A 144,179-nucleotide genomic window follows, 5' to 3' on the forward strand; every position below is an offset into this window, starting at 1 on the left:
GGATTAATTGGCCACTTTTATCTATTTTTCTCGCCCCTTGTGATTGGCAAGAATTCCATTGCTTTGATCAGATGAAATTCACTCATGTTCAGCTCTAGATGAGACCTATGCCATTTCCTGTTGTGTTCGGTTGATTATTTCTTGGTTGCATTCCCCCAATATTACATACAGAGTCTGTTCCTGCTTTAAGCAATGTGCTTAAATTCCTGCTAGAGAGTTGCAGAATCCCAAAATCCAAGACTAGTCTATTTGCTGCCTGAGTGTGGAAAAAATATTGTTAATTAACAGTGTGAGACTTCCGTCTTTCCTCTCTGTTCTGTGAACAGCCAAAAACTCCTCCCACCCCACCCACAGTTTGCTGAAAAGTCACAAATCTTCCTTGAGTCTCTTCTTTCCTGTAAGAAGAATAATTGGGGAAGAAGAGCGACAAATCAGGAACTATAATCTTCCCAGGCAGCCTTTCTATCTTCCATTAGACCAGACCTCACAAATTCCAATGCCTACAGAGGCCAGAGTGGTCCATGCACGTGAGCAGAGTGGGTATGAATTACCAAGGGTGGTGGTGATGGTGGCAAATTAGTAAGTACATGCACAGCCCTCACAACATCCCCATCTGTTCAGTTGCAGCCAATCACTAAATAGAAATACAAGTCTGGAGTCTCCAGATCTTTAGATTTTTCATAAGGCTCCCAAAGTCTGGATATTTTAATGTGAAATTTCCCAATTTGTAAATGTTGGCAACTAATTAAAAACATTTCAAAACAACATGAAGGCCAAAGAAAACATGCCCATGGGCCAGATGTGGCCTGTGAGCCTTGGTGTGCAACATCTGTGATAGGCTGAAGAGCTATGTAAATTCACTAAGACAGTTGGGGTACATACAGGAGGAAAGAGAAATGGCATAGCCTTCTGGCTTCAGATGCAAGTTTAGCAACCTGCAAGGAGGAAAGGTAGGTCCCCAGGGAAACCCTGGGCAAGCAGCCAGCACTGGTTGGCTTTTGGATTGACAATTGTTTCACTTTGTCCAAGAAATAATCTCCTTAGAATAAGTTAGGAGATAGAATTGGAAGTCTAATTTAAAGAGCATACCAGGATGAAAAGATCAATGGTAAGTACAAGTGTTTACATGCTAGAGTAAGAATATACAAAAGCAAATGGGGCTGAGATTTCAGGTCCCAGTTTTTCCTGGAAGGAAAGGAGAACGATGGAAAATTGATGAGGGATGTGCTATTATTTGGGCAGCAGTGATGTGGGGGGAGGGGAAAAACACAGCAGCATAGACCCTGAGGGGAGAGAGAGTGGACCCCATGGTAGACAGTGTCAGAGCCCACCTCCCCCAGCGCCTTTCCTTCTATGGTCACTACTCAGGTTCAACCAGCCGGGACTGTTCAAGTGAACAAAACTAATGAGGGTGTCTGTCTCTCTCTGAATCTATGTCCATTGAGGAACTGTCCATATCAGTATCCTGGGGATAATTTGGGGTACGTTGTAATGGATCCCTAGTTCACCAAAGGGTAAGGCCTTGTGCACAGAGCTGAAAAACAATATTTGCTAATTTACAACTATTAATTAAAAGCCCTGTCACCAAGCCAAGCGCTCCAGCGTGACTTTAACATTTCCCCCCCAAGGTCATTTCCAACTTCTCTAAGGGAGGGAGTTGCAGAGAATGCAGAGTAAATGCACAGCGCTTAGGCAACCAAGCTGGGAAGCAGACAACGTCTTCAGGTTTGGGATTTGCACAAACAGTCCTGGCCTCCTCGGAGCGGAGACAATGCCCTGCATTCACTGGGATCTCAGGAGCTCCAATGCTCCACCGAGGAGCAGGAAAAAAACTAGACTTCAATTGAGAATAAATTGGTATTCACTAAATGGCACTTCTGAATTTACTGCAGCCTTCACCTTTGGAGGGAATTGCCAAGGTGCTCATAAAAGGAGAAATGATGAATATTCAGGATGTCTTTTGAATCCATTAGGCAACTGGGGATGAGGTCTCCATATGTAGACTTCTGGTTCTTTCCTTAGGCTCTTAAGAAGGCTGCCAAAATGGCCGTCTGCAGGAAAAAATAGACCCTGGGTTTGCCAGTGGGGAGAAAGTCTGACCGCCAAAGGTCAAGTCCATGGAAATAAACCAGGTTTAGGAGTTTTTGCAAAGGAAGAGATCTATAAATTTTGGCTTTCTGGACACAATGAATGAGAGAGTGTGTCTGTCTGTTTGTAGGAACACTGATGAAAATGTAGTAGCAGGCTATTCATCGTACTGTCAGCCTTTGTTTCATAGGATCAGATGTTCTGCAGATCTAATTGTATCCACCCCACACAGGAAAATCCCAGACAATCTGTATAGGGGCCTCCTGTAGTTTTGTCAGCTGGACTTACCAGAAGCAGAATTGTTTGTGCATCCCTGAACACTGCAAACTATTTGCTCCCCAGTCTGCTTACTTAAGTCCCGAGCACTTGCTCTTGTAGCTTGCACAAAAAGGAACTGTGGGTTCTTCGTGCTAAAAAGAATTTTAAGAAACAATTCAGCAAAGACCATCTGCTCCCAAGAATACTGGACATAGGTCAATCAGTCTTTAAGAAAAAGAAATTTTTGATGATACAAGTCACTTATCAGTTTCCTTGCCTTTAAAATAAAGGAGTGGAGTCAGGTTCCAGGCAATAAACATTCATGAAAGCTATATGTGCACTGAGCCCTGGAATGGGGATAAGCACCTTTCTTGTCCTTCAGGCACTGACGCTTTAGCAAGGACGACATACAAGTACACATACTCGTATACAAGAGAAGTATGCACAGAAGTATACCTTGCACAGAGTGTCAAAATAGCTACATTGAGGTGCTATGTCAATCCAGACAAGTGATTCATTTTGGTAGGGAGGGGGTGCAAGGAGAATCGGAGATGTGATATGAAACAAGCAAGGAGACATTTGAGCTGAGTCTTGAGGGAGAAGTTCAAGAGGAGGAGAAATATGACAAAGATGGAATCCCAGATAAGGGGCCCTACCAGGGTCAAAGCCAGGGGGTAGAACAGGACAAGAAGGAATGGGTGACCAGGTGGAAAAAGCATCTAATTATTTTGTAGGAAACACAACTACCCCTCAGGCAGATCACGTGCCCATCCCTGTGTTCTAAATCAGGAATCAGAAAATATAGTCATGTATCTCCAAAGTCCCTTCCAAAAATAACATTCCACGATTTTTAGAATTCTAAGTGGCAGGAAAAAGTTGAACAACTCAAGAAAAAACATGAACTTAATGGTCTCTATTCTTCTCTATTTTATGATGAAAAGTGAAATTGGTGGTAGTGGGCAGGATGACCACCTGGGCCCCAGGTTAGCTGTTTTTCGTGATCAGTCTTACATAACCTTCCAATCAGGGAGGACCAGAGCCCACCCATGAGGAGATAGGGTGCAGCCAGCAGGTCTAAGAATGCTCAGATGCCTTGGACACCAGGTTCTGGTTCTATAGTGGTGCTCTTAACTCCCATATAGCACACAATTTTCTGTCCCTCTCTGTTTCTTCCATTTTCTCTTCTCTCTCATGTATCATGAACAAGTCTGGGGATAGACATAACTTTTTTAAAAGAAAAATGAAAAAAGTACCTTCGTATGAGCATCTACATGAGTTCATTTTATCTGTACAATAACCATGGGAAGTTTGAATAGAACAGATGAGAAAGCTAAGGCCTAGAGAGATGAAATGATTATTCCAGTTCCCAGAGCAAAGCTGGTCAAGGCAGACGCAGCACCCCCCAGGATCTAATTCTCTTTCTGCCCCTAAACCCACTCAAACTTGCTACCCTTCAAAGCAACAGCTGAATTAATACAAAAACTTTCTAAAGAGACATTAATGAGTAGCAATCTCTAGTTTGTGTTAAATATCATAAAGAATCAGGACATGAACAGAAATATGAATATTGTATTATAAATGTTAAACTATTTAGAGCCCATCACAACATGACACATTATCAAGTAGATGAAATGTAACTATAACTTAAAAGATGTCTGTGGCACGTTAAAAGTCCAATATAACATACGAAAAGCACAATTCCTGAAAGAAAAAAAATGGATAAATAAGACTATCAAAATTAGAAACATCTGCTCTGCAAAAGACAGTTAAGGGAATGAAAAGACAAACCACAGACTTGGAAAAATATTTGCAAATCACAAATCTGATAAAAAAAAAACTTATATCATGAATATATATATATATATACCTGAATATGAATGTTTATTGCAGCTTTATTCATAATTTCCAAACACTGGAAACTTCCAAAACCTTGTATCCTGAATATACATATATATATACGGTTTTCCTTTTTGACCACACTGCACGTTATGTGGGATCTTAGCTCCCTGACCAGGGATCAAATCACACCTCCTGCAGTGAAAGCATGGAGTCTTAACCACTGGACCACCATCGAAGTCCCCTGAATATATTTTTAAAGAAACTTAAAACTTAACAATAAGAAAATAAACAATCTACTTATCATTAGGGAAATGTAAATTAAAACCACAATGAGATACTACCACAAACATATGAAAATGGCACACATGCGCGCACGCACACACACATGAAGAAACTCACAATTCCAAATGCTAGAGAGGATGAGAAACAGTAGGGGCTGTCATTCATTGCTAATGATTGCAAAACAATAGGGCAACTGTGGAAAAGTTTGGCAGTTCTTCTAAAATTAGAGATATACTTACCATACAGCTCAGCAATTCCAGTCCTAGGTATTTCCTCAAGTAAATTGAAAACTAATGCTCACATAAAAACCTGAATGTGAATGTTTATTGCAGCTTTATTCATAATTTCCAAAAACTGGAAACAATCCATACATCCTTCAACAAGTGAATGGATAAAGTAAACTGTGGTATATCCATACAACTTGATACTACTCAACAACCAGAAGGAAAAAAATATTAATTCATGTAACACCATGAATGAATTTTAAATACATTTTTAATGAAGGAGCCAATCCCCAAATGCTATATATTTTATGATTCTACTTATGGCATTCTGGAAATGGCATAACTATAAGGATGGAAAAGAGATCAGTGATTATTGGGTGGGGGAGTGTTGGCTATGAAGGAGGTATACAAGAGAGTTTTAGGATATTAGAACTGTTCTTTATGGTACTTTGGAGGTGAATAAATGGCTCTATGAATTTGTCAAACCCCATAAACTGTACAACACAAAGAATGAACTTTACCATGTGAAAATTTTATAAAATCCAACAGGATATTCAGGAGAACCTAAGCATAAAGCAGATTATGACAAATAAATTTAACTATATTACAAATATGTGACAAAGCTTCACTTAAAGGGCTAGAGGAAAAGGGAACCCCACTGAGAAACTTTGGAAAACAGTTTTTGACCCCGTACTGTAAGGCTAAAGGCAAAAAAGGAACTGTATTTTAACACTCCATTCTAGCTGTTTCTCATGATGGGGGTACAGGTAAACAATTTTGAAACTGCTTTACATGTATTCTTGGGCTGAACAACTAAGCAAACACATGGTAACTAATGAAATTCAAGTCTCTCACTGTCATTGAAAGAAGCTACAAATAATAAAGGGAAGTCTAGAATAGATCCTATGGTGCTGACTGGATTAGAATCAGAGATGTCAATATACATTCATGCTCAATGTAATATATTTACAGATAGATATGTAAGTAAATACAGATATGTGTGTATAAATGGGTGAGTATATATATATACATATATTTCCAAGCTCTCTCTGTTCAGAGGTGCTAGAAGCAGTGACACCCTAATAGCAACGAACACCCCTACTGTCCAGATCTTGATTTCTAAACACCATTCTCCACCAAAAAGAACCAGAAATCTTTAGAGAAATGGCTGATGCTTAAGCTGGGCAGAGAAAATACAGGATGAACGTGAAGCATCTTGAAGTTCCAAAAAAGTAAGGAAGTGCTAAAAAGATATGTAGAAATAAAAGGATGAGGGCATATCAAAAGGACACAGGTGCCATCTCAAGGAGCTCCCAATGAACAAACCTGAAACAATTTGAACATCAAAATAACAATTGTATGTGATTATAACCTAAATATAAAATAAATATCCATAAATCCATTCTGATAATATAAAGCCTTAAGTAAATAATTAAGAAAGTAAGGACAAATCTTCCTGCCAGGTGAGTTCCAATTAATAAAGGTAGAAGGAATGAGGAAAATAGAAAATCATCACTAAAACATAGTAATAATCGCTGCACGTAAGACTCACTGATGCATGTTAAAATTAGTGACAGAAACTTTAAGGAGAAGAAGGATAGTGCAGAGTCTCAAAGTACTTCCAAAATGTTTATTAATTACTGTGGTGGTTTTAACATACATCAAAATTCTTTGATACTCCTCCTGCCACAAAAGAGTTTAATTTCCCTCCCCTTCAATGGGCTGTAATTATTGACTCACTTCTAACAAACAGAGTATGAAAAGGGAAAACTAGTAAATTTACAGTGGAGAAACTTGGCAGACATCACCTTGACCAAGTAATCGAGGCTAACATCACCAGCAAAAAAAAAAAAAAAAAAAAAAATCATGTTGATATTGTGTATCCCCTGATATGGTACAAGAAGAAGGGCATTTTGCTTCTGGTTTATTCTTCCCAAACATCTATAACCTCGGTCTAATCATAAGAAACATCAGACAAATGCAAATTTCAGGACAGTCTATAAAACACATGACCAAAAGTGTCAAGGTCACCAAAGACAAGGACAGAACAAGAAGCTATCACAGATTTGAAGAGACAAAGGGGACATGACAACTAAATGCAGCATGGTAGCCTGAACTGTCCTGGAACAGAAAAACATTATTAGAGAAACTGGAGAAATTGAATAAAGTCTGTAGTTTAGCTAATGTTACTGTACTGTTGTTTACTTCTTAATTTTGATAAATGTACCATCATTATGTAAGATGTTATTAGGGGAAGCTGTGTGAAGGGCATACAAACACTCTCCATACTATCTTTCCACTTTTATTTTTTTGAAATGAAGTTTTTTCTAACATTCAATACAGTATCATTCACAACTGTTGTGGCTGCTAATCTCCTCTCCTAAGGTCAAGCTTTTGAGAGATTTGCCACCATACCCCATAGAAACATGGAACAAAAAAGAGAACAGGTGGGAAAGCCTTGGAGATGGAGGAGAATAGAGGAACAAAGACTTGCAAAATAAGTTTGAGGGAGGAAAAGAAGAAAAGAAAAGGAAAAAATGGAAAGAGTGGTGGTACCTTTCTCTCTCCTTGAACCTCAGCAAGCCCCCAGTATCCTAGCCTGGCTTTGCCATTGTTACACTCCAATATTCCACTTCCCTCCATCACCGCATCTGCCAGGGCACAGGCTAGGCTGCCATGACAAAAGCACTCACAAATACAAAGGTTAAATAAGACCAGAGTTGATTTTTTTTTCTCATTTTGCAGGTGTTAAGCAGAGAGTCCAGTGCTTACAGTGTAACTCTGCCATCCTCCATGTGGTTTTGGTCTCTGGGTTTATGTTAGCTGCTGCAGCTCCCACCATCTTCCAACCACAGTGAAAGAGGGAAAAGGCAGGACAGCTCCAGCCCTTCCCTTGGCATGTTTTCTTCTGTTCACATCCTGTTGGCCAAAAGTAGGACACATGGCCTGACCAAAGCTGCAAGAAAGGCTGGGAGATGTAGTCTCTAATGGGAAAATCAAGTGCCCAGTGACCATGCAGCAGTTCTACTAGTAAAGAAGATAATGATTGGTCTGCCTCTGTCTCTGCCACTACCCCTCATCCAGAATCCTTTCACCAAATGGCACCATGCACTGCTGAGGGATTTTCAGTCCATTGAAGGTGACGAGAAAAACACAGTCTTCAATATGACAGAAGAAAAGTTAAATTTTATGGAAGACAATATATGATGACATCAATGGACATGGAGTGAGGGAAACACCTGACATCAGTTGGATTCATCAGGGGAGAATATTTGAACAACCCAAGGCAGAATCCCAGTGTGACAGAAAGTTTGGGAAAATGATCTCAATTCTCCACTCCTTTCCATACCTCCAGCCCTTGGCAGTGTGACTGTGTCTCTCTTCCCACCAAGATAAAGAATCGGTTTCCCCACCATTTGAATCTGGACTGCCCTCATGGCTTGCTTCATTCAGTAAAATGCAGCAGAATTGACATTGCACAAGGTCCAAGCTGAGGCTCCAGAAAGCCTTGCATGCTCTGCTTGTTCTCTTGGAAGGCTGCCACCATGCTGATGAGTTCAGACCAGCCTGCTGAAGGATAGAGGAGCAAAGACAAGTCACACCAGCTGGGGCCACCCTACCCCAGCCAGCCCCCAGGTAACCTGGCAGCTGACTGCAGGTGGATGGGGAGTCCAGCCAAGATCAGCTGAGCCTGACTCAGATCAGCAGCACTGCTTGGCTGACCCGCAGACTCATGAGCTAAATAAAAAGTCATTGCTTAATGCCACTAAATTTGGGAGTGGCTGCTTATTCAACAATAGCCAACTGATAAAGCTGGTAGAGCTCAATTCTCAATAGATAGGCTGATGAAAAGGAATTAGACAGATTGCAAAACTGGAGAAACTGGAGTCATAGAGTTGTGAGGAGAACGAGGAGTATGAATCACAGAGACCAAAGGAGATGTTTCAAGATGGAGGAAGTGGTCCTCAAGCAAGATGAGGCCTAAGAGAGAGAGAACTTCTTAGGGCAGCAGAAATAATCATTGAAACACTATTTAGGAATGAACACACAAACAAAAACAGCAAATATGAATTTCCCATCGAAAGCAGAAAATTCACTTCCTATTTTTGCTTAAACACACACCCTTACATTACCATATATCTTTCTGGCAGACAATTTAGTTTATAACCCATTCTGAACAAAGGACACATGAAACTCACATGGACCTCAGGACCTTCTTCTGGGAATCAGGTCCAGGGGCTGCCCCTCCCACCTGTGAGTTATCAGCCTGTTAACTCCTTAACCTCACAACACCTCTTTCATACTCCCCATTACTTCATGGCCCTGTCATCCTGGCCCACTCCCACTCTCTTTTCTTTATTTATTGTTCTTTTCCTCAATTTCCCTAAGTTATTACATTCATGAGTCTCAGGCACACACCAGTCTCTCTTTCTTCCCCAGCCCACCATTTATTCCTCAGCTTCTGAGTGCTGCATATCTGGAGAACCAGATCTTTTGTGCTCCACATCACTCAGAAGTGGCCTGAGTCTCCAACAGTCCCAAAGCCTGACCATCACTGTCCAGGCCTCCAGAGGTAGAGGGACAAAATCAAGGATAAGTGAGGACTTCCCTGGCGGTCCAGTGGTTAAGACTCTGTGCTTCCACTGCAGGGGTCACAGGACCAATCCCTGGTCAGTGAACTAAGATCACACATGCCGCAAGATGTGGCCAAAAAAAAAAAAAAAAAAAAAAAAAACAAAGATGAGTGAAATTCTTCTCTTTAGCCAAGGTCTATCCAGATATCATGTGTGCGTGCACACATGCACACACTAGGTGCTACAGAGGGACTCCAGCTGATCATGGGTTTCAGGAAAGGTGAGCCTTAGGTATGGAGTGGATTGTTATGCAGCACCAGCTACCTGATAAAATCAGTGGAGCTTCATTAATTTGCACTGGGCTGGAAGCCTTTTCCTTGTGGAGCCAGTAATGTGAGGAAGAGCACAGCCTTTGGAGTCATCCCTGGATTTGTTACACTCTTGCTACTTTTGCCACGTGGCCTGGGACTTCATCTCTCAAAGCTTTAAAATCATGCTAATAATCATCTCTACCTTGAAAGGCTCTTATGAGCATTAAATGATGTTAAATTAGCTAGAGCATCAGTTTTATGTCAGAGTCAGGGAAAACATCAGGAAATTATCTAACAGCCCCTCGAATGTAAAGGGCCTCCATCAAAGCTAACTGTTGTTGGCATCCTCGTCTTGATCTCTACAGCCTAGCTCTGCTGGCCTGGCTAGACTCTGTTACCATGCCTGATACATGCCAGTTTACCACCTGTTCTGCCTACTAGACTCTATTTCCTCCAATCATCTCCTTCCCAGACCAGGGGACCCAAGGTCAGCCCATGCCTGGCATCTCCTGCTCAGCCTCATCCGCTGGTGTTCACCAGACTAAGTTTGCGACTGGTTCCTTATAGTGATTCTCTCAGTAAATGGAATAATATTACAAGGACGGTTGGGGGAAAAAGGGAGGACATGACACAGTGACAAGCACATTCAAGGCCATGCATATGTGGCAATTGCTTTTCTCATCCAATTCTCTTATTTTGAAATCTTTCAGGAAGGTACCCACTATTATCAGACATTAATACAAGACAGATCCTTTTATTCACCCAGTCACATGGGGAGCCATGTAGGAATGACAGCCAGCAAGGAAGATTATGTCATTCTCTGGAACAAAGGGAAGGAGGAGGAGGGGCTCCAAATGAGGACAGAAGTGGGGGTTGTATTTTAAACGCCTACTAGTGAGCCATTGTGCTTTTACACTTAATTAAGGCCCACTAGTAGCCAGTTATTTCATGAGCTGCACAGTAACATTTAAACCCCATCTTTCTATTCCCTAACTGGCTAGACAGCTGCAAAACCAGGTTACATAGTGATGAGAAAAAAATACACTCATGCATAAGCAATAGCACAAAAGGCCACTGTTCTTACCGAATATTCCCTTACAGAATTGGTAAACCTCTTGTGCATTTGCTATTCCATAGGTCACTGGGCATGTGATAGGGTGCAAAGAAAATGCAAGTGCCTTGCAGGTGTGGATTGGACATCCCTACACCCGAGCCTCTGTACCAGGGCCCACGTTGGCCGATCACACCCCTGCTCACCCCATCGTGGATGCAGCTGCACCTGCCCTGTGCTGCCCCAAGTCCTGGTACCCTCATCTGAGGATGGCCATCCCTGGCAGCCACCTGGAAAATTTAACCCATAATGTGACTCCCCGCTCTGTTCATCCTCTTGAGGATGCAGTGAGCACAAGAACGCACTGAGAGTCAAGGTTTTAGAGCTGCAGCCACCCACACTTTCTCTGGGGAGTTGGTCTCTCTCTCCCCATCTAAGGGATGATCCACTGTCTCCAACTCCTGCCAGAGCTCCCTGCACAGCCCCTGCATTACCATTCTTGCCACATGCCAATGGGGCCTGCAGAGTTGGCTGCTTGCCTGTCTGTCTTTCTTTCTTTCTTTCTTTCTTTCTTTCTTTCTCTCTCTCTCTCTCTCTCCCCCCTCTCTCTGTCTCTCTCTGTCTCTCTCTCTTTCTCTCCCTCTCTTCCTATGTGCCTCTCACTCAGATAGATAGATGGATAGATAGATAGATGATTGATAGATTAGATAGATAGGTGATAGATAGATAGATAATAGATATAGATATTTAGAGACCTGCATTCACATCACATTTTGGCTTAAAAAATGTATGCTGGGGCTTCCTAGGTGGCACAGTGGTTGAGAATCCGCCTGCCACTGCAGGGGACACGGGTTCGAGCCCTTCTCCAGGAAGATCCCACATGCCACGGAACAACTAAGCCCATACGCCACAAATATTGAGCCTGTGCTTTAGAGTCCATGAGCCACAACTATTGAGCCATGTGCTGCAACTACTGAAGCCCACGTGCCTGGAGCCCATGCTCCGCAACAAGTGAAGCCAGGGCAATGAGGAGCCCGTGCACCACAATGAAGAGTAGCCCCCACTCACCGCAACTAAAGAAAGCCCACGCACAGCAAAAAAGACCCAACATAGCCAATAAAATTAATTAATTAGTTCATTAATTAATTTTAAAATGTATGCTGCCTTCCCCTTGCCTTCTGGATGGAGTCCACACTACTTAACAGCTTCCAGGCCCTCTGCAGTTTGTCTCAGTTGCTGGTTCCTGACCCGAATCCCTGCGTTGAACCCACAAAACCTGCATTCTCTCCTCAGGAGCATCCTTCATGTTGAAATATCATCACCTTTCCCAATAAAAACCAAGGTGATAAAGGTTCTCTTCCCATGGCTAGAGCCATTCCAGAGGTTCTGCTACCCACCCAGAAACATGTTTCTTCCCTGGTTACTGACCAAAGGCAACTTCACAATGTGTTCACTTATTTACACACTTATTCAAGATGCACTCATTGGGCAGCATGAGAGCCTGCGCTGGGTTCTGAGCTAGGAGCAGGGGGCTCTCATGTGCTCAAAATCATGTGCATTTTGCTCTTTAAGCCACAACGGCATGACTACTTCACACTATCACAGGACGAGAGTCACTGCTTCCATCTAGTAGGAATGACAGGGGGCTTCTCAGCACCTCACAGCCCCCAAAAGTGAGGTCATGCTCTCATAACACACAGCTGCTTCCTCTTTATCCTGTGCAAGAATGTCTTCTTACCTAGGAGCCTCACAAACTAAACACTGATTGATGCGAGAAGACAGGCTGAGAGATCCCATTCTCAAGACCTCGCAAGTGAGAGCTGGTTAGGTTATCGTCAGAGGTGGGGCAAGGTTACTTGCCCACCCCGAGCATCCAACACCTGGGGGGTTTGCAAACGCAGGCCCTTCACAAACAGGAGGGTCACAGCATCGTCTCCAGGAAAACTCCCCAGAGTCAAGCCTAGTGAGGAAGACAACAGCCTGTGGTTGGTGCATTAGAAATTTGAAAGTCTTTCATTTCATTTCTGTTTGATGATATACTGCAGCACTCACTGGGAAATTAAGTAAAGCTAAACTTAGATCCTGAAGATGTAAGCATCTTGGCTCTGAATTCTGGGGGAACAAATGACTCATTACCACACAATTTCAGGACCCGTGCTTGGGTGGCAGCCAGTGGGAGAGAATATGGAGACTCCAGTGAGAGGTTTTGCCTAATTCCAAACACGTACATGGTCAGGCTGGAATCCCCCGGCCCCTGCCGATCACCACCCACCGCTATAAACTCCAAGTCTCCCACACTTTCACTGACTTACTTGTGGTTCAAGGGGGCCCTTGATTTAAATGTTCACCTGATTTCACGCATTAAAATGTTGGGAAGGGGAATACTACTCAGCCATAAAAAAGATGGAATTTTGCCATTTACGGTAACAGGGATGGACTTGGAGGACATTACACTAAGTGAAATAAGACAGACAGAAAAAGACAAATACTATATGATATCACTTATATGTGGGATCTAAAAACATACAACAAAGTAGTGAATATAACAAAAAGAAGCAGACTCAGAGATACAGAGAACAAACTAGTTGCTACCAGTGTGGGGGCGAGGGGCAGTATGGGGTGGGGGAGGGGGGGTTCAAACTATTGGGTGTAAGATAGGCTCAAGGATGTATTGTGCAACACGGGGCATATAGCCAATATTCTGTCGTCACTGTGAATGGAAAGTAACCTCTCAAAATTACATAAAAATTAAAAAATTTTTAATTAAAAATAACTTTTTTAATGTTGGGAAGGGGATCCTTAATAAAGAGCTACACTGGCAGTTGCTACTGCTTTAAAGTTTGCAAACCTGTCATATATTTTATCTTATCTGCTAGTCACCATAGTCCTGTGAGCTAGGTATTAGCTTCCCCCACTTCGCAGGTAAAAAAAAAACTGAGGCTTAAGTATGCACTGACTTGCTAAGGCTTTTGAGCTAAGAGATAACAGTTAAGAGACTTTCAAACTCAGGGCTTCCACACAAAGCAGTCTGCATGAGCATCTATTCCAGTCTTCATTGGTGCGGTGGTCCTGCAGGGATTATTTTGGAGGCTCTTATTCACACTGTGCCCCATAATCTATACTTGTACCTAGCCAACCCCACTCATTTAGAGAAATAAAACCTGCCTTTTAGGAAAACAAAAAGGCCAGTCTCTACAATTCAAAGGGAACCTCTCCCAATTCTGTTCCCTAAAGTTCATTCTAATGTTTCTTCTACTTTTTGCTTTACTTTAAAGGGAAATAGCTACAGATACCACACACCCATTTCCAACAGATGGAAAACAAACAGCTGAAGAAAAACTTCTGAGGTATTCCCCAGCTGAACAAAATCAAAAATGGATGAGAAGCACCCAAAGGCTTTAGCTTGCCTGACATTTTCAGAGCTTTATCAACATTATTCATCAGGGTTTCCTCTCAACCTCCAACCCAATTTTCACCAAATTCCCTAAAGCTCCTCATTTAGGTCACTAGCTTCTTCCCCATCTTCTCCCCAGCCCCACCTCATCTTTCCTTGGTTATCACTTGCCTGCCCACAATAGTTTGGCTTCTTGTTTGTTTGTTTTATGGTCTAATCTAAAATATGTGTGACAAGGCTGTTTTCCACTTGTGCACAAATGGATCATAGCATAGCAAGGACAATTAGGCATCTAATTATACTATTAACGGGCTTTTTTTTTTCTTGGGGCATGTTTATAACTACTATGTCTCTTTCAAGTCACAATGCTGCCCTTCCTGGCTGTGTGACCTTGGAAAAAACCTCCTGTTCTCTCCGGAAACTCCAATGAAAGGGATGTCATAATGAATACCTAGCAGAGTTTTTGAGGAGGAAAGATGGAATAACATAGGAAAAAGTGTTTTGGAAACAGTAAGAGCTATAAAACTTTTTTTAAACCTCATTATTGTGTTGATGTCTCTCTTTCCTTGCCAGTAAAATGATGCTATTGAATAGTACTTGTCTCAATGAATGACTGTGAGGATTAAATGATATAATATAGGGAAAGGGCTTAGCACATAGTAAGTGCTCAAAACTGTTACCCAGCAGCAGCCACCATAGCGTTCCCAAGGGCTATGTGACAAGGAAGGCTGTGCCTATTTTATAGACGAGGAAACTGAGGTTTGGAAGGTCGGGAAGACTCAGGCTACACTTGCTGCTTTAACCTTTCACCCCTCTTGGGGCATGCTTATATCCATATGGCTGGTTGGTAGCAGAAACCCAGTGTTTTGTAGGTGTCTTTAGCAGGTTTTTCTATTTTGAAAGGATACATGGGAAGCAGTAGGCCCCTGGGGTCCTCTGGCCACATGGCTAAGAATCCACATAAAAATTCACCAGTCCTATCTGGGTTATTTTCTCACAGGCAGCCACAGGTCAACCAGATATTCATGAGAAACGCAAAACTAAATAGGATGAGGAAACTAGGAGGGAGATGATCATTGTTTTTGCCTTTAACCCTCAGTTATAAACAGTTAGAGAAACAAAGGAAAAAACAGTGAGAGGTTTAGTGACAAACACACAATTCCAGACTTTCAGTAGAGAGATACCAGATAAGTCACTTTCAAAGATTTTGAAAGCTTCCAATTATTTCATGGTTTAGATTCACAAAAGATCGGGCGATAATGGGAGGGGGTAGAAAAATCCTGAAGACTCCACCTCATTTTGTGGACATGACCTTACAGCAGGTTGTGAAGCTTCTTCTGGTATGAAGAACAAGGCTCCCCAAGAACGGCTCTTACCAATTCAGCTTTAGTTTGTCTGAAAAGAAGGAAAAAAATAATTCAAGTCTTCAGCCAAGAACACCAGTTGGGGAATTAAAGAGCTGGGCACACAATAATTTTAAGTCACGTCAGAGGAGATTTAAATAGCATACATCAGCCAAAAAGAATGGGGAAACCTCCAGTACGCTGACTTCATTGATACCCCATTTATCAGCAATTACCGACTCCATTAAAGGCCGAGTTTACAGCAGAAAGAGAAGCAGAGCCTAAAATATGTCCCAACAGATGGACAGAGAGTGTCAGTGATGCCGTATTTCAAAGGCATCTGCAATGTTGTTATCATTGAACGTGGAGTCAGAGAGGCAGCAGAAAAACAGCGGCCCAAGAGCCAGCAAATGATTTACTTGACCCTGGATGGGTAGAACTGACAGCAAAAACCTCATTAATTCCTCAGGTCACTCTGGAAGACATTAATTTGGTTTGGGCTCACGACGAGAGGAGATTTTCCAGACATACACTAGGAATTATGAAATCTCCATGGCCGGAGAAAGTATGTCCAAATCACTTTTTGCATAAATCAAGCTGACTTTCTGCAAAAGGATAATACGCTTAATCAAGGGAGTTATGGAACTTCTTGTGCTTATTAGACAGAAAATATAACAGTATTTTATTTGGTTATCAGTTCTGGGAGAATGATCTTTTTTTCCTCTTTAAACTTAAGTCCTCTGCCAGCATGGAAGAGATCCTTTGCAAGAGCTGAAAGAAACTGGACATGCAAATAATTTGTGCACAAGAGGATAGCTTTGCTTTGCTTTTTCTTTCTCTTTTCAGGTGGGCACCTGTGTCATGTAGGCATCTCCTCTGAGTCCCAGCCAATTTGCTCACTCATTCCCCTCCTCTCCAGCCTTCCCCTCTTATCTAGAGCTTTCTCAATCCTGGACACAGCCCTATAAATAACAATCACCAGTGACTGGTGGCTTTATTCAGTATATTTTGGTGGCCAAGGTCAAAATTAAGAAGTCTGGAATCAACGAGACTTGGGTTGAAATACTAAGTGTCAAATCCCAAATAGAGAAAGCTCTCTGTTCTTTCTCCAAGTCTTTGCAAGTCTACACATAAACACTCATAAGGAGAGCTAAACTTCTCTGGTCCCCAAAAGGAGTCCCTTCTAATCCTGTGTAATTTAATGACTTTTAAGTTCTATGACATTCCCAGAAACCCTGCTTCTTTGTCTCCTTAACCAAGGAAGAAAAAGACGTGGAGTATTTCTGAGGGGGAAATAAAGGTTGATTAAATCCAGAACGAAGCCCTTGGTTGGGTTATTTACATCAGTGAATCACTTCATTTTAGGGACACTGACAGACAGACGAAGTTATTCCAAATGGTCAGGAGAGAGAGAGAGATTGAGATTGAGATTGAGATGCTGCTGGACAGTGAGTTTATACCCAAGGGTCTGATGCATAAGCCACAAGGCCCCTTTCCCGATGATATCTTCTCTTGTAAAAGTTGCATCCATCATGTTTAAAGCAAGGTTATCTCTGGCTGAAGAGAACATGCATTAGTACGTTTTACTCATTCAACACTGAACACTCCCTATCAACAGCCGTCTGCTTAAGGGGGACTAGGAGAACAAGAATTAATCACAGGAAGAGACAACTTAAGGGAGTTGGGCTATAAAATGGAATTCATTAGTAAACCATAAAGTATTATGGCTTTAACTAGCCTTTCCCTTGGACTCTGCTTCCTCTGCCCTGGGACTGCACCAGCTCGCTCACCTGACAGCCTAAAGCCATCTTCACCCCTTTGACCCCCCATTCCTCTTTCCACTGGGGACAGAGAGAACAGAGAGCTTGCTGGGGGGTGGGGGGGAGGACCACAGTGTCTCTGGCCACACAAACTCCTGGACAAATATTGAGTTGGAGCCTAGAAAAGTCCAATTCAGACAGTTATCTTTACATTCAAGGTCTTTTTCTCATCCTACCTCCCAGCCAGGAACTGCATAAGCAATTCTTATAGGGGACTGCTATATCTGAACCAGAAAAACATCCCAGTTATAAACACAGGTTCTGGATTTTGCAGACATGGGCTCACCCATTCTGGCTTTTCTCAGCTGGGTAACCTTGAACAAGTTATTTAACTTCTCTGAGCCTGAGTTTCCTTATGACAAAAATGGAAATAATAATAGTACCCAGCAGAGGGGGAGAGTGAGATATGAGACAAAAGAACTCTCACTGCAATGCCCTGATACTGGCATAAGCAAGGCACCCTGGGCAGAAGATGCTTATTGTAAAAATGCATTCTTTCTTGTTTCTGTTAAATAGTAAAAGAATAATAATAATAATAATAATTTTCCTGCCTATGTCCTGTTACTTTAATTTGATTAAAAATGTGTTTGTTCTTTTGCTTAGTCCTGTCTCCTAATCTTAACTAGCATATACATTCACTAGGCCCCAATATATTTGTGGGCTTTTTGTTTTTTTTGACTGCCATACAAACTGAAAGAGCTGCTATTGAAAGATGGAACAACAAAAAAAAAACACTCAAATATTTCATCCCTTAATCTCATATTTGAAGGGTGTTCAAATCCTTTCAGAATAAAGCAGGAGGGAAGTAGTATAACAGAATTCTCTCTGTCTTTATTTCTTCCTTAAGTAGCCTGAAATTATTCCTCTAATGACATTGGGTATACAAAGTGCTGCAGGCTTGTCTTTATTATCTGATGATAAAATATTAGGAAGCAGAAAAAAAATCTATGCTTCTCAAAACAGCCTTCTCTAACTGTTGGAAATATATCAATTCTACATCAATGACACAGCTACTTTTAAAAGCAGTATAACCAAACTGAAAAATAAATTAACTTCGCAATGAAAAAGACTTAAAGTCAAAAGTTTAAGCAGAGAAAACTTCAAGGCAGTTTCTTCCTTAATACTACCATTAAAATAATAGATATAGGGAGAAGAAAGATGGCGACAAAGTAGAAGGACGTGGAATGCATCCTTCTCTACAGATGCATCAGGAATACACCAAAAGAGGCAATAATTCCCATATAGAACCAGCTGAACACCAGCAAACAACCTCAGACACCAGAAAGGACTGCAAAGATCCCGACATAACTGGGTAGGACAGAGGAGGGGGAAAAAGCATAAAGAGGAGGAGAAGAAAGGATAGGGACAGGTCCCACACCCTGGGGCGGGGGAATTTGAAACAGAGGGGAGATTGCAGAATTCAGGGAAACATCCCTTATCTGATGGGAAAACCCCTTCTCCAATGGGGAATTTCCCTGGCTCAGAAGGGAGGCATTTGGGACTGTTCAAAGAGGGTGAAGCGGCTGAGCTGTGGCAGACTGGAAAGATTGAGAGACACATGGAGGGTCTGCACCATGGCTCAGCGTGTCCAGATTGAGACATCGGTTCACAGCTGAACAGGGGGTCTGGGAGCTGGAACGTGGGAACTGGAGAACCAGTCCAGGGTGAGAGACATTGTTGGCAGTGGGGAGACAGACTGAGAGCATAGGAGGGAAGAAATCCACAGCAGAGAGTGCCTACTGTGGAAAGATGGGAGGCCATGGCAGTGGCTCAATCCTGCTGACTCACAAGCAGGGGGGAGGATCTGCAGGTGTAGCCTCTCTCTCTCTCTCTCTCTCTCTCTCTCAGCACCTGTGACAGACAAAGGAAGGACCCCTCTGGGCCTGGCTAATGCAGTCAGGGATAACAAAGGCCCCTGGGTGGGGCTGGCCTAGAATGCCTGCAGCTGAGAGCCAAAAGCCGGCAGAGTGGCCCAGCTCTGGAGACATTCTGTTTATGTCTGAGCCATCAGCATCCCTCTGCAACAGGCACTGCCATGGCTGACTGAGCCACCGTGACCCAGGAAGGACACCCGAGTGGAGTCATAGCAGTGGGGATGAGCCGTGGTTGGAGTCGCTCTCTCGGCCTGAGCCACCCAAGCCACCATGACCCAGGCAGAGTGCCACTGCTTACTCACTCCCAGAGGAAGAAGCCACTATTGTACCCTCTCTCTCCCCACACACCAGCACTTACAGACAAACAATAAAGGAGGCTCTGCTGGTCACAGAGTAATACAAAAAGCCCAAGGTGGGTAGAAAGACACTTACAGCTAAGACCCCAAGGAAACAGAAATATTACTATTAATTCTATTGAACTGGCCCATTCTGGGGCCAGTTCTAGTTTTTTTTTTATTATTATTAATTACGATCTTAGTCCTAAGGGATCTACACATTTTATAACATATTTTTTATTCTATTTTTTTATTCTATTTTTATTTTTGGCCTTTTTATATATTTCTATTTTTAGCTAAGTTTTTTGTAGTGCTGACTTTATGTCTCCTACCTTGTTTTCATCTCTATCTTTTATACATTTCTATTTTTTTTTTCTTTTCATATTTCCAGTCACACTATGCTCTTCTGTTGCCCTGTCTTCTATGCTTTCTTAGTTTATTTTATCTTAATATACTTCTAAGCAATATTATCAGTCTGCTCTGTTTCCTTGCTTTATTCTCCAGATGACACACTGCTTTGGTTTTTATTATTAGGTTTTGTCTTTATCTTAGTTCTAAGTATAATTGTCTGATTTCATTCTGAGAATCTTCAGTCTGTCTGGTGGTACTCTTGCTCTTTATTATATTTGATCCTAGCTTTCAAAATCTCCCCAGATTTGTGTTTGTGTGTGATTTTTTGTTTGTTTGCTGGTTGGTTTTGAATTTCTGTTGGTTTTCTCTTTGATTGTCTGATGGCATACTGGGGTTCTTCTGTCAGGTCTTTCTAGTGCCTTATGTTTTATTCGATTCAGTATTTGTGTGTCTCGTATGTGTATGTGTTTCCATGACCTAGTATTTGTTTGACTCAATACTTTGCCATTAATCTGGGGCTTGAACAGTCTTCTTTAAACCCCTTTATTGCCAGAGAAAAACAACCTCTGAAGTCTGGCCTACTCCATCAGAAGTCAAGTAGGTGGCTCTGGGGAAGGGGGACTGAATCCAGGATGCTAGACTACTAGGGGGTCCTCAGACACAGGGAAGATTAACTGCAGAGAATTCTCACAGAGCCCTGTATCAGAGTCTAAGACTCAGCTTCATCCGACTGTCTGCAACTGCCAGTTCTGGACACCTCACACCAAACTACAAACAAGACAGGAACACAAACCCACCCATCAGCACACAGACTACCTAAAGCCATATTAACCTCACAGATACCCTAAAACACACTTCCTAACATGGCTCTGCTCATCAGAGAGAAATGACACAGATCCACACATCAGAAAGCAGACATCAGACCCCCTCAACCAGGAAGCATACTCAAGACACTGGACAAACCCCACCACAGGGGGCACAAGGAATAAACAAGAGGAATTACTACTAGGCAGCATAGAGGAAGGAGACAGCAAATCCTATAAAGTAGACAAAATGAGAAAACAAAGAAACACCATGCAGGCAAAAGAACAGGAAAAAAAACCCACAAGACCAAATAAATGAAGAGGAAATAGGAAAATTGCCTGAAAAAGAATTCAGAGTAATGATAGTAAAGATGATCCAAAATCTTGATAACAAAATACAGAAAAGACAAGAAACAGTTAATAAGGACACAGAAGAACTAAAGAGCAAACAAAAAGTAATGGACAACTAAATAAATTAATTTAAAAATACTCTAGATGGTATAAACAGCAGAATAATGCAGGCAAAAGAACGAATAAGTGAGTTGGAAGATAGAATGGGGGAAATAACTGCCACAGAGCAGGAAAGAGAAAAAAGAATAAAAAGAATGGAAGACAGTCTCAGAGACCTTGGTGACAACATTAAGTGCACCAACATTTCAATCATAGGCATCCCAGAAGAAGAAGAAAAAAAGAAAGAGTCTGAGAAAATATTTCAAGAGGTTATAGTGGGAAACTTCCCCAACATGAGAAAGGAAATAATTAACCAAGTCCAAGAAGCACAGAGAGTCCTATACAGAAGAAACCCAAGGAGAAATACACTGAGGCACATATTAATCAAACTAATGAAAATTAAACACAAAGAAAAAATATTAAAAGCAGCAAGAGAAAAGCAGCAAATAACATATAAGGGAAAACCCATAAGGACAACAGCTGATCTTTCTGCAGAAACTCTGCAGGCCAGAAAGGAGTGGCAGGATATACTGAAAGTCCTGAAAGAGAAAAACCTACAGCGAAGAATACTCTACCCAGCAAGAATCTCATTCAGATTCGATGGAGAAATCAAAAGCTTTACATACAAGCAAAAGTTAAGAGGATTCAGCACCACCAAATCAGCCTTACAACAATTGCTAAAGGAACTTTTCTAAGTAGGAAACACAAGAGAAGGAAAAGCCCTACAAAAACAAACCCAAAACAATTAAGAAAATGGTAATCGGAACACATGTCAATAATCACTTTAAATGTAAATGGATTAAATGCTCCAACCAAAAAACACAGACTGGATGAATGGATACAAAAACAAGACCCTTACATATGCTGCCTACAAGAAACCCACTTCAGACAAAGGGACACATACAGACTGAAAGTAAAGGGATGGAAAAAGATATTCCATGCAAATGGAAGTCAAAAGAAAGCTGGAGTAGCAATATTCATATCAGACAAATTAGACTTTAAAGTAAAGACTATTACAAGAGACAAGGAAGGACACCACGTAATGATCAAGAGATCAATCCAAGAACAAGATATAACAATTGTAAATATCTATGCACCCAACATAGGAGCACCTCAATACATAAGGCAAATGCTAACAGCCATAAAGGGGAAATTGACAGGAACACAATAATAGTAGGAGACTTTAACATCCCACTTACATCAAGGGACATATCATCCAAACAGAAAATAAATAAGGACACACAAGCTTTAAATGACACATTAGACCATCTCGACTTAATTGATATTTATAGGACATTCCATCCAAAAAGTACAGAATATACTTTCTTCTCAAATGCACATGGAACATTTTCCAGGATAGATCACATCTTGGGTTACAAATCAAGACTTGGTAAATGCAAGAAAATTGAAATCATATCAAGCATTTTCTGACCACAATGTCATGAGACTAGATATCAATTACAGGAAAAATACTGTAAAAAATACAAACACATGGAGGCTAAACAATACACTATTAAACAACCAAGAAATTACTAAAGAAATCAAAGAGGAAATCAAAAAAATCTAGAAACAAATGACAATGAAAGCACAACAACCCAAAACTTATGGGATGCAGCAAAAGCAGTTCTAAGAGGGAAATTTATAGCAATACAGTCCTACCTCAAGAAACAAGAAAAATATTGAATAAACAATCTAACCTTACATCTAAAACAATTAGAGAAAGAAGAACAAAGAAACCCCAAAGTGAGCAGAAGGAAAGAAATCTTAAAGATCAGAGCAGAAATAAATGAAAAGGAAATGAAGGAAACAGTAGAAAAGATCAATGAAACTAAAAGCTGGTTCTTTGAGAAGAAACATCATTGATAAACCATTAGTCACACTCATTAGGAAAAAAAGGGAGAAGATGCAAATCAACAGAATTAGAAATGAAAAGGAGGAGTAACAATGGACACCTCAGAAATACAAAAGATCATGAGAGACTACTACAAGCAACTATATGCCAATCAATTGGATAACCTGGAAGAAATGGATACATTCTTAGAAAAGTACAATCTTCCAAGACTGAACCAGGAAGAAATAGAAACCATGAACAGAACAATCACAAGTAAGGAAATTGAGGCAGTGATTAAACATCTCCCAACACACAAAAGCCCAGGACCAGATGGATTCACGGGTGAATTCTATCAAACATTTAGAGAAGAGTTAACACCTATCCTTGTCAAACTCTTCCAAAATATTGCAGAAGGCGGAACACTCCCAAACTCATTCTATGAGGTTACCATCACCCTGATACCAAAACCAGGCAAAGATGTCACAAAAAAAGAAAATTACAGACCAATATCACTGATGAATATAGATGCAAAAATCCTCAACAAAATACTAGCTAACAGACTCCAACAGCACATTAAAAAAATCATACACCATGATCAAGTGGGGTTTATCCCTGGGATGCAAGGATTCTTCAATATACACAAATCAATCAATGTGATACATCATATCAACAAATTGAAGGATAAAAACCATATGATCATCTCAATAGATGCAGGAAAAGCTTTTGACAAAGTTCAACATCCATTTATGATAAAAACTCTCCAGAAAATGGGCATAGAAGGAAATCACCTCAACATAATAAAAGCCATATATGAGAAACCAAAAGCCAACATCGTTCTCAATGGGGAAAAACTGAAAGAATTCCCTCTAAGAACAGGAACAGGACAAGGGTGTCCACTCTCACCATTATTATTCAACATAGTTTTGGAAATTTTAGCCACAGCAATCAGAGAAGAAATAGAAATCAAAGGAATCCAAATTGGAAAAGAAGAAGTAAAATTGTCACTCTTTGCAGATGACATGATATTATATATAGAAAATCCTAAAGACTCTACCAGAAAACTGCTAGCACTAATTGATGAGTTTAGTAAAGTAGCAGGATACAAAATTAATGCACAGAAATCTCTTGCATTCCTATACACTAACAGTGGAAGAGCAGAAAGAGAAATTAAGGAAACTCTCCCATTCACCATTGCAACCAAAAGAATAAAATACCTAGGAATAAACCTGCCTAAGGAGGCAAAAGATCTGTATGCAGAAAACTTTAAGACATTGATGAAAGAAACCAAAGATGACACAAACAGATGGAGGGACATACCATGTTCCTGGATTGGAAGAATCAACATAGTGAAAATGCCTGTACTACCCAAAGTAATTTACAGATTCAATGCAATCCCAATCAAATTACCACTGGCATTTTTCACAGAACTAGAGCAAGAAATCTTACGATTTGTATGGAAACGCAAAAGACCCCGAATAGCCAAAACAATCTTGAGAAGGAAAAATGGAGTTGGTGGAATCAGGCTTCCTGACTTCAAACTATACTACAAGGCCATAGTGATCAAGCCAGTATGGTACTGGCACAAAAATACAAAAGGAAGATCAATGGAACAGAATAGAGAACTCAGAGGTAAACTCAAGCACATATGGACAATTTTTCTTTGGCAAAGGAGGCAAGAATATACAATGGAAAAAAGACAGCCTCTTCAATAAGTGGTGCTGGGAAAATTGGACAGCTACATGTAAAACAATGAAATTAGAACATTTTCTAACACCAGACACAAAAATAAACTCAAAATTGATTAAAGACCTAAATGTAAGGCCAGACACTATAAAACTCCCTGAGGAAAACATAGGTAGAACACTTTATGACATCCATCAAAGCAAGATCCTTTTTGACCTACCTCCTAGAATCATGGAAATAAAATCAAGAATAAACACATGGGACCTCATGAAACTGAAAAGCTTTTGCACAGCAAAAGAAACCATAAACAAGACGAGAAGACAATCCCCAGAATGGGAGTAAATATTTGTCAATGAAGCAATGGACAAAGGATTAATCTCCAAAATATACAAACAGCTCAGGCAGCTTAATACCAAAAAAGCAAAAACCCAATCCACAAATGGGCAGAAGACCTAAGTAGATATTTCTCCAAAGAAGACATACAGATGGCCAACAAACACATGAAAAGATGCTCAACATCACTAATCATTAGAGAACTGCAAGTCAAAGCCACAATGAGGTATCACCTCACACCGGTCAGAATGACCATCATCAAAACATCTAGAAACAATAAATGTTGGAGAGGGAGTGGAGAAAACGGAACTCTCCTGCACTGTTGGTGGGAATGTAAGTTGGTACAGCCACTATGGAAAACAGTTTGGAGGTTCCTTAAAAAACTAAAAATAGAACTACCATATGATCCAGTAATCCCAGTACTGGGCATATACCCAGAGAAAACCATAATCCAAAAAGAAACATGTACCATAATGTTCATTGCAGCACCTTTTACAATAGCCAGGACATGGAAACAACCTAAATGCCCATCAACAGATGAATGGATAAAGAAGATGTGGCACATATATACAATGGAATAGTACTCAGCTCTAAAAAGGGATGAGATGGAGCTATATGTAATGAGGTGGATAGACCTAGAGTCTGTCATACAAAGCGAAGTAAGCCAGAAAGAGAAAAATAAATACTGTATGCTAACGCATATATATGGAATCTAAAAAAAAAAAAATGGTACTGATGAACCCAGTGACAGGGCAAGAATAAGGATGCAGATGCAGAGAATGGACTGGAGGACACCAGGATGGGGGGGCAGGGGGCGAAGGGGAAGCTGGGACGAAGTGAGAGAGTAGCATAGACATATATACACTACCAAATGTAAAATGATAGCTAATGGGAAGTTGCTGTATAACAAAGGGAGATCAACTTGATGATGGGTGATGCCTTGGAAGGCCAGGACAGGGAGGGTGGGAGGGAGTCACGGGAGGGAGGGGATATGGGGATATATGTATAAATACAGCTGATTCACTTTGGTGTACCTCAAAAGCTGGTACAAGAGTGTAAAGCAATTATATTCCAATAAAGAGTTTTAAAAAAATAGGGATATCACTACCGACCCCACAGACATTAAAATATAATAAGGGGATATAATAAACAACATTATACCAATAACTTAGAAAATGTAAATAAAATACATTCCTTGAAAAACAAAACATACTAAAACTTAATAAATAAGATATTAAAAATCTTTAAAAACAATTATAGCTATTGAAGAAACTAAAGCAGTAATTAAAAACCTAACAACAAAAACTCACCTCCAGATTGCTTTATGGCTGAATTATTCCAAAGATATAAAGAAAATTAATATTAATGTTACATAAATAATTCCAGAGAATAAAAAAGAATGAGTACTTTCCAAAACATTTTGTAAGACTAGCATAACCTTGATACCCAAACCTGACAAGGGCATTAAAAAAAAAAAAAATTAGAGTTCAGCATCTCGTGAGAACATAAATGCAAATTTTCTAAACAAAATATTAAGAAATTGAACACAGCAGTATTTCCAAAGGATGGCATAATGGTTAAAATCAGACTTTCATGACTAATTTTAAAATGTTAGACCAATCTTAAAATACTGGAATAAAAAAATTAGCAATGACACACACACAGACACACACACAGACACACACACACACCCCACACACAAGATAATCATATATAACACATCTTTACCAAGATGGATTTATTCTAGTAATTCAAAGCTAGTTAGATTTCCAAAGATCAATCAGCGTAATGCAAAACATCAACAAAATAAAGGAGAAACAGATAGTATCTCAATAGATGCAGAGTGATTAATTAGAACACACATTTATGATAAGTCTTTTAGCAAATTAGATATCAAAAGGAATTTCCTTAATCTGATCAAGAATATCCACCAAAAACTTATAGGAACCATCATGTTTTATAATGACTATGTAAAATCAATATTATCTTTCCATTTAACATTGTACTGGAGTTTCTAGCCAATGCAATAAACCAAGAGAAATAAATAAAAGATACAGGAAAGGAAAGAATTTTAAAAATATGATAATTATTCACAGATGACATGATTGTTTATGCAGCATATCCAAAAGAATAGGCAGATAGACTATTGAACTTATAAAAAAATTTAGTAAAATTGCTGAATTCAAGGTCAAAAGATTGCATGTCTAAGAAATAAACAATTAGAAAATAAAATTTTGAAAATGATATCTAGGAATAAATCTAATAAATGATGTTCAAGACTTCTATAGTGTAAACTTGAAAATATTAAGAGAAATTAAAGAAGACTTCAAAAATGGAGGGATATATCATGTTCTTGAATTTAAAACTCAAAAATGTAAATATGTTAATGTTTCACAAATTAATCCACTGAGTTAATAGAAACCCAATACAAATTCGAGTCGGATTTTGTGTGTGTGTGTGTGTGTGTGTGTGTGTGTGTGTGTGTGGAAACTGACAAGCTGATTCTAAATTTTATATGGAAATGCAAAAGGCCAAGAGTCACCATGTAAATGTTGAAGAAGTACATGGTCAGAGGTTAAAGCCAGCAGATATAAAGTCTTAATGTAATGCTATAGAAATGAAAACAGTGCAGTAAATAAACCAAAGGAACAGAACCTCTCTGGAATAAGATTCACATATCACATCACCTGACTTGTGGACATTGTATTATTGCATTGTGGTATATAAGGAATGGTCTTCTTAAATAAATGTTATTAGATTAATTGTCTATCCATTATGAAAAAAATAATAGATATAATTTTTTGTATGTTATAAGTTTCTTCTGCACAAGGTGGTATAGGAAGGCATAACCTAAGTCATTCCTTAACATTTCTGCACATAGCTGAGTAATCTTAAGTAAACTGCTTAATATCTTCAAGCCTTAGATTTTTGACTATAAAATAAAATAATCTGCTCTATAGACAGGATTAAATAAGCCAATATATGCAAATCACCTATTTCTTAGTAATGCCTTCAATAAATGGCTGTGAGGTGGTGGTACTGTGTGGTATTGAAAGATTTGCTAAGAATACATGATGACCTTTCACCTGTGAAAGCAAACTTTGACCAGCTGTCAAACCAGTTGTCACTAAAAGAATGGGGATTGTAATATATGAAGTCACATAGCATGCTAATTATTTTCTTCAAACTTCAATAAATCAGTCTGTTGTTTCATAAAAACCCAAACTGCTTGGCTTAACTGACCTTTTTCATTAAAATACCTCATATTTTTAGTTTTTGAAATTCAACTAGTTCCTTTGTGGAAGTACAGAAATAGCCTAAACAATTCCTTTTGCTTCCTACCGTGCAAACAAGAGTGTCAATGCCACTCTGCAATACTTTTCTCTCAGACCTTAGGACACCATACCTAATGCTCAGCTAGATAAACGCATGACTGTGGAATAGGTAAGATCTTCATATGAATAGCATCCCAGGAATACCCAATCCTTTAGTCCTTGTAAATGAGATACAGAAAATATTGGTCCCTAACCATATCTTTTACATTACATTTCTTGTGGGTTTTCTAATTACAAAAGCAATGATTAGTCAGAGTAAAAAATAAATGGGGAATTACATTAAAGTACAAAAAAATTACTACTATAAAAAAAGACAGAAAATAACATGTTGGTGAGGATGTAGAGAAAAGGGAAGCCTTGTGAACAGTTGGTGGGAATGTAAAATGGTGCAGCCACTGTGGAAAACAGTATGATAGTTCCTCAAAAAATTAAAAATAGAATTACCATGTGATCCAGCAATCCCACTTCTGGATATATGCCCAAAAGAATTGAAAGCATGATCTCAAAGAGATAGTTGCAAACCCATGTTCATAGAAGCATTATTCACAAAGGCCAAGAGGTGGAAGAAACCCAAATGTGAGGCAATGTATGAATGGATAACAAGATGTGGTATATATTGTACATATGATAGAATATAATTCAGCCTTGAAAAAAAGGAGGAAATCCTATCACACGTTACAACATAGATGAAGCTTGAGGACATTATGAAAGTGAAATAAGCCAGTCACAAGAGGGCAAATACTGTCTGATTCCATTTATATGAGGCAGCTAGCGTAGTCATTTTCATAGAGAAAGAAATTAAAATGATGGTTGCCAGATACTGTAGAAGCGGCACATGGAGCAGTTGTTTAATGGATACAGAGTTTCAGTTTTGCAAGATGAAAAAGTTCTGGAGATTGGTTGCATGGCAATGGGAATATATTGTATTAATACTTAATAATACAGAACTTACACTTAAAAATAAAGATGGTAAATTTTATGCTATGCATTTTTAACAATTAAAAAGAAACAAAGCACCCATAATTTATTACACATGTATAAATCTATTAATATTTTATTTATTTATTTATTTATTTATTTATTTATTTATTTATTTATTGGCTGTGTTGGGTCTTCATTGCTGCTCTCAGGCTTTTCTCTAGTTGTGGCAAACAAGCGGTTACTCTTTGTAGTGGTGCACGGGCTTCTTATTGCAGTGGCTTCTCTTGTTGTAGAGCACAGGCACTAGGCTCATGAGCTTCAGTAGTTGCAGCACATGGGCTCAGTAGTTGTGGTGCACAGGCTTAGCTGCTCCCAGTCATGTAGGATCTTCCTGGACCAGGAAGCGAACCCCTGCCCCCTGAATTGGCAGGCAGATTCTTAACCACTGCACCACCAGGGAAGCCATTTATTAATATTTTGATGTTGCAGTTAAAATCTAATTTTTTCACTTAGCCACGTGTTGACATTTTCCCATGACATTACATTTTAATGGCTGCTTAGTGATCCCCTATTGTTGGATATTTAGATTACTACCAGTTTGTTGCTACTACAAATAAACCAGGGGCTTCTCTGGTAGCACAGTGGTTAAGAATTCACCTGCCAGTGCAGGGGACGGGGGTTCGATCCCTGGTCCAGGAAGATCCCACATGCCGAGGAGCAACTAAGCTCATGCATCACAACTACTGATCCTGCGCTCTACAGCCCATGAGCCACAACTAATGAGCCTGCGCTCCGCAACTGCTGAAGCCTGCACACCTAGAGCCTGTGCTCTGCAACAAGAGAAGCCACTACAATGAGAAGCCTGCACACCACAACAAAGAATAGCCCCCACTGTCCACAACTACAGAAAGCCTGTGCCCAGCAACGAAGACCCAATGCAGCCAATAAATAAAAATAAGTAAATAAATAAATTTATTTTTAAAAAAATAAACCATCATAAACCCCATTTTCACATTATTTTAAAATTTCATATTGTATTCCTTACATTATGTCATTATTTTCTTTAGCAGTTGAGATATTTTTAGTGCGGCAGTTCAGATATTTTTGCTTCTAAACCCCTTTGAGTCTGAGAGCATAAATGTTGGAATTCCCAGAGTAGGAAGGAAAATTAAGGGAAGTCAATTCAATCTTTAAAAGAAGTAAAACTCCCAGGTTGAAAACAGCAATGCTTTCAGCATCAGGATCATCAGAATTGGCCTGTCATGAGCTGTCCCTTTCCCACAGAACATCTGTAAGGAGAGCATAAAAAGCAGACACAGCTGGCACCAGTCAGCAGAGGACCAACCATCCTTTGTGTACCCAGGATCAAACTGTAGACCGTCTATATCCCCAAGTCCTTTCCTACAGAATAGAATTATTTACTAAAACGTTGCCCCCCTTGTAAATTAACTGATAACATTGCTTTAGTGGGACTTCCCTGGTGATCCAGTGGTAAGGACTTTGTCTTCCAATGCAGGGGGATGTGTGTTGGATCACCAGTCAGGGAGCTAAGATCCCACATGCCTCACGGCCAAAAAATAAATAAACAACATTGCTTTAAGGTAAGTATCATCACTCCCAAGTTATCTGAGGGAAAATGAAAACCCAGAGAGTTTACCATATTAAACACTGTAATTAATCACAGAGCTATAGGCACAAAGGAGCACTTGCTTGCAGGATATCTCTGGCTCCTAATTTTCTTTACTACTTACCTGAGGAAGACTCTGGGGCCAGTTTCAGAGGAGTCTTCCCAGTTGCCTGTTCCACTCCCTTCTCTTCCACATGCCAAACTAACCCAAATAATTAAGAAAAATATTTCTAAAGGGAGTTAAATAACTACAATTAAGAAATGCTCTATTTTAGGAGGAATTGGGGCTGCAGATCCTATTTCCATATGGCAAAAGCATGTGTTTATTAACGGAAAAGACTAATGAAAAACCCTATTACTGTGGAACAGTTATCTTGCACTCCTGGGAACCAGACACAGGCTTTTCTAGCAGGCTTGTTCTCTGCAATCGTTTGTGGCCGCTCTCAAAGAGTTTGTCCTCAATTCTCCTCCCGGAATGGCTATTTCTGTAATGCGAATCCTGACAAGATGACTCACTGGGGCCATGTTAACTTTTATCTTCATCTGTTTTTAACAGTAATTAGGCCAGAGTGATTTGGGGGGCAGCACATGAGTCAAATTTGCAATCACTCCCTGTGCTGGAAATCCTGGTCATTATTATGGATGTCTGCAACCATGTTATTCACATGAACTTGGAGGCGTGCTGTGTAAGGTATCCGGTCAGGCAATTAGGGATGTGTTGGTGTCTTTTATTTCAGTCAGTTCAGACCAAAGACCTGCCAAAATCCATCCTGAACTCCTTGTCCTAACCCAACTGTGGCTGCTGCTATGCAGATAAATCCTAAAAGACAGAAAAACCAGCCCTTTACAGTGGTCTTTCTTCACAACTGCTAAGTTTTGCATAAGGTTTCTCATATTCATCTGGAGGATGTACAAGGCTTGAAGGCATTTTAATTTTTTGAAGGCAGGGAGAATATGTGAACTATTAATTTTTTAATATTATAACTGTGTGAGACAATTCCAGACTCCAAGTCCCCACTCTAAAGGGCCACGCCCTTATTTTTGGCAAAATCACAGTTCCCGCTGCATTAATGCATGCACACCCCAGTTCCTCTTTATAATTCTCCAAATGTGACTTTTTGCTGAATATTCATCACTGAGACCAGTTAATTCTACTTTTTAAATATGTATATTTTTTAATTCCACCAGATTCTCTCTCTCTGGAGCCCCCCTTTCCTAAGAGCCTACTGAACTCAAAACATTAAAAGCTGTCAACGCAACTGACCAGTTAAATCCCCAGCACCGTGACCCAGAATAGCTGTGAGGGAAGAAGGAATTCAGACCTGGAGCCAGAACCCTGGAGCTTTGCGTTACAGAAGGACCAAGTAAGACAAAATGGAAGACAGGGCCCACAGAAGAGGAAAGGTTGTTTAGAGATTCTACAAAGGGCAGGAAGGGAGGTAGATGTGGGCGGATGAAAACAGAAGCAATGAATAAAAATGCTGAAGGACTAACCAAGGACTCCCTTACCACACTGATTCAGAATTGCCTAATCCTGCATCTGACAGGATTCAGTCTCTTGCTCAGTTGCTTTAGGAAATATTCCTCTCCATCACTTTTTTTTTTTTAGGTTTTTTTTTTTTTTTGATGAGGACCATTTTTAAAGTCTCTATTGAATTTGTTACAATATTGCTTCTGTTTTATGTTTTGGGTTTTTTGACATGAGGCATGTGGGATCTTAGCCCCCCATCCAGGGATGGAATCTTCACCCCCTCCATTGGAAGGCGAAGTCTTAACCACTGGACCATCAGGGACATCCCTCCTCTGCATCACTTTAAAACTCATCTTTATTAGGGGCGTATAGTACCAGTGTAGATGTATGCAAAAATGATAACCTCCCATTGTTCATTCGAATATTGGTTACTTCTAGTAAGCGAGGGGTACACAAAGCATTTCGAATGTATTTGTCACCATGTATTTCTTTTCTTTTTCTTTGAAAACATCAGTGCAATTTATTTTGTTAAACTCTTTATTGGAATATAATTGCTTTACACTCTTGTACCAGCTTTTGAGGTACACCAAAGTGAATCAGCTGTATTTATACATATATCCCCATATCCCCTCCCTCCCGTGACTCCCTTCCACCCTCCCTGTCCTGGCCTTCCAAGGCATCACCCATCATCAAGTTGATCTCCCTTGTTATACAACAACTTCCCACTAGCTATCTATTTTACATTTAGTAGTGTATATATGTCAATGCTACTCTCTCACTTCATCCCAGCTTCCCCTTCGCCCCCCGCCCCCCCCCATCCTGGTGTCCTCCAGTCCATTCTCTGCATCTGCATCCTTATTCTTGCCCTGTCATTGGGTTCATCAGTACCATTTTTTTTTTTAGATTCCATATATATGAGTTAGCATACAGTATTTGTTTTTCTCTTTCTGGTTTACTTCACTCTGTATGACAGACCCTAGGTCCATCCACCTCACTACAAATAACTCAATTTCATTCCTTTTTGTGTCTGAGTACTATTCCATTGTATATATGTGCCATATCTTCTTTATCCATTCATCTGTTGATGGGCATTTAGGTTGCTTCCATGTCCTGGCTATTGTAAAAGGTGCTGCAATGAACTTTATGGTACATGTTTCTTTTTGGATTATGGTTTTCTCTGGGTATATGCCCAGGAGTGGGATTGCTGGGTCATATGGTAGTTCTATTTTTAGTTTTTTAAGGAACCTCCGAACTGTTTCCCATAGTGGCTATATCAACTTACATTCCTACCAACAGTGCAGGAGTGTTCCCTTTTCTCCACACCCTCTTCAGCATTTATTGCTTCTAGGTTTCTTGATGATGGCCATTCTGACCGGTGTGAGGTGATACCTCATTGTGGCTTTGACTTGCAGTTCTCTAATGATTAGTGATGTTGAGCATCTTTTCATGTGTTTGTTGGCCATCTGTATGTCTTCTTTGGAGAAATGTCTACTTAGGTCTTCTGCCCATTTGTGGATTGGGTTATTTGCTTTTTTGGTATTAAGCTGCCTGAGCTGTTTGTATATTTTGGAGATTAATCCTTTGTCCATTGCTTCGTTGGCAAATATTTACTCCCACTCTGAGGGTTGTCTCCTTGTCTTGTTTATGGTTTCTTTTGCTGTGCAAAAACTTTTAAGTTTCATTAGATCCCACTTGTTTATTTTTAATTTTATTTCCATTATTCTAGGAGGTGAATACCATGTATTTCTGAAGCCAGTGATGGGTACATCAATATTTTTTATTTTTCTTTATCCCTTTTTGAATGCCCAAAAGATTTTCTAGAAATTTCTAAATAAATAAATAGAAGAAATTCACCACCAAAGCCCAGTATTTGAAATCCTCCATCAAAGGGCTCCAAGGCTGGTTCCACTATGTACAAGTGTGCAGGAATATAGGGCCCACACCTAGAAGCATCCCATGCTTGGTTAACAGTCTGCTGTCACTGCCTTAAAATTCTTCATAAATTTTTAACGAGGGGCCCACATTTTCATTTTCCACTGGGCCCTGCAAATCATGTAACCAGTACTAGGCAACACTTCCTGGGTCAACAGAAGGACCTTTCTGTTTTAAGTTACACATGTGAGTACTCAGGAACTAGGAGGACTCCCCTTGTCACCCTCCCTTTGGAAGCAGTAGATCTCCTCCTCCACTTAGACTATGTAGAAACATCCTCCAGATACTACATCTTCTCTTTCCTCCATCTTGTTCACCTTCCCTTATCTTCTTTTCAAAAACCAAAGACAGGGACTTCCCTTGTGGCCAATGCAGGAGACACAAGTTCAGTCCCTAGGCTGGGAAGATCCCACATGCTGCAAGCAACTAAGCCCTTGTGCCACAACTACTGAGCCTGCACTCTAGAGCCCACATGTCACAACTACTGCCACAACTAGAGAAAAAGCCCACGTGTAGCAACAGAGACCCAACACAGCCAAAAATAATGAAGGAAGGAAGGAAGCTTTAAAAAAAAAAAAAAAAGACAAGATGCAGAGGAGGAAAAGGATGGTCAGGGTTGGGTGGCAATTCTCAGGATTGCTGAGAGGAAGTGGTTCCAGACCTGTTCCTACTCCCTCTTTGCACCAAGCAAAAGGGAAGCTGCTTCCACTTATCTCTACTCCTCTCCAGAAGTCACTCATTTTTGTAAATTTTGGTTTGGGTTTATTCCACCAAATAAGGACAAAAGATCTCCACCCTCCAATTATTGATGAAGCATACTTTCACCCAGGAAGAAAACATGCTTTTTTTTTAATACCTGGGTGTTGAATTTTGTCAAAAGCCTTTTCTGCATCTATTGAGATGATCGTATGGTTTTTATTCTTCAGTTTGTTAATGTGGTGTATCACACTGATTGATTTGCAGATATCAATTGCTGAGCTCCCATTGTGTACAGGCATTGCATCAGGCCCTGGAGGACACACGGATAGAAAGTTAGTGTCTCCAGCCTTCAAATGTTTATAGTCTATCAGAAAGACAGGAAAGCAAATGAACAATGACAAGGCAGGCTGGTCACTGCTCTCCTGGAGGTAGATGTTGAGTGCTATAGACACCAAGGAGGAGAACTGGCATCTACATGAGGGGAAGGAGGCTTCATGGAAGGTGTCATGAAGGAGTGAAATGGAGAAAGCATTCCAGGAAGCAGAAATAGGATATGTACAGAAACATGTAAGAAGTTATGGTGTATTTTTGTGGAAGACTGCAGTTATCCATTCATTCTTTGTAAATCATGCACAAGGCATCATGCTTAAAAGTAATTCAAGGAAGATAATGGCAGAAGTTGGACAGGTAGGAAGAGGCCAGATCATGGAGAAAAAGTTTAATTTTATTTTGTTGCGCAGAGGAATCATTGAGGAATTTGAGCAGGGAAGTAACAGAAGATTCGTTTGTTGGAAAGAAAACTCTGGCTTTGGAAGGCAATGTCAGGGAAGATGAATAAGTCTTATGACCTATAAGAAGTGAGCAATTACCATCTCCCTGCTTCTATATAATTTGGGCAGTGATGAGAAGTAGGAAAAATATTTTAGGAGATAGAATTTACTGGATTTGGAGAATGGGTAGGTGGTAAGGAAAGAAAGGAATTTACTATAGCTCTGTGGTTTCTATCGTGAGCAAATGGCGGAAGGTATCGCATCATTCTCTAAGTAATGGAGCCCAAGAAGGGAAGTGGGTTTGGGGAAAAATACGAAGTGTTCATATTTGGTATTGTTGAGTTAGGGAAGTTTGTGGGATTCCCAAGTGGATTTATTTCTGTCAGGCCAATGGGTATGTGAGTTGGAAATCAAGAGAGAATTTTGAACTGGAGATAGAGAATCTGCAATGGAGACTGAAACATGACCACCAAAACATAAAAAAAAAACCAGGAAAGAGTGAAACAACCATTACAAAACAAACTCTTAAGGTGAAGAAAGTGATCAACAATGGTAATGCAGGCAGATAATGCAAGAAAAATGATAAAGATAGAGAGAGAATCATTAAATTTAACAACTAGAAGGTTTTTTATAATCTCAGTAAAAATTGTTTGAGTAGTGAGGTTATTTTGGATGACTTTATTGATTTGGCTGGTGTTTATCTTTTAAAATCTTACTAATGTATTCATACCTTTGTTCATGCCCACTTAGTACCTACAAAAGAGGGACATAATTTGGCAGCTACAATAAATCTAATATCCAGGCCTGGCATAGGTTCTATTTACCTCACCTTTAAAGGGGTCACACAGAGTGCTTTACACAGCTGATACTGAGACCAAATGCTTTGGATGAGATTGTTGAGACCAAGGGCGAAAGTCTCAACACCACAACCTCTTATTCTGAAAACTACACATAAAGCCTCCTGCTATGTTATTCAGCTAAATGGACTTTCCAAAACATAGCTAAAATTTTCAGGTAATTTCTAAAAGGAAAATCCCATTGGAATTGTGTTTATATTACAATTCCATTGATAGGGGTATGCCCTACTACCCAGCTACAAGCAAAGAGCCAGGACAGTAGGAATTGATACAGAAACTCTTTAAAGTTTAGTTTTTCCAAGGGAAAGGGCACTTGTGTTTTTTATCTACATTGTAGATATAGCTGCCATCTCTTAACTTGAGAGAGAGAGATATTCTATCCACTATAGCTGGCTAAGAGTTTCAATAGCTGTAATTATTATTCTCCCATAAAAGTGTTCTTCCCAGGGCAAATCAAGTCCACATTCAGACACGTCCAACACTTACAACTCAGCTAAGTATAGCATGATCATTGCTGAGCACCTCTTCATACTAAGTCCTGTCAGGCTTAGAGACAAGAGCTAATTAACAGCCTTCCCTTGTTTTATCAGCAAAATCTAGAAGTGAATAGTGAAGACATTATGATAATAAAGTAGAAAATACAGAGAAGGTCCAAAATCTAAGGGCCAAGGGAACATGAAGGACCCCAGAATAAGGTCACACTCAGGAGATCTAATCTATCCTACCAGGTTTATAGCCACAGTGACAGGAGCATATTTACAGCTGGTTACTGAAATACTAAATACTGCAACTTACAGAATGAACCTTTCTTTCAGGAGTTTTTTCTTCTCTAAGTCAGCAGCCCTAATATTTAGCTTTATCTTCTCTCTCCCAGACACATAAAACAGGTTGGCCCCTTGACTTGAGCAGACAATCTTTTTTTTAAAAAGTTTGATAGCAAATAAAAATACAACCAAGAAGAGCATTTTGTAGGGTTGTTTCATCACACAGAAACTCAAGGTAAAGAAAGCACAGTATTTAAGATCAATTTATTTGACTTTTTTTTACTGATTTTGAACTACACAAACTAATCAATTCACCAATCCAATGTACACACTGAGAAATCTCTTAATTCCCACAGTCAGCACAGGGCACAGGGAAAGAATAAGTCAACAAAAATGGAAAGTAAGCTGAAGTTTCCTAAAATGAATTATAATCTTTTTTAAACATTTATATACGCCCATGGAACTAATCAACTCAAAAGTTTTAAGGAAGAAATGAATTACTCAGAAGTGATATTTGACTTTATAGAAAGTGGTAGCAGCTTTCTTTTACCAAATGCAGCAGAATGTGATTTAAATACAATAAGCTGACTTTCATTTCTAGCCAAGGTAGAGTAATAGGGACTAGATTTGCTCTCCATATGAAACAACTAATAAAGATAGCAAAAAAATATGAAACAATAATTTTCAAAACATTGGACACCATATGATGAAAGAAAATGATCCCTGAGATATAAGAACAAGGTAAGCTCTACAATTGCTCAGCTTACTTCTTGGAGAGAATTTCTAGGCTGCTGTATAGGGAGGGCAAACCCATGCAGGGTATCATGCTGTCTCCCTGAGCTGCAGAGATGAAGCTGGGAATTTGGAAAGGCCAAGGCATCTAGATTTTGCTGAAGTTGGAAAATCTGGAGCTAAAGAAAAGCTTGAGCATGTTAAGTAGAAACATGGATAATATGAAATAAATACAATTTAAATTTCTAGAGATGAGAACTATAATGTCTGTGAATAAAAAATTACACTCAGTAAAGTTAAGAACAGATTTGTTTTCACAGAATAATGAGTTAGTGAACTTGAATACCTAGCAATAAAAAGTTTAAAATGAAACACAGGAAAAGTAACTAAAGAAGAAATGAACACAACATCAGTGAGCTGCAGGTCAACTTCAAGAAGCCTAATAGAGGAGTGATTTGAGTCCCCAAAAGAAAAGAAAATTGTGAGACAGAAGAAATATTTGAAAAAAAAATAATGGCCAAAAATGTCCAGATCTGATGAAAACTATCAACTAACAAATCCCAAAAGATCAGTGAGACCCAAATATTACAAGAAAAATGAAGAAAACTACACCAAGGCATATGACAATAAAATTGCTTAACAGTGTTAGAAAGAACATTTTAAATATGGCCAAAGGGGAAAAAAGAGAAATTATGTTCACACATGAAACAGAAAGACAGAAGACTTCTCATTAAAAATGATGGAAGCCAGAAGACAGTGGGCCTACATATGCAAATTACTGAAAGAAAAAAAATTATCAACCTAAAATTCTATATCCAGTGAAATATCTTTTAAAAATGAAGGTGAGATTAAAACTTTTCTAGGGACACAAAAGCTAAGAGAATCCCTCACACTACAATTTCCCTTACACATTTTTACATAGAAAGGAGATGATACCAGATAGAAATCTGGGTCTACACAAAGGAACGAGGAACACCAGAAATGATAATTACATGGAAAATACAAAGGACTTTTATTATTTTTATTTTTATTCTCATTTGCCATTGTACAATTAAAATGAATACCTCCCTGGAAGGCTTTAATAATATGGTTAATATCAAAGCTACCATTACAATTTAGTAGGAAATGGTGGGAGTAACTATCTATCAGAAATCCAGCCCTCAACTTCTGAATTCTGGTTTTATGTATATACAACCGGATCATAAAAACTTGGGTATCTCAACAACAAACATTTTAATTGTTGAACTGGGTAATTAAAGCATGGCTAGCTGAAGAAAATATACAGACATTAATCATTATATAAAATATTACTGAAAAGATACTACTTTGCCAACCCTATTTTCCACAGCTGTCCTTCACTTACTCTTTGTTCTGCCACATTGAACTGCTTCCCCTACTCTGGTAAGAGTTGGCATCTTATTATAGCTTTTATCCAGTTTTTCATAGCCAGCTAGACTATGAGGTCCGTGCTGGAAAATATTCTGCCACCATCTTACCTGAATACCTAGTACAGTAACTGACCCATAGCTTTCAGATGCAAACATATAGGTAGATGAGAGAGAGAGAGAAAGAAAGAGAGAGAGGCAAAGCTGGTTTAAAATTCATTCATTTTCTTGAATTTGGATTGATTAGTTAAAGGCAATAAAAAGTTTTAAGTAAAGGAAATGATTATGTTTTCATACTTCTGGTCATTATCTGTTCTAAGCTTTCTTTTTGTTTATTTATGTTCTGAAGAACTTATCTGACCCCATGGACCATCTTAGATTTTTTCTAATGTGCCACACATTCTAACCCACGTCAGAACATACTAACAAGCCCAAAACAAAACAAAGATTATTCTTTTATTATTTTGGTGTGCTTCTAATTTTATCTTCATCAGACTATATGTGCTTTTGTCTGTGTGTGTATATATGTACGTATATAGTTTATATAAGATAAATCACATTTTTCACATTTTAACATCTCTGCAATCAGGATGCATCATACATTTAAAAGATCTTAGATTCAACTAAATATACTAATACTCAAAGCCTATTATGAAAAATGACAGCCTTCTGCTCACCACCCCATCCTTGAAGCCTACTCCCCACATACAACCATTTTTTTTATTTTTAATGATTCTTTAGATAATTACCTCTATATGTTGCATAAGATACTTACACGACTATTTTTGTTATTTTACTTTAGGTTTTATCTATTGTCATTCTACAACAGAAGAAGAGATTTCAGCTGACTTAATCATCACCACCATGCCCTTCCCTTGCCATTACACTCTTTCTCTCCCAACATAGTTGTGGGAGGCAAGATTCTAAAATGTTCCCCAAGCTTTCCTTCCCCATGGTATACATACCAGCATAATTCCCAGGACTGTGAAAAATGATGTTCTTTGCTCTCATAATTAGATTGTGTTACAGAGCATAGTTTATCTTAAGATAGAGAAAATATCCAGGTGGGTTTGACATAATCAGATGAGCCCTTTAGAAGTACAGAATTTTCTCTAGCCAGGAACAGAAGAGAAAAACAGATAGCTACACTTCAGCTATCCTGGTAGAAAGCAAACACCCATGGTGTGAACTGCTGGTGGAAAGGGGCAGCTTCTAGGAGCTGAGGGCAGTCCTCAGTCAATAGTTATCAGGAAAACAAGAACTTCATTCTTACAAAGACTAGAAAATTAATTCCATCAACAGTCTGAATAAGCTTGGCATTGGATTCTTCCCCAGAGCTTCCAAAAAGGAACACAGGCCAGCTGATACCCTGATTTGGGTCTTGTGAGACTTGAGGAGAGAACCCAGTTATTTGCTGCCTGAACTGTTGACCTACAGAATTGTGAGCTAATAAATGGGTGTTGTTTCAGACTACTAAATCTGAGGCTATTTGTTACATAGCAATAGGAAACTAATATTGTTGTTATATCCCAGTTTCTCATTAAATCAATATTCAGTATTTATATTATTATGAACATATAAATAGTATTCACAGGTAAGCCATTCAGGACACTATAACCATATTTATATTCTTGAACATTTTGCTTCTCTAGAGTCAATAATTACCTCCTTTTATTCTTTTCCTTAGTGTTCTGTGAATTTTTCACTAAATATCTTTCAAATTCTCAATTTGTTCAGATAAACATACTAGGTCATCTATTAGTTTCCTGTTGTTGTTTTTTTCCCAAAGATCACTCTTCTGGAGCCTTTCAGCCTCCTGCTCAATCTGAATTGATTGCTTTATATCTCTCTGCAAAACTGATTTAATGTTGAATCTCCCTTCACCGTTATCCTGGAATGCCCTCACTCCCACATCTCCCAGATTCTTCATTTGCTTTCTTGGGTTACTGTTTTGCTTTAGAGGGCTACCACTTCATAGCTTCCTGTGAAAGAGAATTTCGGAGATATTTCTTTCCTTGTTTTTTGTGTTTTTTTTAATGTGGTAAGGACACAACATGAGATCTATCTACCTTCTTGAAATTTTAAGTATGCAAACAGTGTTGTTCACTTCAGGCAAAATGTTGCACAGAATATCCCTAGAACTTAATCTCTTACATAACTGAAACTTTATACCCATTGACAGCAACTCTCCATTTCCCCTCCCTCCAGCCCCTGGCAATTACCTTTCTACTCTCTGCTTCTATGTGTTTGACTATTTTAGATACCTCATGTAAGTGGAATCATGCAGTATTTGTCCTTCTGTGATGGCTTATTTTGTTTATCATAATGTTCTCAGAGTTTATCCATGTTGTTGCATTTGGCAGGATTTCCTTTTTTTAAGGCTGAATAATATTCCATTGTATGTATATCCCCCAGGGAAATGCAAAACAAAACTACAGTGAGCAATCACCTCACACCTGTTAGGGTGGTGTCTTAGTCAGTTTGGGCTGCTGTAACAAAGTACAATAGGCCTGGTGGCTTATAAACAACAAAAACTTATTTCCTACAGATCTGGAGACCTGGAAGCCCAAGATCAAGGTGCTGATAGACGTAATGTCTGGTGAGGGTCCGCTTCCTGGTTCACAGATGGCCATCTTCTCATTGTATCCTCACATGGCAGAGAAGAGAGAAATACTGTGTCTGCTCCTTTTTTTACTAAGCGCATTACTGTAATCCCATTCATGAGAGCTGCAGCCTCATGAGCTCATTGCCTCACAAACACCCCACATCCAAATAGCATCACATCGGGGATTTAGACTCAACATGTGAACTTTGGGAAAACAGAAACATTCAGTGCATAGAAGATGGCTATTATTTTAAAAATATACATTCCTACAACAGTGTACAAAGGTTCCAATTTCTCCACATCTTCACCAATATTTGTTATTGTCTCCTTTGTTTTGTTTTTTGATAATGGCCATCCTAACAGGTGTAAAGTAATATCTCATTATGGTTTTGATTTACATTTACCTGATAATTAGTGGTGTTAAGCATCTTTTCATTGGCCATTTGTATATCTTCTATGGAGAAATGTCTATTCAATGAGATATCACCTCACACCTGTCAGGATGGCTATTACAAAAGCTCTAGACAATAAGTTGGGTGAGAATGTGGAGAAATCAGAACTCTTGTATACTGTTGGTAGGAATGTAAAATGGTGCAGCCACTACCGAAATCAGAATGAGGGTGCCTCAAAAAATTAAAAATAGAACTACCTTATGATCCAGCAATCCCACTTATGGATTTTTATCCATAAGAATTGAAATCAGGATCTTGAACAGATATTTGCACTCCCATGTTCTTTGCAGCATTACTCACAATAGCCAAGATATGGAAACAACCTAAATGTCCATCAATGGATGGCAGATACAGAAAATGTGGAAATACATTTTTTTAGACTTTTCATGTGTTTATTCTACATTCACGCTGGACTGATAGTTTGGCTGGGCATAACATTCTGTTTAGATGTTTTCTCACTACGCTTTGTCTTCCAGCTTCCTTTTGAGAAGCCTGTTGCCAAGATTGCCAGCCCTCTGAATACGACCTGATTTTCTCCAACTCATCCCCTTCCTCTTGCTTTTTATTCTCCTCTGTCAAAGTTTTTAAGGTCTTCTGAGTCCCCAGTACTCTGAAATTTCACAATAGTATTCTTGGTATGTATCTTTCTGATGTGCACCCAGAGGTCCCTTTTAATCTGTTAATTCATGTCCTTTAGTTATATTATTTCTTAGGTAATTTCCTCTCTTTTATTTTCTCTGATCTTTATTTTTGGAAGTCCTATTAGTTCCTGGCCTGGTCATTTAATTTTCTTATCTTTTCTCTCATATTTTCCAACCATTTACTTTTTGCTCTATTTTGTAGGTTTCTTCAACGTTATTTTCCAAACCTTGTATTTGGCTACTTTATTTTGTTTTTTTTAACTTGCAAGAGTTCTCCTGTTCTCTGAATGTTCCTTTTTTAAGTAGAATATCACTCTTTCTTCATAATATCTTTTTATATTTTTCTGTAGGTATTAATTATTGAGGGAGATGTATTTTAACAAACGAAGCTTCAGTAACTTCATTATCTTTTCTTCCTCTGAGTTCCATTTTCCTGAGTTGTTGTGGTTTAATTGTGGTCTCTATTTTCACCTTAGAGGCTTTCCACAAATGCCTGGTGATCCTTGATCACCCAGTCCTATGTAAGAGTAAAAGTTTAATATTATTCAGAAGCATTTTTAAAGCCAATCAGTTTTCCTAACGACGTGTATTTTTCATATTCCCATCAGCTGTACATGATATATTTTTTTTTTTGGCCACGCCACACGGTATGCAGGATCTTATTTCCCTGACCAGAGACGAACCCTCAGCCCCTGCAGTGGAAGCACGGAGTCTTAACTGTTGGACCACCAGGGAAGTCCCAGAAGCATTTTTTTTTAAGTGGGAGTCTTCTTCTCAATTGTGAGCTTCATTGTAAGTGAAAACCTGCTCATTTCCTTGGGGAACTTCTAACAGTGTCTTTAAATTTTTTCTCCTTAGCAAATTTCCTCAAGGACAAAGCATCCATGAGGATACAACCCTGACTATCCACATTCCAAGAGGAAAGGAAGCTGGGGATCTCAGTGGCTGGTATGTAAGCCTTTACTTAATCCTCCTGTTTTCTGGTCATGCCCCCACCCTAATATTTCGAATCCAGGGCCTCTCTCTTTTGACTCTCCTGAGAGTGGACTTTCAATGGTCTAGAGGTTACAGGAGAGGCAGGAGCCTGGCTGCCCAGGTTGATGAAGAGGATCCGGCCCATCAATTTGGGATTCTTTCCAAGGTTCTTCAGCTAACTTTTAATTGTCCTTCCTGCCTAAATGCATTTAACTTTCAACTTTCTCTAAAGTACAGAGTCATTTACCACTGGTCTATTTACTTTTCAACTTCTGAATTTTATTTTCTTTTCTCTTGTAGGTTTGTGCCATTTTTATTTCCTTCTTATCACCTTAGTGGGATTTTGGTGGGGAAAGTCATATTTAACCAGAACCTCCTAGATATTTATTGGCTAGAAATTTCCCTCTATTTTTTGTTACAACAGCCTCCTAAATAGGAAGAATTTTAAAGCATAAAAGGGCATTATTATTGCTTTTGGTTTTATTACTTTTGTTTCACGTATATAGTGGAAACTTAGATTTTCTTTGTTTACCTGTATAAAATTTTCAAGGATTCTGGAATTTTTGTAATGTGGAGAGAAAGTTGGGAGAACACTTTACTCCCCAAACTAGAATCACTCTAATACCTATTCTGCCATGCACATTCACCATTTGGTATGTTCACAATATATTAATGCCAATCCTCCAATTCCCCAGCTTTACCCCCTTTGAAATGCCAGAGGTGGAGTAGACACAGGCCTGCAGGGAATAATTTTGGATGCAGCAGATGTGGCGGGCTTACCTCATTCCATGCCCACTCAACCCTCCTCCTTCTTTACTTGTGGCTATCTGGCCCCCTCCCCAAGGCTGCTTTCTGACCAAGAGGGGTTTAAGAAACTCCAACTCAGCATCAAGCCAGTCTTCCGATAACTCACCTGTTCCCAGATGCAAGAAAAGGAATTCTCGCCAGGCCCTTTCTTACACACAGTGCTGATAACAGTCTCCACTTGGTAACATGCCTCACATCCCAGTCTATGGAAACGTAGATCAAGGCTGCATTTCCCCAGAAGCCAAAGTGTGGCTTCTCCCCAGTGCCTGCCCACACACCGAGTGGTCAGCTTTTCAGATCCTACTTCCTCCTGGGAGGCCCGTCCTCAGCGGTTAAACTGTCCCTGTGTTAGATGCCAGCTACACCCAAACTTCCCTAATCAGCTTGCTAGTACATGAAACTTTCTCTTCAGAAATATATTCCTTGATATTAGCCATTTAAATCTGTGTTTGAACAAATTCATCTGATCTTTTCCGGAGGACAGCATCCAGTAGAGAAAAAAAGAGACAGCTCAGGAACTTAGGAACTGAAAGAAGGGAAAGCAAACCCAAAAAGACCTCCCTTTTCTGCACTTTACAGTTTTAAGACCAGCCCTGCCCATCCCCTCCCGCTTCACACAGTCCCCTCCCTGGAGGATCAACCCATAACGAAGCTTTGCTGATTGCCGTGGCTGCCCTTCCACATTTCAGCATCTCTTAGCCTGTAGTTTATTTCTGTTTCTCCACAGAGGTCTCGTTTTAGAGTTTAATACCCTTGAAGGCAGGGGTGCCCAGTTTTCTCACTGTATTTAGTTCCTATCCCAGAATGCTACCAGTATTTGTCAATCTGATTCTCCAACCCATGGTTCAGAGGTCCTTCTGTCAAAAATTCTACAAGGAAAGACGTTTTTTAATTTTTACTGGAGTATAGCAGATTTACAATGTTGTGTTAGTTCCAGGTGTACAGCAAAGTGAATCAGTTATACATATATCCACTTTTTTTTGGCTTCGTTTCCCATATAGGCCATTACAGAGTATTGAGTAGCATTCCCTGTGCTATACAATAAGTCCTTATTAGTTATCTATTTTATACATAGTAGTGTATGTATGTCAATCTCAATCTCCCAATTTAACCCTCCCTCCTTGCCCCCTGGTAACCATGTTTGTTTTTTACATTGTAACTCTATTTCTGTTATGTAGATACTAAACCATAATTTGAAAAGATGCATGTACCCCAGCGTTCATCACATCACTATTTACAGTAGCCAGGACATAGAAGCAAAGGAAGGCTTTTAAGGTAAGCTCCTTTCCTGTCCTCTGGCTCTGGAGGGACAGTGAGGCATGTCTCTCTTCCACTATGTCAGGGAAAGCACAATTCCTTCCTTCACATTAACAACTCTTGGCCTCAGTTTCTTGCCTTTTTTTTTCCTGGCGAATTTTAAATTAATTTATTAGCATAACATATTTATTCACGAAATGTACATGCATCCATAGGGTTTTCAGATTAAATTTGTATAAACAATGAACCCTTTCAACAAATTTATTTAAATTTCCTCAAACATTTTCTACCATGTTTACAAATATTCTCATTTCTTAAATGAGTAAAATAATGCCCACGTCACAGGGAGGGTTGAGGAGTAAAAGAGAAAATGTGATCAAAATGCCCAGCACGTGCCTGGCGCACCTCTGATGCACAGCAGGTGTTAGTTTACTGACTCAGTGGCCCGCAGCCAGAGACCAAGAAGGGGGCTGCTGAGGAGGCCAGTGGAGGCGCCCCCACAAGGTTGAGGGGAACACCTGAGGAGGCACCCGGCACAGTGGAGGGTGAGGTCTGTTTATTCCCGTCAATATCCACCCGCCGATTTCCATCCGCCCAGATACCGAGACCTGTAAAAGCATTAAGGGACCATCTGCCTGGAGCCGCTGGGCGCTCCCCGACCTAAACAAGAAGACTGGGCCCCTGCAGCATCGCCGGGCCCGGCCGTATTTCAGCAGGCCTCCCGACCTCTAAGTAAATAAATGTGTGCAACAGATACAATAAACATTTTCTCAGGCCTGAAATCAGATCTGCAGATTCCTCAGCCCCTTCTGTGCTGGGCAGACTGTAATTACAGGATATGTTAAATTTTCTTTATAGCTGGTCCTGATGGTTGTGAAGTGACCACACCAGCCCGTACAGCATCCCGCTCTGGTCTGCTACCACGGGTAATGAAAACCAGATGTTTGTCTGAAGTTAATCACCACTGCGGCTCTCGCCCCGAGTCAAGTAGGGGTCCCCGTTTGCTTAGAGAAGCCATGTAAAGTGGTGATAAGCTGGGGTGACCTGTAACCTGCCGTGAGGTTGCCACTCCAAAGTGAGATTAGCCATTTGACACCCGCAGAGGTGACTTGGGAAAGAAAGGAGCAACTGACAGAAACCAAGCCTTAACCCAGCACACCAAGTGTCTTTGGGTGTCCGGGCCCTCCCCTGAGGTACTTGTAAAGATATGGCGATTTTGATAGTAATAGGCATCTTTGCTGACAACCTACAGGTATTATTCAGCTTGTAGACAACAATCTCTTGGAGTTCCCGAGCAAAAGTCTCCTCCATTTAGAGGCAGTTTTCCTCTCTTTGCTCAGAGATATTCATACCATACATACCTACTAGATCTCAGCGTCAGAACTGATAAATATTTATAGTGTAGCTTCAATATTTATAGTTATTAAAAGGAAGCATCAACACAAAGATTCTGAAGCTGTGAGATAGGGCCCTGGAATCTGCACTTTTGATGAGATCCTTGTGTAATTCTGATACAGAGACACACTTTTTGGAAAGTGTTTTCAAGAACCATTTTTTCACTCCTGAGCCAAAGCAGTCTGGAGACACAGAGGGAAGAGGTGTATTTCTCTCCACCAGTCTTAGAACCATAAAGACTCCAAGAGGAGTCACCTCTCTGCCTGGTCTACAGCCTCTAAACATGAGCACGGCCTCCATATGCTTCCCTAAAAAAAGGGGTCAGATCTATTTCAATGCAGTTGTTTTAGGGGAGCAGGGATTTTTATGAAGAATGAGCTGAGTATTCTGACAAATTACAAGTAATAATTTTTTTTAAAAAGTCATATGTTTTCAAATGCTCAACTCAGAAACTTCTATTCAAAATATCTATTCTTGAGAACTCATTTGTTTTCTCTAATTTCCAACTCCAATTTACAATGGTCAGATTCAATTACTTTCAATTACTAAATACATTTTCTTTGCTTGATATAGTATTTACTTTTCCATTTGATGGGCACCTCTTTTTTCTATAGGTGTCGTGATTTGACTATGTAAAACATCAGACAAGGGTACTCAAGCTAAAATATGATCTTTATTCTTAGATCCAGACAGCCCAGGAAATTTTCAGTTGAGTGCTATTCTCTAAGTACTGTTCTAATATGAAATATTATATTTAACATAATTAACTTCTGTTATAATAATGGTTTAGGGAGTAACAAATGGCTTGTCCCTAAAAGGCCAACCTAGTCTCTTTCTGAGTTTAAAAATATTATTTGTTTTTCTGAATATAATAATAACATATAATTGGAAGAACTTCAAACAATACAACAATGACTTAACTAGAAAGTGAAACTTGACCACAAATAGACTGGGAGTTAGATTTGGAATGAGAATCAGGCATGTCTATTACACACATTGGTAAAGCAAACAAAGATTTTTTTTTTCATTTTAATCAACATTTTGATGCCACCATCAAAATGCCTCCCTCAAAAAGTTGCCTCTTCATAAAGATCAAAATTCACCCTTGAATATTGCAAGTATCTCATACCTAGACTCTCTATCTCCCTTCTTTGCTTTTTCTCCATTGCCCTTAATACTATGTTACATATTAGACATTTTACTTATTTATTGTTTCCTTATTCACTGATGTGTCTCTAGCACCTAGGACAGACCTAATATATAATAGTTGATCAATAAACATCTATTGAATTTTTTTAACTTTTTTTTAATGTATCTATTCATTTATTTATTAGCGATGTTGGGTCTTTGTTGCTGCACACAGGCATTCTCTAGTTGCGGTAAGTGGGGGCTACATTTCATTGCAGTGTGCAGGCTCCTCATTGCGGTGGCTTCTCTTGTTGCAGAGCACAGGCTCTAGGCCCATGGGCTTCAGTAGTTGCAGCACATGGGCTCAACAGTTGTGGCTCACGGGCTCTAGAGCACAGGCTCAGTAGTTGTGGCGCACAGGCTTAGTTGCTCCTCGGCATGTGGGATCTTCCTGGAGCAGGGATCGAACCCGTGTCCCCTGCATTGGCAGGCAGATTCTTAACCACTGCGCCACCTAGGAAGCCCCAAACATCTATTGAATGTTGAATGAGTAATCCAACTTAGGTGCTGTTTCTGCTCTGAAGGCTTTGCTCACTTCCATTATTCTTGATCTTCATTGAGCAAAAAGTAACTTCCTTTCTTTATGTTTCTATCTCCGTGTCATGTCCAGACTTTCACAGTTACATTTCTTCATGCAATTGCCGTATGATGATCCAGCTCAGGATCACGAGTTCCTTGAGAGCAGGAACAAGGCCGTTTGTATACTTTTTCCCAATGCCCATCTTCATACCCGTCTCCTGATCCTGATAGTATGGTTGGAAAGAGAATGAAGAAAATAGACCATGAATAATAAGACTGCTGTCGGAAAAGTAACAGATCAGAGAAAGAGGCAAAAAAAAATTGTTATGGCGTGGGATAGGAAGCTAGGTCTCAGACATACAACTAAGTAGGATAATATTTTAGCCTGATATGGAAAGTGACTTGTGGTTAACGTGCGATAGCTCCTACTGGGGCAAATTCCTAGGATGCTGGGGTTTCCCTGGGTTTCAAAAATCAAGCCACTCTCTGTACTTCTCGCCAAAAGTCTTCGCCAAATGGCCACCAGGCAACAGAAAATATGATGCATCTAGTTGGGTGTGTAAAGATTCGTTACACTTAAAAGCTAAGGAGTGTGAAGGAGCCACTGAGTTCACCCACTCAATTCCCTACCCAAAGCCCTCTACACCATAAGAATCACTGCAAACCGTATGTGGGTTCACCGTCCTCCATTCCTCTCCAAAGAACAAGTTAAAATACAACTGAGTAAAGTATATGGAGCACCCACTTGGTGTCTTGCACTTTGGTGAATGATAATTTCAGATACGAGTGTCCACTTAGCTCAAACGTATCTGCGGTGTCTGCTGTTCTTTCCAGACCTTCTTAGTAGAGGCTTTTCTTTTTGCCCAGGAAAATGGTGCAAGCTTATTATCCGCAGGCTAGTCTGCCTCCTATCTTACTTCCAACTTCCTAAGTAAATCAAGCTAGGTTCAAGTACTTTTTTAAGGACCTAAAAAAGGATTTTTTAGAGTGGTTTTGGGCTCACAGAAAAACTGAGGGTAGGGTACAGAGATTTCCCCCATAGCTCCTGCCCCACACATGCAAAGCCTCTTCCTTTATTACTCCTCCTACATTACTCACCAGAGTCAAGTACTTCTTAATAATAGCATAGTATCATTTATAGAGTACCTACCACAAATCTCATTTATTGTGTATAATAACCAAGGTAAGTATCATTATACGCTTTTTTACCCATGTGTAGACTGGCTCCAGGACCATTAGTAACCTCTCCAAGATCATGTAGCTGGGAAGTGCCTGAGATGTCATGCAAAACCAAAATCACCTGACTCAAAAGGGGTTTGGCCTCCAAACGTCACTGTAAAGACAATTCCCTACATCTTTGTACACTATTCCTGCGTAATCTGGTACAGGTTCATCAAAAGCAGGACATTTAGCCATCTCTTTCCAGAGGAAAGGTGCAGGACACTCCATTTGTGGGGTGGTCTTTTGCATGGCCATGACAAGTAAAGTGCTCTCTTTGCCCTAGCTGGGAAAGATTCCATCCTATTAACTGTTCGACCTATCCAGGCCTGTCGAGATAATTCTAGTCTTGCCTGTGACTTCAGTGTTGAGTTTGAAATGATCTGAATTCCCAGAACATTAGAAACACCTGCATTCCAATGAAATGCAAACATTAATCAAAACCAAATGTAAAAAACAAACAAACAAACAAAACAAATGTAAAAGATTCTGGGGTTGTGTGTCACCTGCATCATCCACACTCTGCTCCTCTCCCTCAGGAGGGATGATTGAGGGCTGATTACAAGATCTTTTTGATGATGCTGCTAAAAATTGTTTGAAAAACATCATGCCCTCTCTTCACAAGATGGATTATATTGGGTAACATGAAGTCACGATGACATTGCACTCATCTTAGCTAAGTCAGACGTCTTCATGAAAGCATTGCTCGTGCCTGTCAACCACTGCTGATTGAGTCAAAGTTCACCCGACTTTGCACAAAAGAAGAAACAGTCAGCAACCTCCTGTCTCTGTGAATGAGCTGCTGCTCCACCAAGATTAAAACCAGGACTTCCCTGGTGGCACAGTGGTTAAGAATCCACCTGCCAATGCCAGGGACACAGGTTTGATCCCTGGGCCGGGAAGATCCCACATGCCGAGGAGCAACTAAGCCCATGCGCCACAAATACTGAGCCTGTGTTCTAGAGCCCATGAGTCACAACAACTGAGCCTGCGTGCTGCAGCTACTGAAGCCCGTGTGCCTGGAGCCCATGCTTCGCAACAAGAGAAGTCACAGCAATGAGAAACCTGCGCACCACAACGAAGAGTAGCCCCTGCTCACCGCAACTAGAGAAAGCCTGCATGCAGCAACAAAGACCCAATGCAGCCAATAAATAAATAAATAATACAGAAATAAATAAACCAATAAAAGTTATTTAAAAAAAAAAAAGAGTAAAACGAAGCCTGAGACAGACAGGCTTGTTCATTTCTAGATCCCACAAGCTCCACTGCCTCTCCTGGGGTGTCCGCACACCATCCTACTATCTGCTGACTTTTCAGTAACGCAGGTGAGGTGGAGACGGGTACAGCCATTTTACGGTCCCCAACCTCACCAACCTCTTTAACAAAGTACCTGATTTTAAGGATCCGTGATGCTAATACTTGCCTCCCTTGTGGTTCTGGTATTTCCCAAATTGGACTGGGCCTTATTCCTACTCTATGATCTGCTTTGAATTACTATGTAATCCTGAAAAACATGTTGAAATGTTCCAAGGCAGCAATATCCCCAGAGCTCTTTTAGGGTCTCAGTGCTAGTTGGATTATTTGGGGATTGGTTTATTTGGCTGATTGGTTGTTTTTTTCCATTTGCTGTTTACTGAAGCTTCTGAGAAGTTTCTAATGGGATTCTGACCTACTCTATTTCTTACTCTTCTGATCCTTACTCTTAATTGATTTGCTGTAAGGTAAAGAGACTCAAATTATAATGCTTTGCATTTTATTGGGGCTTCCATATCTGGCCTTCTAGTAATTTATAAACAATACTTAAGGCTACCAACACGATGAGGTACTGTACTATTCTACAGGTATTTCCTCGACCCTGGAGGTATTTGATTCAATGGAAAAATGGGCACCCAGACTTTCATTTTTCCTCCCCACTGACAAGAACTGTATTTTCATTCCTTCTAATTTTTTTCAGATCTCCTGAAAGCTAAAAGAACGCTAGTGACTGGTGTGCAGCCAGAATTTGTGTTAGTTGAGAGACCCTGGGATTAAGACTAGATTCAAATCTAGCTTTGCCACTTACTGTAAAACCTTGGTCAATGTCCTTAACTTATCTGAGCCTCAGTTTTCTCGTCTCTAAAATGGGGGTGATTATCACAACTGCTTCTCAGGGTTTATGTGAAGTTCAGAAAAGCGAATTGACGTGACGCTTCTTCGTACAATGCTAAATCAGTGCTGCTTGTGGGAGTGAAGGGAGCCTTTAAAAACTTGATTCTAACACCACCTGTCAAGGTTGTCAAGGAATTGGCATTATAAGCATTATTTCAGAGACATTAATTATGACCAGCATGGCTCATAAAATTCCTTATGTTCTTTCAGCAAATCTGTAGCAACACTTGCTAAGAGATGAACCTAGGGCCAGCCCTTTAGGCCACAAGGATCGTGTACAACACCTGTCACAACACCTATCACACGTCCAGGTCTAAATTGGATTTTCTACAGGAGACACTGGAGGAAGAAGCAGTTCCAGATATCAAGAGCTTAGTATCTTGTTAAACTCAATGCAATCAACTCAATCAATTACTTTATCAAGTGGCCCTTACTGGAACATCTGACATGCCCAGCCCTGCCCAGGTACAATAGGAGAGGCATTTCTTCTGTACAGGAATTTGACATCTGAAACACTTAATGACTGCCCTACCTTAAAAAACGGGGGAGAGGGGTTAGTGTATGGCTCCTAATAAGAGGGGGCAGGAATCTCACTGGCACTGAGGAAACAGGCTTCACCAAAAATAGACGGGAAGGTCAGCCATCACCTCAGGACGGGATTATCATGTGTTCCTGGAGCGCTGCAGCTTGGTGGCTCTGTCACTTAGTGAGGTCCTGTCAGTGGGACTAGCTGCTCTCTCTGCCTCTGACTCTCACTGTGTGACCACCTGACTGGCCCTGCCTGTCCCAATAATCACTCAAGAGGGAGAATCTGAATGATCTTTGTACTTGCCGGGACTCACATTTGGGCTGACTTTTTCCAGCTAGGCTACCTCTAAAGGCCTCTGACCACCTGGGTCAATGCCCACTCCTATTTCGACCCACCAGAACCAGGGGGTCACGCGGCCTGGAGTTCCCCTGTTCGGAAAAGTCCAGATCTGCTTTCCTTGACAAGGACTGCAGATGAGTTTTTTTGCCCCAGAAGAGGCTACCAGCTTGGAAGATACCATAAATAGTCCTCTTTAGAAGATGACTTTTCTCCCTCTCTCCCTCTTGCTCTATCCCTGTCCCCCACACTTAGAAAACAGCAAGAGTCAGAAAAATAGCCCAATGGACTAGAATAATTGGGGAACAGTTTGTAAGAGAGGTAGGGAAGAAAGTGTACCTTGAAGGATGGGTTGATACTGGATAGACCAAGAAGATGGAGACATTCTAGGCCGATGGAATGGGTCGAGCATTGACAGGACTCCTAACATGCACTTCTGGGTTAGCATAGAACTCCCTTAGGTATAATAGCGGGACTCACTGCCTTTTCTTTTTCTTTTACATCTTTATGGGATTATAATTGCTTTACACGGTTGTGATAGTTTCTGCTGTACAACAAAGTGAATCAGCTGTACATATACATATATCCCCATATCTCCTCCCTCTTAAGCCTCCCTTCCACCCTCCCTATCCCACCCCACTAGGTCATCACAAACACAGAGCTGATCTCCCTGTGTTATGCAGCAGCTTCCCACTAACTATCCATTTTACTTTTGGTGCTATATATATGTCAGTGCCACTCTCTCACTTCGTCCCAGCTTCCCCTCCCTCCCCCACCGTGTCCTCAATTCCATTCTCTATGTCTGAATTTCTATTCCTGCCCTGCCACGGTGCATCAGTACCATTTTTCTAGATTCCATATGTATGTGTTAACATATGGTTATTTGTTTTTCTCTTTCTGACTTACTTCACTCTGTATGGTAGTCTCTAGGTCCATCCACCTCACTACAAATGACTCAATTTCATTCCTTTTTATGGCTAAGTAATATTCCATTATATATACGTGCCACATCTTCACTGCCTCTTCTTTCAAGTTGGAAATAAAATAACAAAGGGAAGACAGACCACTTTTTATCTGTGACAGAGTTATACTCTCTCTATTGCTAGATACTGGTGTATACGTTAATAAAGTTGAGGGTGTTTTCTTGACACTTCCACACTCAAAACTGTGCTTTTTAAATACTAGTGGTGCCTCTTCTCCCTTCCCAGGGTTTGGCCTGCTGGTACAATTCCTAAGAATAGAAATAGTGAATAACAATAGGTAACACACATAGACAATCCTAGTGTCGGTACTACATTAAGCTCTTTCTGTGTATCATCTCACGTCATCTTCATTATAAAATGTGTATTACAAAAGAGGACTCTACAAAGCTAATAACTAACAGGAGGAGAAAGACTTCCCCCAAGAAGTAATATTTAAACTGGATTTTCAAATACCGTGTGGTAGTTCTCCCGGTAATGGAGTCTGGGAAAGACATTCCAGACAGTGGGATTGGCATCAAAGAGATAGGAACGATGATGAAATGTTCCAGAAAAAGCAAGCGGTTCACCAAGGTTAGATGATAGGGTCCATGTGGGAAGGGGTAGAGCTGGGAACGGACAGAGGAGAAGAAGCCAAAATGTGGGGAGCTTTGTATGTGGCGATTTTATCGAAATGCAACAGAAATCCACTGAAGTGCTTTAACAAATTTGCATCTTTGAGAGACGATTTGGGGGTAGTGTGCAGCTTGGATTGATAGAGCAGGGAGACTGGAGGGAGGAACAGCCAGTTAGGAGGCTATGGCTATAGCTGTCCAACTGAGAGATGGATGAAGAACAGAACTGAGCCAGTGATGGAGGAGACAGAGTGCCAGACTCAGTCAAGAGGTGTGTTAAGAGTAAGATATAGTCCCTGCTCTCCAGGGCTAAGACCCAATGAGGAAATGAAAAGCTAGCAAACAAATGCCAGTGGCACCCAGCTATAGATGGATGAGGCCAAGTGGACAGTAGATATAGGCGGTGCTGGGAAAGTTCAGAATGGTGGGGGCGGGGGGGGTGCTTTCAGCTGGGGGCACCAGCAAAGCTTCCGGAAGGGATGATAGTTGAACTTCATACCAACAAATGAATATGATCTTAGTGGGCAGAAATATTGTGAAGAGCATTCTGGGATGGAAAAGCAAAAGCAAAGTGGAAAGCTTGGAGCTGCCTGGTGAGATGGCTGGGTGGAACAAAAGAAAACACACTCAGAGACCAGCCTCACCACACTGCCCCAGCCCAGAATCCTTGTCAGCTTTCCCACTCTCCTGCTAGACCCTCAATGATAACCCTTTCCTGGAAGGGGTAGAAGAAATTATACATTCTCTTTATCACAGAAAACCCCAGGTAATGGTCTGGATATGATCACAGGCCTGGAATACACTCCCTCAGCAATGCCCAGAACATGGCAGTGGGACGGACTCTACACCAGGAGGAGTTTCTGTTACAAATCTGTTGGGCGTTTTAAACCTGTTCTGTCTATACTTCACTCCCAATTTCTTTGGGGCAAATGGCCCTGCGATGCAGTTCAGTGTTTTGTTGTCCTAAGTGTTTTTCTCAGATGGTTTTAGGAATGAGTCTTCCATCCTCACCAAAAAGCAAGCAGCAAGTCAGGGACTGTGACAGCTGCTGAGACTCAAGTCTTCAGCTGGGAGGCAGCTCAGGGCTCCCCGCCTGCTGGCTCCCTGGGCTCCCCCCACCCGCAGAGTATGAGGGCTGCAAACTGAGACCTAATATTCCCTCCTTCCTCCCACATCTCTTTATTCACAGGCAGCCCCAAAAGCTGTTTAGCACTCAATGAAGCATTTATCCTTTAATTCTCAGATGAATGTGATCTGAAAATAAATAAATAAATCACAGAGAAGAAAATATCCTGCAGACGTCAGAGAGAGGGAAATGTGGAGAGCAGATGCTGCCACTTGTTTTTGTCCCATTTTGTGTTTTAAAAATACATGAAACATGAATAACGAGGGAGAAAGATTTCCAGCCTCTGGTAAAATCAAAAAGGGGATATTTTATAATTGGGGTGGGACTTCTTACTTTTTAAGATGTTCTGCTACTCAACACACTTTGTGTAGTCAGAAAATTCTAGAGCAAGAATAAAGCTTGAGAAGAAATTTATTCCTGTTCCTGGTCTTTAAGTGGGTAAGTGGGCATCCAGGCTAGAAAAATCCCTTTTCCTTTTTGGCTCAGTTTACAAATTCCCCCACCATGCCATGCTAGCCTGATTGGACTCTCTGGAAGGTGGAATTTTTCTTAGGTACAAATATTCACGCACTCATTTTTCTCACTTACAGATTATCTACTGGGTTCCTACCAGATGCTGTGTGCTCAGATAGATAGCAAAGATGCAAAACATGATTCCTGAGGTTCATTTACATGATTTGTGTTACAATAGAGTGTGATGTTCTATGACAGAGGTGTCCTGAGGACATCTGAAGGGCATAGAGTGGGGGTAGGTGGTGAGAGAAGTTAAAAGTAATGGTAACAATCCAGGTTTGTTTTTTCAATTGAAGTATAGTTGATTCACAGTGTTTCAGGAGCACAGCAAAATAATTCAGTTATATAATACTCTTTTTCAGATTCTTTTCCATTATAGGATATTGCAAGGTATTAAACATAGCTCCCTGTGCTGTACAGTAGGTCCTTGTCGTTTATCTATTTTATATATAGTACTATGTACTTGTTAATCTCAAATTCCTAATTTGCACCCCCAACATTCAGTTTTTTTAATAAAAGCATATTGACACATTAGTTTCATTTGAAAACCTTTCTGTTTCATCTATTTGCTTTATTCATTTATTGAATAAATCATTAGTTGATTTTTTTTTACTTTATCGTTACCTAAATGCAAATGTATTTATTTCCAGTATTTTCACCTTTCAGAATATTTTTCTCAGTGTTTGAGTGAGTATGACAATGTACTAGCAGCATTTGATGACTTAAATCTTTTCATCTTGAAGATAATGGCAAAATGGAAAAAGTAAGGAAATGTTGATTATTTTCTATAAAATTTCTTTGAAAAATATTTTTCTTGAAAATCATACCTATTTTCTAATGTATCATGGAAGTGTAGATTCATTTTTATCACTGATTATGTTTTCTTGATATAAACAGGCTATTTTATTCTATTGCAATATAATTACATAACATTTTCCAGATGCCAGATACTGTGCTTCATGCTGAGGACACAAAGATACAAAGAGTTATTCCAACAGCTCTTATTCTGGTGAGGAGACAAGTGTGTAAACAAGCGATTACAGTATAGCACCACAGAGAGAAGCACAAGATAGAACACCTAATTCACGCTGGAGGAGATAACACCTGAGCAATTCGAATTAAAGGAAGTAGTTATAGCCAAGCAAAGGCAAACCAGACACCAGGAACATTGTGTGCAAAGGCCCTGTGTCAGGAGGGAAACAAAGCATTCAAGGAAACAAAGATGGCCTATAAGGGTAAAACACAGAAAATCCAAGAGTGGCACGATAGAGGTGTCCAGGGGATGTCTGAAGGGTGTGGTGAGAGGAGCTAAACCAGACTGGGGATGAAATTTGTTGTATATCATTTTAGCTTAAGCAATAGAAACATCTAATCATAGCAATATTTGTGCATTGTCCTTTAGTTTTAAAAGATGTTCACAACAATCTCCTCATTCATTTTCATAGCAATCAAGCAAGGAGGTCTGATTATTATACCTGATTTGCACATGAGGAAATGGAGATCTGAGTTTTCAAAAATAGCAGGTGATCCACAGACACAGAAAACAAACTTATGGTTACCAAAGGGGATGGGGGTGCTGGGGTGGAGATAAATTAGGAGTTTGGGATTAACATGTACACACTATTATATATAAAATAGATATACAACAAGGACCTATTGTATAGCATAGGGAACTATATTTAATATCTTGTTATAACCTATAATGGAAAAGAATCTGAAAAAGAATAGATACACATATATGTATAACTGAATCACTTTGCTGTATACCTGAAACTAACACAACATTGTAAATTAACTATACTTCAATTTAAAAAATGGCTAAAAAAAAGTAGTAGGTGACTGATTTAAGAGTCACATTCAGGTCTTGGGACTTTAGGTCTCTTGCTCTTTGCTCTCCCTGACACTGCCTTTCTATTACCATTTCAAAAAATAAGCTAATATTATGGAGCAGGGCACTGTGGTATGTTTGGTGTAGGGGTAGGAGACCGTGGTACAAAGATGAGTTTGTTGTTTTTGGCAGGGGGGTTGTTTTTGTTTTGTTTTTTTGCAAAACCAAGTGCATCGAGTAAGTAAAACAGACAATGATTGGTGCAGGAGCCTAGCGAGGGACATCACCACATCATGGGTGTCACAAGAAGGATGAGTTGGTCTAAGCTTTGCAGATAGAAAGCAGGACCTTGCAGCTTGGGAGTGGAGGTCAAGTAAGAAAAAGGAAAAACACTAACTTCCTGTGATAGTTGTCAGAAGCATGAGTTGTCATGTCCATCAGAGGTGGGTTTGAGCCCCACTCTGTCCCTTTTTGGTGTCTTCAGGCCATTCACCTCCAGACCACGTAAGCATTGAATGAGATCACGCACATTAAACATTTATCACAGTACCTGGAATATGCCAATTCTCAGCAAATGGTGAAGATGGTGGTGATGGTGACGTCACTGCTAACATCATCACCATCGACCCCCGCCCTCTCAGACACCCAGGAGCAGATCCCTCAGAGCCCCCAGCATTCTCCCTGCCACCCACCCAGGGGCCTCTCCTGCTCTCCCTCCTTCAGTCCTAGTGCCCTCCTCTCACAGAACAACCATTTGCACAAAACTGCCTTTCCTTCAGGATCTCCCTGTGTTCTGGAACTTTCTGTGGAATTTACACCCCTGGAAAGGACAGGCCCTCTCCGCAAGGACCTGGACACTTCCCACCATAATCCCTAGTGGCCCTGCGGCAGGTAGGAGTCCTAGGACTTGTCTGCTCTCCCCTGGAGCCTCTCTCTTGGTCTGCTATTACTTACTGCATAACTCTGGACTGCATTATTAGTAGTGGAAGATGTGGGGGACCCAGCTGCCACGAAACAGACACATGAAGAAAAAAATGTGAAGCCAAGAATGAAGGGCTGCAGCTGAAATCTGTGAAGGAGGCAGTGTTTCTGTTTGGAGCCTCAGAGTTCTCGCCAGCAGGTCTCCAGATATTACCTCCTCCCCCACCCCACGCTCCCTCAGCCTCCGCCTACCCTCCAACGAGTTGTCAATTAACCTCCCCCCACCCCGAAAGAGAGGCCAGAAGGTGTGCCAAAAAGGGCTTTGGCTGGGAGTCAGGACCCTGGAGTCCAGGTTGGATTCTTCCAATGATGAGCTGTGGGACCTTTGGCAAAGTACTGAATTTTTCTGAGCCTTCGTTTGAAAATGACTAGACTAGTGGGCCCTCCAGCTCTACCCTCTAACAGAATCACCATGTGATTCTGTTACTGACCTCATTTCTCAGCACATATTTGTATAGATACAAACACACACGTGTTCACACACACACAATCACTTATCACTGAATCACATTATCTTCAACTCTCGTAACAGTTATGCAACAGTCAGTTTGATGTTAAGAACAAAAGAATTCTTGCATTAATACTATGGACCAAGGTTACTTTCTGTAAGATATAAAATCTGATTCAAAATGATAAGAAAAAATGCAAGCCATAAAAATAAAAATGTGTAGAGACTTTGAAAGGATAATTTACATAAAAGAAGGTAAAAATAGAAAACAAAATTTGGAAATATGTTTTCTGTTATGGGTAAAACTGTAAGTGCCAATTAAAGTAGAATTTATATATTAAGATGTATTATAAATTCTATTAATCAAAACAAAAACTTCTGCATCAGGAACAGAAAAATAGATCAGTGAGACAGAACAGAGAATTCAGAAACTGGTGTGCATGTGAGTATGTGAATATGTGGGTGGGTGGGTGTACACGTGACACATGATAAAGGTGGCAACACAAACCAATGAGAGAAGACAGATGATTTAGCAGATGGTTTTGGAGAAATCAATTCCCATATGGGCAGACTTAAAAAGCTAATTCACAAAAGTAGCACAAATGTCTAACAAGCATTTGAAGAAATGCTCAAACTTACCAATAATCACAGAAATTAGATCAAAACAACCACATACAAAGTGGTAACTTTAACAGTCACCAGAAAGCAAAAACAGCTGGTGAGAGTAGAAATTGGCACTGCCATTCTACAAAGAATCTGTCAGTGGTTAACAAAACAAAATGCTTATTTTTCTGATCCAGTGAATTCACTCCTAGGTATAAATCCTAGAGAAGTTATCCCGCACGTCCGTAAGTGTGTATGCACAATGATGTTTCCCATGACATCGTTCATAGTTGCAGGCAGTTGGAGGCAAACTACTTTTGATCACTAGGCGAAAAAGCTATGAATAAGCTATGTGTAGGAAATGCATGCTCTGGCATCCTATGCAGTAATAAATGAAAAATCAAGGATAAATCTCAAAAATTATAAGAAGCAAGAAACAAGATGAGAGGCATAATACAATTCCAGGACTGTAAAAAAAGATATCAGGACCTCCCTGGTGGCACAATTGTTAAGAATCCTCCTGCCAATGCAGGGGACACGGGTTCAAGCCCTGGTCCAGGAAGATCCCACATGCCACAGAGCAACTAAGCCCGTGTGCCACAACTACTGAGCCTGCACTCTAGAGCCCTCAAGTCACAACTATTGAACCCATGTGCCACAACTTCTAAAGCCCATATGCCTAGAGCCCATACTCCGCAACAAGAGAAGCCACCGCAATGAGGAGCCCTTGCACCACAATGAAGAGTAGCCCCCACTCATTGCAACTAGAGAAAGCCCGTGCACAGCCCAATGCAGCCATAAATAAATAAATAAATAAACAAACAAATAAATAAAAAGGTATCAAATGCATTCACAAAACCACAGTACCTAAATATTTTACTAGAGCATGTCTTTAAGCACACATTAGAATGGTTTTCTACCAAGGGTATATCGGTGAGGATTCATTCAGTCAAGAAAATAGAAACCTCCAAGCAGGAAAGGATTTAATGTAGGAATTGAGGTACTTTCGAAACTATTGGAAAGGCTAGAGGAGTGAAGGGCAAGGAAGGCCACTGCTAGTTCCCAACATCACTACCAGACTTCATAAAAAACAGGAAATTGATGCTGTAACCCACAAGGACTAAAGGAAATGTCACCGATGGTTACAGCTGCGTTAGCACCAAGGCAGGCTATTTATGGGACAAGCCCTGAAGTCACTGCAAGATCTCACATTGGCCAAAGCCCACACATCTGCCTGCCACTACAGAAGAAAAATAATGGCCTTCTAATTCTAGTGAGGGCATCTCCCACTAGTAAAATGTAAACTAGAACCTTCTGATAAGGAAATCTGGAACATGTAAGCTTTTAGCTTAGTGATGCAGCGAGCACCTGAAGGGGAGTAGGAGCAGTGCTGAATACCAACAGACATTCTTCTGGCTGCACAGGACCCATACACCCCCTTCTACATTTAACTTTCAAACAATAGTATCAGCAGCACCCTCTCTGCCTAACATGATGCAATTATCTCTTGTACAAATAACAAGGCATTCACCCTCTTCCCAAAAAATGTTCCCCAATGTAATATTATCATTGTAACAATTATATAGTTCAATCACAGTCTCTTCAACAACATGTAATCAGTCTAAAGACATATACTTGATTAACAGCATACTTATATAAAATAGTAGGGGAAAAGAAGGGAAATGGAAATTCTATATTGCTCAATATAAAGGCATATGCATATATACCTAAGACCAGAAAATATGAAGAGCTGCTACAGTTATCATTTCTACAACCCATCCCAAGATCATAGTCGGTACTTTAACTCTTATTGCACTTCCCATTCCATAATCCCTATGTCCTTCAGGTACCACTTCAGGCCACGGTTCTTGACCTAGTACAGTGACTCAAAACTTTATTCCTAAAGGGTCTGAACCATTATGACCCTGTGTTGGGCTTCTATAATCTTCCATTAGATTTTTCACTGGCATGAAAGCACTAACAGGCACCCCTAACTCCCTGGATTCCACATATATGTTTTCTAACCCTGTTTTAAAGCAACAATCCTATTTGAGGATTGGTCACTTTAGACAATACTGAAATCCCCTTCTGTGTCTCTTGGTTCAGTGACATGAGGAGAACAAAATGCAGAACTTCCATTTTATTGTAATATCCCCTAAAGAAAGCTTTTTTCATTTGGGAAGTAAGATCGCTAAACCAAGAGAGGCTAAAGATGCAGGCATGTGAAGCAAATTTTTGCAAGTCCTCCATGAGGAGTAATGGTTAATAAAAATAATAGTGCAAGAAGCCATAACTCCTTTTTCCCCTCTTAGCCCCCAGACAAGTGTAATCTAGCTATGGGAGAACATGCATCACAAACTGGTCACTTATTCAAAGCATATAATGTATTTTATAAGACAGTTCTCCACCCACACAAGCTTTACCCTTCCTGCTGGTACAATAATTTAGTCTTCATTAAGCCATGCTACCATTCTATAAAACCAGATGCTTCTACGGGATGAAGTACAAAAAAAAAAGACAAGTGATTCTTATGGCCATGAAAGCACTACCACACCTTTTTGTTGTAAAATTAGTTCCTTGGTCAGAAACAATATTGTATGGAATGTCATATGGTGAATAAGGTATTTGCTGAGTCCACAGATGGCAAATCAAAAGCCTTATAGGCAAGAAAAGCAAATTCATATCTGGGATAAATGCCTATTCCTGTAAGGACAAAAAGATATACTTTTCTTGATATAAGTAGTCCAGTATAAGAAACCTGCCTAAGGAATGATGTCATGTCAGGCTTAAACTTAGCTTCTACTATGAGGAGGTTGGGTATCCATCAGTGGCACAAGACTTAGTGAGGGGAAGTGACTAAGTGTTGTTGAGCCAATGTATAACCTCTATTGCTACCACTATGGAAACTTTATTCATGAGCCCATTGAGCAAAAAGTGGGGAGGTTGGGAAAAAATGCTGAATGACATCCACAGAAAGGGTCATCTTATTCTCTTGAGACTTCTGTGCAGTAGGTACCCATTAGTGAGCATTTACAGGGGGCACAAATATCTTATCATTCTGTCTTTATTTTGGAGATCCACTCTCATACGTATCTTTCGCCATACTCCTGTGTCATCAACACTCCCATGTCCCAGGGCCAAAAGACTAGTCTGTCCATGAACTGCATAAAGAGCCTTTCACCCCTACAAAGTAAGCCACAAGATGTATCACTTGAAGTTATACCCACTGGGGAGATTTTTCTTACCTACTTGCCTTTACTAATCTTTCAGAACCAGCACTGAGTGTGACTATAACGTTACAATAATTCATTCCTAGATGGTGTTAGCCTTTATTTAAATAAAGCTCAATTTTGCTTTCTCAATCAACTGATCCTGAAGAATTTCCCATGAGTTCATAGAAATGGATCCAGAGAGAAGCAAAACTGCAGCAGGAGTAGCTATTATGGCAGTCTGAGTCAGCTGCTCATGCAATATACTTGTTGCCTTAGTTACTTTTTGAATATTTTCAACTGCTTCAAGTTTATTATATGCCCAACCTCTGATTTAGGGCTTCAGATAACACCAGGTTCATGGTGAGCTGCTCAAGCTACTTGATTACTAGTAATATTATGATCAGAAGTTGAATCTTTATCCATGACCCAGTAGTCAGACAAGACCTGTTTCTCAAAAGAAAAATAGTATTTCTTTAAAGGTATATGGCATTATCCCAAAATATCCTAGGGATCTGTATTTAAGTTCTCTTATTGTGGCTTCTCTTATTATGGCTTGCCAGAGACACCATATAGCATCACTACCCACTGTACTTCCACTACCACTGAGTCTTCTGAATCAAAAAACTCGAGTTGGAAGAGCAATTTGTGCTGAATCCTGGATGAACTCTCGACCCTTCTCTTATGCTATAACCCCCAAAAGTGTACAGTATTACAGGTTACCAGTAAATGGATCACAGGGGTGCATTCAAATGTGGTGTGTGTTACCTCTAAACTTCAAAGAGACCCACTAGATATTATGCCTTTCTCTTAGTGATAGGGGTACAATGTATAAAGAATTTTCCCTTTTTTCATTTTGGAGGTGATTTCTTGACCTGCTCCAGATCACTGGGCTCAGAATCTTCAAGTGCCAGGCTTCAGAATATTCATAGATTTAACTCCCACTCTCTGATTTATATTTGTAATGCACCAAGCACTCCACATTCACTCAGCAGGATGCCCTTAATATTGTGAACTGGTGTGATACCCAGATGGGGAAATAATCAATATACTTGCAGACTACATGATGCCTGAAAGACCCCTATCAGTTACAACAAAAGGTTTCCGGTGGTTTTTAACTAAACAAAATAGAGAGAAACTTTTGGAAAGATGGAGTAGAATCACTTATCTCTATTTCTCCCCCTTAGCACAACTAAAGATCCAGGATACTGTATATTAAAAATACATAAGAAGATTCTAAAAGGTGGAGAAAAGAAGGAAGATTGTCTAGGCACTTTGGGAACTGGGTAACAGCACAGTGGCATGTTCCTAGATTTTCACTTTGCTTGGTTTATGCCAGGCTTAGAGATGAAGAAATCAGCAACTCAGAAACACCAATAGGTACAGACCACAAATATTCCCAACAAAAGCCTGCTTTCTCTAGCCAAAGAGCCAGGAAAGGAGCAGCCTCATAAGCCAGAAAACTTTAAGACAATAACTATTCTTCCTTAGTTAAACACCACAGAATAATTAAAAGTAGCTTCACTGCTACCCATGCCAGCAAAGGCTGAGTGGGAAGACTAGATGTTCACATGCACAGGGCTATAATGAAGTGCCCGCCAGGATAGGGTCAGAGAATGCCACATAGGGAGCCAGGACTTCATCCCCATCCTGTCACCATCCATGGTGTCAGTAGAGACCAAGAGGGGACCTGGAACTACCATCCTCATCCATCAGTAACAAGAACCTCTGCGTTTGGATGTCAGTGATGACTGGGTGGGGAATCCAGTTTTTTACCTCCACCTGGTAGTCACCAGGTGGTGCCCCCTGTTTTCCTGCCAGAGCTATGTCAGGAGAAACCAGTTCAAATAGAAGTTTTAAATAAGGTCCACAGTCTCATGATGCCTACAATGTTCAGGTTTCAGTTAAAAATCACTCATCATAGCAGGAAACAGGAAGATCTCAAGCTAAATGAGCAAAGTCAACCTGAGATTAATTATCTGACAAAGATTTCAAAGCAGCTACTGTAAAAATGCTTCAGTGAGCAGTTGCAAGCATGCTTGAAACAAATGAAAAAAATAGAAAGTCTCAACAAAGGAACAGAAGATGTAGGGAAGAACCAAATGGAAACTTTAAAATGGAAAAATACAATAATAGAAATAAAAAGCTCATTGAATGAGCTCAACAGCGGAATGAAGGGGACAAAGGAAAGAATAAATGAACTGGAACAAAATAAGTTACAGGAGCAAATATAAAATTAATAGATCCTCAGAGACTTGTGAGACTATAATGAAAGATTTAACATGCATGTCACCATAGTCAAAGAAGGGGAAAAGGGCAAGGACAATAAAGTACTCAGAAAAAACTGGCTGAGAAATTTGCAAATTTGGCAAAAAACATAAACTAGACAGTCAAGAAGCTGAATGATCACCAAAAAGAGTAAATCCAAAGAAATCCATGCCAAGACACATAATGATTAAACTTCTGAAAACTAAAGACAAAGAAAAAATATTGAAAGCAGCCACAGAAAAATGGCACGTTTTTTATTGGGGGAAAACAATTTGAATGACAATGAATTTCATATCACAAACCAAAGAAGTCAGAAATAAGTGGTACAAAGTCAAGGAAAGAACGCTCAACCCAGAATCTTAAAACCAGTAAAAATACCCTTCAGGAAGGAAGGGGGAATCAAGACTTTCTCAGATGAAGGACAACTAATTTTCCACCAGCTGGCCTACCCTAAAATAATATCTAAAGGACATTCTCTAAATGGAAAAAAAAATATGATAATATAAGAAATTTTGAAACATCAGAAAAAAGAACATAATAAGTAAAAATATGGTAAATGTAATATGCTTTTCTCTTTCTCTTTCTCCTCCTCCTCCTCCTCCTGCATTTTCTAAATTATGTTGATGGTTGAAGTAAAAATGTTAACACTATCTGATGTGGCTCCAAATATATGTAGAGGAAATATTGAATAAATTTATATCATAGATGAGGGATAGTAAAGGGATATAATTCACTCAAACTAGTGAAATTGTGACACCAGTAGATTTATGTATATACAACATCATATCTAGAGCACCCACTAAAAAGGCTATACAAAGAGATACACTCACAGTCAAAAGCACTATAAATAAATTAAGATGGAATTCTAGAAAATGCTCAAGTAACCCAGAGGAAGGCAGGAAAGGAAAACAGGGAAACAAAAGTGGAGAGAACAAACACAAAACAAAAATAAATAAATAAAATGACAAGTTAAATGAAAATCCAAATACAATAAGTGTAAACAGCCTAAATTCATCAATTTAAAATTTAATTGAAGTAGACAAAAAGAGTATTTGTCCAGCTAACAGCTGCATACCAGATGCAAGATGGTATGTTGATTTGTTCCACTGTAGAGAACAAATCTAGAGCAGCAGTTGCAAATGGTATCAACATATTAAGTTGACAATAAATCTACTCCTTTTTCTAAGAACTATCTATCTCCTGCATAGACTAACCAGGAGAGTTAAAAAAGAATGTGATAAAAATCATCACTTCTGAATCATTCAAATCTTTGGTGGTGGAGCTAATATCTGTGATTTCAATATGGTAATACCTACCAATAATCTTATTAATGGTTTACCATTGCATTAGAAGAGGCCACTTCAGGGGCTCCTGCTTAGTTCTTTCCTTATAGGAAAATAGGCAAAGTGTTATTCCATGGGTCAAAGAGCCAGTGTGGGGGTTCTCCAAGTTTTTCTATTCTATTTACATGTTTCAAAACTGGAGAAGTAACCACTGGGTCCATTGTGAGGTGGACTTAAGCCAAAATTCCATTTATCACACAACCATAGTGGTTTTCTAAGTATCCAGTGATTAGTGTCAACTCAACAGTCAGCAATTTCCAAGAGTCAGGATATTTCTCTTTCCCCAATACACAGCCATCTAGCAAATGGTTAAGTGATTCTTTGGAGAAGATTAAGAATAAATATTTCAATACATACTTTGTATCAGAGTCATGAGATTCTTTTTCCAGAGGACCTGCCCCACATTTCATTCAAAGGATTCTAGGTTCATAAACTTGTTCAAGAATGGGAATTGAATAAGAGACTGTGAATCCCTATTGTGATGACTCAGATAAAGATGTAGAATATTTCTGTTTATGCATATCCAGTAAGACTTTCACAGCTTTCCACCTATTGATTCTTGGGGAATCATGATCAGTTAAATACCACAGGTTCCTGAAGGTCAAATCATTATTACCACTTCAACCCTGTTTCCCATATTGGTAGTCTGCTCATTTATTCCCTGGTAGTCAAATGTTTTCGTTCTCTGCTATTCTGGAGGAAGAACATTTTTCTTTTTTCTCTTTTTTTTTTTTTTTTTTTTTTGAGTATAGTTGATTTACAATATTGTGTTAGTTTCAGGTGTACAGCAAAGTGACTCAGTTATACATACATATATATTTATTTTTTCAGATTCTTTTCCCTTATAGTTTATTTCAAAATGTTGAGTATAGTTCCCTGTGCTATATAGTTTTTAAAAAGCCACTTATTCTCAAAGTCCTGTTTTTTCAACTGAAAGAAAGAAATGGTTCCTATGAGTGAGAAATCTTCCATTTAAACCTTTCAGATAATTGAAAGTCCATTAATAGACTGCCCCTCCAGGTGGAAGAGCATTTCAACAGCAACATCTCCTGCCTTCATTCTCAACTTTCACAGGAAAATCACCACAGAGGTTTTAAACAATGCCAATGCTCCCCTGACAAATGTGTTGTTTTTCACGCCTTCCTGAGAGAAGTGTCATTTGGACCTGGTTAGGGGGTTGATAAGTGAGCTCTAGCATCTGAACTTATTTATTGTGGGACAAAGTTAAATTCAAGCTTCAATCAGTATCAGTTAACTTCTGCTGCATAATTAAGCTCTCAAAAACAGTGGATTAAAACCATACTATTATTTCTGGGTTTGTTGGGCAGTATTTTGGGTTTAGGGCTGAATGACCTAGGATAACCTCATTCACATACCCAAAGATTTGCCTGAGACTATTGAGACTTTTCTCCAAGTCTCCAAGTGGTCACTCATCCACCAGTAGCTAGCCTAAGCTGGCTCATGGTAGGATGTTTCCCAGCAGCAAGAGGGTGCAAATCCCAATGTACATGTACTTTTCAAACCTCTGCTTAGGTCATGTTTGCTAAAGTCCCATAGCCAAAATAAGTTACATTGCCAACTCCAGATTCAAGGAGTGGAGAAATAGTGAAGTCCTTTTGATGGAAGAAGTGGCAAAGTCCCATTACAAAAGGATGGCTGTACAGGAGTGAAAGGAATTATTGAGAAAATTTTGCAAACAAATTACCACAAAGTTAACCAACAGAGAAAACTGTAGAGCTATTCCCAGCTGTTGAAACTGACACAATTTTCATAGTGCAGCCATATCAATGACTTTGACACACCCCATGTTTATTTCTATCTCTTGGAAGGGGTGATCAGGGAGCATAAGCTATCTCTTCCCAATCAGACTTGTGTTTGTCCCCCTGAGATATGCTGGGCTCTCACTTTAGTTACAGATCTGCAGGTAATGAGGATTGGTAGGAGCAAGTTTCAGAGAAAACTAGCACCTATTTATAAGATAACTGCTCCAGGAAAGGTTATTGCAGGTTTTCCCAGCAAGAGAAAGCTAGCTTCCTCAGATAAGGAAGGAAGAGTTGCTGGGAAGAGAGTGCCAGTTAGATGTGGGGCTTTAAGGTAATCAGATTCATCCAACCTTTCCCACATATTCCCAACTCACTCTTTATATAATTGTCACATATGACAAAGTGAGGCTGTGAATTCAACCTACAATGTAATTTTATAAGGCACAGTATGGATCAAAGTGTGGATCTGACTTTTTATACATAATCCTGCAGCCACAATACCCAAGAGATTCTTTTCTCAGTCATCTAAGCCCTCTGGTTCTCTAATTGTGCTTTGATCAGATAATTTAAACTCTCTATAATAGTCATAAGTCCCACCTCATAGTCCCTATAGCCATTATTACCGCAATTAAAGTTTACTGCAACAGTCACCTGGTCAAAGTCGTTTCTTCACTAGAAAATTTGTTGTTGGCAACAACAGGTGATAATTTAAATAATGTTTTTGCTATGGCATGCCATGGATTAGTAATATCCATGTCATAGGCAATTATGCCATCACTGCTTTCAAACATAGCTAGATCAAATAACAAATCCAGCTTTCCTGCAGCCACTACTGATACCAAATCTTTTCTCAGTTAATATTTGGTCAAGAAAACACTAACACACTATGTATTTCAAGCAAGAAAGAATTTAATAGAGAGAATTCTGTACTTAAAAATTGATGGCGTTGATGGAGGAGTAAATGTCGAAGAAGGATGCTTCTTCCTCTCAGAGAAGTAGGTTTCTGTTAACCAGGTCAAAAACCTCAGGAGATCACTGTTGAAGTTCACAGCTAATGCAGTAAACTGCTATAAAATCTCATCTGTCTAAACCCTGATGGAGGGAAATTAATGACACCTGCATCTATTTTGCCTTCCAAATCTTTAATAAGTGCTTCTCACTGGCAAAATATAAATTGGAAACTTACTGGCAAAAGATTCTGAAAATTGTTGTTCCCAGGATACTTGGGAAGAACAGACAAGAAAGGTGGAATTTTGAGACTGAGTGGGAGTAGGAATTGAAAAAGAAAGGGGAAAATAAAATAAATTTAAACAATAAAGAGGCCTTGTACAGATGACGACAATGTGCCTTGAATTAGGGAATATATATAAATCAATTTTCTGCACCTGAGGTCCAGTGGGACAAAAACAAGGACAAAAAAATAAAGAAGCTTATTCACAGCATATAGATAGAGCTCTCTGGGAGAATAATGTGTGTATTCATATCAAAGTAAAAAAATACCTTCTTTCTTCCTTAAAAGAAATTATTCAAAAGAAAAAGAACACTTTGTGCACATTAAAAGTCTTTTTAGCATTACATATAAGGAAAGTATAGTTGACCCTTGATATTCCCAAGAGCTACATCCTGAGTAGTCCAGATTTGTGTATTTGTTAACTTTTCCCTTTAATTTTGGTCATTTTTAAAATATGTTGAGGCTATGTAGATTATATACAACTTTATAATTGTTCTATATCTCTGATGCATCAACATTTTATCATTATCAACTCTCCCTCTTTTGCTACAGTAATACTTCTGGACTTTATATCTACTTTTTCCACTGCTATTAATATAGCTATTTCAGCTTACTTCAGATTATGATTCCATGTCATATCTTTCCATCATTTAATTTTTAGGATTTCTGTATCTTTGTGTTTAAGGTCTGTTTCCTGTAGGCATCATGTAGTTGGTTTAGGTTTTTAATCCAGTCAGTCATCTTAGTCTCTTAATAATGGCATTTAGTCCATTTACATTTAATATACCTATTAATATATTTTAACTTAAACTACCATCCTACTATTTGTTCTATATTTGTATCACTTATTATTTTCCCTTTACTCTCTTTTCTTGCCTTCTCTTGGACACAGCAAAGATTTTTTTAGGGATTTCAGATTCTTCCATATTAGCTTGTTAGTTATACACTCTTTTACTATTTCCTTTCAGTGGTTACCCTAAGGATTAGAACATTCATCCCTGACTTTGTAAAGTTTAACATAAATTATAATTTTTAATTCCCAAAATGAACATAAACTAACTCGAGAACATTTTAAATTCCATTTATCTCTCGCTTTTTGGTCTTTTCTCTCATTTATTTTATTATATTTATATTTTAACCTCCCAAGACATTATTATGGTTTTTTTACAAAACAAAAGTAGTTTATTTTTAGCCACCTACATATCCATTCTATTGTTTTGTGTTTCTTTCTATAATTTTTTTCCCATCCAGGATAATTTTACTTCTGCCTGAAAAACTCACTGTAGTATTTTTAGTGGAGGCGTGCTGGTGACAAATTATTTCTGTTTTTTTTATAACTATGACTTTATTTTGCCTTCTTTTTGAATATTTTCTCTAGGTATAGAATTCTAAGTTAACAGTTATTTTCCTCCAAAACTAAACACATTATACCATTGTCTCCTGTCTTTGATTGTTTCTCTTGAGAAATAAGCTAAAAGTCTTACTCTCATTCCTTTGAAGATTCCTTTCAAGGTTTCTTGAGCTGCTTTCAAGTTTTCTTTGTCTTTGGCGTCTCAAGTCTTACCATGACAGGCTTAGGAGTATATTTCTTTTAACTGGTTTGGTATTTGTAGTGATTCTTGATTCTGTGGCTTGATGTCTTTTGTCAGTTTAAGAAAATTTGTGGCTTTTTTTTATCTCTTCAAACACTTGTTCTGTATCATTCACTCTCTTCTCTCCTTTTGAAGTTCAAATTACTATTGGATCTTTTCGAAAAGCCCAATATATTTGTTATATTATTTTCTGTATCACTCTTTTCTCTGCTTCATACTTAAGTCTCTATGTCTTCTACTGATTGTCTTCTAGTTCATTAACCCTCTATCTGTATTTCATCTACTCTTAAAATAGTTTCTTTGGTACTTAACTTCAGGTTTTATAATTTTAGCTCTCAAATTTATGTTTGTTTCTTTTTTTTATAGATCACATCTCACTCCTAAAATTTTAATTAAGTATCCTTTTTTCTTGAATGTATTAATTACAATTTTATTAAATGTTTGCATATGATACCTCCAAATACAGATTTCCTGGTCTTTCTATTAACTGATATTCTCTCTCTCCCTGTTGCTCTCTCATTACTTACTATATCAGCAATTTTTTCTTAACTACTGGGAGTAGATGGACCATGACTGCTGGAAATGTAATTCAGTAAAATCACTTTGGGGAACTGTTTCAACATATGCATATCCAACATAATTCAGCAATCCCACTCCTAGGTTTATACACAACAGAAAATGATTACATATGGTGCACCAAAATATATGTACACAAGTAGTCATAACAACATTATTTGCAATAAATAAAAACTGAAAATAACCCCAATGCCTATTGACAGCAAGCTGTGGATAAACTGTGGTAATCTTACAATAGAAGACGATTCAGTTATGAAAATGAACAAACTGCTGCCACATGTAGCACCACGGATTAATCTCACAAACATAATGCTGAATGAAAAAAGCCAAAGAAAATGGTATACACCACATGAGTCTATGTATATAAATCAAATAAGCAAAATTAAAATATGGCGTTAGAAGTCATGATAATGGCCCCTTCAAAAGATAAGGAGGGGATGGTAGTTAATAGGAATGGACTAGTAATATGCCACCTCTTGGTCTAGAAGGTGGTTACATACGTGTGTTCACTTTGTAAATATTCATCAGGGTGTACAATTGTGATGTGTGCACTTTCCTGAGTGCATACTTTTAAAACCTTATTAAAAATAAGATAATATGGAACCTCATCTCAGTAGACTACTCTTAAATCATTAAAAGTTTTGTTTATGAGGGGGAAAAAGATGGCGGCGAAGTAGAGGGACGTGGAATGCATCCCTCTCCACAGATGCATTGGGAATGCACCGAAGGACACAATAATTCCCACAGAGAACCAGCTGAACACCAGCAGACGGCCTCGGACACCAGAAAGGACTGCAAGGAGCCCGACATAACCGGTAGGGAGGCATCTACAACTGCTCAAAGAAGGTGAAGCGGAGGAGCTGTGGCAGATGGGAGGGAGTGAGAAACACACGGAGGGTCCGTACCGCAGCACAGCGTTCCCGGACGGCACGTCGATCCACTGCTGAACAGAGGGTCCGGGAGTGGGAGCGTGGGAACCGGAGAGCTGGTTCAGGGTGAGAAACATTGTTGCCAATAAGGTGACGGACCGAGAGGACAGGAGGGGAGAGGACAGAGGGAAGAAGTCCGCGGTGAGGAGGGCCTGCCCCTAAGAGCTGCCCAGCCATGATGGCGGCTGGAAGCTGCAGGCTCACGGGGCGGGGTGGGGGTGGGGCGGGGGGGGCGGGGGGGGGGCGGGGGAAGGAGCCGCGTATGTAACCTCTCTCTCTCTTTCCGTGCCTCTGCAGCAGGCAGTGGAGAGACGCCCGGGGGCCACCTAAGGTGCTCAGGGATAACAAGCATCCTCAGGCACTCGGGCGGGGCTGGATTAAAACCCCTTGGAACGCGGCAGCAGGGAGGCTGCTGAGAAAAACAAACAAACAAACAAACAAAAAAAAACCGAGAGAGGCCCAACTCTAAGACTTTCTGTTTACACCTGAGCCACCTGCGTCCCTCTACAACAGGTGCCTCCAAGCCCAACTGAAACAACAGTGTGCCACTGCTCACTCACTCCCAGGGGAAGGAGCCACTATTGTACCCTCTCCCTCCCCACACACCAACACTTACAGACAAACAATAAAAGAACCTCTGCTGGTCACAGAATAATGCAAAAAATCCCAAGGCGAGTAGAAGGACACTTATAGCTGAGACTCTAAGGAAACAGAAATATTAGTATCAATTCCTATTGAACTGGTCCATTCTGGGATCAGTTCTGGATTTTTTTTTTCTCTCTCTCTCTTTTTTTTTTTTCTTTATTAATCACAATCTTAGTCCTAAGGGATCTACAAGTTTTATACCATAATTTTTTAATGATATTTTATATTCTATTTTCATTTTTTTGCCTTTTTATATACTTCTATATCTAGCTAAGTTTTTGGTAGTACGGACAATATATCTCTCATACTTTCCTTTCATCCCTATCTTTTATACATTTCTATTCCTTTCTTTTTATTTCCATATTTCCAACCACACTATGCTCTTCTGTTCCCCTTTCTTCCAGCCATTTTAAGTTTATTTTATCTTAACATACTTATAAGCAACACTATCGATCTGCTCAGACTCCTTGCTCTATTCTCCAGATGATGCACCACCTTGGTATTTAATATTAGGTTTTTGTCTTTATCTTAGTTCTTAGTACAACTGTCTAATTTCATTCTGAGAATCTCCATTCTATCTGGTGGTACTCTAGCTCTTTTCTATATTTGATCCTAGCTTACAAAATCTCCCTGGATTAGTGTTTGTATGTGTATGGTGTTATTTGTTTGTTTGCTTGCTTTTGCTTTTGTCTCTGATTTGTTCTGTTTCAGTTGTCAATTTCTGTTGGGTTTCTCTTTGAATATCGGGTAGCATACTGGGGTTCTGTCAGGTCTTTCCAGAGCCTTATGTCCTAATGGATTCAGTAATTGTGTGTCTTACACATGTATGTGTTTCCTAGACTTAGTATTTGCCTAATCCAATACTTGGACATTAGTCTGAGGCTTGGACAGTCCTCTATAAACACCTCTATCGCCAGCAAAAGCAACCCCAAAAGTTTGGACCACCATGAGGAAACAAAGAAACACCATGCAGGCAAAGGAGCAGGAAAAAAACCCACAAGACCAAATAAATGAGGAGGAAATAAGAAAAATGCCTGAAAAAGAATTGAGAGTAATGATAGTAAAAATGATATAAAATCTCGATAACAAAATGAGAAAGTACAAGAAACAGTTCATAAGAACTCAGAAAAACAAACAGCAATGGATAATAAAATAACCAAAATTAAAAATACTCTAGATGCTATAACCAGCAGAATGACTAAGGCAGAAGAACGAATAAGTGAGTTGGAAGATAGAATGGGGGAAATAACTGCCACAGAGCAGGAAAAAGAAAAAAGAATAAAAAGAATAGAAGACAGACTCAGAGACCTCAGTGATAACATTAAGCGTACCAACATTCAAATGATACGCATCCCAGAAGAAGAAGAAAACAAGAAAGGGTCTGAGAAAATATTTCAAGAGGTTATAGTGGAAAACTTCCCCAACATGGGAAAGGAAATAATTAACCAAATCCAAGAAGCACAGAGAGTCCCATACAGAATAAACCCAAGGAGAAATAGACCAAGGCACATATTAATCAAACTAACGACAATTAAACACAAAGAAAAAATATTAACAGCAGCAAGAGAAAAGCAACAAATAACACATAAGGGAAAACCCATCAGGATAACAGCTGACCTCTCTACAGAAACTCTGCAGGCCAGAAGGGAATGGCAGGATATACTGAAAGTCCTGAAAGAGAGAAACCTACAGCCAAGAATACTCTACCCAGCAAGAATCTCATTCAGATTTGAGGGAGAAATCAAAAGCTTTCCAGACAAGCAAAAGTTAAGAGCCTTCAGCACCACCAAACCAACCTTACAACAAGTGCTAAAGGAACTTCTCTAAGTAGGAAACACAAGAAAAGGAAAACACCTACAAATACAAACCCAAAACAATTAAGACAATGGTAATTGGAACACACATGTCAATAATCACTTTAAATGTAAATGGATTAAATGCTCCAACCAAAAGACACAGACTGGCTGAATGGATACAAAAACAAGACCCTTCTATATGCTGCCTACAAGAAACCCACTTCAGACCAAGGGATACATATAGACTGAAAGGAAAGGGATGGAAAAAGATATTCCATGCAAATGGAAGTCAAAAGAAAGCTGGAGTAGCAATACTCATATCAGACAAATTAGACTTGAAAGTAAAGACTATTACAAGAGACAAGGAAGGACACTACATAATGATCAAGGGATCCATTCAAGAAGAACATATCACAATGGTAAATATCTATGCCCCCAATATAGGAGCACCTCAATACATAAGGCAAATGCTAAGAGCTATAAAAGGGGACATCGACAGGAACACAATAATAGTGGGAGACTTGAACACCCCACTTACATCAATGGACAGATCATCCAAACAGAAAATAAATAAAGACACACAAGCTTTAAATGACACATTAGACCATCTCGACTTAACTGATATTTATAGGACATTCCATCCAAAAACAACAGAATACACTTTCTTCTCAAGTGCACATGGAACATTTTCCAGGATAGATCACATCTTGGGTCACAAATCAAACCTCAGCAAATTCAAGAAAATTGAAATCATATCAAGCATCTTCTCAGACCACAACGCCATGAGACTACATATCAATTACAGGAAAAAAACTGCAAAAAATACAAATACATGGAGGCTAAACAATTCACTATTAAACAACCAAGAAATCACTAAAGAAATCAAAGAGGAAATCAAAAAATATCTAGAAACAAACGACAACGAAAACACAACAACCCAAAACCTATGGGACGCAGCAAAAGCAGTTCTAAGAGGGAAGTTTAGAGCAATACAGTCCTACCTTAAGAAACAAGAAAATTATCGAATAAACTACCTAACCTTACACCTAAAACAACTAGAGAAAGAAGAACAAAGAAACCCCAAAGTGAGCAGAAGGAAAGAAATCATAAATATCAGAGCAGCAAGAAATGAAAAAGAAAGGAAGGAAGCCATAGCAAAAATTAATAAAACTAAAAGCTGGTTCCTTGAGAAGATAAACAAAATTGATAAACCATTAGCCAGACTCATCAGGAAAAAAAGGGAGAAGATGCAAATCAATAGAATTAGAAATGAAAAAGGAGAAGTAACAATGGACACCTCAGAAATACAAAACATCATGAGAGACTACTACAAGCAATTATATGCCAATCAATTGGATAACCTGGAAGAAATGGATACATTCTTAGAAAAGTACAATCTTCCAAGACTGAACCAGGAAGAAATAGAAACCACAAACAGACCAATCACTAGTACGGAAATTGAGGCAGTGATTAAACATCTCCCAACACACAAAAGCCCAGGACCAGATGGGTTCACGGGCGAATTCTATCAAACATTTAGAGAAGAGCTAACACCTATCCTTCTCAAACTCTTCCAAAATATCGCAGAAGGCAGAACACTCCCAAACTCATTTTACGAGGCTACCATCACCCTGATAGCAAAACCAGGCAAAGATGTCACAAAAAAAAGAAAATTACAGACCAATATCACTGATGAATATAGATGCAAAAATCCTCAACAAAATACTAGCTAACAGACTCCAACAGCACATTAAAAAAATCATACACCATGATCAAGTGGGGTTTATCCCTGGGATGCAAGGATTCTTCAATATACACAAATCAATCAACGTGATAGGTCATATCAACAAATTGAAGGATAAAAACCATATGATCATCTCAATAGATGCAGAAAAAGCTTTTGACAAAGTTCAACATCCATTTATGATAAAAGATCTCCAGAAAATGGGCATAGAAGGAAATCACCTCAACATAATCAAAGCCATATATGAGAAACCAAAAGCCAACATCATTCTCAATGGGGAAAAACTGAAAGAATTCCCTCTAAGAACAGGAACAAGACAAGGGTGTCCACTCTCATCATTATTATTCAACATAGTTTTGGAAATTTTAGCCACAGCAATCAGAGAAGAAAAAGAAATCAAAGGAATCCAAATTGGAAAAGAAGAAGTAAAATTGTCACTCTTTGCAGATGACATGATATTATATATAGAAAATCCTAAAGACTCTACCAGAAAACTGCTAGCACTAATTGATGAGTTTAGTAAAGTAGCAGGATACAAAATTAATGCACAGAAATCTCTTGCATTCCTATACACTAACAACAGAAGAGCAGAAAGAGAAATTAAGGAAACTCTCCCATTCACCATTGCAACCAAAAGAATAAAATACCTAGGAATAAACCTGCCTAAGGAGGCAAAAGATCTGTATGCAGAAAACTTTAAGACATTGATGAAAGAAACCAAAGATGACACAAACAGATGGAGGGACATACCATGTTCCTGGATTGGAAGAATCAACATCGTGAAAATGACTGTACTACCCAAAGCAATTTACAGATTCAATGCAATCCCGATCAAATTACCAATGGCATTTTTCACAGAACTAGAGCAAGAAATCTTACGATTTGTATGGAAACGCAAAAGATCCCGAATAGCCAAAGCAATCTTGAGAAGGAAAAATGGAGTTGGTGGAATCAGGCTTCCTGACTTCAAACTATACTACAAGGCCATAGTGATCAAGACAGTATGGTACTGGCACAAAAAGAGAAAGGACGATCAATGGAATAGAATAGAGAACTCAGAAGAAAGCCCAAACACATATGGGCACCTTATCTTTGACAAAGGAGGCACGCGTATACAATGGAAAAAAGACAGCCTCTTCAATAAGTGGTGCTGGGAAAATTGGACAGCAACATGTAAAAGAATGAAATTAGAACACTTCCTAACACCATACACAAAAATAAACTCCAAATGGATTAAAGACCTACATGTAAGGCCAGACACTATAAAACTCCTCGAGGAAAACATAGGCAGAACACTCTATGACATACATCAAAGCAACATCCTTTTTGACCCACCTCCTAGAATCATGGAAATAAAATCAAGAATAAACACATGGGACCTCATGAAACTGAAAAGCTTTTGCACAGCAAAAGAAACCATAAACAAGACTAGAAGGCAACCCTCAGAATGGGAAAAAATAGTTGCCTATGAAACAACGGACAAAGGATTAACCTCCAAAATATACAAGCAGCTCATGAAGCTTCATACCAAAAAAGCAAATAACCCAATCCACAAATGGGCGGAAGACCTAAATAGACATTTCTCCAAAGAAGACATACAGATGGCCAACACACACATGAAAAGATGCTCCACATCACTAATCATCAGAGAAATGCAAGTCAAAGCCACAATGAGGTATCACCTCACACCAATCAGAATGGCCATCATCACAAAATCTGGAAACAACAAATGTTGGAGAGGGTGTGGAGGAAAGGGAACTCTCCTGCACTGTTGGTGGGAATGTAAGTTGCTACAGCCACTATGGAAAACAATTTGGAGGTTCCTTAAAAAACTACAAATAGAACTACCATATGATCCAGTAATCCCACTACTGGGCATGTACCCAAGGAAAACCATAATCCCAAAAGAAACATGTACCATAATGTTTATTGCAGCACTCTTTACAATAGCCAGGACATGGAAGCAACCTAAATGCCCATCAACAAACGAATGGATAAAGAAGATGTGGCATATATATATACAATGGAATATTACTCAGCTATAAGAAGGGATGAGATGGAGCTATATGTAATGAGGTGGATAGACCTACAATCTGTCATACAGATTGAAGTAAGTCAGAAAGAGAAAGACAAATATTGTATGCTAACTCACATATACGGAATCTAAAAATGGTACTGATGAACTCAGTGACAAGAACAAGGATGCAGGTGCAGAGAATGGCCTGGAGAACTCGAGGTTTGGGAGGGGGCGGGGGATGAAGGGGAAGCTGAGACGAAGCGAGAGAGTAGCACAGACATATATATACTACCAACTGTAAAGTAGATAGCCAGTGGGAAGTTGTTGTATAACAAAGGGAGTTCAACTCGAGAATGGAAGATGCCTTAGAGGACTGGGATGGGGAGGGTGGGGGGGACTCGAGGGAGGGTGGGGGGGGAGTCAAGGGAGGGAGGGAATATGGGGATATGTGTATAAAAACAGATGATTGAACTTGGTGTACCCCCCCAAAAATAATAAATAAATAAAATTAATTTTTAAAAAAAGTTATGTTTATTTCAAATTCTATAAAATCATGGGAAATATTTATGGTACACTAGTGCATAAAAAGTAAGATATAAATTTTGTGTGTATTATAACTACAATTATAAGTACTATAAGGAAAATGTAGGAAGAAAATAAACCAAAATGATAAAACAGTTGTGTTCAAGTGAAGACACAATGGAAAAGTTTTATAAATATTCTCTTTAGTGCCAATTCCATTTTTACATAAAAAGTAGAGCACTTTTATAGAAAAAGGCATCAAATTTTATAAACGTCAGCTTTTCATTTTGTTAACACTAATAAAAAAAGTCCTAACAATTTGGGCATATAGAAAATGGACACCAGGATCGTCAGTTGGTGTCAAAGACTTCCAAACCCCACCCTTCCCCTTTGATTATTAATTTACAATGTTAATTAATCAATAATTTCAGCAGACTTTTGTGTGTCATGGATCCTTGGATAATCTACTGAAAATCACAGCACCTCTCCCCAGAAAAACGCACATGCCTGCATACACAACAGATTTTTATTCAATTTCCATGAGTTCATGAACTCCCTGAAAGCCAAGGACATGGATCCAAAATCATGAGGCCAAGTCCCCCGCCAGTCAAAAACTGAAATCCTCCAAGCAAGGTTCAGATGCCCCTCAAACCTGCTCTGCTCTTGGTGCTATTAGACCAAGAGCTGGATACCAAAGCAAAGCCCCTAACTTCTTGTCCCATTGCCTGTTTCCCTAAGAAGTCTCGCAGACCCCCGAAATCCTAAGCCAAGGAGAAAATTTCTTTCAATTGGCCAGTCAGGCCAATCCCACCACCGACTATGCTCTTTACATTCCGTGTGTTTGTCTCCCTGGATGAAGGCAGGAAGCCTATTCCTCTTCACCGTGGCTGTTTCTTCCTTCCCTTCTTTGGAGAAGCCCCACAAATAATAGGCCCCACTGACATGGTCCTAGGTTATAGAACATGACTGTGGGCGCATAACACCTGCCTAGGGCCCCTTTTCTCAGCATTAAGGTGACCATGCAATTTATTGTTCATTCCAGGACACTTTTAAGAGGGTGAAATTATTGATAAAAGATAAAGAGAAGGAAATTACTAATAAAACTAGTCATCATTCTGAGATAACACAGATATGCCAGGATTGTCCCAAACAAAGAGATCACATGGATTCTGCAACTTAGCAGGAACAGAGGCACAGCAAATACAGTCAACCTCTCCACAAAGGTTGTTGGCAGAAACCAGTTTTAAACATGAGCCCTCCTTCCCCCATTTTTCACTGATCCCAGCCTCTGTGAAGAAATTAACCTCACAGTCCGTTACTTTCCCTTAGAAGACATCTTTATGCATATAAGTAGGCAAGGAAATTAGTCCTGGCCCCTAGCGTCCTCAAATAAATGCTCTCTTGTCCTCAAGATGTCAGCCACCTGTTCAAGAGCTCCCTATGTCATTTCTTGCTGAAAGATAAACAACTTAATTACAAGCCCTATAGTCCTTGGGCCAATCAGACTATTATTGCATGAAGATATTTTAAATAAATAAGTGGGTGAATAGAATGAATGAATAAGTACCAGATGGATCCACTCGGTGTCCTTAAAAGACACAGGCATAAGAAGCAAGATGACAGTAACCTTCTCTAATGCTCCAACCGAATCCCAGTCCCACTTCCAAAAGAAACACATATTGCCCAGGCTTGGCCATGACAAGGAAAGCCCAGGGGACATTGCCTAAAATGTAGCAAGACAAAATGACTAAGTCACCATTTACACAGGGGAGACATTTCCCAACTGAACCTAAATCAGGCCAAGAAAAAGACAGGGAATCCTAAAGAGGGTAGAAGCCTTGGCCCTTCTCTTTAGATTCATAGACTAGACAGGCCTTAGAAATCATCTTGTTCATTTGTTAGTTTTTCCCAAACATTTTTGTTTACATATTTGAAATGAGTGAGATTCAACTGGCCTACATAAATCTTACCAGAAGGCTTGAAATGTAAGTATGTAACAGAGGTGATAAGGGGCCTTCACCTTCTGCTCCTTTGCCCATCTGTCTAGAGCCTGAGAAGTTTCAGGAGTCTAGTGTAAAAACAACTGCTCTGATCCAACCCTTCATTTCTCATATGAGAAACTTTAAGCTCTGATGTGGGTGTGGCTTGTTCATGGACCCAGATATACCCACTAGCAACACTGGAACCAGGCCCTAGTTCTCTCCTGACTTACAGCCCAGTGATCTCTCCATGAGGATTCTCAAACTAGGTGACACATGCTCCCAGTGGTACCCAGTGAGTGGTATGTCAGAGCAACCAGAGACCTTAAGATAAACAAAACAGATCCTGGAACATCAGCTTTATTCAGAAATTTGGTATAGATTTGGAATAAAACAAACTCAGATATAGAGTGCAAATTTTGCACAAAATTATGTACAAATTATTTTGCACAAAATTGTGTGAGTGAAAAACACACAATTTAAATGAAATATCAAGCCTTCTGTGTCACTATTGATTTTAGTGCCAAATTCCCCTGGGAGTACATATTCATTCCCCTCTGTTCTAATGGAGAATTCAGCTAAAAACTCTGCTAAGCACTTCTCTACACCATGCTGCTCTCATGCCCCTGCCTTCAGTAAAAAACCCAGATTGCCAATTGTGTGTCTTTGGGCAAGTTGCTTAACCTTTCTGTGCCTCTATCTCCTCGCCTGTAAAATGGAGATAATAGTAGTACCCACACCCTGGGATTGTTGCTTAGAACAACATCTGGCACATTGTAAACTGCCCAGTATATATTACTATTGTTTTATTATTTGCATAACATTGATATGCATTATTACTGTGCTACATGTAATTAGCATATGAAATAATACATATGAATGTGCTGGGTAAACTTTAAAGCATCTTCAATACATACAGCATCATCATTACCATAGTTGGCTCAATAACTATGATATAGTCATAGGTCATAAAATTAACATGGACAGAATATTTACTCTTTGTAAAACCCTGACAGTTGTTCTGTTTAGGGAATTGAAGAGAGCTGCCCAAATAGAATCCCAGGAGAAGGAAACTGCCTCAGAAGAAAGATGACCCTTAGATAAACAACCATAAACAGATTTCAGTATCATCATTAGAGCAACAAATCACCCTTCAAAAACGCCAGCTGACAGCTCTGTGATCCAGTACTGATGGGAAAGTAAACCCTGCTGGGGTGAAATAATTGAGGGAAATATGGCCGGATTAGATGTCATCCGATGAGTTTACATTCTATAATAATTTAAACAGTCATTGGATCTCCCGATACTGCTTTATCCAGCTCTGCAATGCTTAATATTTTGGAGCTGCTCCGGATTTTTCTCCCTCTGCCCTAACTTCTGGCCCAGGATTTGTTTAGATAAACTGGATTTCCTGGGTGTGATTTGAAATAAATTAGCCCTGTGAATGCCTGCCTCCCCACCAGGTTCCCACTGGTTTCTTGTACATACTGCTTTATTCTAAGTGCTTAGAAGCATTTTTTAATAGCAACTCAGCTGCGCCAAGAGAAAAGAACTAATCATTCATCTGCTGGCCCAACCGACCAGGAAGAATTGATTCAATTACCAGATTGCACCATGTGCCTTGTTGCAGCATGAAAAGCTGATACGTAAACCTAGTGTTTGAGTCAGAGCAAAAGTGGCAGCCCTGAGAAGCCACAGAGCACAGGGCTGTCTCCATGGCTCTTTGTGGTCCATTTCAGCCTGGCCACCAGCAGCCCATTCCTTCTATTGCTGCCTGGATTCATTCATGAAATTCCACTTTCATAGTTTCATATGAAACTTGAAAATCATATTGATGATTTTGCATTTGTTCTCTACCATACATTTTTGCCCTTTCCCCATCTGTTGATATGAGGACGCCACATAAAAGGAAAAAATAAGAGACCTTAGAAATTAATTCCGTGAAATGAGAATGTACTGTGTTCAAGCATAGTGGGCAGCACAAAAGAAAGGGAGTGAATGACATACACTCTTGATAATGTGACAACATCTGGGGGTCTGAGATGTAAAGTGGGGGTGGGAAGTTTTCTTTTCCAGCATCCAATGGTTATCTTTCTTCTTGATCTGTGCAGCAAGAATCTTCTTTTGAAAGAATATCCAAGTTCACCAAGTGTTCAATGTTAATATTTGGCTTCCAAATCTGGGTGATTCATTCAGTATTTTCACTGCCATTGAGGATAAGAAAATATAAAAATGTAAAGGGAGCCTGGAGATTATCAAATCAAACATTATCTGAGGTCATATACAGGTAGGTAGCTGAGCCAAGACCAGAGCCTCAAGAACTCTTCATTCCCCGGTCCAGAGAATTTTCACAATAACCTATTCCCCAAGTCCCATGCATTCCAAACTTATCCTGAATCCCTGGTGGAGCTCAGACTCAGGAAAGCCCTGTCAGTGACAAAAAGAATACAGCCTTCATATTATTTAAAAAGATCTCCAAATTATATATACAATGCCAATCTTTAAATTACAAAGAAAGAGAAGATTTGAAGGATGTGTACCAATTGGAAACAATATATATTTCTGGTTAATTGGATCATGAAAGAGGTTTTCCTCTTTGTGCTTTTCTATGAGTTTTTTCCAAGTTGTATACACTGATTATGTATTGATCTTAATTTTGTAATTGGGAAAAAATATTACTTGAACCAAATATTTCAAAGGATGTTCCTTCATTTCTGCTCTTGGATAATCCCTCTATGGAGTGCTTCTTTAAATCCAGTTTTCCAGCTTGTGAAGGGATTGAACTCCCACTATCATCACCGCCAAACTCCTGATCCACTCCAAAACTTGCCCCTAGAGAATGCATCCTGTTTCCTGTACCTCCTCCAAAAGGCATGTTCTCAAGGTCTACTGAGTTACCATCATGAAGGGCAAGATCTCCAGAAAGGCCAGTATTTTCAGTCCTCAGAGTTCTAGCATCTGATGTGAAATAAAACCACAGTGCTAACCTCCCCTTGCAATCCCACTGACCACTGACTTGAATGGTTTCTTTGCTTGGTGTCCCAGTTGGATGCTCAAGTTTGGCCTTCTCCTGTCCTTGATGGAATCAGCTTCTTCAGCTGGGTCAGGTTCCCCAGTTCAAAGTCCCCTTCCTAGTTCCAGCTTCCTCTGGTGATTTGTCAAACCCAGTGATTGAGATCCTAGCATACCTTGAGTCTGTATCCACTGAATATGACATACAGAATCAACTGAGGTTGACGTTCTTCAGGTAAAGCTCCCAGGAAGAGACAAACATCCTCCAACACTTAGAGCATGGCATAAAACTAATAACAACTTAAGGTTGTGTGTTTAAAGAAATACTTAGCAAGGATGCATGAGCTTTAAATAAATAAATTCCATTTTGCCATAGACACAGACAAACTGTGGGGCTCTTCTAGGACTTACTGGCACTTTATAGCTCCTGGAGATGTCACCATATAAGATTAAACTTCACTAATTTATCAGGAATCAGATAAGGACAGTGAATCACCCAGTAGAAATACTACTTCTAGCCCCTTATCACCTCAGTAATTTCAGGAATTTACAAAAGAGATCTAAACATAATTTTAGGCACTCATATTTCTGAAGTTGTTTCTGGGGGATCTACAAAGTAAGAAAGTAGGCTCAAGAAGAAAATCAAACCAGAGCTCTTAGGCAAGTTGGTTTCCCTTAAGCCATAGTCCTCTATAAAAAACTTTTAAAAATAAACTTTCCCCTCCAGTGTAAGAGAGAATTCTTAGATGGGGTTCATGGGACAGAGGGATGGAGAGGAGCAGTGAAAACTGAGCATTTCTGGCCAGCCTTGTGCGAGAGAAGACCGTAGCTTTAGTTTTGCCCATTAAAATCATGAGAGCGTACAAATTTTTGGCAGAAAACTAAATGATGCAAACAGATGTAGACAGCAGTATCTTAATGCCCAAAGCGATTTGTCTTAAAATATAATGATATAAAATAGAACAAGCAACTTTGTTTCTGAGCATCTGTTTTTATCTTAAGAGAAAGTACCAGAGGCAAGAGGGTGAGATTGCTTCTGGAGCTGTGTGAACCCAAATGAAGCAGAAAAGGTATGAGGGGATGGTTCTGGCACTCAGGATACAACAGTCAGACCGAGAGGAGAGACAGCAACTCAGGAGGCAGCTTTGCTAACAGCTGCGGCAGCAGGTGGCAGGATCTGGCTGCAGGTTTTTCAGGATCATTCATTTCCTAGGTACTGGAGTACCTCAGCCCGAGGCAGACCTGTTCAAGGTCATTGACTGGGGCCTGGTGATTCTGTCACTGAATCTGATTTCCTTATGGCATACTTGCTAGCACATTCTACAGCTTCAAAAAGTCAGACAGTACAGGGAGAGAAAGGCACTTGGGGCCAAGGATCAGAATTAAATTTCCTATAAAAATAGCAACACTTCAGAAAACTCTATTCCCTATAGTTCTTCCATGCAAACCATACCCAAACCACCTCCCAAAGATATAGAAGAAGCAACTCAGGGATGGATCATGGGGTCCACGAATTGAAGACTATGTAAATACTTGATTGCAAAATAGTAGATAGGATATTACATCAATTATGATTTCTAAAACTATATTGTTTCTATTTTACATGTAAATGCATTGATAAAGTTCTGTAAGGATACACCAGTCTGATAACAGTGACTACTTCTAAATGTGTACACTCTGTAAGGTTATCTGAGGAGATATAAAAAGGCTTCCTGGATTAGGTGGGATTAATTTTGAAGTATAAATAGGAATTACCTAAGTAAACAAGAGAAAGATGGTATTCCAGACAAAAGGTCCAATTTGTGCAAAGCTATAGGAATATGAAAGAGTTTAATATTCTAGGATAATTACCGGTAATTCAGTATGGCCAGAACATAGGGTCCATGGGAGGGGTGTATCAGAGAAGAGATTGGAAAAACAGGCAGGCATTTGATCTTTAAGGGCCTTGTGTTTAATTCCAAATAATTTTAATGTTTTTCTAAAGACTATAGAAAGCCTATTTTTGATTACAAGTAGTAGAAGGATCATCCAAGAATGATTCGAATAATAAAGATATTACTGTCTCATGTATTATTCAGCTCTGATGCAGCAACAAATATCCCCAAAATCTCAGTGGCTTACAACAGAGAAGTGTATTTCTTGCTCACACTGTATGTCAGCTGTTGTTTGACAGTGGCCCTTCTTCTGTGCCAGGTGTCTTCCTTATTCCAGGATCCCAGCTGAAGGAGCATCTCTCTCCATTCTTATGACTTGCCTGCCATTGTTATGTCAGAGGGAAAAGGGAAATGGTGGAACCATGCAATGACACAAAGTTTCTGCGTGAATATTGTATCACCTCCACTCACTCTTCACTGGGCAATAAAAGTCAAGCTAAGCCTTAAGTCAATATTGTGGATAATTACACTCCTTAAGTCACATGGCAATGGGTGGGAATGTACCAACCTCTTACAGGGAGGGGAGCAGCAAATAATTGAGAATGCAATGCAATTCTCCATAATTCACATAACAAGAAGTACAGAGGTAGATGGCTCCGGGGTTGGTTCAGCTGTTCAGGGACATCATTGTGGACAGTCTCTTCCCATCTTTCTGCTCTAATATTTTCATCATGGCGACTTTTCTTCTCACAATTACATCTTCAGGCAACTGCATCAGAGGTAGGAAGGAAGGGCTTCCATCATCATCCTCCTCCTCTCTCTCTCCCCTCGCCCCCTTCTGTCTTCAACAGGGTGATTACCAGAAGTCCTCAGCAGACTTCACCTATGACTGCATTGGCCAGGACTGGGTCACTACCTCATTCCTAAGTCAATTACTGGCACAGGCTAACAGAATTAACCTGCTTGGTTTAGAGCAGCTGGATCTGGAGCAGAGACCTCTTTCCCTGAGCACAGTTCTGCCTCATTCCTGAGAAAAACTAAGATGCTATTACCAAAGGAAAATAGGGGCTTGGCTTTTAGATAGGCTAACAGTGTGTCTGACAAAGAGGTTTTTAAATAGAAGAATCAAATGCTTATATTCACACTTTATAAGGGTCACTCAGCTGAAGACTAAAGGGTGGTTTTAATGGGGATGAGATTGAAGATAGTAAGACCACTTAAAAGAACAAGGAAGCCCAAATATAAGGACTGAAATAAATGCAGTAGATATTGCTTGTTAGAAGACTAGAGACTCAGAGAACCCCTCAGATACAGAGTAAAACAAAACTAGGTCAACAAGACTACCTCCAGTCTCTACTTGGTAAAGAAGCTGAAATTTCCAATCCTCCGACTCTAAGTTCAAGGCCCCAGGTAGTCAGATACCTGCCATCATGTTGGCCATGGACTTCAAGTTGCCAATGTGGGAAACCCACAGATTATCAAGGGGAATTCCCTAATTCTATAAAAACCAAGATGGTGATACTAAGTGAAAGGCCATTATGATTAGTCACAAAGTAGGAATCCTGAAATAAAGTAGTTTGGCTGGCTTTCTATTATATTTAAACACAGGTGCCCAAATGAGTGTTGTTCCTTCAACATGCGATCTTTCTGAAGCTACACTCTTCTAATGCTTTTGGATTTCCCCTCAGAGTCTTGAGCATGCATTTACAAGTGTCTTCAGGGAAAGTAAATCTCTCTCACAAGGGCTCATTTATTTTCATTTTTTACTAATATCAAAAGCACAGGCTTTCTAGTGAATAAAGTAGAGATCCATTCAAACCACAATGTTGGCTCAAAAATGATGGGACAACAGAGCTAGAAAAATCTGTGTATTTGACTCTAATGTAATAAAAATATAAGAGCAGAAACAGAATATTGAGATTGATCTTATTCATGTTTTATCAATCAATTCAGAAGGCAAGTTTACTTGTGGTTAGACCTTCTGTCTTTTCCCTTCCCTGGCCTCCCAACTTGGAGCCGAGGTAAATGGGAATCACCCAAACTTGTATCTGTAGAGTATTTATCATTCACAAAGTCCTTTCATGTGCATCTTCCAGTTTAATTCTTTTTTATATTTGTTTTTCCATTTTATTGACAAATAATTGACATACATCACTGTGTAAGTTTAAGGCATACAGTGTGATGGTTTGATTTACATATATTGTGAAATGAGTACCACTATAGATTCAGCTAGCATCTATCTTCCCATATAGGTGCAATAAAAAGAAAAGAAAAAATGTTCTCCTTATAATAAGAGCAATTAGGATTTATTCTCTTAACTTTCCTATGTATCATACAGTAGAGTTAACTACAGCCATCATGTTGTACCTTACATCTCTATACTTATTTATCTTGTGACTAGAAGTTTGGACCTTTTGACCACCTTCCTCCGGTTCCCCCTCCCCCAACCCTCCACCTCTGGTAACCACAAGTCTGATCTTTTTTCTATGAGCATGGTTGCTTTTTGTTTTCTTTCTGTTCTGTTTTTACGTGTGTTTTTTAATAGTCCACAGATAAATGAGATCATACAGTATGATGTCCAACTTCTTTCACTTAGCATAATGCCTTCAAGATCCACCCACTTACATGGGGGTCCCTCCCCACCAGGATTCCTCTCAGCTCACCACTCGCCTAGAGGTTTCATTAGGCACCATCTCAGAATCACTCGCTTTAAGGTTTCTGTCCACAAAGCATCTGCTTTGCATTCACTCTTGCTTTTCGCCCTGTTCCTGAGCGATCCCCATTTAGGGGCACTGACATGATTGACCTACTTGATTTGGGGAAAGAACCAGAATTTAACCCTGTGTGGTCAAAAATGCCCTTCAAGAGCAGGCAAAACTAACCCACGGTGGGGAAAAAAAAATCACACTAGTGTTGCAAGAGTAGAAACTAACTGGGAAGGAGCATGAGAGAACTTTCTGGAGTGATGGTAATGTTCTATACTTTGGTAGGGTTTTGGGTTAATAGGTGTACACATTTTTAAAAAGAAAAAAAAAATCATTGAATAGTACACTTAAAGATTTGTGCCTTTGTGTGCAAAGTTCACCCTCCACATAAAAAAGACTCTAAATAAACACTCCACTCTAGTTAATGAATGCATAGTGAAGTGTCTACAAGTAAACTGAACTGATGAAATGTAGTACTTTGAAATGTATCAAAATATAAGGTGGAGTTTTGAATGGATAGAGAGATGGAGAGGTGGACTGATATGTGATAAACAGACATAGGACAAATTAATTGTGTTATCTTGGTGGTGTTTACTGTAAGATTCTTTCAACCTATGTTTGGAAACTTTTTATAACAAATTATGGGGAAGGGGTGGGAAATGACCTACAAAAAAAAGTTTTTACACTGCCTTAATACCTATGCATACTTGGTTTCAGACAGTCATGCCCTTGTCGCAGACAAGCCTAATAATTTTGTGTAACTACCACAGTAATTGTGCCCTGAATTTCTAGCAAAATCTCTTCACTGGATGTCCCAGTGTGTAATACTATCTTCTAAATTCTAACCACTATGTTTCAATCAAAATATTTTTCATTTTGTAATCAATAATTGTTATACAATCGTCCTTCACCAATTGCAAAAAATAAATTCTTGAAACCCCAATGGTATGAAAATAGAAGAATTTAAAATCTTATTTAAAAAAACAGTGTTGAGAGACAGAGATTCCAAAAGAACCTAAAAAATACTTTTCTATGTAAATCAACTATACGTCTATAAAGAAAAAAGAAAAAACTTTCCTAAATATTTTCATATTTAACAAAACACAAAAATAGCAAAGTAAATAAACTATGTAATTTTTTAATATTTCAAAATAACCATTAGTACAGCAAAATTAAATATTTACCATCCCTTTCTCACTAGACCATGGTTTCTCGTGCTCAGCACGGTTAGCATTTGGGGCCAGATAATTCTTCTTCGTGTGGAGTTGTCCTGTGCAATGGGAGTTGTCCTTTAGCAACATCCCTGGCCTCCACCCACTAGATGCCAGCAATACTTGTCTCAGTCGTGACAACCAAAATGTCTCCAGATGTTCCCGAATGTCCCCAAGGCAGAAATTGCCCCTGGTTGAGAACCACTGAGCAAGGTCCTTTTCTTGATAATTCTTTTCCAGTATTTCAATGAGGTTCATTTTGCTTTGTCCTGGATAATTCACACATCAGAAGGTACCTATTCTGTACATTTTCCAATCGATTTACGTGCCTAGTGCTGTTGTATTTATAGAGAATATTTAGGTTTTGTGTGTGTGTGTGTGTGTGTGTGTGTGTGTTTTAAGCAAGTGGGCTCCTACTGTGTTATTTGCATCTGCTTTAAAAAAGAAAATTAATATGTCTTGGAGACCTACCCATGTTAGTACAAACAGGTTAATTGCACTTCGATTGCTATATGTAACAAATATTCAGTATTACTGGTAGGCTATATCAGTTTATTTCATCCTTCCCTGTTGATGGGCATTTTGTTTGTTTCCTGTTCTTCAGAGTTGTAAGCAACACTGCAGTAAACAACCTCATGCATGCTTTTTTCCTTTTACTATTACCTTAGTCACACATGTGTTTTCTAAGGGAGAAATAGAATACTAAGTTATAGAGTAAGATCACTTAAAACTCTAATGGACACTGCCTAATTCTTTTCCAAATTTGCTCTACAATTTTACTTCCAATGACAGTATTTGAATGCCCAAATCTTCCTGTTGTCCATATTTAAAAGGAAATATACATTGAAAAGGGGGTCTTGAATTGAGCCATGTTGAAGTATAGCCAGTGTACACCCTGTCACAGGCAAGTGCCTTGGAATCTATTCTCAATCTACTGCCTATTGTCAGTGTACTGGCTGACAATTGAAGGTGTTTTAGGCTGACTGTGGCAAGAATATGGATACAATAACTAAACTCTTTCCTCAGCTCCAGCCAGTTTGAACCCACTGCATCCTCAAATTTTGCAATTGGGTTTTGGTGACTTGGCAGGTGAAGAGGGTGGGGTGAATATGTGACCTTGAATACCATGGGATGTTGGGGCTACCCTGGGCTGCAGGGATGCCTGGGAGTTCTGAGATGCCTTGAAGAAAGTATGGAGAGAAGCCAGTATTCTTGATTTTCATTGATCTATGGTTAAACAAAACAAAAAACAGGACCAGAAAACAAACGTGGAGTCACAGAAACATTTGTCAGGTTTATCCAGGATGGGAAACCAGTTAGGTTAAGCCTCCAGTCTGGAGCAAGTATTCAGAGCTCTTACCTCCCTTTGCCTGATTCTCCAGGCAGCAACTCAGGGACTGAAATGCATATGTTCTTGAAACTATGATTCTACGCATTGAGTACTTATTGAGCACCTACTCTGTTCCAGGCACTGTGATCAGTACTGAGAAATCAAAGGTGAACAACATATACTCTGGCTGTCACAGAACTTATTGTCTGATGGGGAGGGAAGGGCATGGTGGTGCAAAGTTGATGCAGTGCAATGTTACAGGTACTATGGATAAGAGATGTTCTCCTGGGATGTGGGAAGTCACTGTCCCCTGTTTCTGAGAACCTGAGTAATTTGAATATTCCTATCCGGTGTTTCTGAGAATGTATTGGAGCTCATTCCTTGTCAGTCTCTGACCCAGTGGGGCACTAAGTCTTGGAGAGGGAGGTAGCTGGATTAGAAGCAAATTCAATCCTCCTACCAGCAAAATAGTCAGTGACACCATATCACTCAGAGTCTAGAGAAGATGTTGCAAAGGTGGTTTGGGGGTTGTCATGGCTCTTCTGGGCATGAAAAGACCCAAAGGGCATTTCTGGCTGGGGTAATACCCAGAGGGACCCCAGAGTTGCCATTTGAGGGAAATTTCCTCTACTATTACATCATTGCTAGAGATGTAAGCTCTGCTGAAAGAGTTGTAACCCCTCCTAGGTCAGAAGAGGTGTCTTAGGGATTCTCCTACCAATACCAGAAGTGGCCATGCACTGCACAGGGCAGCCAAAGGAGGACACTGCCCAGAAAAGTCCTTGTGTCCATAGGGACAGCATGGATAGTTACGCCGCTTTGGCAGCTATAAATTTTAGATCCAACGTAGAATATAGGGTCAACCCTCCTCTTAGCACTAATTCCTTTCTTCAAAGTTCTAATATGTCTAGGTTTGTTTTTGCATGTCTTACTGAAATTATGAAAAGCTCAGCATTGTGAGTCACTCAAATTGGGGATAATTAGAAAAAGTTAGGAGACTCGGTTTGGAGAAGAGAAAAGAGCCATCATGACAGATGCAGATGCAGGCTTAGGAGGAGCCTTTGGCATGAAGTTATTCTGTGCAGAGGTGGGGGGGGGGGGGTGATGGTGGGAGGGGGTGAAAGACATTGAAGCAGAGAGCAGATTATTTAGGTAAGGGTTAGTGAAATCTTCTTCTGTCTCAAGCTCCAGGGTTCCTATGCTCCTTCCAACACAAAGAGCAGGCAGTAAAACCTGGAACCGTAAAATCAAAGAGATATTGGGCTTTCGGGCGAAGGACTTGATACAGAATAGGTACCTCCTGATGTGTGAAATATCCAGGACAAAGCAAAATGAAACTAAAAGCAATTCACTGAAATACTGAAAAAGAATTATCAAGAAACGGACCTTGCTCAGTGGTTCTTAACCAGGGGCAATTTCTGCCTTGGGGACATTTGGGAGCATCTGGAGACATTTTGGTTATCACGACTGAGACAAGTATTGCTGGCATCTAGTGGGTGGAGGCCAGGGATGTTGCTAAAGGACAACTCCCATTGCACAGGACAACTCCACACGAAGAAGAATTATCTGGGGGACTTCCCTGGTGGCGCAGTGGTTGGGAATCCGCTTGCCAAAGCAGGGGACACAGGTTTGAGCCCTGGTTTGGGAGGATCCCACATGCCGTGGAGCAACTAAACCCATGCACCACAACTACTGAAGCCCCTGAGCCTAGAGCCTGTGCTCCACAACAAGAGAAGCCACTGCAATGAGAAGCCCTCACACCGCAAGAAAGAGTAGCGCCTGCTCTCTACAACTAGAGAAAGCCCGCACACAGCAATGAACACCCAACATAGCTAAAAATAAATAAATTAATTTAAAAAAAAAAGAATTATCTGGCCCCAAAAGCTAACAGTGCTGAGGACAAGAAACCATGGTCTAGTGAGAAAGGGATGGTAAATATTTAATTTTGCTGTGCTAATGGTTATTTTGAAATATTAAAAAATTATGTAGTTTATTTACTTTTCTATTTTTGTGTTTCGTTAAATATGAAAATATTTAGGAAAGTTTTTTCTTTTTTTCTTTTTTGTATAGAAGTATAGTTGATCTACATAGAAAAGTATTTTTTAGGTTCTTTTGGAATCTCTGTCTCTCAACACAATTTTTTAAATAAGATTTTAAATTCTTCAATTTTCATACCATTGAGATTTCTAGAATTTATATTTTTCAATTGGTGAAGGATTATTGCATAACAATAGTGGTTATCTTGGAGTTGAGGGCAGAGAAGAAGAGACAGTAGCAGGAGAACCGAGGGTATTGGTCAAGAGAGATTATAGTCTTATGTGTAATATTTTCATTTTTACAAGGAGAAATATTCATGTGTATCTTGCAAAATTAAGAATTAAATTTAAAGGGGGAGAAAGGAAAAACATCTCTCTACCTCTGCAAGGGAAGAAAGGCTATTAGATGGAACTACCAGAAAATAGCAACTCTTTGGTGCAATGATCTGGGACAGGATAGCCCCTTTATATGGACAGAAAGGCATGGTTTCATGAATATCACTGGGAATGGTCTCTGATATAAAAATATAAATCCTTCCCTTTGAAAATTCTTCACCTGGAAGGGATTCTACATATTCGGTAGAAAGTTGGACTAGACAACCTTTAGTATGTAATTCCTACAATGCAGTATAATCACCCAATACATAATGACAACACAGCCACACTCTACCAGGCATCCGTGTGGGCCTGCGACGGTGCTAGGTAGCCTCTCAGTCAATTATCATAAAACCCTGCAAGGGTGTATAGGTATTCCCACTCTACAAGTGAGGAAACCAAGCTGAGAATAAGCAGTAAGCTGAGATATGAACCCAGGTCTGTCTTACTTCTAAGTCCACTCTCTTAAGCACTATGCTATACTACACGAGACATTAGGGGACTCTGCCCAATAAAATGAAGTTGCCTGTAAAGAACATTTTTCTGGATCTGACATTCCTCAGATTCTGTCCCAGGAGCTGTGTGATAATGGAGTTTCATTGTCATTTGAAAGAAGCTGAAGGAAAAGGGAAATGAGTCCCAGGCGGGGCAGATCTGAATGGTGTAGCAGAGGAAACGCTGTCCCCATGAACACAAGCAGCTGGGTGTCTGGATGCATCATAAAATTTTATTGTGAAATGCGCAGATGATGGGCCCAGCTGCAAAGCATCGGGAGTGTTTATCATGATCTCCCAGCACATTCTGGCTGTGCTGCCCTTTGACACTATTTTTTGTGGGCTTCACCTAATTGAGATGAAGACATCGAAATGACTTCAAGGTGCAGTCCTGCTGGGAGGCCCGCCATAGGTTTCCCTCTCTGAACGTCATCCTACCATTTGTCATGATGGGCTAGATCAGTAGTGGGGAATAAATAGTATAACATGAGAAGATGGCATGACCTGGAGTCAGTTTACGGAACTTTGCTGGGACATTTGTATCTGACCAACTTCATCAGATATCAAGCTCATAGCGAGATCATTCTATTGGCCATACTTGATCATTGGACAAGATCTATACAACGATGTATATGAATGTTTGTGTTTCAGAGAATGAGACAATTGACAGCCTAAAAATAGTTTTATTCTCTCCCTCTCTCTCTCTCTCTCGCCATCACATGCACATGGGCCTTTACAAGCAGTTCTATCCTTGGTAATAATTCCTTCATTTAGATAAAATTTTGCCTTTTCCCTTAAAGACCATGACCTTCTCAACCAGGATTCTTCCTCTGAACCACGAAACACAGAAAATGTTTTAAATGACTCTTTTTTTTTCTCTCCTAAGGATAGAGCATAATTAGTACCATTCTAGATGCATAGAAAACAAGTTGTCATTACATACAAAGGATGCATTATGCATTAGGACTTAATTTGCTTACTGAAACACTTGAGAAACACTTATGCCTAAAGATCTTTACAGCTATAGGATTAAGCCATAAAATTTCACAGTGGAAACGCCTCTCACAAGTTGTCAAGTGCTATGGTTCCCAGGGGGAAAGGTGGGGGGCTGGGGGGAGGGATGGATTGGGAGCTTGGGATTGACATGTACACACTGCTATATATAACATAGATAACCAACATGGACCTACTGTATAGCATGGGAACTCTGTTCAATATTCTCTAACACCCTAATTGGGAAAAGAATTTGAAAAAGAGTAACTACATGTATACGTATAACTGAATCCCTTTGCTATACACCTGAAACTAACACAACATTGTTAATCAGCTATGCTGCAATATAAAATAAAATTTTTTAAATTAAAAAATAAACTCATTAGTAGAAGTAAAAAAACAAGTTGTCAAGTGCAACATCCCTTTCTCATGAATGAATTCTTAATGATATCCTGAGGAGTGACCAACTAGCCTCTACCTGAACAGCTCAGCCATCAGAGGCAGCAAACATCATGTATGGAGAGCCCTCACTACCAGAAATTCTTCTTCCGAAGGTGGAAGGAAAGGACCACCATTGCAGGGAGCCTTGAAAGCTAGATCAAGACTCCATCTCTTAGGTAGTGGGAACCCGTCAACTTCCCTGCACAATCCCAAACATGTTCTCCTCTGATTCTGCCAGATCCCATTATATTATTTCAAGAAGCAGCATCCTCAGAACTGCTGACAATTCAGAAAGCCGATGCAGAACCAGCAGGTAGATGCTATCGATAGGTAACGCCATTCATCTCACTTACGGGGATTTTCCTGGCAGGCTAGACAGTGCCTGGAGGAATGCTATTACTGCCTGTAACCTACCAAGATTTCCCTGTACCTCCCTGGATAATTTGAAAATACCCCATCATGATGTCTTATCTTGTTTTCTCACATCAAGCCTGGGCTGAGGTTTCAGGTGTCAAGTTGTAGCCTCAAGGGAGATTTATGGTCCTGTTATCAGCTCTAGACAGCAAGAGGCTGTGGTCACATGGCAGGGAAACAATAGCCCTGCAGGGAAGGCCACAAGTAGGGCTGCTGGTAGCACCTGGAATCACCTGTGCCCACACAGTCCCTGGGGGCAGGTGGACAGGGCTGAGTACTGGAAATAGAAATTTTCCACAGTTCCTGGGAAAACAGTTCCATCCACTCAAATGCTATGAGTCCAATCACTTACCAGCTCAGATGGTATTGCCCACAGCTAAATCCACTGTCACATATTTCAGAGGTGTTCAATCATTCCAGCAACGTATAAAATGGAAAACCTATCACAGCTGCTTGGGAATAAAGAGGTCATGATAAATGGAGAGGGAGTGAGAGGAGGAGCCCCCCTTGGGGGCTTACTCACGTCCATGCTCAAACCATGGAAGAGGCATGCTGTTGGCTGGTCCAACATGACAGCTGGTATACTCCCACCCTTCAAGGGCAAAAATGAGCTTCAACAAGACAACTTCTATAAGTCAGCCATGGGCAAGGGGAGTAGGCAGAAACAAATCCCACTGTCATAACGACCACAGGTTTTCTCCAGCTCAGTCAACCGCCTACTATTATGGGACTTCATCCCCTTTTCTAACAAATCCTCCTCAACCATATCTATATTTCCTGTAGGTGTTTTTAAATACACATCCTCCTTGTATCATCGTATACCCCATGTTATAAACTCCTAAAAGACAGCATCTATATATGGCATTTGGTAAATGTCTTAAAATATAGTCTGATGAGCTAACTGCTTCCCCATCCTTAGCTGCACCCTCGCATTGCTGTGTCTTGAACACACAGTACCTTCCTTGTTGATGCTATGAGCGGGGTACCCTAGGAGAGAACCTCTCCTAGTCCCCTCGCTCACCCACATCTCTCTCCCACCTTTCAGGCATGGGCAGAAAAAATGAGAGCAGACTTCCCTTTGACTTCAGGGAAATCCCAACCCTAAGTAACAGGGGGAACTATCTAGTTCTTCAGCCCTCTGCTCAGTCTGCCAGCAGGGAGTTTAGATTTGCCCAAGAGATTCTTTTCCAGCAGGCATTAGGCTAAAGTCACCACTTACTCCCCTTGGCCTCCTGCAGAGATATTGTCTGCTGAGTCAGAGCCTGGGCTGGACCGGAGCAGGTGACCCCAGGGGAAATGGCTCTAGTGTGCCCATGTGCAGCTGTCTCCTTCGGAGTCCTGCTCAAAGCACAGCCTCTCCAGAGATTCTTCCCGGGTTTATCCTGAGTAATTGAGTAGGAGCTGGACTGCACTCAACACATATTTACTAGGACATGGAGAACATGATGTCAAGGAGCCTTTTCAGTTCTGTTCAATTCAGTTAACACTTGTTTGAAAGCTTTTATTAGTGAGAGGTGGAGTAAAATGGGCTCTGAACCATCCTGCCTCATTCACGTCCAGAGTCACCATCTCTTTGGATATTTTAAAGTTTCATAGTTAATACCTCCAAAACGATTGAAACCATGCCCAACATAAAATAAGCATTCAACGTGTCTTGATCATTATTAGGGATATACATATGTACTTGGCTAAGCCCTGGGGATGTCATGATCAATACGTTATCTTCCAGCACACTGGGAAAATACAATCTATAGAAGAGAAGACACAGAGGCAGAGCAGTTCAACACAGTTGTGTTCACAATCAGCCATGACACAACAATAGACCCCAAGCACGTCACAGGTACCCTGTCAAATTGTGAACAAAGTTTAAAAGTGAAGTCAGTCAAATAGAGAAAGACAAATATCATATGATATCACTTATATGTGGAATCTAAAAAAAAAGATACAAATGAACTTATTTACAAAACAGAAACAGACTCACAGACATAGAAGACAAACTTGTGGTTACCAAAGGGGAAAGGGGGTGGGTGAGGGATAAATTAGGAGTTTGGGATTAACAGATACATACTACTATATATAAAATAAACAACAAGGACTTAATGTGTAGTACAAGGAACTACATTCAATATCTCGTAATAACCTATAACAAAAAAGAATCTGAAAAATTATATATATATATATAAAAAACTGAATCACATTGCCATGCACCTGAAACTAACACAATATTATAAATCAACTATATTTCAATTTTTAAAAAAGGAACATTTGCTACACTGTGTATAAGTACTCCAACAGCTATGTTGCTGGGTTAAATCATTGAGCTGAGTGGAGAGGCAATATTGTGTAGAGCAGGAAATAATGCCAAGCTTGCACCAGAGAAAAATCACATATTACTAGAAAATGTAAGAAATTTATTTCATAAGTGTATAAGAAAGTGCTGCTGGGCTACAAGTAGTTCTATTCAAACAGTAAGAGTACTCAAAGATACTTTTGTCTGCTAATGACATAATATACAACTAAAATGAATAAGGTATAAGAAGATATATTACCTTGCATAACAAAAAGTCCGGAGGAAAGTGGTTCCAAGATTGGTCCATAAGCTCAATTACATCATTCCATCTTCAAATGTAAGCCCATTGACTTAATCTTTAAGCATCTCACCCCATGGATGCAGAATAGCTGCCATAGTTCCAGTCATCAAAGGTAGACATGATAACGGTCAGCAAAGAATTTTCCATGGGCCTCCTTTTTTTTAGAGTCACATGTTCCTGAAATCCCATTTGCCCATATTGAATCACATGGTCAAGCCCTAGCTGCAAGAGAGTCTGGGAAAGCAAGTGTCTAACTTTTTTAGCCTCTGGAGTGGGAGATGAGCTGCTCCAAGAATGTCTGCATAGTGAATAAGTGAATTGTCCAGAAACTGTGGATGCTTATTCAAACATTGTGAGTTTTGGTTGTCCTATAGTAGCAATTGTGTATGAGTTATTATTAACTTGTTGAGTGTGGCCTTAAAACATTTAATCCCTGCAAGTGTGCAGTCAGATATTCTAGCCTTTTTTTTAATCTTTATTGGAGTATAATTGCTTTACAGTATTGTGTTAGTGTCTGCTGTACAACAAAGTGAATCAGCTATATGTATACATATATACCCACATCTCCTCCCTCTTGAGCCTCCCTCCCAACCTCCCTATCCCATCCCTTTAGGTCTTCACAAACCTTCAAGCTGACCTCCCTGTGCTCTGTAGCAGCTTCCCACTAGCTATCTATTTTACATTTGGTAGCACATATATGTCAGTGCTACTCTCTCACTATGTCCCAGCTTCCCCTCCCCCCATCCCCCTCAATGTCCTCAAGTCCATTCTCTACTTTTACATCTTTATTCCTGCTCTGCCACTAGGTTCATCAGTACCATTTTTATAGATTCCATATATACATCTAGTCTCTCAAAATGGACCACAAACATGGAAAGGCTGAGCACTAGTTCAGTACATGGTAGTAAATGGTACTCATGCAAATGACATGCTATGGAGGGGACTGCAGAATCAGCCAGCATATCTCTATACAACCATATCATCTTCATTCATTTCATAATTAATTTTTGAACACCTGCCATGTATCTGGCACCATTTTACAGCAATAAATAAGACTAAGTCTCTGCCTTCATGGAATTTAAACCTAGTGCGTGTGATCACATCACCTTTAGTCCCCAAGACCCCAAGATTGCATCATCCTAAGTTTGTAAGAGTTTTTACTAATCCTATTACTCTGTGTCTCTTCTTCTGGTACTGGTGTCCTTAGACTCTGCAACTTGGCAATTCTGTCTATTGTCTGTAAATATTCTTCTACTTATAAAAGTGCCTTTCTCCATCAGGTTTGCTGACTTTGAAGAATAAGAAAAGCAGGACTTCTGTTAATTTGGGGCCCCCTTAAAGTACAGGCTATTCACCTTATTTACAGTGGCAATCTGGCAGAGTAGAAAAAGTGCAGACTAATGCACTCAGTCCAGCTTTGTTACTTCTTAGCCATATAGCCTTGGGCAAGTCACTTTTTGAGCCTATTTTTCTCATCTGAAAATGGGCAAGTTAATAGTGCCTGTGTTCCTATATAATGCTACAATAATGCTAAATCTTGGTACAAAGCTTAGACAAAATAAGGGTGCAGTGGCTGGTAGTGTAGACACTCATTAAATGGAAGGCCGGTAATCATCTTCACTGCTACTTGAGCTTCTATTCTCATCTGCCACTTGTCAGACAAAGCCAACCCCCAGCAGCAGGTGGCCAGGCCAGTCAATTAATGCCTGCAGATGGCATGGCGATCTGCTAATTGCTCCAAGGCCTCCAAAGTCTAAATTGGTGTGATCACTTGGCTGCCAAGGACATCAGGTTTTCCTCTCTCCCTCTGGCTGCCCACAGCCCCGCTCCTGAGAATTCCAATGAAAACTCTGATTCTCTGGAGACAGGTCAGCAGTTTGTGTTGTTAAAAATAAGTTGTTTGGACCCTGGCCTGACAGCTATGAGGAAACAGAAGACACTTAGTGCCGTCTTTGATTTCTTTACATCTGCCACCATAAAAAAGTTAAAAAATGATGGGGATTTTGACAATTTTCTCATGATTCAGCTCTCTGCCACCCAGACTATTCCCTGACTGAGCACGAGATGAAGAGAGGGCCTGAGAAGAGACCAGGAATCTCAAGAAAATGTCAAGTTCAATTATTTATTCAAGTGACAGCATGGCGTAGACTCACTGCCATGAAGTGATCAATTTTTAAAATAACTGAGTATTTCTACATATATAAATAGATGCTATTTTTTTTCCAAATAATCAACTTAGTCTCCCAGCAACTCAAAAAAAAAAAATCTGCTTTTGTGAGCTCTCTCATCACAGATGTCCTTCCTGAGTTTTAAACCACGGCATGGGCCTGGGCTTCCTGCTAGGAAGTATGGGTAGTTTAGCATTTGGTGGGGGAGAGCCTCAGCACATATTTTTTTCCTTGCCATTCTAAAAACACGGCATGCTACCCATACATCAAAGCATCAGTATGTCCCCAGCACATCCTCTCCTATGTGCTCAATATACGGTGCTTGAATGCAACTGAAAGGAGTAGAGAAGTGGAGGAAGGAGAGAGGGGAAACAGATGGAAAGAGAAAGCTCCCCCTTTACAGCTCAAAAGGGCACATGTCTGTGGAACTGTGTCTTCTTAAAGAAGAGTAGGAGAAAGAATCTGGGGAAAGGCCAAGCAAAAGGAGCCCAGTTCCACTCTTTGCCATTCGAGACCAACATTGATAAGGAGAAGCGTCCTTGGAACTGATCATTTTATGGCAAACTTCAGAAGCAAACTGCAGTTTTGGTTGCCCTAACAAAATGCCGCAGACTATGTGGCTGAAACAACAGGAGTTTAGTTCCTTACAATTCCAGAAGCTGGAAGACCAAGATCAAGATGCAGCTCCTAATGAGAGCTCTCTTTCTGGCTTGTAGATGACTGCCTTCTCACTGTGTCCTCACATGTCAATGAGGAAAAGAGAGAGACAGAGAGAGAGAGAGATGCCCTCTCTCCAAACATAGTCCATGGGGGTGAGGGCTTCAACACGTAAATTTTAGGAGGATGCAATTCAGCCCACAGCGCTGCTAAAGAGCTTGCTCTTTCTGCAGGCTCCTTACGATACCCTGGATCTCTAGATGTACTCATCCTTAGCACACATTGTTTGCTCCAAGACTTGGTGGCCCAGAGGCCTCTGGCTCGCTAGAAGCCCTCAACTCAAATTCTACCCTGCTCTGTGATCACAGGCAGACACTGCTTGTAAAAAATCTTTATCAAGCGGTTGTAGAGAACGGACTTGAGGACACGGGGCGGAGCGGGGGGTGCAGGGGAAGCTGGGACGAAGTGAGAGAATAGCATAGACATATATACACTTCCAAATGTAAAATAGATAGCTAGTGGGAAGTTGTTTGTATAACACAAGGAGATCAACTCGATGATGGGTGATGCCTTAGAGGGCCAGGGTAGGGATAGTTGGAGGGAGTCGCGGGAGGGAGGGGATATGGGGATATATGTATAAATACAGCTGATTCACTTTGGTGTACCTCAGAAACTGCTACAAGAGTGTAAAGCAATTATATTCCAATAAAGAGCTTAATAAATAAATAAATAAATAACTCAACTTGAGGGAAAAAAGTCTTTATCAATATTAAAAATTTATATTTAAAAAGAATTTTTTTTAAAAAATAAAAATAAAAGGAATTGTTATTTTATCAAAGGATTCCTCAGATAACATATATTCTATGAATTGTGAAGACGATAATGAAGGATTAAAAACGTAACACAGGACAATAGTAGATGGACTTTGAGTTGTACCCAACTATTCTAGAATGCCTCTATTATTAAAAACAAGGCAGCACGCTCCTTATTGTTATTATTCTTCTTAATGTTGTCCTGCACAGCTCCATTTTTCTCATTTAAAGAAAATATATGGTCATTTCATATATATATATATATATATACACATATATATTCATTCCATATATAACTTTATAACTCTAAAAATGATAGTGATCCAAGGCCGTTGAGAAGAAAAGGCCAGGATTCTGCCTCCTCTCAGATTCCACATACATTCTATTTAATTCAGCCAATATGTATTAAGCAGCTACTACAGACCAAAGCTCATCCCAGGCACTGACAAAACCAAGGTCTAGGAGAGTTGATCATTTGCCATATAACAGGTCTTTCCTCTTTCCACCCCATACTGTGTGGGTCTTGAGGCCATGCCTGGCAGCAGCACAGAACTGGACTCGTGCCCATCTTGGTCTGGAGAGGAAATAGGGCAAAGTTCAAGACCAACAGAGACGTCCATCAGAGGAAATGATGGTGGCGGTGCCTCTGAAGGGCCCACCAGGTTCCCCACCATCCCCAGGCTACTCTCCTCATTTTTCTTCTCCCTGCTTTCTTCCCTCTGTTCTCTTCTGCCTCTTACTCAATTACACCTTAGATGGTTTGTGTGGCCCTCTTGGAGATTCACCAGACACATCAGTGAGAAATCTTGCATAGAGAAATTTATTTAAATGCAGTATTTCCGACTGCATTTCTTTCCTTAGGCAGTGCATAGCCTTATGGGTGGCTTCTAGGGTTTGCTGACCAGTTTCCAAAGATTCACGCCAACTCGCTAAGCTGCCCTGATTATAATTCTGCATATGATAGTGTTTGCCCTCCATTCTCTCTCATCTCACATGCTCTTCTGCTCACTTTTGGCATCCACCGTGTGTCAACCTTGCCTCAACGCTACACCTTGCTACTTTGGATTCAGGATCTTCCTCATGACCCTCATGACCAGGCCCTACATTTTGCAAACAAAATTTGATGCTCTGAGCCAGAACTTCCAACTGGAAACTCTAAGGAATATGTATCCTTAAGAAATAAGAGAGAAAGAAAGTTCATAGTTAAATGTTCACCTATTAAGTTCCCCTCTTAGATGTTTACAAGATACATTATAGAAGGCTCTGAGAAGTCCTATACTAGGAAAACGTTCAACCTCACTTCCTCAAATGCATCTGACCTCAACCTCCCTTTTTAATTACACCTAGCAATGGCAGAAGGACCTCCTACTCCACAGAATATGCTTTGAGAACTTCTACTTCAGACTGATTGTCTCCTCTGAACTCCTGTTCTCCCATCAAATCCCCCTGATTTGGTGTCTCATTCTGTCAGGATCCAGGATCACTGAGCTAATAATGACATGTTGAGCTAATAATAACAGCATACTATTTGGTACTAGTTCCCACTCCCCAAAATACTGTGACAAAGGGTAGCATCATCCACATTTTACAAATGAAGAAACTGAGACTTAAAGAAAGAAGGAACTTTCTCAAGTCTCACTGAACTAAGAGGTATCAAGTTGGAATCTGAACCCAGGTCCTCTAGCAACTTCATGATAGCCACTCTGTCAGGAACGGGTTAAGATGCTCACTTTCCAGAACTGTTTACATTTTAAAGTCAAAGAGAAAAAAGACTTTAATCCCAGAATAATGAAATGAATCCCTACTCCCCAGAATCCTGGAAGACTTTTTTTTTTTAATAGGGTCTCCCTGTGTGCTTGCAGCTCATTACGAATGTTCAAGTTCTCTAAACGCAGGGTTCCTCAGCTGTGACACAAACCCACTTCATGGATAGCATCCACCTGGGCCACTCCATGGCACTGGGATGACAAAGGAAACCAGTGTCTGCTGCACCACGAGTGCCAAGAAGTGCTTGGAGAAAGCCAGGGGTGAGGGAATTTGGGGAGATTGATCTTCCTTTTTATCTTCCAGAGCATAGTCCCCCTCTTCCCCTAGGTGCAAGGAAAGTTCTGCCCGTTTGGGCAAGAGAACCAATCAGTCTCCTCTACATTACAGTTGTAAGGATCTGCAAATAGCCATGTATCTATACGTAGTCACAGTTACGGAGTTGGGGCTGTAGGAAAGTAACTCCCAATATTCTGATCCATACAGCCCATATCTTTTGCCATCTAATAATAGCTTGGTTTATGGTTTTATTCCAGTGGGGCCACACTGAGACCTCCTGCCCATCATACATGAAACTTTTCTAACAAAAGGGATATGTCCATATAATGCTAGCTGTATCATGTCCAACACAGTGCCTTTCAAAAACAGAAACAAGTGATTTACTAGATATTTCTTTTTTTAAATAAATTTATTTACTTATTTATTGACTGAGTTGGGTCTTTGCTGCTGTGTGTGGGCTTTCTCTAGTTGCAGTGAGTGGGGGCTTCTCATTGCGGTGGCTTCAATTGTTGAGGAGCATGGGCTCTAGGCACACAGGCTTCAGTAGTTGCAGTATGTGGGCTCAATAGTTGTGGCCCGTGGGCTGTAGAGCGCAGGCTCAGTTGTTGTGGTGCATGGGCTTAGTTGCTCCCTGGCATGTGGGATCTTCCCAGACCAGGGCTCGAACCTGTGTCCCCTGCATTGGCAGGCGGATTCTTAACCACTGCGCCACCAGGGAAGCCCCTACTAGATATTTTCTGACAATAATAATCCTGAGAAATTAGTGCCCACTTTCAGGCCATATTTGCTCCCCATTGGATAGCAAATTCACCCAAGTCCCCAGACCAGAATTTGGAGTGAGTTTTCAATTGAAGAGATTTTTCTGGGTGGCATCCCTTCTAAAATATTGTAAATACAAATACATGGTCTGTAGTCATGATCCAGTCTGCAGTGAAGCAGAAATGGAATGTTCCTCAGCCACCCAATGGTCATCTCATTAGGCTCCAATCCAGTTCTGTTTGTACTTCTCCATCACCTTTATTTGTTTAAGAGGCCTGACAAGGCAAACACTCCTGATGCAATGTTTACATTGCAGCTTTCACTGGAGCTTATTAAACTCATTGTTACTTCATATAAGCTGCAGATATGTGACTAGGGCCAGCGAGTGTTGACAGTAAGTAACAGACACCCTGTCACAAGGTAACATGTTTATATACTCCACTGGATGCCTGGTGGATTTTGTCCCTGTAAAACTATCACAGATAATGAAGCTACTATCAGATAAGCGACTATAATAAATGACCACAATTAGGTCTCTGGTTAATGAAAACACTTGGTGGTCTCTCCAGCCTGACTTGGACAAATCCCAGGCACACCACCCCCCCCAAAAAAAAAAAAAGAAATCAAAAATCAAACTTAAATGAGATTGATTTAATAGGACACCAGTTGATTTCAAAAAGGAGTTAAAGTTAAAAAAAAAAATTAGTTTTCATCTTCCCTCCTGACCCTCTTTTCTTCTTTCTCTTACCCTTCTTCCCATCTCAGTAATAAATAATTAGTTACATTCTGAAATCAGACTCCTACAAAATTCTAAATCACTTGGCATGCTTCCTCCCCAAATGTCTCCATGATATCTAGACCAGTGGAAAACATCACAGGACCTCTAAGCTTGGGGCAGCTTCTCCAGATGGAAGGGCCTGTCTTGGACTGTTATTGCACCCAGAAGGAAAACTGGAGAAGAGACTAAATCACGGAGGAGTCTTGGCACAAACTTCAATACAGCTGGATGGTCAAGGCTCCACTGGGCAGCTTGCAAGGCGTGACTGTAATCACTTCTTTAAAGGGTTTTTGTTACCCCAGGCATCCTCTCTTCACATGGCGGCGAAATAATAGCACAGAATTTAAGTGCTCTGATGAAAAGGTCTTTAAAAGACATTTATTCTCTTGTACATTATAGTCATTTTCAGAATGACATACAGATTTACAGCCAGCTTTTTATATATATGTATAACTTAAGAATGTGCTGAAAGAAGATGTGTAGGGTCCTTTTAGAGACCTTAAAAGATGATACCAGCAAAGTGGAAACTGATTGGCAGTAAAACACGCACGGCAGGGTGCAATTATTCTTCACCGGGGACAACGATTTTGTTTATGTCATGTCACGCCAGCTTACCCCAGCTCTCTCTCCACTTCTTTCCCCTGACATTCTCCCCCGCCACGTTCCCTCTCCCCACCCACCCCAATACTCCTACCATCCTCTCAGCCTCCTTGAATCACAACTGCATTTTAGAAATTCGGCTAGAGGGGAAATGCTTTTCTGTAAAGTATTTACTCTGGGGGTTTCTATTTTCGTTTGATTGGATACTTTCTAATAATAGTTTTAGGGGGAAATTACCCTGAATGGTCGAGTGACTCCCCCCTAGGAATAAATGCTTTGGGAGTTGGGGGTGGGGGTAGGTGGTGATTGATGGAGCTTTTTGTATATCCCTGTTGCCAGAAGACCTCATAAACTCAGGAAAGCTGCCCAGGCATCAGTCTGTTTACCTTTTCACGACTTTAAAGGTGATTTATTTGACCTTTGAAAACTGGGATCCTACCTCTTGCTAGAAACAGTGCACATTTGAGCATAAATGGTGACTGTCAAGATGGTAAAGTCTCTAGTTGGAGGTCCTTTATCACATTTGTCTTGTTCTAATCTGAATGGGAAGCGTCTGCTGGATTCTTAGTACAAACATATTTGAGGGACATTGTCTAAATATACGGAGATAAGTGTATGTTTATGTACCATATGTGCATATAGTTTCCATAACGATTTTTAAAACTATTTATAAATGCCCTGGATATCAGGTAAACAAGAGGTAGCATGGGTAGAGAAAAAGCTTGGAATTCGAGATAGGATCAGAGTCCTTCACTGGCTGGGTTACCCTAATTATATAATTTAGCATCTTGCAAGGGAGAACTCTGGAGTCAAACCACCTGCACTGGATTCCCAGCTTTGCCACTTACTCACCATGTAATCTTGGGCAAGATACTTAACCTCTCTGTGCCTTGATGTCATTATCTGCAAAATAGAATAATAATAACGCCTGTATCTCATAAGGTTGATGTGAAGATGAAATAAGTTCAAGTATGTAGATAGTTTAAAATACTGTTTGGCACATAGAAAACAATAAATGTTAGTTACTATTACCATCCTCAGTGAAGAGTAAAATAATTATACCAACAATGAATACATAATGTAGGAACTAACCACAGATAATGCATATTATGTACCTTGTGCAATGTAACAGGCTATGTAGATGCTACTCACCCACTGAACTGAAGACAAGACAGCAAGATCTCCATTCTTATCACTAGTCCTGAATGCTGTGATTTTCATAACTTTTTTTACCCAAATTATGAAAGCAGTAAGGCTGGCCTTTTGTGTCTTCGTGTCACACATGAAGAATCTGAAGGTCAAAAAAAATTGAAAGGCCACACAGCTCTTCAGATTATATGAGCATCCTAATTAAAATTCTATGGTATCATAATGTTATTGATGCATTGGGTAAAAACAAATGGGTAAAAGATGAGATAATAGCTATTGGTTCCTCAGATTCATGAGGCCAACTTCCCTGCTGGTTCCTGGAACCAGTTTGCCCTTTGGAGGGATCCAACCAGCAGAGGAAATGGTTCCCAGAACAGAGAGCATGTCATTAGCAAGGGCAGTGTTCCTGCAAGACTCAAAAATCAAGGGAGGAAATGAGGAAAAGCATTCAACTGCACAGACTGGATCAGGGGAATTGCTTTACCAACTGTACTCTTGATTGTGCTTCTAAGGACATCAGAAAGGATATTTGGTATCAATAAGATTTCTATTTTAAAACATTGTATGGCTTTTTAGAACTCCATCCATCAATAGACAAATGAACAACTGCAATGTGAACCTAGCCTATTATAAGAGAGAATAAGGAATTGAGTTTCCTTCTGCTGATGACTTTGCAAGCCTTTCCAACAACTGGCTAGCAGAAGAGGGTGGGGATACCTGAGTGTGTTGGGGGTACATTTATATCTCGAGTACTTTGAGACGACCGCACATTGTGCAAGCCTAATTGGAGTATGGTATGATAATTTGGGAGGAAATCTCCTGGGAGTCCCATTGGTGCTAAGTGAGGGAGTAAGATGTAACCAATTGATATGACCTAGAAAGCTGTATTCAACAGGCAGAGGGCACGAGCCTTCTGAGGAACCAGAAGACCAAGTCCTTGGGACAGCAGCTAAAGCTGTGTTTTCCCAGGCAATGAGCAGCTGTTCCATATAGAAACCACTGGAAAGCGATCCATTCTGGGAAAAGACCCACCTGCTCCAACACTCCCAGTCTCCCCAGCAGAAACGGCTCGCTGGCCTCGCACTTCCCATGGTCGCCAAGTCCCAGCCTCCTCTGCACCTCTCAGAAGCATCCGTGTTAACAGATGTCAATACAAGATGCCCATGCTCAACCCTGCACATGCCCAGCTCAAACCCCTAAGAACTAAGAAGGCTCTGGAGTTGCCCACCATCTCCTGTGATGACAGCTCGTAATTTATTAGCCACTGCATTTCTCTTCAGGACGTGACGATTGCATGTGTTCTAAGGCGACAGCTGAAGGCCCATTAATCTTCACCCCGGTGGGGAAGAGACTGATGGCAATTTAATTTAACTGGATGGGTGAGGTAGATAGAAAAGACCACAAGGTAAAAATGACAAGATTATTAACTGCTCCCCGAGCCGTCTGTTTACCAAGCTGCCTCAGTAAATGGAAGCGGGTTGGTTAAACGTGGACCAAGGTTCAAGCAAGGTTTACAGAGGGGAGTTTCTGGCAGATGTGGGTAATGGCAAGCCTCCACGTTTCCAGGGAGAAAGCAAAGGACTTTTGTGGTTAGAAGAGGAACTTGGGCTTCAACCAGCTTAGCAAGCAGGCTGAAGTTTAAAAGGTCAGGGCAAATTCAGAAATATTTCTCTCCCACACCCACAAAAAGGAAACGGTTGAACTTAATCACCAAGGTCCCCCTTCAAGTCCTCCCCTGACCGACCTCCCATTCCAACGCACTCGATGTTTCCTCCTGTTCAAGTTGTTTTGAAAGGCTGAGCTGCAGCTCTTTGCCTAGAGAAGCAAGTATTCTGCCACCACCTCCATCAGCCTGTGGAAGGAGCACCTGCCCAGTCTGTCTCTGGGGAACCTTTCAGCTCACCCGCCCACCACCCTCTTCCTGAACGACAAAGCAGCACGTGAAGGTACGTGAATTTCTCTTCGTCAGCGTCCACGGTGGAGTCCCTACGTGGGGCATCGTCTCGGTATCTGCCTTCCCACACGGCAGTCTAGGAAATCCCAGCCTCGAAAAGCACTGCCTGCAAACACAGAGCCCAGTAAGAGAGGAAAGCCGTCGCTTTCCCAGGTCCTGGGCTGGCTCAGGATCTGTGCACAGACCTGGAATGAGGAGCTTCCAGACCCTCTTCAGTGTCCCAGCTTTGGGCCTGGACTGACCCGGGTCCCAGCTTCGTCGAGGCCCTGCCCGCTGCCCTACCTCCAGGCTCAAACTGACTATGCCAGCCTACACATCAGCAGAACCACACAGGCGGCCCCAAACAGGGACAACGTTCCTATTGAAAAACCAATAGGTATTTAATGCCATCTGGGTTACAAAGCACCCATCTAAAATGGGATTCTCACATAGCCCTGGATGTGGGCAGGACAAGTGTTCATTTCCTCACTTTAGAAATGAGAAAACTGAAACTCAGAGAGGTTAGGTTTACCAAGGAAGTAAAGAGGTATTAGAACACTTCTACTACCACTTATTTTACTTTACTTTACTATCTCTCTATCTCTATCTATCTATATAAATACTAAAGTAAATATATACATATTATGTATATATTTTAGTATATGTAGTATATATTTTATATGCATGTACATATATATTTCAGTGTATACACACACACACACGTGTGTATGAGTGACTATCCCTCTGTGACAGACACTATTGCTCAGCTCCTTGAAAGTCATTCTCTCCTCTTTCCTTATTCACAGAACCAGAATTTTGTTCAGCACTGGCTGGAGATGTATTGGTCTCCAAAAGTGGACCCAGCTTCCGGCCTAAGGATGGACAGGTACCCCATTTCTGACCCGTGAGATGAAAGAAGAAGTCTGCTAGAGGCTTCCAGGAAAGTCCTTTCTGCCTGATAAGAGAAGCTTCATGAGGGGCAGCTCTCTTGCCCCACGTTGCCCATTTCCCCTGCTTTTGAACATGGACAGGCGAGGGCAAAATGATTAGAGCAGCTGCGGCTTTTTTGCGACAACGAGGAAGAAGGCCAAGCACCACAAAGAGATGACAACCCAAAGCCTTGACATCTTTAAGCTACTAAACTAGCCTCCGTAAGTGTACCTCACCATACTTCCAGTTTAAGCCATTTTTAGCTGAGTATTTTGTTTACTGGAGCTAAAAGCTTTCCCAGCTAATATGCTCCCTGACCAGATGATGAGAAACTCAAGGACACAGACCGTATTTATGTTTGAGTCCTCTTTGGAATCCAGTCCAGAAATAATCACTTAACAAATGTTTGCTAGGATAAAGAAAAGAAGGAAGAAAAGAGTGTACTGCAAACAGACATACCTTAGTGTGGTGAACTTAACGAAACCAACGAAGTAAAACTTTGAATCTTTTACTTGCAGATTACCACTTTGTTCTACATTACCATTGCAATTACTATTACTTTGTCTCCTTTTCCAGAACTGTTCTCACTGTCTCCATACATCTTGACAGCTAAAAACACGGTTTTTTTTCATAAATTGAACAAGTTAGTTATGCCATTTCTGCAATGAAGGTGGTTTTCCTATTTAAAAATAGAATCACTTAAAGGTGACATTTCAATTCAGTGAGGGAAAGATAATTATTCGATAAGTGATAATAATCTAGGCGTTATTCGAAAAAATAAATAAGATTCCTGATACAACACACCAAGTTAAATGACATTCCACTATATTACAAAGTAAATAATTATCGAATCCATAAAAATATCTGAAGAACATATTGATGAACATTTATCTCTAATGTCAGCTTTGGAAGAATTTTGTGAGGCAGAACATAAAGAAAAACAATGAAATGCTTAAATACATAAAAATTTACATTTTCTGAATATAAAACAACCATAAAAATTGAGAGAAATAACACTGGAAAAAAAATTTGCGTGCAAATAGTAATCTATATAGGAATCTTACAAGCACGCATGAAAGGGAAAAAAAACACCCTAATAAAAAATGTGCAGAGGACATTAACTCAAAATTGCCTAAGGCAGCGAGAGAGTAGCACAGACATATATATACTACCAACTGTAAAACAGATAGTCAGTGGAAAGTTGTTGTATAACAAAGGGAGTCCAACTCGAGGATGGAAGATGCCTTAGAGGACTGGGGCGGGGAGGGTGGGGGGGACTCGAGTGGCAGGGAATCAAGGAAGGGAGGGAATACGGGGATATGTGTATAAAAACAGTTGATTGAACTTGGTGTACCCCCCAAAAAAATAATAAATAAATAAATAAATAAATAAATAAATAAATAAATAAAAATTGCCTAAGGAAAAAAATGCCAACAATCAATAAACATATGAAAATATAGAACCTCACTGGTAGCAAAAGATATTCAAATTAAAATGAGATCCCCTTTGCCATTTTTTGCCTACCATACTGACAAAGGAGTTTTTCATTATATCAAGTGCTTGGAAGAAGTTAGAAAATTGTGCTACCATAAGTTCCTATTGGTACCAGAAAACAGAATACAAAACTTCACAGAAAAAAAAAAGAAAGAAAAAAGAAGAGTAAACCTTTGATCTGTAGTATTATTTTAAAAATCTGTCTCAAGGAAATACTTCTAAGATGAATACAAAGCCTTATCCATAAATATGCTTATTGTGGCATTATGTCTAAGAATTAAAATTGGAATGAACCTAAATGTATATGAAATAATAGTATAATTGTGAATATTGTTACAGAGCAAGTACTGTTACAGGGAAAATGTACTGTTAAGTGAAACAAGCAAAGCAAGCTTGTCATGGACTTGGGTAAGCATCTGGTTATACAATGGAAATTAGTAGTGAGGTAATGGCAGCGTGGAATCGTTTTTTTGTCTTCTGAAGTTTCCAAATTTTTCTGTGAATTACATGCATTATAATCAAAAATAGTTATTTTTACATGAGAGAAATACTGACAAGCTCTCTTGTTCCAACATCAGAAGCCAGGAGCATGCTGTTCTCGGCAGTAATTCAGTTCATACGCATTAGCTCCTGGTCACTTTACAATATTGGCACAGACATACCTCACAAAAAAAAATGTTATTAATATGCACCAATAATAATTTTTGAACAAATTCTGTTAATGAAAATGGCAAACTTTACATACCCACAACCCATCATACAGACACTACCTTGTGTAACCGTATAAGAACCAACTGAGGGATCGATGGGCAAACTGGGGCTCAGAGCGCCTAAGGGCTAAGGAAATAATAATTGCTGGGCTTCTGGCCTCACTACGCCCTTTGGTCCCTCATGTTGAGACTAACTCTGAAGCGTGTGCCTGTGAGTCCCATTGACTCAAGCGCTGGACCCTGGGGACCAGACCTGAGAGCCTGCTCCAGCCACTGCACAGTCCCAGCTCCCAGCATCGCCTTTGTCCCTGAAGGATTCTCCTGTGCCCTGTCTGCCTCTATGTGCAGCTACACACCTGCCCCTCTCCCTCCTATGGAAGAGTGGACCCTCTGAGCAGCATCCGTAGAGAGCCCGGCATGGGGCAGGGCTGAGTACAGTCTGACTCAGAGCCTTGTGGAAGACCCAAGCCAGGCAGGAGGTCACAGCTCAGCCAGAACTGACAAACTGGTCTCTGGCTTTTCATCACCTGGGAGCCCTTCTCCTTCACATGATGCCAGGAACCAGCAAGGGGACCTGAAAATACAGCTGTTCCATGTTCAATAAGTATTTCTTCTCTGATTGATGTCTTATTACAAGATGATCTTTTTGACAGAAAATAAAAGAGGTTCGTAATATAGATCTATTCCTGTCCCATCTACTATCACGACAGAGACACCCGCAACTCTAAGCCCTGGGCTTTCATCACTCTTGCCAGGTGAACTGCACACTTTTCCCCATGTTATCCACCCAGTGGGTAGTGCCTGGCATCCTCGGGCACCCAGAGCCAAAGCTGCTGCCCTGAAGCCATCATTGTCCAGCCTGCTCCCCCACAGCCCATGCAGATTCCACTGCCCCCATCAGAGTTCCCAGGGCGCACACTCACTACATATACTCCCACGGCACTTACTGTGCTATGATCCTCTGTCTGCTTGTCTGTCTCCTCCACTGTGCTCTGAGCACCACGTCTACTCCATCTCATCCTCAGCACATGAAGAAGAAGCCAGTACACAGTCACTGCAACACTCCTCCCATGAGGTACTTGCTCCTCCTTGGTACTTTCAGGAATCTCAATGAAGAAGCCAGCAAAAAGGACCTCACAGCCAATGACAGGGAAGAAATGAGAATCACAGAGATTCCTGCTATAAGATGGAGAAGGTAACTGCAAAAAAGGAATGAATGAATACATATGCATGCATATATATATCTATACATACATGCATATAAATACATACGTACATACACATATACATACATGTATATCTTATCTCCCTGGTCTGGGAAGAACCCAAGACATGAGAAGGTGTTCACAAGAGAAAGGACACAATTTGTTCATGGCAACCTGTTGCAAAAACTAGGGGTGGGAAAAATAACGCACATAGGATATCCAGAAAATTATCTTTAACTGTGAAGCAAGTTCCACTAGAAGAAGCTCAGTTATTCTGATTTTTGAAGCACTATGTGAGCCATCCCAGAAAAATCAGTGTCTGGTGGTGGCACAGATCTGTTGAATGCATTGGATGGAGGCCATAGCACAGCCAGGTAAACAGAAGAGGAGTGAAACAGCCTTTATTCCAACCTCTGATTTCACACATAGGAGAATTGAAACCCAGAGGGGAGAAGAGGTGTACTTCAAGAAATGTTTCCTATTACCTGGAGAGCAGGGTGTAGAACCCAAGTCTCCCAGCTCTCAAGTCATTGGACAGGGAATTCCTCCCTTTAAAAAAGCAATATGAGGATTTCCCTGGTGGTGCAGTGGTTAAGACTCTGAGCTCACAATGCAGGGGGCCCGGGTTCAATCCCTGGTCAGGGAACTAGATCCCACATGCATGCCCCAACTAACAGTTCACATGCCACAACTCAGGAGCCTGCCTGCTGCAACTAAGGAGCCCCCTTGCTGCAACTAAGATCCAGTGCAACCAAATAAATATTAAATATAGATATATATGGCAAATTAGAAAAAAATAGAAATTTCAGAGAACTTGGTTGCATACATATATTGTGCATATTGGTAGGGAATATAAACTTTTGGGATATTAGTGCTTTTTGTCTTGCTGCTGCAGTTTTTTACCTGGCATGTACAGTAAAGGAAAAGAGAAGCAAATTAAAAAAGGAGAAGGAAAATAGCACACAGCCTCCCTCCTGCTCTCCTTCTCCCTGCCCTACACCCAGCCCTCCTTTCTCTGGCCCAGGGAGTCTGAATTCCAATGACCTGTTACAACCACTAGACCCCAAGGCAAAAGTCAAATCACTCCCCTCCAACTCTGAGAGCAAAGACGTGTCTGTGTTACCCTCTCCTCTGCCCACCTCTTAGAATCTCCTCTTTGACCTTAGAGACTAAGTGATCTCTTTCCTCTGCCTTGAATGCAAATGCTGAGACCCTGGGTTTGCCCCAAAGACTTGGGATCCCCTCCCCCATCACATCCTAGCCCCCAAGCCGTTCACTATCTCTGACCATTTGAATCACAGGACCTTAACTCCTGAGTTAATGTTTTATTTGGACCCTTTCCCAAATCTCTCCAAGTCTCAGTAGCATATAAAGGCCTTCCTAGAATCCTGGCCAATCATCCAAACACCTAAGTTGGAAATGACTGACGAGGGGGTAAAAAAAGTAGTCAGTGCTGAGAAATATTGTCCAAGCCAGTTTTTTGCCCATCTAAAAATATTCTGGATTATTACAATATAAGAATTAATGAGGAAGATACCAAATTATCCCAGAGGTGTTGTTAGAACAGTTACTTTGAAATGGTTGATTTCATTATTATTTTTATAATCAGATAGAGAAAATCTGCATGTTTCATCTTAAACACCAAGCTGAAGAGATCAAACCCAGATACCAATTCTAGCTTCACCACAAAGGATGGTGTGAGTTTGGGGAAGTTACTTTACCTCTCCCAAAATTCAACTTCCTTAACTAGAAGAATGAAAACAATAATATCTACCTCATGTAGATTACTTCTAATGATTAAATTAGCTATGGTACAAAGGCCTGGCACATAGTAGGTACTAGATTAAAAACTCGTTCTCCCCTCCAATTTTCCTCCTCTGCAAATTATTCAGATTGTATATCAGAGCATGAGGAAACTACCACCACCTGGTGTACGGGTCTCAAAACTGCATAAGCAGTAGCAAAGGTGAAAATACAACCCCAACTCAGGAAAGTGCAAAAACAAAATTCAGAAATGACAGAAAGCCTCATACTTAAAATACATCAATTACACGTGGGATAGAGGCCATTGGAGATGCCAGGATGATAGACAGAATTAATCAGGGCAAGCTTCCTGGAAGAGGTACATCTTATTTTGAAATGTAAGGGGGAAAAGGAAAAAGGATGTGGGCTGATTAGAAAGAAGGAAAAGCAATTTCCTGTGCAAGTTGTGGGGAAAATCTTTGAAGCAAAAGAGAAAGGTCTTGGAGACCTCAGGGTGACAAATAACGTCAACTGGAGCCTTTGGCACAGCCCAGCCTTTTAAGCCTTTAGGATCTTTGATTACAGAAGAAAATAAGAGAGAACATGGATGGCTGGGTGTAAGTCACCCCCACTGCAGGGCACCTATCCCACGACAGCCAGCTGACAGTACTCAAGCACAGCATCCCTAACTTGTGGGTGTCCTCCTTTTGAGTCAGGACTTGCTTTCATGGGCAGAAAATTTTGGAAGCAGCCATGTAAGACCATTGTGGCAAAGAGCCTCAGAACAGGGGAGAAACATGTTCCTCCTTGGGCATTGAGATCATAGGCACAGGGAATCCCTTGAAGACAGCAGTTCTATACTGTTTGTATGGTGTCCCCACAATTCTTAGCCCAGAGCCCAGAGCCCAGAGCCCAGTGCCTTGGCTTCCCCACGTGGCAGGGATCGGAGATTGGGTTGTGCAGCAAAGCTCCTATCCAGCTCTCCACTCTGCATCCCTTACTCTACCCTCAGTTCACACACATTCTGAGATGTGCAACACCCTCACTTTCTTCTAGATTTTTGAAGATTATTCTCCTTCTGCCTGCAAAGCACCTGCCTGAAAAGGGGCCCATTTGAGACAGGGCTTCTTCCAAAAAGCCTTCTGTGACCTCAGTCTGGCACCCCAAAATCCTCTTATCTAGCATGTATTGTTACATCACATCATAATTTCTTGTCCTCCTGTCTGCATCTACTTTTGACTCCAAGTTCCACAAGAATAGAAACAACACTTCTTTTGTTCATTGCCATTTCCCCAGGACCAAACGCAGTGCCTGGCACATGAAAGATCTGTAAGAAATATTTAAGGTGAAATTAACAGAATGTCCAAAAGCCCCTATCCAAGTGGTTCTGAATAGCCTAGAACTGAAGAAACTCAGGAGAAGAGAGACCGCCCTAGAATTTCCCATCTCAGCTGCCCAGAATTTTGCCTCTGACACTCCTCTGGTCCTGACTAGTAAGTCTGATCAGTCTAGTACCACCTTGGCAAGTTGACTTTGCCCAGTGCAAACCCATTTGCCCTACACATACATCTCACCTAAGCTTTGGAGAATGCAAAGTACCCTGCCCCACATCCTGCCCTTATACTCTGAGTATACTGCCATGTGTTAACCACCTCGGCAACTAAACTGGGTATGGTGCTTCAATCACACAGTAGGCCAAGACAGACAAAGGCCATGCACAGTTGTCTCATAGACTCAATTTTTGAAGTGAGAGAAGAGCTCATCCTGATTCTCTAACGTCCACACAAAGAAGACAACCCAGGAAGGGCTCAGGCAGGAAGGACTAACCTTAGGAGGAACCAGAGCCCAGAGCCTGGAGCCTAGACAATCACAATGGGCCCTTCCATGTGCTCCAGGTGACATCGGGTTAAAAGGAACATCTGGATGGTCCTGGAGTGGGCAAGAAGAGACAGGTGGGCAGCTTTTGGAGGAAAGGAAAGTTGAAAGAGGGGAAGGTGAGTATCCTATCATGGAGGGCAGGCAATGTGGGCCAACAGCTTGTATGCAGCCCCAGGCATTTCTAGCACCCGGTGCTCCAGTAACTTCCTCCTCCTTCTCAGCAGCTTCCTTCATAATCACTGCCCAGTGGCAGCAGCAAAAGGGCACCCCCAAGGCAGAAAGCCCAGCATGCTCTGTGCAGGTGCCTTCGAAATATCCTGAATGCAGGGGATTTCCTATGACCCCACACACCTCTCCCTGCTATTAGCATCACGAAGCAAAGAATCCTACCTCCCCAAATCTAAAGCATCATGATGGTGTCTCTATTCTGCTCTTCTGTGGGGCATGAAAGGTTACAGGCATGCGCAGAGGCAGGCGGGGTGAAACAAAAGAAGCGTCTCAGAGGAGTGGTCCCTCCCAGTGGTAGACTTCACATCAACCTTGTTTCTCCATGACAGCACCAATATTTTTCTCTCCATAGAGCATAGCCTTCCCTTCAGCCAAGTGTGACCCAGGTGGCCCATTTCTGCCAGAAGACCTCCCGAAAGATTAAACCACTCATCCTTTGCAGGTGCCAATAATATCATCATGCAATTCTGATGCCTCTTACATCCCAACAGCCATACGTGGTGGCTGCTGGACTATTGCAATACGAGGATTTGGCAAGGGCTGGCTGCCATCCAAGTTCAATCCTCTTGAGTTCCTCACCCCTCATACGCTCATCCTTTATAATCCTCAAACCCCAATTCCAGATGTTGCCTTCAAACATGGACCATGACCTTGGCTGGACTCTGCCCCACAGACTGATTATGACATAATTACTTCTGCCCTGTGACCATGGGTCTAGCCAAGCCTGACCCTCCCTCTATCGATTCGCCCTGAGTCATTTGTCAACAGGGTGGCTGATTCCCCGTGTCTGAGTTAACGGGAGAGGCATTTCATCAAGACATCTGACACCTTCCTTTGAAGGGTGAACGACAGAACATATGAACGCCTCTGATTAACATCTAAAGGCAGCCTGGCCGCCCTGAAATTGCACCTCCGTGGAGCGGCTCTCCGTAAATCCAGCCGGCTCTCACGACAGGGACCTCTACCATTTCAACTCATTTATCAGCAATTCCATCTGCTTCATTTGGGGGTATTCCATGTGTCCATGGTTCTGTCATGTCAGGGCCTGGGGCTGCTCCCTCAAGAGTCGCTGGCCTCCGTGAAAGGCCTAATCCAGGCCCGTCATCTTGCCCAGTGATAGCTGGAGCAGCTGTTGTTTCTTCCTCCGTGGGATGGTCACTGCCAGAGAGCCTCGGGGGCCCGCCACCTGATTGCCATGCCTGGAGCTAAATCTATGTGTGCCTGATCTTTCCTTGAAACTGTAGGAGGGAATGATGCCCCTCTACCTTTTACACCAAATTGATTTAATGTCTTCTTGAGGAGTGGTGAGCTCATCCCTTCTCCCATTCGACTTCAAAAGACCAACTGTCTCATTAACCTAATTGCCAGACTTTAAGTAACTAGCTTAAATTACCAACTAATGGATGGCCTTTTCTGTCCAAACAAGACATTTTAAAAACATACCTACTAAAAAGAAATTGCTTTCGACCATGACGGATGAATGTCTCCTTTAGAGGATTATTACAATAATTATGGTAGCTACGCTTCTAAGCCCTGAGAAATTTTTAAAAGAAAGATACAAGTGGCAAATTTGTATAGATTACCAACTGCTGAATCCTTTCTCGGAGATGGCATGTTGAAAAGTTTTTCATTCAACCAGCCCACACTAAATTACAAGACAATTAAATGGCAGTGCTATAGAACATTTGTCCTTTTGGGGGGAAAACTATCCCTCAGGAAAAAGAATACTGAAACTATCAGTAACCCCTGTTGACTACATTAAACCTAATAAAATTACTAATGATAAATTTCTCGTCAATGAGCCTTCCCTGCTGTGCTACTTTGCCAGTGAACAAGGCAGGGAGGTTGAATTATTGGTTAGACTCATTTTATTGGCTTGGGCTTTGGGGGGCAGTGGGTTATATGGGAGATTCTTTTCATGTTTTGCTTTTTTCTCCTCAAGAAGCAGCTGGTTTTGTCTTTAGTTTCAAATGTCCATTAAAAAAAAATCAGGGCAATCATTAGAAGGCAGGAATTTGTACATGGGAGCTTCCCAAAACACCTGATGTCAATCCCAGCCGGTGTGCCAGCAAGTGTTGCCCAAGTCTCAGCTGAGGGAGCAGTGGGGGAGGAGAAAAAAGGCAGAATTGCTGGCTGTGGACTTGGCTAACAGGCGGACCCTGGCAGGGGAAGGGAGCGGGGTACGTGTTAGGAAGTGGCAAAGGGAAAGAGAAGCTGTGAAATGGGTGGGCTGGGGCTGCCCTACAGATGGCGGCAGCCCCGTGCGCTCCTGCACCGCCACCCAGGCCTGGCCCTAGTCTCTTTCTGATCCAAGCTTGGTCTTAAATTTCTCTATGGAGATGGTAGCTAAGGTGTGCAAGGTGTCAGAAGTCCACCGCCAGTCTCCAGAACAGCATGGTTTCCTGCAGACGAGATAGGCAGCATAATTTCCTGCGACTGAAACCTGATGGAGAGAGGACTGGTGCTGATTTCAGAGTGTGGTTTCCTGAACCGCTGGGATCCTATTACCGCTCAGTCCCTTTAATGTCAACCAACAGCCCTTTGCTACCTTAGACCAGGGCACGGGGGATAACAAAGAGAAACCCAACACCTGGACTGAGACTCGGCCTCAAATCTCTCAGACCGTCTCCTCTTAAGTGGAAGGGCCCAGTCTCAAGATTTCCATGGACCTGCTGGAGCACGTGTCTGAGCTGCTAGCGCTAGCACAAGACCCTCTCTGAGAAATACAGCTCAGAGAGCAGGACTGCAATCATGCCTACAGCTCAGCAGAGGGCTCGTATTTCTGTGCACTTGCAGGCTAGTTATTCTCCAGGCCCATTCCCTGCTCTGCCTTGCCCTGTATCCAAGGGGCTGACTGCTATGAATCTCATCTCCCCGCTTAGCTGATGGGATGCAGCAGCACGAGGGCAGGGCAGGGATGTGGGGGTGAGAAAACAGAGATAAGAGTATTTCTCCCTCCTGATCCCTCCATCCAGGGACGGAGACACCGTTGTGACAGTGGCTGTGCCTGCTACCCACAGCCACAGCTGGGTGTCCTCTCTTCCCCAGCTCCGGGCTCCAGTAGCATCACTCCTTGTGTGGGAGACTGAATAATGGCCCCCGAAGATAACTAGTTCCTGATCCCTGGAACCTGTGAATGCTACTTTCTATAACGATAGGGACTTGGCGGTTGTGATTAAGGATCTTGAAATGGGAGACTACCCTGGATTATCTGGATGGGCACTAAAAGCAGCAAGAGTGCTTGTAAGAGGGAGACAGAGGGGGACTTCCTAGGTGGCGCAGTGGTTGGGAATCCGCCTGCCAACGCAGGGGACACGGGTTCGATCCCTGGTCTTGGAAGATCCCACATGCCGCAGAGCAGCTAAGCCCATGAGCCACGACTACTGAGCCTGTGCTCTGGAGCCTGAAAGCCACAACTATTGAGCCCATGTGCCGCAACTACTGAAACCCAAGAGCCTAGAGCCTGTGCTCTGCAACAAGAGAAGCCACCACAATGAGGAGGCCATGCACCACAATGAAGAGTAGCCCCACTCGCCGCAACTAGAGAAAACCCACGTGCAGCAACGAAGACCCAACACAGCCAATTAATTAATTAATTGATTTATAAATAAATAAATAAAAATAATCACCCTAAACCGTATATATTTTAAAAAAAAAGAGGGAGGCAGAGGGAAATTTGACACAGAAAAAAAGTCTGTGTGACCAGAAAAGCAGAGATGGAAGTCACACGGACACAAGCTAAGGAACGCCAGATGCCACCAGACGCTGAAACAGGCTAGGGTTTCTGTCCTGCACCCTCCAGAAGGAACCAGCCCTGCCAACACTTTGACTTAGCCCAAGGAAATTCATTTCAGACTTCTGGTCTCTAGAAGTGTAACAGAATAATTTTTCGTTGTTTGAATCAGTAAGCTTGTAGTAATTTGTGACAGTAGCCCTAGGAAATTAGTACACATTCCAGTCCTTAGGCCTGGGATCATAATGGTTTCCCAACTGTTACTAGATCCTACATATCTCTTGTGGATTCTCTGAATCCTGTCCACATCACAGTAAACACTCCCTGTTGAAAAAATCTCTTCAAAAATCTGCTGAGTGTGTCTTCTGTTTCCTGCCAGCATCCTATCTGATATATCCTACTTCATTCAAAAAGAACTTAAGATAGAATATCAAAAACTATATGGTACAATAAGATTCTGTTCACTGAGAAAAGAAAGAAAAGACAGGAAAAGAAAGAAAGAAAACATGGATAACAGAAAAATGACACCAAGACTAATAATAGTATGCAAAATTCACACCATACAGCCATGAACACTTTTCAGGAATTAACCCGCTAAGCTCCCAGCAGCCAATGCAAAGAGAAAAAGCACAACCAATTTTAGTTTACTATCAATAGTTTTTAAAATAGCCTGATAACGCAATCACCTAGATACCTTGTTAAATATCCAACCATCACCTTATTCAAGACTAAGCAAGCCTCAACAGAAAAGCAGTAGGAATCTGGATTTTAACAAATATCCAAACACGAACTAGATAAGTCACAGCATCTATAAGATAAGAACACAAATGGGAATCATTGACAATGGGAGCAATGTTAAAGATGTGAAAAAAAAGAGCCATCATCTCAAGGCTGGAAAGATGTCTGCAATTGAATACCCTTCCAGCTTGGCCAAGCACTGTCTCCTATGCCCATAGAGCACACAGCTATATGACAGAAGCAGTGATCTTAGTCATGAACAAAAAGATAACAAGGTAACTATGCCCTAAACGAAGATGCTTATGGTATTAGATTCCTGTATTGCTTCTTCAGTTTCCATTCTCTGTTCATTTTTCCAAATACCTTCCCTCCCAGTGTGCTTTCAGGGATCCCTGTGGTAAGGACTAAAGAGGCCACCTAGGCAAATGCAACCAGATGTTCCCTTCCTCTGACCATGATGACTGGAGCAAGAAGGAGTGTGTGAACTAAGCCAATCCTACAAGGCCTTTTTCTGGGAATTCTGGGTTACAGACGGTTCCTTATTCAACACAGTATATTATGCAGAGCTGTGAGGGACGCCTTGATACCAGGAGGGAAGCCAGGTTGCGCACAGAGTAAATACAGAGAGAAGGCGAGAAACCCACAGAAAACAGAACCATAGCCTTGATCAAACCATGCATGAAACTGACTGTGCTGCTATACTTTTTCAATCATGGGAAGCAATACATTTCCTCCATTGGTTTAGCTATCTTAAGTTGAGTTCTCTTTTACTTGCATCTGAAAGCAACCTACACAGTATACCTACTGTATTTATTTAACATTTTCAATTGAACATCCACACTGAAATTTTTATTTTTTCACTAAAAACGTACAGAAAACTAAATCCCTGGAGAGAGGTAAACACTACCCCAAGGAAGCATTGAATTCTTTTTAGTGACTACTGCAATTTTAAGGAATATTTTTTTCTTTCCACCTGCCCATTGTACCAAAAGGATTGCTAAATATTCTGAATTTTGTCCTTCTGATGATCGTTAACTTTCACCAGGCCCTAGAGATGCAACCAGAGACTAATCCTGAGCTTATTTTTCTTCACCTGCTACTGGTTTTTTTTTTTTGTTTGTTTGGTTTGGGTTTTTTGTTTGTTTGTTTGTTTTTATTTAGTTATTTATTGGCTGCGTTGGGTCTTTGTTGCTGTGCATGGGCTTCTAGTTGCGGTGAGTGGAGGCTACTCTTCATTGTGGTGTGAGAGCTTCTCATTGCAGTGGCTTCTCTTGATGCAGAGCACGGGCTCTAGGTGAGCAGGCCTCAGTAGTTATAGCACATGGGCTCAATAGTTGTGGCTCAAGGGCTCTAGAGCTCAGGCTCAGCAGTTGTGGTGCACAGGCTTAGTTGCTCCATCGCATGTGGGATCTTCCCGGCCCAGGGATCGAACCCCTGTCCCCTGCATTGGCAGGCAGATTCTTAACCACTGCACCACCAGGGACGCCCCTATCTGCTATTGTAACATCAAGCTTTCAAATACTTCCTAGAAAGTATTTCAGAGATCCAGTGACTTAACCCACCAGCCATCATTAACTCCTTAGAACCAGGATGATCAGTCTTTTAGGGGGGACATCACATCATCTTCACCCCCAGGCTGTATTTAAATTTTAGTCAAGAGGTGGATGTTGGGACCCCAGGGGTTAAAGACAGAAGAATCAATGGAAATGGCATATTCAGTGGAGCCCGATTACATTTAGGGGACTGTAGCTGTCCTTTTCCAACTAGTTCAGCTCTTTTGAATGACTAATTGATTTCTTAACTGGAATGGTTAGTACCTAGTCAAAAGCATTGACTAAAATTCTAAAGCCTGGAGTCTAATCCACATCAACATAAGGATGTTACTGATGAGTTCTTTTTGATGGATACAGAATTTCAGTTTCGCAAAAGAAAGAAAATTATGGAAATTGGATATCTTAACACTATTGAACTATACCCCTAAAAATGGCTAATATGGTAAATATTATGTTGTGTGTATTTTACCACAATTGTGTGTGTGTGTGTGTATAACTGAAAAGGGAAGAGAATTAACTTTGATTGTCACCAAGTAAGATTTGGACTTTGTATATGTAGTAATAATAATAATATCACCTAACACACAGGTAGTAGTAATGTCAATATGCCAGTTACTGATACTTGAGTGCTTTTCTCTTATCTAATTTAATTCTCACAACAGCCTTATAGGGGAGGTAGTAGTATTATTATTACTGTTATTATTATTCCAATTTCTTGATAAGGAAACTTAGCCATGGAGAAGTTTTCAAGCCAACCTAGAGTAATCTGGGCTGAGCTGAGATATGAGCCCATTCAGTTTACTCTCCTCATGACCAGCTATACGAACTGCCTCTCCACAGATTATTATCAGGAATTATTACCTCCTTTTTACAGAAGCAGGAATTTATGCTCAGAGTTAAGAAAATGGACCAAGATCATGAAGATAGTGAGTGCCGAGTCCAGACACAAATTTAGCCTCTTTAGTTCCAATGCCTATGTCAAAGGTGTGATCTTGAAAATGCTCTAAGGGAAGAATCTCAAACATTATTGACCTCAGAACCATCTTAAAATTGAGGATGCTAAAGGGCATTTGTTTGTGTGATTGTGTGTTTTTATAGTTACCCTGTAGATTAGTGCTGTCCAGCAACTTCCTATAATGCTGGAAATATTCTTCACCTGCACTGTCCAATGTGACAGTCCCTGGCCACATGTGACTACTGAACCATGGAAATGTGACTGCTGTGGCTTAGGAAATGAATATTTCATTTTATTTAAGTTAATTTAAATATAAATAACCAAACAGCGCAGGTATAGATATTAAGCCAAGTGTGCTAAAATTACATCTTGAAATGTACTAGACCATGAACACATTCCACGGGGCCATCAGAGCCATGACATCACCACGCCTAATGTGACTTTTGGGAAACTCCATTGCACACTGGCAGATAAGTCAATACCCTTTAATTGTGAAAATAATTTTGACCTCAGGGGTTCTCTGAAAGGGTCCCAGAGACCCTTAAGGATCCTGGGACCACACTTGGAGTCTTCGAGGAATGACAAGAGCTCAGCTCCTGCATGTTCGGGAGCAACAGTGCTTCACCCACCCTGCTCTGGGTCTCCTCCCTCCCTTTGGGGGAGACTTTTGCCTCATCCCCACCCCTGTAGTTGGTTTCTCTTGCTCATAGACCCAAAGTCCTCAGCGTGCTAGGGCAGGCAGGGGAGAGGCCAAGGGCCCAGTCTGCATCAACACAGAGGACCTAAGGGAAGGAGACCAGAGACAGTGGCCGGACTTGCTGCGGGAGAATTTTCCCTCTGAGCTTCCAAGTTTCCAAGGCAGTGGGGATCACATCAAGAAGTAGAAAGAAATGCACAAAGTGAAATTCAAGCTGCTGGAAAAGATGGAAAGGCCTCTTCTCCCTGGGGTCTCCCCTTCTCCCCTCCTTCCGGCAGGCAGGAAAGAGGAGGCTCTTCCAGGCAGGGAAGAGAGGGCTTCAGAGGGTCTTCTGGGGCAACTCAATCAAAGAAATTATTTTCCCACAGACGAAGCCAAGAAAGTCCTAATGGCTTTTTCCTGATTGAGGAATAAATCTATTAATTTATGGACCAACCCCAAACCAGTTGTGTCAATCCCGCCCACCCCCTTAAAAAAATGTGAGAAATGCTTCAAAGTCCCACTTGTTTTCATGATTTCCATCTTCTCTCTCCCATTTGTTGTTCCTTTTTTTTCACTCTGTTCTTTCATACATCACCCCGCTCCTCTTACTCCTACCTCTTTATCTATTTTCCAATAAATTGCCACCTTCGTCAATGCCACATCCCTATCCCAAAACACACCCAATTCGAGGTGTTAAAGCTTCGGAGGTGCGACTCTTCACCTCCCCCTTGCAAAGTAAACACCCCACTGACAAGAATAATTAGATGCCCTTAGAGAGTCGCTGTAACAATAAGGCATGGCCGGCCGAAACTGCCTTCTGCATCCCGGAGCGTGCTTTTTAACCAAGCTTGGGGTCTGGGAGAGTTTCTGGGTACAGAGACCCGGCCTCAGCAGTAAATCAAAAGAAAGCGGAGGGCGGCAAGAAGCTGGTGTCAGAGAGACACAATTACTACTGCAATTAACACGCCCCAGGGGTAATTGCTAGTTGGCCAGTATTTATGAACTCTGCCACCCTGCTCACCGGACCTTGAGGGCCCCAAGCTCAGAGCACCGGGGGGAGTGTCCCAACCCTTCGCAGAAGCACCAGGAGTGGAAAAACCGACTCTGGCTTTGTGTGGGAATTCAGCCCCTCGCGCCAGCATGACTCAGTACTCGAGATAAGCACTCGTTTAATTAGCACTATAGATGATTTAGATCACATAGGCTATTGCGAGATGGAGATGCAAATTTTCCTCCACTCCACTTGCTAACTGCGTCTTCTTCAATGAGTCTCTTAAATATTCTTTGCCACAGTTTACTCATCTGTAAAATGGGGATAATATGACATCATCTAACTGGAATTTGGTAAAAATCAAATGAGTTAATATATACGAAGTTTTTAGAACAGTGTCTGACACAGAAGCACGCAACAACTTATTACGTGTCAATTGAAAGTTTGTGCCCTGTATTATTGGTTAAACTGCTTTAGGCTAAAGAGTCCTTACAGGGGGTTGGTTACGCGGGTACACTGCATGACGCCAATCGTGGTGACAACATGAATAAAGGGACCTGCCTTGCTCTGGCCTGTGCGCAGGTGTGGCCGGGCCTGAGAAACTGTGGACACGCTTGGTGCTAACCGGGCAGGAATGAAGTGTGAGCGCTCAGACCTCTACCTAGTCTTGTTATGCGTTGGCCTGCCTATGCCCGCCTGTCACCAGGCCAATCTTCGCGCCTCTGCCGGCACCCAAAGCCCCAGTTCTCATTCAATCTGGTTTTTTTTTATGTTTAATTTTTATTGGTGTATAGTTGTTTTACAAAGCTGTTAGTTTCTGCTGTACAACAAAATGAATCGGCTGTCGTATACATATATTCCCTCTTTTTTGGATTTCCTTCCCATTTAGGTCACCGCAGAGCACTGAGCAGAGTTCCCTGAGCTATACAGTAGGTTGTCATTAGTTATCTATTTTATACATAGTATCAGTAGTGTATATATGTCAATCCCAACCTCCCAATTCATCCCACACCCCTTCCCCTTTGGTGTCCATAAGTTTGTTCTCTACCTCTGTGTCTCTACAATCTGGCTTTTTTGATGGGCCCTTTTATCTGTCACGGGTCTAAGGGCCGAAGACGGAGTCTAGGCCTCGACGTGACGCCGGGAGGAAAAGGGTGACCTGTTCGCAATGCGGACCACGCAACCCTACGCTGGGCTTGCAACGCTATCCGCACCCAGAGCTCGATTTCAAACTTCCAATATAGACGCGCCCTCCGCCCCCAGCGCAGGCCTCAGAGAGGGTTTCCTAGGTTGGAGCGCACCTCCGGCCGGGACTTTCGCTTTCAGCGGCGCCCTCCGGGGAGGTTTATAGCCTTAGCGCGGCAGGAAGGAGACACTCGTAGGCACCATTCATGGCCGGGCTCCTGCGGCCCCAGTTCGCGGCCTCGGCTCCTAGGGCCCCATCCTGCTGGTGCGCGGGGCTCTGGAGCCAGAAAGTGTACACAGACCATAAATTTCCTGCCCCGCCCGGCGCGGCGCTCGGAAGCCTGGGTCCGCCCGCCTCCCCGCGCCGGGCCCCTCGCTCGGACCCGGGTGGCTGCGGCGGGTGGCAGAGCGCTGCTGGTAGCGGCGGCGGCGCCTGCCCGGGTCGCCTCGCCGTCCCGCCGCCGCAAGGGCAACGAAGCAGCGCTAGGAGTCTGGCCACAGCCTGCAGGAGGCTCCTCTCCGCAGCCCAGGAAGTTGGGGTGGAGAGATGGAGCGGAGCAGGAGGCGGGGCGGGGCCTGGGGGAGACCGGGAGAGGATGGAAAGAGAAAGAGGTGACTCCGAGCACGGAGGGGACAGCATCCCTGGCTTCAAGAGCGCTCACGTCTGTCCTACTGGAGGGGGAGGGGAACATTCAGTGCACGTGGCGACCAGCCGCTGAAAGATGTTTTTGCAGTAGGCCCTCACCTCCTGCGGTGGTCATCCCCTGTCTACCAGGAATGCGCTCTCCCTGGGGGTGAAGCGACTGCATCCTTAATAGATTTCTATGTGGTTGCGTCTGCAGTGACAATTTAAGGTGGATATTTGATAGAATGATCCGGAAGATTCATCAAAACAAACAAACAAACAAAGCTATTCTTTGAACTTTGAACTTTTTCTTTGTAGAGAGACTCACCGAAGCCCACCAGTTCAGGAACTGGAGCAAGAAACGTGTGGGTTTCAGTCAGAGTCTTGGCCACGCCCCCTGCCAGCCTTGTTCTTACCTGGATCAAATTACGCAACCTCTACGCCTGACTCTTGAAGAGTGAAAGAATAGTATCTTTCCGCCCAGTGTTGCTGTGAAGGTTAAATGAGATACAGGATTTTCAATTCCCGCTTAAAGAGTGGGAAAAGATCGTGTCTGTTTCCTCCATTTTCACTTGCACGCCCCCACCGTGGGTGATTTCAAACCGCGAATAAAGACGCGTCCCCAGCCAGAAAAGATTAGCAGTGTCATGAAGGGAGTAGTGGTGATAGTTTAATAACAATTCCCACTTGTTGAGCGCCTTCTGTATGCCAGGATCACTGTGACCGTGCTGTGTCAGATATGCTCCCCTAACCTAAGTAGAGGGGATAGTGAATTGGCTCCAGGTTGCTAAGCAAATTGATGCGCAGGCGTCGTGCAAGAGGATTCGGGAGGTAGGATGGGTCTCTCCACAACCATTCTTCTGCGATAGGAAAACCGAAAAAGGTGAGAAAGACAGGTTCCGCTGATAAAACTTTTGGTTCGGAGGACACACCTCCGGGAGCCTTCAGGTCGCTTCAGCCTAAGCCGCCGACCGTCCCTAAACCAGAACCCGCCCAGCAAGTAGTCGGGCTCAAACCAAGGGCGCGTGCATTGATGGATGACAGGCAGGCTACGGGTGGCCCGTGGGTCGCAGGCACATAGCCCTCGGCTCCTGAACAATGCCTCTGGAGAGGATGGAGCCCTTGAAGATCTTTTATTTTGTTTGTAGGGGCCCATTCCTTTTTTAAAATCCTAAAATAAAACACTGCCTTTCGTTATATTTTGGTTCATAGACGAGGCTAGAGTCCACCACCTCTGGAGGAGCCGGGTCGTTCCTCTAAAGTCACACACTCTGCCCCTCACGTTTCCGCCGTGGTCACCCCGGAACTTAGCCAGCGTGGTCCAGCTCCTCTTCAAGTCCTCAGTGGAACCCTGAACAATCTCAGGAGCAGCGGAAGACCAGGGTGCAGCGAGAGGAGAGGGAAAAACAAAAAATGGGAAGGGGTGAGGATGCCCAAAGCGAGGAGGAGGATAAGGGAGAGTGAAAACGGAGGAAATGGCAAAGTTTAAATCACACTCGTCATTCAATTTTTACATTATGTATTTGACTCCTTCCCCCACCCCCCCACCCCCCCACCCCAGCTTTTCACCCCATTTGTTCAACCACAGAACTGCTCTCTTGGCGCGCAAAAAAGAAGTCAGCACCAGGCAGCGGGTACTCTGCGGGAGGCAGGAACACGGGGATCTGGTTTAGATCGCTACGGAGGACCCGAGACAGCCTTACAGGGATGATCTCCCAGGCGCTACGCACCCGCGCGCGGCTCATGTCCGGAGCAACCCGGGAAACGTCGTGGCCTGAGGTCCCACACTGACCTTGGACTGGGTGCTTGGCCGGCGGGTTGAGGATCCGAGAAGACAGAGGACCCAGGACCCTTCACTAGATCCAAAAGAGTGGCGAACGGGGCGGAGTCAGGCGACCCCCCCCCCCCCAAGCCTGAGGCTTCAAGCCTGGTCTGCGTGCCCAGGGGGTGCGGGGGAGGTGGCGCGGAGATAGTAGAGGGCTGCGCCTCGTGAGCACTCCCTTGGAGGGCGTGCACGGCCTGTGACTCTCTCCATAGAGGGATCCAGAAAACGGCCAGAGGCAGCGACCGTTGCCTGTGGGGGTCTCGAGAGACGCGGTCTTATTTACGCATTAGTTCATTTGTTCGTTGGGCTCTTCATCCACTCATTTCTTGAGCTCCCATCACGTGCTGGGAACCCCGCGGTGTGCACTCTTCACCCCGATTCTGACACACACAAATAAACAGCTGTGACTAATCAAAGTGAGGCTGAAATTTACTGATCCGAAAATCGCCTGAGGCGAGTAGAGGGGTGAGGGTAGCTCCGGAACCCCGAGAAACGTACGGATACTGCTGCGCAGCAGAGGGAGAAAGCGAGAAGCAGATTCACTGAAGCCAGAACATCAACTCCTTCTTTGCGGCTATTCCCTGCCCTTCCCTGCGCCCAGAGATCCGGTAGCCCCAGCGCCCCGCGCGGCGAGGCCCGAGTGGGGTCCGAAGGCATCACAGAAAGCTTCTGGCTTCAGTCCTGGTCCTTCTGTCGACTGCTAGCAACATGACTGCGGACTTGTCATTCAACTTACAAAACGACACCAACGGTGCCCATCCGCGCGCAACCCCGGGATGAACTTGCGCCAACAGCGTTTCATCAGCTGTATTGAGGGCTGTTTGTGAAATGGTTTTCTCGCTGCTCTATGATGGCCTTAGTATCAGGGACCCTTGTGTATTCTCAGCCAGATGATTGGGGGCTTCCAAGTCCTCTCCTCCCAGGGTCACTACTCGGTAGCTCTGTACTTTGTTCTTAGCTTCCTCTGGTGTTTACAGTGCTAACCAGGCGATCATATTGTTCCTGAGGATCTACCTAGACTATAAATAATCACAAGGGCCACAGTAATTGTGTTATTCGTTTATTCAATAAACACTTTCCGAGGAGCCTTCCCTGCTGAGTGCTGCGCTAGGTGCTAGAATTTCTCCAACGGCGCAGCAGAGCTCAGCCCTGACCTCAAGAAGCAGACGGTGTCTTTAGCCACTTAAGGGACAGTTGATGTCCTGTTTCCGTTTCGAAGACCCTCCTTCTCCATGATTAGTTAAGAATTTAATAAAATTCCTGAAGTGCCACGTGTCCTGACATGATCTCAGCAGCTGGCACACATTTTTTCCTCCTTCGACCCCTGACACTGCTTAAGCTTCCCTCAAAGCCAAAGTGTCAGAAAATTCTAGCTTCGTCCAGTTCCAACTCCCAAGGAAAACTCTCAACCACACAAGCATTGTATTGAGCACCTGGTGTAGGTACACAGGACAGTGCCAGGAGTACCAAGGGGAAGAAATGCCAATGGGTATCTTGTGAAGTCTGGGTCTGTAAGGCAACTCCTGCTGTCATCCAGCAGCCCATCCAAACACTGGACTACTCCTTAAAGGGTTCCCTCGCCCCCCCCCCCCACACTGTGACTGCACCACATTAATGAGCCTCCACTTATGAATTCAATTTCCTGGAGAGTAAGGATTGTTATGCATTTTTTCCAACTGTGCAAATACTAATAAGCACCTCAAATACCGCAGTGAATAAAGGAATGAATGAATTTAACAACATCTAAGCCTACAGTGCTGATTGTATGCCACCCATTATTCTCATTTCACATTTGATAACGCAATTAACAATCAGCAATTTCTAACTTAGGTAACTTTGATTATTTCCTACTATATAGATGAGGAAACTGAAGCCAAAAGATTAGATACATTTCCCAAGGTCTGGCAGTTTGTAACTGGTGAATGAATGAATGCTTCTTGGGCTAGTTTGGTTTCCCCTGTTCCAGCTTTGGCTCAGATGTGCTTCTTTTGAGGCACTGCAATCCTGTGCTCCACCCACCCGCCTTTTCCCATACCCGGTCCCCAGAGAGAGTCGCTGGTGTCACCAAACCCGCAAGCTCTGAGCATCCACCAGGTCACGTACCCACTGTTCCTGGTCTGTGGACTGTGTAAAAGAGGATGCTCAGTGTCTACCTTGGCTGGGGCCAGGTCCAAGAGCAGGGAAGAGAGAAAGAGCCAGGGAGGTGGCTGCTGGGCAGGGGCCATCAGGCCTAACACCCCGAGTTCTGTCCAGAATCCCAACTATCAGCAAGGACTGATGGAAACGGAAACGCACTGAGGATCTAGGGTGTGGCCCAGACCCTAGACACAATTAGCAAAGCTAAACCTGTAGGGAGGAGGCACAGGCTGAAGGGCGGAGGTGTCAACCGTGGGGAAGCCCAGGCCTGCGACCTCTGAAGGACCCCTGTCCTTCTTTGGCACCTTCAGAGTCACTAACCTCACGGCCCATCCGAGTCCTGCCACTCACTCTCTAGAGGAACTTGGGCAAACGTCAAGACTCCCAGCCTCCGTTGCCTTATCGTTTAAAATGAAGTAATCGCACCTGCGAGGACATTTAATCTTCCTTCCTAAAGTGAGTGAGGGCAAGGTAGCTAAGGAACCCAGGGGCCAGGAGATTCTACAAGCTCAGAGGTCCCTCCAGCCGGTCTGGGCAGAGCTTGTGCTCTGTTAGAATCTGGGTGGGGTGGAGGACCGATACCTTAGAAAGTACACCCCGTGTGAGTAGTTTGGATTTCCAAAGGGTGCCGATGCAGGGGTGCGCGCTGCGGGTTTTAATATCCGTGTTATGAGGAGAAGAAGCGGAAAAGGCCGATCGTTTGTTTTGGGGACGCCGGCCAACCCCATCACAACTTCGAAGGTGAGGCTGTGAGCCAGACTTAAGCACAATAAATCGGGGTGTGTCTCCCCGGGCTCCAACACCTGCAGTTAAAGTCCTCCTTAAAACCCAGTAGTTGCATCTTCACAAAGACCACAGAGTGTGCAGCCCCCAACCCTCCCTCACACCCCACCCCAGGCTAAAGAGAAGGGTATTCGATTCGAGGGCCCTTAACCTTTAGGGTCCTCTCGGGCATCTTTAAAGTAGTATCGCCGGGTTGTACGGGGAGGTCTGAGCTATCAGTCCCTGTGCTGGCTCTTAAAGAAGAACGAAGGTGGAGGGGAGACTAGGGAGCGCAAACCGGAGGAGGGTACATCGACCTCAGCCCCTGACTTCTCCCCATTTCTGGCTCCAGAGCCGCGCCAGGCGCATCCTGCACTCCGAGAGTCTGTCTGAGGTCCGCCACTACTTGAGGACTTCGGTGGGGTCAGATCCGGGAATAGGTTAAAGCTCAACAGGTTAAAGCTCAAGTCTAAAACGCCCGCAGAAAATCCCTTGCTGCAGGGGACTCCAAAGCTCCCGGAGGCTGTGGCTTCGGCAGAACAGGGGGTCACCTTCCCGTTATGTCGGCTTCTGGTACCTGGGACAGGAGGGACCAGCAGGCCTGGAACTCGGAGTTCACCTGCGCAAGATGGCCGCAAACTAGAACCGTGGCCAACGCCCCACTTCAGACCCTAGTTAGAGGGAATGGCCACGGGAAAGATCCCAGAGCCACTGGTTCCCTCTGAGGTTTGGGAGGATTTGTGACAACCTGAGTCTAAGCCATTGCCCCCCACCGCCACCAGACGCGTGAATCCTTGCTGGAGGAGTGGTGTGGGGAGACAAGTGGTGATCTCCTTGGCGGGTATGCGGGCCACGGCCTCCCTCAGAGCTAAGATTTCTCCTTGAAGTGCCGCAAGGTCTGACAGTTTCAGCTTCTGTGGGGACAGGACGGCGACGGCTGCACGCAGCCAACAACTCCTGGCATCGCGGTCGCTGCCCACCCTCGACTGAGGCTGATAAACGCAGGGGGATGCGGCGCCTGCTTTCAGTGGCTTAGTCGGCGAATCTTGGCGCAAGAAAACTTTTCTAGAGAAAAGCGCCCCACCCACCCACACTGGCAGAGGAAGGCGGTGAGAGGCTCCTCACTTTGCTTCGCCATTTGGAGGAGAACGCGGAACTTTATTTGCGTGCTTTACCCACAAAGCGCTAAACTACCCGGTAGACGATCCCTCGTGCTGGTCTGCGTCTGCGTTTCTGAGTGCCTCTGAGGGCCTGTGTATTTGTATTTGACCTACGTGTGTAAAAGTGGTGTGCGTGTGCGCGCGCGCGCACCCGAGGGGCGTAGCGTATCCCCCTCGCGCCCCAGAGAGGCGCGCGCCGGTCGTCGGCTCACTGCGCGCCCCGAGCTGCGCTTTGGTAACCTTGCCTGGAGGGCTTGGCGCCGCCAGGACTCCGCGGCTGGCGAGGCGGGGCCCTGCTCTGGGCAAAGAGTTATTACTGCTTTCAGCAAAGGGCGAGGCCTGGGGGGCGTGCGGGTAGGGGCGGGGGTGGCGGCTGGGCTCTGCTACGGGGCCCGCGCGCACCCGCCTCCTCCAAGCCCCAGCCCCGCAGGCCTCGACGCGCCTGGGGTCCGCAGACCTTGAGCGCTCGGCCTTTTCTTCCGTGCCTGCGAAATCTCGGTCTTAGTTCAAGAATTTCTAGCTTCCCTGGCCACTCTTGCTAGCATCGGGCGCCACCGGGAAAATCCCGGTACCCGGGGCCGAGCGAGCAATCCCGGGATGAGGCGGCGGGCCCTAAGTGCGGCTTTTCTATACCGCCACCCGGCCCGCCCAGAGAAACCTTCCGACCTGGGGCAGTTTTCCTTCAAAATTAATTTTAAACTTCTCCCGGGCTTATGATACTTCGTTCCTGATGAAAATGAGTTAGACCCGCTAGAGTATCACGGGGGAAATATTCAGGAACGAGAGGTAGGGGTCGCTGAGGAAGGGGCGTCTGCTGTGACACCCGCCCCAGGAGCATCCTGACTCCTGCCGGCCCATTTCCTTCCCAGCCCCCCAGCTCCGCCGCGCCCTCTAGTTTGGCGGAATCTGGCTCAGATAAGGCCGAATTCTACCTGAAATCACACCATTGCAGTCCCTGGGCGCAGTTTTTCCTTCAGTTTCGAAAGCCCGGGACCCAGGCGGAGAAAGGCGGCACGGGTTTGGGAGCCGGAGCACCTGGCGGGCCGGCCTGGTGAGGGGCGGGGTATCTGCGGTGTGCAGAAAGCGCCACCCCCTCCTCAGCTCGCCTTCCCAGCCGGAACTGAATTTAAGTGCCTCAAATTCGATGTTCCTGGGATGTCCTGGTTTGAGAATTTCAGTATTTTGTGAGTGGGAGGAAATGAATCTCGGAAGCGAGGGCAAAATAAAGGTAGAGAGAATCCCACAGTTCAGGCAGCAGAGCCTGTGGTGTGGTAGAATCATCCTAACCAGGGCTGGGACTCACAGCACGTGTGGAGACTGCCATCACCCCCAAAACGTGTGGCCCATTCAGGGATAACAGCTGACGGACGTCCCCATTTAACTTGAGGTCCCTTCTGGGGCACTTTACCTTTCTCTTGTCTTTCCTAGGCCAGACCACCCCAGTGGTTCCCCTCCCCCACTGTGTACCTTTCTCTGGGGTTCAGCTAGATTGGGGGTTTGAGTGGTTGACTGCGGCAGGGAATGGTCAGCCTTGCATCCCTGGGCTGCACTCTGGGACTTGCCCAGGTGACCAGCTGAGCCGGGCCACAAAAGGCTAAATCTGGGGCCTCTACTCTGCCCTTGGGCCCAGAAGTTTCTTGTGCTCAAGCAAATGGGTCAAAGTGGGGAAGCATCTAAGCCAGACCAGGGAGCTTCTAGGAGGCTTCTTGATACTGCCAGGGGTCTGGGGTGGGTCCTAGACTCGCTGGCCTCAGCATCTCTGCGGGAGCAATACTCTCCCTCCCCTGTGGGTTCCCCAGAACAACCAGCTTCCTGTAATGCGTGGTAAGAGGCCTGTGCCAGTCGCCCCAGCTCAGTGTCACATACACCTGGGTGATCGGGGTTTGTCCTCAACGTCTATTTGTTCTAAAATCTCCTGAAATCACTTTCTACCAACTCCAGACATTTTGTAGTTTCAAGGAAAGGGAGCATGGGTGTCTTGGAGAGAGATTTGACTCTTCAAGTTTTCCAGAAAAAGAGAGAAAAAAATGTGATGGGCCATCCCAGTAACAACACGGAGGTTTGCTATATTCTAGATGCAGTGTGATGGGGAAACTGCCTTTCATCTTGCCCCCAGCTTGGGGTGGAGTAAGAGTTCAAGTGGGCACATGTAGTGGCCCAATTACAAAAGAAGTGTGTGTGTGTGTGTGTGTTCTGATGAGGGGGTAGCTGGCATGCAGTTCTGCAGGTCCTTCACTGGCCAAATGTGAGCCAGAAGGTCTGAGTTCTGGTTTGGGTTCCTCCTCAACATTGGACAAGGGAGGTGACCTTAAACAGACCACTGTTCTGCTGTGTAAATGCTTTAGCAGCTTTAAAGCCATCTCAGGCTCAGCCTTCCAGCCCTAATCAATGTGTCTGTCCGTCCTTTTCTCCAGACACTATAAACCTGCCTCATCCCCCTACTCCATCCCCAAGCAAGGGGCGGTTTGCACTGGGATGGCCTCTCTCAGCTCCAGTACCGGCTGTGGCTAAATTGACCCTGTGGGCACTACCCTCTTCTCCACCCAACTCTGCTTACACTCGAGCTGTGGAAAGCTGGTGCACACAGTCCTCGTGTCCTGACTCAGGGTGGGGAAGCCATCTGCCCCACAGCCCTAACAGAGTCTATGGCCGACCCTGCTCTCAGGCCACAACCAGGATCAGGGATAGCACGATGGGTGGCGGTTGGCACGGGCTATGAGACCTCTGAACTGGTGGAACCTCTAAGCCCCGGCGCTGATCTCTGCAGTAAGGTGGCTCTGAGGTGGCAGCACATCCCCCCAAAGCTCTAGTCCCCCAGCCTCCAGCTGCTGCGACCTGCAGTGCCCCGGGGCTAAGGTCCCTGTCGGAAATCCCAGACCCTAAAGACCTCATCGCCCCAGCAAGCCAAGCGGCCTTTACAAACCATAGTAAACATTTTATTTACAAGTTTGTGGCGTCCTAAGTGCATCGCGTCTTTGCGCCACGACCCCTAGGGCGGGGAGGACCGTTTCGTCAACGCTTCACAGTGGGAGCCGCTTGTATCCGGGCAGAAGTGTTCTGCTGGCGCTGGGAGCCTGGCGAGGGGCACGTCGATCGCCCTCGGCTCTGTGCGGGGTGGGCTGCACCCCCGGCCGGGGCAGCGATGCGCTCGAGGTGGGTCTCCGCCGCTGCGTCTCCGGCCCTGGCCTCGCCGCCACCGGACAGCAGGCACAGAATCCAGCCCGCACTGGCAGGCTGGGAGCCTGCACGCAGGGCCCCGCGTCCCCTCCGACCTCGTCCAGTCTAGAGGCCGCCGAGCGGTGCCGGGGCGGGCTCCGGGCTTTGGGGGGCGCTGCCGAGGGCGGGCTGGGGCGCGGGGAGCAGCTCCGAGGCGCCGCTGCCGCCGCCGTGGCTGCCGGAGCTGCCGGCGCCGGTGCTGCCGCTGCTGAGGCCGCCGAAGGTAAAGCCGCCGCCGCCGCCGCCGCTCCCCCCACTGCCTCCGCTGCTGGCGGCGAGGAGGGCGCCGGCGGCCGAGGCCTTGATGACCGTCGTTTGGTGCAGAGACCGCTCGGCCCCTTCAGTCCGCTCCGTGTCGCTGGGGGCCATGTCCAGAGACTCGGAGTCGCTGCTCTCGCTCTCGGCCTCACCCTCCGAGCGGCTGGGGCTCCGCTCCTCCTGCTCGCCGTCGGCGGCCGGGGCTCCGCCCGATGGCTTCTCGCCCGCCTCCTTGTCTTTGTCCTTCTGGGCCTGGGCCTCCTTGGAGTGCCGCCACTTCATCCGCCGATTCTGGAACCACACTTTTACCTGCGCCGCGCCGCACCGCACCGGGAAACAAGAAGGGACACGGAGGTGAGACGCGGGCTCGCTCCAATCCGACCCGCGCGCATCTGGGAGCCACTCCCACAGGCGGGAAAGCACCGCGAATCGTCCCGGCACCTCTACCACGGGCTGTGCTGGGACCAGGGACCCAGACGCAGCCCAGGGAAACAGTGAAGATCGCCAGAGATCCTCGCCTTAGGGAAGTCACTAGGACTGTTTCTCAAAATGTGGCCCTTCGACTTGTAGCTTCAAGCGACCTGGATGCTTGTTGGAAAGGCAGACCCCTGCACCTTGCCCTCAATCTAGGGAGGACCAATACTCTAAAACGATGCTTCTTAACCCCACTTGAGCCAGGACGACCCCAACACACACACGAACCTGATTACAATTATGGACCCCTGGCCCAGAAAAATGCACATATACCCAAGATTTTGCACACACTTTCAAGGGTTTGGCGACCCACTGTTAAGAATCCCTGCTACAGTGGCCCTCTCTTCTACTGCCACTACCCAAGGCATGTCCCTACAAAAAACGATTCTTTTTAAGGAGGAACCATGGGAAACAAAGGGGGAAGGGGATTCAAAGAGTTAATCCCAGTGGGGTGGGGGCACCAATGGACCTTCTGTAAAAGAGCATTTTCTGGGCATGTATGTACTCAAAAGCTGATAAGGACCCTGCCCCTGCCCAGGATAAACTCATCCTTCTGTGGGCTCAGAAAACACTGGAATGAAACCTGTGCAAAGTGGAGGAAGGGGGTAGGGATGGGGCGGAGAATCTATATAAATATATAATCCCTTGGGGGACCCAATGTGTTCACACAAGTTCCAGCTTCCCTTTTAAAAATAACATCCACAGCTGGTGGAAAACGGCTGGGCTCTTCCAGTGTGTGTGCTGGGGAGGGGAGCTGTGTAATGGAGGACAGAAGGGGAGTGGGCTAAGAGAGCTATGAAAACGTGCCTGCCTTTGGCTTCTGCCCTGCTCAGAACATTCACCGCCCAGGAAGCAAGGGCCATTGCTGTGAGGTGTGGAAGAATGGTGACTCTTGCATTTTCAAAACTTAAAAAAAAAAAAAAAATCCAGGTCTTGAACTTGAGAAAAGAAAAAAAATTGAATCCAGGCACAATTGATTTGCTATTTGAAGACTTGCCTTGAAAGAAAGAAAGAGAAAAAAGAAAGAAAGAAAGGAAGAAAGAAAGAAAGAAAAAGGAAAGTAGGCAGAACCTGGTGAAATGCTCTTGGACATTCTAAGAAAATCCTTTTTGTTTTCCCTCTTCCTCACTCCCCCCTTCCATTATGCCATTAGAAGATCGGACTAACTGTGGCCGCTCCAAGTGGACTTCTCACCCTACTGGGGCTAAGTAATTCCGTTTGAAATGATGTTTTCACTTCCTCACAACTGGGGATTTCACAATCCAGCAGCAGCAGAAGGAGGAGGAGGGAGGGAGGGCAGGAGGAAAGAAAAAGGAAAAAAAACCCAACAATCTCTTGACTTTGGATTTTTATCTCTTCTGAAATAAATTGCCTCGTACAGCGAATTGCGCTACAGCAGAGTACATAATTATTATCTCCTGCGGCCTATTTGCTTTCTCGGCAACAGGCTTTCGTTTGTTGGCCAAAATAAACATGCAGTGCTTGTTGACACACATCTTTGGGGATGGGCTATTCTGTCTGTCCTTCTCCCCCACCCCCTTCCTCTCTCCCCTCTTAAGTTGAGAGGTCCACGAAGTCTCGTGAAATTCAAAACCTAGTGTTTCCACCGCAAAAGGAGAGCCAGCGGGGTAGAGGGGGCCTTGGGACTAGGCGAGAAATGCTGCCCGCCAGAGGGGCTGTGCGTTGGGCCGGAGCTGCCTTACCTGTGCGTCTGTAAGACCCAGCATCGCGGCCAGCTGCTTTCGGTCTGGCTTGGTCACGTACTTCTGAATCTCAAACCTCTTCTCCAGACCTTTCCTCTGCAGGTTGGAGAAGACCGCCCGCGACCACGAGCGCTTTCTCTTGTACGTCTGCGGCATGGTGTCCTTCGTGAGCACAGCGTAGGGACCTGCCACCAGGCGGGAGCAGGAGCGAGAGAGAGACAGGAGGGCCCAGTGAGTGTCCCGTCCGAGGCCTGCGCGCCTGGGGCTCACTGGCATGCTTAATGCTTAAAATGGTTTTGCGTTCACAGTCGGCTCTGAAAGCCCTTCACGCAGACAAGGAAGGGCCTCTTTAAGGAGGAAATCTACAGCTCTTAAGACTATAGGCGGAAGGCCTAACGCGAGTGTGAGTGGAGAAGACCAGCGTTTCGTCTATTAATTCCAAAGAAAAGACAAAAGCTGAATGCGTGGCCGTCAGGCATTCTAAGAGTAGGCGAAAATGTCCCTCGGGCCTAAAAGATCTAAAGATGAGAGCCTCGATTCTTTACTGTGCATGTGTGTGCGCGCACGCGCGTGCGTGCGTGTATGTGTGTGTGTGTGTGTGTGTGTGTGTGTGTGTACTCGCAACTGTGCCCACGCGCGCAGACGGCTCTTCTTCGGGCAAAAGTGTTTTGAGGTCGTTCCAAAATGTGTGTATGTTAATAAGCAACACCACTTGCTGCATTTTCAAACCACCCTCTCGGGCTAAGACTAGGGAAAGCCGCCCCCCACCCCCCAGCCCCCCCCCCACACACACTTTCTTGGCTCCGCAAGTTCCCCACCCATTTCCACATCCCACCCCACCCCCGCCACGGAGTCGACCGAAGAGTGAGCTAGCTCACTGAGAAATCTTTCGGTTTCTCTCCGGACGTGGTAGCCTCCCGCACCAACTCTAGGATTGCTACACCGAGGTGGCCACGTGAGACTCCAGTCCTAAGTGTTTTGGCAGTCGACCTGCCCGTTAGGCCGTCGCTCGGAAGGGTTTCCGTACCTGGAAACGTGTCCTGAAACTGATGCTGAACTGAATTTCTCGGGTTCGAGCTTAAGGGACTCAGGATAGCAGAAGCCTCGTTAATGGGATCTAGAGACGCGAAGAACTGGCCGGTGGAGGGCTGCAGACCCGCGAGGTGCACCCCCGCGGGCCGCCCGCCGGTTAGCAGCGACGTGAGATCTGGGGGGAGGGAAAAGAAGAGCTGTTACCCCTCGGGCAAACCCACACTCACACTCTCTGGGATTTGTTCCTCTCCTCCCTTTCCCCTTTTCCCCTCCATTCCGTTTTCCTGGAGCGAAGTAGTGAGAGACCTCTGTCTCCGGGCCACCAAGACGCCTCTCTCCGGACAGTAGCCAAGGGGCAGTGCAGGACATGTTCCTCTGTGTGTCCCACAGGCCCACGTCCACGCATATAGCTAGGAAAGGCTTTAGGTAAAAAAAGGCCTAAACGAAGTCCTTTTCAGGTGCCTTCCAAGAATTCCACAGACCTAAACCGTCCCCCCAAAGGAGCCCTCACTCTGCTCTCTCCTCTTGGGAGTTTAGAGTCAGTATTGTTCATCTATATTCCTTGGGTGGAATTTCACCAGAAATCAGACCAATGTAAGGGAGAGTTTTCCCCATAAGGGCTTTTCCTGTCAAATAATGTAGTTCTCTCCCTAGATGTGTGATTAAAGAGACAGACAGATGATAGTCATCTTAGCAAATATTTACACCAACCGATTTTATGAATATTGATTCTGTGACATGTTTTTAAAGCATCCCTGGATTCTTCTTCTTTTAATGTAGAGCAGGTGACTTTTAAACCTAATGTTTCATAGTCCCATTACAATTCATTTTCTTCTCCCTCATGTTACCGATCTGTCCTTAATTGTAAAAACAGGCAGAGGAATCCCAAATGACCCAGGGATCGGGGAGTGCGTCAGTGCCCTGGTCAGAGGCCTGCAGCCTCTCGCCCAAGACCTACCTCTCAGTGTGTTGCCCTCCTTGACTTTTGGGTCAAATTCTGCAGACAAAATGCGGTCAATTCCAAATTTGAGGTCCTTGCTGGAGGGGGCCGGGGTGGAGCCGCTATGGTGGGGGTTCGGGACCACCCGCGACCCGGAGGCCGGGGGCTGCAAGGCTCCAGCCCGGGGCGGAGGCGGAGGCTGTTGCTGCTGCGATTGTTGCTGCTGCTGCTGTTGTTGTGGGTGATGGTGGTGGTAGGCGGCTGAGAGCGGAGACAGCCGCTGAGGGAAGCCAGCCGGGACTTCGGAGGGCGCCACCACCGGCGTGGGTCGAAGCGGCGACCTAGTGGCAGCTTGGAAAGAGGCGTGTGGGTGAGCCGATCCCAAGTGCGCGGTGAGGGCAGCGGCCGAGGCCCCCGCCAGACCCTCCGCGGCCGCGCCCGGCTCCCCAACGCCGGCGTGCAGAATGTCCGCGATGCAGAAGGAGGGTTTCTTGACCGCGGCAGGGTCCAGGGGGAAGGAGCAGCCGCCCGGGCCGGCGGAGGAACAGTAGGCGGCCGACCAGAGGCTGAAGTTCGAGGCGTAGAAGGGAGCCAGCCCGGCGGCGAACATCCTGGCGGGGTGCGCCGAGCGGCCGCCGCGGCCTGGCCGGGCCGGGTGGGTGGCTGGGTGGTGGGTGCGCGGAGAGGGGCGCGCTAAGTCCAGGAGGAGGCGGCAGCCCAGCCGCGAACGATCGGCTTACTCTTCTCCGTCCGAACTGAAGAGAGGCCAGGGAGCCCTAGCGCCACCGAGGGAGGAGGCGAGGGCCGGATCCCGGCCGGCCACAGCCTCGGCCCCTGGCCTTACTTTAAAGGCGGCGCGGCGCCCGCGCTCCCCGAGGGCTGCAGGCGAGCGAGGGGCGCTGGGGCGGCAAGGCGGGCGGGGGCCGCGGCTCTACAAACGCCAGGGAAGCCGGGGAGACGGAAGACGGGCACCGAAAGAAACACCCAAGCAGCTAAGCCTTAGGAGCTAAATTTAAAACAACAACAATAATAATCCGTTAGTTTAAAAAAAAAAAAAAAAGACAGTAATAAGAGGGGGGAAAAAAAACTCCTCTCTAAAAACTCCCAAAGTTTTGGCAGGAGCTTTCGAGTCAGACCCAGGGTAGGGCCTCGATCCGAGCGGTCATTGGCCATCCTGGTGACCAATGGGAGCGGGAAGTGGAGGGGAACTGGGAGGGGGGCGTGGCCCGCCCTCTCGGCCCCGCCCCGGCCACGCCAAACTGTTTGCTGCTGCCGCGTGGGCTGAGCTGGGTCGGGCTCGTCCTTCTCGAAAGGGCTGGGGGGGCTCGGACTGCGGCTCCGGGAAGTTCTGCCTCCCGCTAACTTCTGCGGCTCCGAACGGCACCGGGCGTAGAGAGCTTGTCATGGCGCTCCTGGAGCTCTCGCCTGGGGAAGCGGGTGCCCCCGCAGATTTCCGCGGGTGCAGGGCCCTCCTTCTGGATCGCTGGCGGCGCCCTGGGTTTCCCTTCTCTTCGCTTGGGCCCGATTTTCCTCCTCT

At 42.3% G+C, this 144,179-nt stretch overlaps 1 protein-coding gene across 1 annotated transcript in view; it reads right to left on the reverse strand.

The window, feature by feature from the left end:
• Window positions 1–137,933: 137,933 nt before the first annotated feature.
• Window positions 137,934–144,179, reverse strand: part of HLX (H2.0 like homeobox) — a 6,274-nt gene continuing 28 nt past the window's right edge. The window contains exons 1-4 of the mRNA XM_057728096.1: window positions 142,661–144,179; window positions 141,698–141,877; window positions 140,671–140,855; window positions 137,934–138,802 (exon numbers count right to left, since the gene is read on the reverse strand). The exon at window positions 142,661–144,179 is cut by the window's right edge and continues 28 nt beyond it. Of these exons, the coding sequence (XP_057584079.1) occupies window positions 138,302–138,802; window positions 140,671–140,855; window positions 141,698–141,877; window positions 142,661–143,252 (1,458 nt within the window). The 5' untranslated portion in view covers window positions 143,253–144,179 and the 3' untranslated portion in view covers window positions 137,934–138,301. The remainder of the gene's footprint in view (window positions 138,803–140,670; window positions 140,856–141,697; window positions 141,878–142,660) is intronic.

This window comes from Hippopotamus amphibius, chromosome 3 (genome assembly GCF_030028045.1).
Source record: "Hippopotamus amphibius kiboko isolate mHipAmp2 chromosome 3, mHipAmp2.hap2, whole genome shotgun sequence".
Taxonomy (NCBI): domain Eukaryota; kingdom Metazoa; phylum Chordata; class Mammalia; order Artiodactyla; family Hippopotamidae; genus Hippopotamus; species Hippopotamus amphibius.